Genomic DNA, 140,894 nt, shown 5'->3' with positions numbered 1-140,894 from the left:
GGCGGTGATGGACAGGCCTGGGCCTTTCTTTTCCTCTGAGAAATGTTATGTGGTTCTTATAGACATGGTTTACCCATTGTTTACTCAGGATAACCAGTTAAAACTTTATTTTTCCAGGCAAAACTAGAAAACCACTGTGTTCCCGGACCTTCTGAGGTTGCTGCCTGATGATAACACTCAAATAAATTACTATTAGTAGCTGCTTTTAATCATTGACACAAACATGTTATTTTCCTTTACTATTAAAAAAAAACATATATTTTCTGCATCTTGGTTTTCCTATTTCAGTATATTTGATATTCAGGTTTTCCCACCACATTTCCCAGAATTCTAACCAAAAATGTACAGCCGATCGCTGTTTATTATTTGCGTCTGCAGGCTTTTCCAGAAGGCCAACGCAGTCAGCGTGCAGGCTGTGTGTTTGTAGCATTAAAAGTCAATATTTCTCTGTCACACCCCGGCCCTGTCTCACAGTCCGGTCTGTGTGTGCGTGCAACAAGGCTGCCATTGAAGGCTGACACGTGGTGTTTGCTGCTGGGTTTTTTTTTTTTGGGAGGGGGGGTGTTGGGAGTCTGAGTCGTTGAGTAGCCACTGAAGGTCTCCTCTGCAGCTGGATGCAGACATAAAAGAGCTTTTCTAATGATGGACATGAGCTGGAGTTTTGTGAAGAAAAACCTTAAATCTGATATAAAATGTAAATGTGTGTGTGTGTGTGTGTGGGGGGGGGGTTATCTGGTTAATAATTGACCTGAACAGATGTGAAATATTTCAGATATTTATTTATTTTAGAAGTAGCTTCTGATATCCGTCAGGTTGGTGGAGATGAGGAGGAGACATTTAATGAAAACTTTTAAGTCCAAAACTAACAAGTCCACAAAGCTAAAATAGTCATGTGGGAAACTAAAAAGAAACAAACCTCCTTGAAATTGGAAAAGCAAACACAATGAGTTACATTCAAGACAATCTGGCAACAGCCAAACTGTGCTCAAGCACCTCTTCAATAGTGAGGGTAATCATGGAGATGGGTGTCACCTCTGAGGGGCGGATTCAGGTGCGTCCCTAAATCCCCTGGTGGCGCTGTTTCCTCATCTGCTGTGGGAAATTTACTGTATTTTCTTTCAGTGGCTGTTATTTAAATTATTTTCTTATATTGGAAGGTTAACTGGAGTCTTTTTTTTTTTTTCCATCTCCGCTGTGTTTTGTGTCAACATTCACTGCAGCGGATCTCTGCGTGTGTGTTTGCTTGTCAGTCGTGCTCTTTTCCGGTGCTAAAACTAATCACCGCAAACAGCTCCAGATTAGATGATTTGCATTGCGCCCACTGCATTCATTTATTTGCATTTCCTCCTCCCATTTTTTTGCGCCCCTTATGAGATCCACCCACTTTACATATTCATCAGAGGGAAACGCGCTAAATGGATTGTGGGCACGTTGTGACGCACTGAAGACGCGCTGTCGTGAGTGACGTTTGCACATGTTTTAATACCCCTAAACCTTTAGTGAATTCGCCCCTGAGAGAGAAGAGGAAATAACTACATAAGGAAATAACTTAAATACAGCCTGCATTTGTTTCGGAATATCAGTAAGTAATCTGTAAAGATTTTCTTAAGGAGCTTTTTTTTTGGAAAATCTAAAATTACTATGTAATCCGCAGACAGATACAGAGAGAGACCGTGAAAAATAGCAAACCACAAAACCGACCAGGAACCAGAATAAAACCTGAACTGAAACAGAACAGACAGAAAGAGAGCCTCACATGGATTTGAACCCACAACCTAAACAGAACAGAAAATGGTCTTTAAATATACCCAAATGTTGTAACAATATCTTTTTAAATAATTTTTTAAAATGCAATTTTCAAATATCAGGGAAAAAAAAGCCTGAGGAAAATAAAACACATGTTAAAGTTGAATAGAGCAATAAATGAATGAATAAATAAAAACAGTCGTTGTGGTCATTCTCAATTACATCTGCTTCTAAAATAATACTAATTCGTTCCAGTTGATGATACAAATTTAACGCCGTGGTGGTCAAAGATACTGTAAATCCAATATTCTCTCGCAGTTGTACAACATGTTAATACAGATTTCATTGATTGCGTTCCAGCTGTCTTTTTTTTGCCGCCCTTTTATTGTCATCAGAGATGGAGGACGGATGGATGGCTTTGGCTTTTGCTCAGCTCTGGTCGCTGATCTTTCATCCTGCGAGTTAACAGGGGGGCAGGAAAAGCAAACCTAAGAAGGTCATCCTAAAGTTTACACAGGACTGAGAGCACATTCATCCTCTCTGAGGGGTTGTCGGTTCTCTGCTGTGGCCTGACCCAGGCCGAGGGAGATAGAAAACAGAACCTATGATGATCACACTGGGATACTAAACATGTTTTTAGCTTCTGATTTTATGAATAATTTTATTTCCATAGGTGGAGTTTGAGATTAAATATATAGACCATCTCGAAATTTGCTCCAACCACAATGTGTGTAACGTATACATTAATGCAAAAAATAATTAGTAGTATAATTGAAAATGTAATATTGTAAATTCATGATAAAATCAGGCCGGAGTGTTGCTTCAGCATTTATTGTGTAACAGAAGAACCAACCTAAAGTTTCAGAAGTTTGGAGCCATTTCGCTGAAAAGATATACTACACACCTGAGGTAGAACTAACATCTGTGGCATGAAATTGACAGTAATATGCTATATACTGTATATAGTAATATTTATATGTTGAGATTTTTTTTCCCAATGGGACTCAGTAGTCGGTCAAATGTTGGATAACATTTGATGCAACTTGCGTCATTGCTGATTGGTGTCGTCTTTTAGAAGCCAACAGGTTGTTGGGTTGTGTTGCTTTGTTGCGCTCATGACTCGTGGCTGCAGTGATTCTACAAACAAACAGTTTGTCTGCGTTAATGAGCTTTGCTGTTGACTCTGTCTCCCCATTCATTTGCACCCTCATGATACTCCAGCTACACTTTGTATCCCAATTGTTTAAAATGTACCCGAGAACACCGACTGTTTGCAAACATGTGGATGTTTTAAATCAATTTATTTCTCATGGATAGGGCATTTTCTGTTCCAAAATTTCCCCAATTCCGTTTCAGTGTTTTCCAATTTTTCACCTTAACCGTGTCCGTTTTGTTTCTGTTTCATGGTTTTTCCCTATTTAGAAGCCTTTCCTAGCTATTAAACTTTTCAAAATTGTACCAAAGTTGTTAACTTGGGTTAATGGAGTGAACAAATGTTAATAATGTTACATAATAAATGCTGCAAATGATTTATGAAATAGGGAGGGTTACGTTGAAATCACGTAAGATGACATCGCGAAAGCATAGCATGTCCGTTAGCCACACTGCTAGACCCTAGACTGCTAGTTTTTTGGTAAAAAAAAATACCGTAGCACTTCCACTTTTATTTGGAAGTGGATATGCTATCTCTTCACGACGGAAACGGAATAGGGCCAACTTTAATTAAGAAAATAATTTGGAGCAAATCAAGAATGAAGTTGAAATTTTGAGAATAAAGTTGAAATATAAGATTAAAGTTGAAAAGACGGGATTAAAGTTTAAATTTCGAGAATAAAGTTGAAATACAGTATTGTCATAAAGAGTTGAAGGTTTTAGAGTGAAGTCAAATCTACGGACGCTGACAAATCGAATTCACCAGATAAAATATGTTAAGGTTTTATATATTCTGACAACTGGTTCTCAGGAAATCCATTTTGATCTGATGACATGTTCTGACTGTGAAATGCGTTTTCGTCAGAGGCGTCTGCTGATGGCTTTGATGTTTCCTTTGACGTTTTTTTTTATCGCAGCAAGATTCTTTTAGTTTAATTTTTTTTTTTTAATAATATGTTAAGGTTTCATTTATTCAGACAACGGTTCCCCAGGAATTTTTTTCTTTGATCTCCTGACATGTTTCGACTGTCAACTGCAAGTCTTCGTCAGAGCTGCTGATCGCTTTGATGTTACCTTTGATGTTTTTTTTTAACTTCGGTGTAATACTGTGTAATATGTTAAAGGAATATATTATTTTAAAAAAAAGACAAAAAGAATTAGATTAAAGACTCAGATCCACGTTGAGCGATGCATAAAGTTCCCAATTTGCTCTACACAAACAGAGTTACTGCTCGGCCCTCCTTCCCTCCATACCCCTCCTCTTCTTCCCCTCTTCATCCCCAGTGCACACTCTCTGCTCAGCGTGCTACTGCATGCCGATGTGCCACAAGTTCTCTGCCCCTTGTTTTCCCCAAAGTCCTTTGATTCCCTCGGAACATGTGAAGCCTTTGGGGATCCGTGCTCCAGGATCTGCTCGTCTGTAATGCTTCAAATGTAAGTTATTTGTCCTGTTTTTTATGGGGGGGGAGCGTGTGACTGCGAATGCATGCTTGTGTCCTGCACAGTCGAGTAATCCCACCTGCTCACTTGGTCCGCTGCTTTTCTTCTAGTTTATTCCTCCTCTTGCTCTCCGGAGCATGACCTTTTACCTTTAACCCCTCTAGATGCTCACAGACATGAGTGATGATGTGTAGAGGGTGGAGGGTGTATCTTTTGTTGGAAAGGAAGGCAGAGATGAACACATCTAGATCAACACAGTCAAACTGGGCCTACATTTGTGTCAGAATGTGGGTTATTTCTCCAAAATATCTCCAAATACACTTTTTAACACATACTGAGTGTATTCGTTAGATATTTCCATGGTGGCGAGATCAAGTCATGAAAAGTTGGTTTGATGGTTTGGCTCAGATTTCCCATTTCAAAATTTCCCCAAATTCCATTTCAATGTTTTTTAAAGGTATAAAAAATATTGATTTGGCGATATATCGTGATAATTTATTGCGCAATTATTGTATCGATCCAAAAAACATCCAAATGGGATTTTAACGAAGAAAAAAAATTTAATTGTGCTAACATATGCATCGCACATAAACTTTTATAAATGTATGTGGTTACTTAAAAAAAAAAAAAAAACAATTTCTTGTACTTGTAAAGGTGAAATTTGTAATTATTGATATTGCGATATATCGCGATGTATATCGCATTCTTTAATGTTGGGATATATTGTATTGTGAATCGTATCGTCAGATTGATGGCAATGCTAGTGTTTTCCCATTTTTGCATCTGTTTACCCTTTTCCGTTTCACCGTCTTTCCCTAATCAGATGTCGTTACGGGCTTTTAAACTTCCCCCATATCGTGCCAAACATGCTTAATACCGTTAATTGAGTTAAATATAGTTGGTAATTAAATATCTATTTGCGCAAAATGCACGCTCTGAAATCATAAAAGCACGCAAGATTTTGCGAGAGTTTGTTTGCTAAAGTTGCTGCACATTACCTGTTTTACAGCTGGTGGAAAATAATGTGTAAATGCATGATATCATCCCAAAATATGAGGGTTTAGTCATTGTCATTTACCCATTTCCATTTCAGGAGGGGAACTCTGTCACATTTTACGCGCAAACTGACATTTCCGTCTCATTGCCCACTCGTTTATGGTGTAAAAATTTCATGTAAATGCGTGATATTGTCCTAAAACGTGCATGTAACGGGGATTATTCCCCGTCACGTTGTGATTTCTGCTTGATATTGTTTAAAAAAAAAAATGAAATCCATTTTTACCATCTGTGTTGGAAAATTGGAGCCCTTCCATCTGGCTACATTTACGCTAACCGTGTGTCACCTTTGCAACTTACTGTCTAAATATAATTCAGATTTAAAGAGTCTGTGTTACTTGTGTTTCATAGAAATATGTATCCGTATATATTCTGAGTAATTTTACATGAAAAATCGTGCTCAGATTTTTACGTCAAAAATATGGAACATCACATTTAATCACAGGTATCTCTGATCTGAACAATAATGTTATTAATACAAACATTTACACATCTGTAGGGAAATCATGAGCTGACATGATGCGTGAGTAATAATGAGTTAGCAATCATATTTTATCCGATTATGTTTACATTGTTGACAGATTTTTTTCAGTTGCTGATAGAATACAAAATTTGGTCGCAGGCAATAGAAAAATTGCTTTTATTTTGTAGGGGATATTCTTTCTCTTTACATGTCAGACAGTAATAAAGATTTTAAATTGCACTTTTTAAGAGTGTGTTTAAATTTTTCAGATAAAAACTGGATTGCGGGTCAAAACAACAACAACAACAATTATAGCTTTTATTTTGGAAATGCTTTCTCTTCACACGATTGTAATTACTTTTTGTTTAGTTTCCCATTTAAAATCTCACTTTTTATTGAATTTATTTGAAGTTTTCAGATATAAAAATGCAGGTTTTTTTAAATTTATAGTTGTGAGGCTATTCTTTTTTATTTCTCTTGCCCTGGTGATATTCTGTGTCATCTCAGCTGTAATTTTCATTTATTAGTAAGGTGGGGTGCACCCTATACTGGATGCCAGTCCATCTTATGAAGAATAAAAATGCTCAATTTGTAAGAAGTAAGTAGAGTTCATGACCAGTAAGTTGACCTTCAAAACCAGTCCAATTGCACTGATGCCCAATTCATAACATCTGATCTGCAATTAAGGAAATTACTATGTAATAATTTGAGGAAAATGAAAGGATTTTGTTAGAATTTTGAGTTTTTTCAACTCTTTCACATTAGAAATGACTGCAATCATGCAATATAAGCGTTGGGAAAATGATTTATACAATAATTTATGTTGTTAAGTTGAGGTTTTGTTTATTCATACAAGGCTTTTTAGGAAATGTTTATCTACCAACATGTTTGCAAGTCTTCGTCAGAGGAGTTCTGCTCATCGCCTTTGATGGTTCCTTTGAAGTTTCACTTGACTTCTATGTAAGTCAAGTGAAACTTGACTCTCAGCAGAACTCCTCTGACAAAGACTGGCAGCTGACGGTCAAAACATGTCAGGAGATTTTCAAAAAGAAGACAAAATGAAACTCGCTGGAACTGCTACAAGTCATGTTCTACTGTGGGCCGAGTTGGATGCTCCAAAGGGCCGGATTTGGCCCTCAGGCCTTTAGTTTGACACATGTGCTTTAGAACATCTGGTTGTCCGTGTTTTTGCTGCATTTTTTGTCGTCTCTTGCACGGGCCGCTAGTGCGCTCCCGTGTTGTGGTCAACGGCGCAGCTGGCGAGGAAGCTTGAATCAAGTCCTGATTGGCCGATTTCCTTCATGTGGGTTGGGGAGAAATTGCAGCTGCACATGTTTGGTCGTCCCATTTATTCCTGATAGTGGGAATGGTGCTGCTGACAGAAGCAGCAGCACTGGGCAGAGGAAGAGAGGGATGGGTGCAGCTGTGTGGGCCTCTTTAGGATTCCTCCGCTCTACCTTCCTCTGGCCGGGGCCAAACCGGCATCATTAGGTTTGGCAATCCACCCGGGCGGGCCATTGTGGTGCAGCCACGGCGCGTTAGTGTGTCTTTTAAAACTGTGGCTAAAACCCGATCCATTCAGTTGTAAAAGAGAGCCGCCATTGGCAGATAGTTGGCAGGTTGCACAGAGAGGCCATTCACCCCTGTAGGAAGGAGCTGAGAACACCGTCTCGGAAATGGCTCCCCTGAATATTTGGAGGAAAAGCCTCTTGCGTGTCCGTTTGCTCCAAATAGCAGATCTACACGCTGACTCTATTTGTCATCTTTGCGTTCTGTAATCCAGGTTTGGTTTTTAGCAGGTGTTTGATGTCAGGAATGCTTCAGGTTCAAGAAGGAGGAATTTGGAACTGGGAATCCCAAGTTTTTTTTGTTTTTGTTTTGGAAGACTGGTGCTTTCATGCTGTTTGGATGGAGTCCAGCCACTCGGGTGGAGAGAGTTCAGACAAGAGGTTGATGTACAAGGGTCAGACACTGGCCTCTCTCCTTTTGTTTTGGATGCCAGGGAAGAACAAATTACAGGCTCCTGAGTGAAGAAATAATGACTTGTGATCAATTCTCCTGTCCAAATGGGCCCCAGTGAAGGAGATTTGCATATGTTTGAATTGAGTGGGTTTAACACATACATGCAATGCGTGTTTTGTAGTTGAGAAAAGAAGACAATTTACTTCTTTCTGTGAGGCATCCTCATTTATTTACAATAGAAGGATTAAAAATATCCAATAGAAGCTCCATTGCTTTAGATGCCAAACTGATCCAGTGGGAACATGTCTATTTAAAACATTTCAACATCTTAAGATAATAACGTGGTTAAAACATTTCTTACTTGAAGCCATGGGTGTTCATGTTTAATGAGAAGGTAACGTGTCTATATATGGTCATGCGTCGCTAACGCTGGGAGGAATCTTTACAGCTCAGCTGGTGATGGACACCAGACACCATGAGGGGGTCGCCAGATGCCTTCAAGGAACTAGGAATATTTTTTGAACAATTTGAGCCGACTTTTACTTATTTTTTCCCTTTTTCTGCCACTGCACCAAACTTGCCATATTGTAGCCCATTTTTATTAATTTTTTTCTTGCCATAGTTTTGCTCCTTTTAATGCATTAATGCTACATTACTCCCATTTCTGCCACCTATCCATCAAAGTTCAATGCCTTTTCTGTACGTTTTCCGCATTTTCGGCACTTATAAACCCTTTCCGCCACCGTTTACCACCTAATGTTGCATATTTTAGCCACATTTAACCACATTTCATGCTTATTTTTGCAAATTTAACCACATTCATGATTTGTCAGGCCCATTATTGGCCAGTTTAAATTAGTGGTTCCTACTGGTTCTGGGTATACCAGATCTATTGATAGCGAAATTGAAAGTTAAGCGTCAGTATCGACATATTGCCCAAAAATTCAATATCGGACATACCTATAGCATATGTATATATCTTAAATTTGCAACACTTAATTAAAGAACTTGTTTCAATTTTAAACAACAAATTCTGAAATATTTCATCAGAAATGATCATCTTCTTCATTTTACCTGCCACTAACTAACAACTTTTAACTGATTGTGAAATATGTAACATGTTTGTACAATAAAACAATTATGTAAGATGTCACAATAATCTGTGTTCTGTTTTAAAAAAAGATATATTTGATCACAATCCAAACAACAAGTCGACAGCATATTTAACAAAATCCAAATTATGATACTGTTTCAGTGGAAAAAAACCTTTTTTAAGAGGGTTATTTGAGACAAAAACGTACTAAGTTTATAACTCTACATCTGTCATTTGTTTATCTTTGTGAGTTTGAAACCAACAGAGCTAATTGGTGGCTAATGCTAGTGATAGATCAGGCCCGAGATAAGCTTGGATACAATAAACCTGATTACTCTGAGTCAAGGAGTAATGTCTCCGAACTTCTTACAACAGCTTGTTTTTAGGTGATTCTTAAGTTGCCTTTAATTTGAAGTTTAATATTGAGGTGAATAACGTGCACAGGCATCAAGGTAGAGGTCACATGTTCTACTCCAGTTCCTGTCGTCTGCTTCTCAGCACCTGAACACATGTAGGTCACATGAATCCGACACTGTTTCAAATGTTTGTGCAACGTTGTAGGATTTTGTCCGTGTTTGTTTTTTCCACCTCTGGCAGCTGGAAAACATTGGATTCTTGTCAACGTCACTTTATTGCGTCGATTTGTGGAGCGAGTGAGCGTCGCCGTGCAGAATGCAGATGAGCGTAGCCAGGATCCTGACTAATGCCCTCCTTTGTAGACCAAACATTAGGCCTCTCAATGAGCGCCGAGACGTGCACGGCCCTGCCACAAAGGCGGGACCAGAGGTTTGGGGCTCGACTCGTGTCGCTTCATTAGGCACCAATGTATAGAGATCCGGTCAGGTCAGAATAACAGAAATCTGCTTCCATTTACTGCGACACAGAGCTGCTGCAGACTAAGCAGGTCACGGGTCATTTTAATCCATTTTCACTAATGCTAAAAATCACAAATGTGGCCTTTTGGAGAGTTTAAAATCTACTTTGTGGCGTAAAAGCTCAGCTTCTTTACAAGCTGGTTTCTTAGGGAACCACATGCAATAATAAAAATAAACCTGCACTTTTATTTTGGAAAGAGTTTATGTTTTTCCACACTTCTAACATAGATGGCGGTGATGTTTGATGTTCATTTCATATATTCATCAATTTAAGATGTGATGCACAGAAGCGTCTTGCATTCACTCGGAAGAAGAAAAAAAAGGATAATCAGTTTTTTCTGAATAATTTTGTTTTTTTTTTTTTTTCCAGTTTTTTGTGCAATTTTTTTTTCCTGAATTATCCAGATACTTGTAAATACTGCGAGAACACCCATCCTTTGACGACTCCTTTGCTCTCAATAAATAAATAAATAAATGCATCTGTTGTTTTAAATGCTCTCTAAGCTCAGAAAGAAAATAGCCCGAAAGGAAAAACTGAAAAAATTAGTCTGAAAAACAAAACAAAAAATTTGTCTGAAAAACAGAAAAAACATTACTTTGAAAAACAGAAAAAAAAAAATAGCCCATAACTCCCCCCAAAAAATATATTATTCAGAAAAACTGCATTTTTTTATTTTTATTAATGCTTGATTCTAAGTGACTGTTTTCCCCTGTCACAGGTGACATCTGAGGACCTGTTAGAGGACTTGATGTGGTAGTAGCTACGATGAGGGCGGGGCAGGGCCTGCTGTTGGTCGTCTGTTGGTCTACGTGTCTGTCCCAGCAGCCTCCGAGCAAACCTGCAGAATGCAGCAGGAAGGAGCACCCGGTCGTCACCTATCGAGGTTTGTTTTTCCTCTCATTTCAATGTATTGTTGTTGTTGTTGTTTTGGATGTTTTTGTTGTCTTGTTGTTGGTTGGTATAGTTTTCAGTCATTTATTGTATTTATGTGTGATTTGTAAGTCATTTTGTGTATTTTTGTTGTTGTTCTATGTATTTTTCTTTCAGTTTACATATTTTTCCAGCTTTTTTGTGTATTCTTGTTGTTTTGTGTGTTTTTGGAGCCATTTGTAAATTTTCTGGTTGCAATTTTGTATATTTTTCAGCATTTTTGTGCAACATTGTTATCTATTTGTGTATTGTTGGAGTCATTTTGTGTGTTTTTGTTTTCATTCTATGTATTTTCCTTTCATTTTACATATTTTTTTCCATGTATTTTGTGTATTTTTGTTTGTTTTGTGTGTTTATGGAGTCATTTTGTACATTTATGATTGTAATATTGTGTATTTTCCAGTATTTTTGTGCACTGTTGTTGTCTATTTGTGTGTTTTTGGAGTCATTTAGTGTAGTTTTTATTGTCAATCTATGTGTTTTCTTTCATTTTACATATTTTTGTACTTTTGTGTGTATTTGGAGTCATTTTGCAAATTTTTTGCTAATACTTTGGTCTATTTTCCAGTATTTTTAAGCATTATTGTTCTATAATTGTTTTTTGTTTTCTTTTTGTCGTTTTGTACATTTTTGGTTGTAATATAGAATAGTTTTGTGTATTTTTGTGGTTTAGTGTGTTTTAAGAATCATTTTGTGCATTGATCTTGGGGGCTGTACAAAATTAGACTGAGGGCCACGTGTGGCCCCCGTGCTGCCGCCTGTTGCTCATGATTGCTATGGAATAATAAATAGTGGATGCTGGAGCTTATCCAGTGTTGGACATTTGATTTTCAAAGAAAATAAAATCAACAAATAATAAATGTCACGACTGGATTATTATTATTTCAGCTATTACAATCTGGCTTTGGTAATTTATGATTATATCCTTAAGCATAGAAGGCTCCTCTATATTGTACAGATATTTTGACCTGATTTGTTGTATATTAATATCTACAGATGTTGTGGAAAAAAATAAACCATATTAGAGCTACAGTTAACCCATTTTGTGAAATGCCACAATGTACTCTTGCAAGCTTTTACTGTATTATATACAATGGCTAAATACAGTATTGTCATCCCTGTGTACGTCCTCTCCCGCCTTCCAGCCCTGAGGTCTTGGGTGTCTGAGTTCTCTCATCCTGGAGTGAAGGACTTCTCCCAGCTGGCTATAGACCTTAGCAGAAAGCAGCTCATAGTTGGAGCAAGGTGACCAAAAAACGCACTGTCAGCATGTGTCAGCTGCTCATTTAACCCCCAACACTCTCCCTTTGATAGAAACTTCCTGTTCAGGCTGAGCTTAACCAACGCCTCCCTCATACAGGTGAGTTTGGCACACACACAAATATGGAACAAGAAATGATTCTTCTTCCTTTTTCGTGGTGTTTTCCTCAGGCAGAGGAATGGGCGCCCGAAGAAGACACTAAACGCTCATGTCAGAGCAAAGGCAAATCGGGGGTAAATCAAACGTTTACAGTAATGCACCTGTTGCGTGTAATAGAAATCAATGAAAGTGAGCCACGCCCCTTTTGTCTGCAGGACGAATGTCAAAACTACGTGCGGGTTCTGTTGGTAAACGGCGGGACGCTCCTCACCTGTGGGACCAACGCGTTCACCCCAGTCTGCATCAGCAGGCAGGTTAGTACTGCAGCTCTTTAACACTTCAGTTTCAGATTATAACCTTTATTATAGTGGAAATCATAGACATAGACACAAGAAACAACATGACGTCACCACCATCTTACCAGGAACTAACCAGGGTTAGGGTCAATTATAATCATATTCATAACATTATTATCATTGTAACTGTAATTGGAAAAGTACGTTTCTGTTGTAATTGTAATTGAGTTAATATAATTCACTAATTGCAATTGGCATGGAAATTCTATAAAAGCTGTCATTTACAATTTCATTAAGGCAAAGTTCAACAGCCTAAAAATCAATAAGAACATTACAATCAGCAGTAAAATCATTAAATTAACAATAACATGATTAAAAATCTCAGTCTAAACGCATTAAATTGGGACCCTAACCCTTACACATAAGTAGTTAACAATTATTAAAATGTGTCACATCAACTTAACCTGTTAGTTCTACACAGGTTATACAGTACTGACACAAAACAGGCTGAGAAAAATATTAAAACTAATATTTGCATAGATAAGGAAGCTAAACGAGGGAACCAAGAGATGAGAAACAAATAAGATGATAAATAATATTTTTTTAGTGTATTTTACAGCTGATTTAAGACAAAACCGAACCGTTATCATAAGAGATCAGAATCGGAATTGGAAATACTTTTTTTTTATTTATTCCAGGGGTGAAATTACTTTGTTACAGAGGCTCAAGAAATATTACGAATGAAAACAATAAATAAACACTAAACAAAGAAAGAAAAAAGAAAAACGTACATATCTAAGTAGAAGACTGTTAATTAAAAGTTATTTATCGTGATTAATTGTAATTTAATTTTAGTAATTGAGAACGTCATTGTAATTGACTTTCAGGTGAAAAATTGTTGTAATTTGAATTGTAATATGAAAAAAAATGCCAGTAAACGTAATTATACATAGAAAATTGAAGATGTAATTTGAAATTGTAATTAACCCCAACCCTAACTACTCATGACAACCAGCTTCTGTGCATGTAAACAGACAATCATCATAAAGGAGTGACTGACCATGTGACTTACGGAGGCCTAGAATGGAAACTCACTTCCACCTTTGGTCCCAATGACAGATCTCTAACCTCAGTCAGGTGTTGGACACGGTGAACGGCGTCGCCCGATGTCCCTACGACCCGCGCCACAACTCCACCGCCATGGTGAGCAAAAAGGGCGAGCTGTACGCCGCCACGGTGATCGACTTCTCCGGACGTGACCCCGTCATCTACAGGAGCCTGGGGAACATGCCCCCCCTGCGCTCGGCCCAGTACAACTCCAAATGGCTGAACGGTGAGCGGGGTCGGGGTCAGTTACAACTGTAATTGTAATGGAAAAACTATGTTGCTGTTGTAATCATAATTGAGTTTAGATTATTCACTTTCTAATTGTAATTGGCAGTAAAATTCTATTGGAACTGTCATTTACAGTGTAATAAACACAAAACTGGGGAACCTTGTTATAGTTCTATAGCTCACACATCGGTCTACAGCACTTGTGTCAAACTCAAGGCCCGGGGGCCAAATCCGGCCCTTTGGAGCATCCGATTCGGCCCGCAGGAGAAAGTAAAAAATTACAGTGAAAACATGAATCATTCTGTAAATGAAACGTACCACTCCTGGTGCTTATATGGCATTATTGCAGACATTTTTTATGTTTAACTGTTGAAAAAACTCAAATTAAACTCAAATTATTACATGATATTACAGAAATTGGTCACAAAATCAAGGACATTTAAAGTGAACATCCTGTTGGGACTGATATTTATCACTTAATGTTTGGATATTGTCAGTTTCTTACAAATTTAATATTTTATATATACGTAGAAGTGTAAACGAGGGCACAATAATGTTAAAATTTGAGATCAAACCATATCTGGCCCCTGACCTAAAATTAGTTTGACACCCCTGGGCTACAGAGTTAACAATTGTAGGAAGATGAGATGAGTTATTATTAATGGGTTATAGAACTAAAAATATTAATTATGATTATTAATATTACTTCAAATTTGCGGGGTGCCACTCCTTTTAACAGGAGAAATATGTCTAAGTTTTTAGACTAAACTCATCAATGTGAAACCAGGGAAAAGTGAATTCTACCAGACATCTACACCATAGTCACAGCTTTAATGAATCAGAGGAATCAAATATTATGTTTAACCTTTTATTCAAAAGTCAACAATTAACACAGTCAAAATATCAATTGAAATGGGATAATTAAATCATGATAAAATGCATTTCTAGGCTAATAAAAGTGAGGATTATATGTAATAAAGTGAAATCACTAATCTAGAAGGATGCTAATCTACTAAATATTGAATAAAAATGCAGGATACATATTCAATAATAAAATCATAAAATCAAAGAATAAAATAAAGAGAGCTCATAACAAAGAGAGGAGGACGGACAAGGGGGAGACGAACAAACATGAATGAGATGTACTGTGTGTGTAGCATGTTGTTAATGCGTGTAAGTTTGTAGTTATGGAAATATGTATGTGGTCTATTGTAGATGAAAGTTGCTGATGAGAGTTCATTCTTGTACCTTGAAGATGTCAGGGTTGGACCTGGAGGTGCTGTTTGAGCAATGCAGCAGGACGTGCCACCGTTGGTTCTGTTTCGGTTCAACAGAGTGTAGCCCCTTCAGCCGATCCGGGCGGTTAGGCCTTCGCAGCTGGCTTAGAGAATGGCTCTTGGCTAACCACAATGGGTCGCAGGCCGGGCTTCCTTTCGGCGGTTACGCACGTCACTAGAGGCTGTATTTGTCCGAGTCAAGCAGCTGTTGATTACAAAATCTAACTGTTTCAACTACAAATAAAATGAAATAAATGAAAAGACTGGAAACATGAGGGAACACGTGTGAGCATGAACGCCCGCGTCCAAAAACTATAGTTTCTAGTCGCGCGTCTTTTTTTAAAGGACGTTTGGCGACGCCTTTTGGAGGAGGCGTCTGGGTGGATCCTTCTGTGATCATGTCGGTGATTGGTCAATGTTTCTGCTTTCAGCTTGTGGGTGTGTCTTGGGTGTGTGTAAGTGTAAGACAGCGACAGACAACAAGGGATGATTCTAAACATAGAAGAATGCCTAATAATTAATTCCACATATTTCAAAACATCTTTTCAACATCATATCCTGAAATATCATGTATTACGAAAGAGTTTGATACCAAACACGACTAGGAAATAGCCTCGAATCACTTTAGGAACTAATTAATGCATTTTACCTGTAATTACTCATAACATAAATGTCAAAAATCATGTTATGCCTCCTCTTAACTATACGGTCGCAGTAAATACCTCAAACTAACTTTTGTGATGTTTTTCTGGTAATTTTAAGCACTTTTAAATGATAAACACTTTAAAATAGCATTCTGTTGGTTATTGTCTTGCATGAAACGAGTGTGATTGAACAGCAATATTTGTAATTCCAATTTCTGGAGAAATCATTCCACAACAATGTTTTCATTTGTAATTTTTCAGTCAAACACATGTTCGTTGTTCTCATTTCTAACTTTTCAAACATAATACAATTTCTTTGTTCTCCTTTCTTCACTAGGAGACCTCTCAGTGAAGGTCTGGTAAGCGTCTTCCTGTGATATCTCACCACAGGGGGTCAAAGGGCATTGGGACCGTTCTTTGAACTTATAGCATCCCACAGTATCTGTTTGATAAGGGGGAGAAGAGGGATGTTCTTCTTTTGATCATAAATGTCGCAGGGAGGTAATATAGGGAAAAACTGTCCTTGGATTCTCTGGTCCTTTTGTTTGGCCGGAAGGGGAGTCGTAAAAGAAGGGTTCATACTACGTACTTCAAATAGCTGGTTCAGTCTTAGCGGCTCCGGTATTGAGTTCACAGACCACATAGTGGGGTTAGTCCTGCATCTCAGAGTTACGGGGGCAGTTGTGTTTACACAGTTCGTGATAACACAAAAACAGGCTCCTTGGTTAATTCTTGCTAGCAAAAGGGGGAAGATTTACGCTTGAGGTGCTTTTGTTCCCTACACAATTATTCATATTTGTTTCAAATCAAGTTTACCCGTTAGGGTTACTGAGCCCCCTCGTCTCCACAGAGCCCCACTTTGTGTCCGTGTACGAGATCGGACACTTCACCTACTTCTTCCTCCGGGAGACGGCCGTGGAGAACGACTGCGGGAAGATGGTGTTCTCTCGAGTGGCTCGGGTGTGTAAGAACGACATGGGGGGGCGCTTCCTCCTGGAGGACACGTGGACCACGTTCATGAAGGCGAGGCTCAACTGCTCCCGCTCGGGTGAAATCCCTTTTTACTACAGCGAGCTGCAGAGCACCTTCCACCTGCCCGAGCAGGACCTGATCTACGGCATCTTCACCACTAACGTGTGAGTGCAGCAGCTCAAGCTTTGTCTCGTTAAAGACCACGTTTTCAGCTAAACCTGGAGTTTTCGTCCCCAGGAACAGCATACCAGCTTCTGCAGTCTGTGCCTTCAACCTGAGCGCCATCACTCAGGCCTTTAACGGAGCTTTTCGCTACCAGGAGAACCCACGCACCGCCTGGCTCTCCACACCAAACCCAATCCCAAATTTCCAGGTACGTTGTGTATTAAAACCGACCAAAGAAGGCAGGATCTCTGTGCTGTTGATGTGGTTTGTGGCCCTTGGTCCCTCATAAAACAACATCTCATAATCTACGGTACGTGTCTAACTCAAGGCCCGGGGGCTCAAATCCGGCCCTCCAGAGCATCTGATTCGGCCCACAACAGAAAGTGTAAATGACAGAGAAAACATGAATCATTGTGTAAATGACCAAATAATTCAGTTGTAAATTGTTGTTGGAAGAACTCTAATTTGTTTCTAAAACCCATGCATTTTTTCTCAAATTATTCCACAAAATCTCAGTTAATGTTGAAATTGTTAGTTTTCCCGCCGAAAACATGTGGCCCACTTGTGATTGAAATGGTCCGTATTTGGCCCTTGAACAATAATGTGTTTGTCTTCTTCTTGAACAATATGTTAATATATTATTATGCGGAAGTCCTGAGAAACAGTTTCATTTATTCAGACAACTGTTTTTCAGGAAATTTACTTTGATCTTTTGACATGTTTCAACTGTCAACTCTCAGTTTTCTTCGGAGGCGTCTGCGTCTTCTTTTTGAATAATATGACAACATTTTATTACGCGGAAGTCAAAGACACATCAAAGCAATCAGCAGACGCCTCTGAAGAAGATTGGCAGTTGACAGTCGAAACAACTGTTTTTCAAGAAATTTACTTTGATCTTTTGACATGTTTCAACTGTCAACTGCCAGTTTTCTTCAGAGGCGTCTGCATCTTCTTTTTGAATAATATGATAACATTTTATTACACGGAAGTCAAAGACACATCAAAGCAATCAGCAAATTTTAATATATATTTATTATTTATGTATTGTCTACATTAGTTGTCGTAGGTTGACACTACGTGTAGTGCAAACTTTTTTCAAAACGACGTCTCCTAGTCAGAAGTGCCTATAGTTACGTGTGATGTAACGTGCGGTAGTGGCTGTTGTTGAATTCCCTTCTTCCTCCCACAGTGCGGGACGTTGGAGGAGGACGGCCCGGGGGGGAACCTTACAGAGCGCAGCCTCCAGGACGCCCAGCGGCTCTTCCTCATGAACGACGTGGTCCAGCCCGTCACCATCAACCCACTGCACACCCAGGACAACCTCCGCTTCTCCAAGCTGGTGGTGGACATCGTGCAGGGCCGGGACACCCTCTACCACGTCATGTACATTGGCACAGGTAGGCAACGGTCAACGTTGACGTTTTAGTGACGTGTTGGAGTAAAACTGTGGACAAATGTTTTGTTGTGAACAGAATATGGAACCATCCTGAAGGCTCTTTCCACGACCAATAAAAGCCTTCATGGCTGCTACTTGGAGGAGCTCAGGATCCTGCCTGAAGGACAGCTCGGACCAATCAAGAGTCTCCAAATTCTGAACAGTGACCGGTCCTTGTTTGTGGGGCTGGAGGACCGGCTGGTGAAGATCCCATTAGAACGCTGCTCCAGCTATCCCAACCAATGGTAGGATTTCACAAGTCACATGATCGAATGAAAGATTGTCCATCTATCTTATGTCAGTGATTGCTGAGTGTCTGATTTCTTAAAGCAGGGTTCTCAACCTTGGGGCTAGGAGACACTGGGAGGGGGTTGTCAGATGCTTTCAAGAAACTAAGAATATTTATTTAATTATAACAATTTTTGCCCATTTTTGCTTATTTTTACCTTTTTTCTGCAACTATACCTATTTTGCAGATAAATAAATAAATGTGGGTATCACAGATTCATAGAACAATGGACCATCTTTTTGCTGACTTTATGGATGGGCCCAAAAAGATCTCCCCTTTATTCCTCCTTATAGATGGCCCTGTCTCCACATGATTGTTCTTCAATGTTCATATCTGTGTTCAACCACCTTCAGGTACAGTGGGGTTCCACAGTCTCTGGAACCTTTACTTTGTGGGCTGAAAAAGTTGAGAACCACTGCCTTAGAGCATCTTAACTTCATACTAGTTAATAGTTACTCTGTCACATCAGGGACTGCCTGGAGGCTCGTGACCCCTACTGTGGCTGGGACCTCAAACTGAAGCGCTGCACCACCATCGAGGAGAGCACCAACATGAACCTGTGGATCCAGAACATCACCCAATGCCCAGTAAGACACCTAAAGTTTTTCTGTATGTAGTGTGTGTTTGCCAAAACAAGCACATCCCATGGACTCGGCGCACATGTTCTCTCCTCTCTGAAGGTGAGGAACTTGACCCAGGACGGTGGTTTCAGTCCTTGGTCACCATGGCAACCCTGCAACCACAACGACGGCGCCATCAGCAGCTGCGTGTGCCGCTCTCGTTCGTGCGATGGACCAGTGGCCAGATGTGGAGGGGTCGAGTGCAAGGGTCCGACCATCCAGGTGGCAAACTGCTCCAGGTGTGTTTCTGTACCTTGTCAACCGAAACTTGTCACCTTTTTCCAGGGTTTTTCTCACGTTTTTTTTTTCTTAGAAATGGCGGCTGGACACCCTGGTCCTCATGGGGCCAGTGCAGCAGTAGCTGCAGTATCGGATTTGAAGTGCGACAGCGCTCATGCAACAACCCGGCCCCTAGACACGGGGGTCGTGTGTGCGTTGGCCAGGGTCAGGAGGAGAGGTGAGGCCGTCCCCACCAGGAAGATGAGAAGTGTAGGTGGAAACTAAGTGGAAGTGTTGACCTTCTGTTGGTTCCTTCCAGGCTGTGTAATGAGAAGAAGCCGTGTCCTGTGCCGGTTCTTTGGACAACGTGGAGCCCCTGGGCTCACTGCAGCGCTGAATGTGGAGGGGGCGTTCACTCCAGGACAAGGATCTGTGAGAATGGAAACAGCTGTCCTGGATGTGCCACGGTATGACAGAGCTGAAGTCCCCTAAAGCAGTGGTTCTCAACCTTTGCCAGCCCACGACCCCCCAACTCATGCGTAGACAGGGCCATCTATGAGGAGAAATAAAGGGGAGAGCTTTTTGAAATTACAGTGGCCAAAAACATAGAGAAAAAGTGATAAAAAGGGTTCAAAGAGTTAATATTGGTTTAAAAGTGGCAGAAATTGGGGTGAAGTTGTGGGGCAATGTAATTTAAAAAGTTGCAACAATTAGTTTAAACTGGCAAATAAAGGGCATGACATGAATGTGATGAAATGTAAGTAAGTAAAAAAGTAAGCATAAAATTTTAAAAGTTAAAAGTGACAATAATGAGTCAACATATGCGACATAAGGGTGGAAAAGTGGTGGAAATTTATCAGTGACAAAAATGTCTTGAAAGTGCAAAAAATGTGCAGAAAAAGCATTTAATTTTGATAGTAAAGTCACAGAAATGGGAGTAAGGTAGCGAAAATGCATTAAAAGGAGCAAAAATATGGCAAGAAAAAGTGATGAAAATAGGTTAAAATATGGCAAGTTTGGTGTAGTTGCAGAAAAAGGGCAAAATAAGAAAAAATGGGCTCAAATTGTTCAAAAAATATTCCTAGTTTCTTGAAGGCGTCTAGTGACCCCCTCTCAGTGTCTCGCAGGTCCTGACCCCATGGTTGAGAACCCCTTCCCTAAGAGACCCTGTTGCATTAGGGACTAAAGCTTGTAACGTTTACCAGGAATTTAAGGCGTGTAACCTGGAAGCCTGCCCAGAAGTAAGACGCAACACCCCCTGGACGCCGTGGATGCCTGTAAACATCAGCCATGACGGTTCCAGGCAGGAGCAGAGGTTCAGATACACGTGCCGCGCCCTCCTGCCCGACCCCCAGCAGCTCCAGCTGGGGAAGAAGAAGCTGGAGAGCCGCTTCTGTCCCAACGATGGAAGTGACGCGTGTCAGACCGGCTGTGAGTAACGAGAAGAATCCCACAGTAGACGACGACGGTGATTAAGCAGATAACGTCTCTATGCATCTGTTTTTATTATCTAGTTGAAGACTTGGTGAAGTTGAGCGGCCGAACTCTGTCGCTGCCCCAGGGCGCCCGCTGGGGATCATGGGAAACGTGGTCCGGCTGCTCCCAGCCGTGCTCCAAAGGTTTCCGGACCCGGAGGCGGAGCTGCCAAACCACAGAAGGCCGGACCAACCCCAGCGCCTGTGTGGGATCTCCTGTGGAGTACCAGGACTGCAACACTCAGCCATGCACAGGTAAAGAAGCAGCTCCACCACCCACCACTAGGGTTGGGCATCGAGCATCAATTGGACCCGTTGAAAACTTCCTGATTTTCCCGGAATCGTTACATTTTTAAATTTTGATTTCCACTTTTGATGCCCAGTCCACTGAACAGAAAAAGAAGCCGCCAAACACCAACGAATAAGAATCCACCAGAAGGTTTTTGCGTTACCGCGTAACTCGGCGGTCACCCCCCCTCCTGATCTAGGGGTCATGGGCCACCTGGCTCCCTCCGGGGAGGGGTCCACGTCTCACCCTCTCCCCACCAGAGAGGGCCTCGGCTGCGCTCCACACCCCTTAAGCAATCAGCCTCCCCAGGCGATGCGTAGGCACCTCCCCCTGCCAAGCTCTGGCCCGATTTGATGTCCTTTGCTCGAAACCGAAACTCCACTCTGCGCCGGCGGTTTTCAAAAATAAAGCTTAAAATTCATGAAGAACTATTTCATCCAGAAAGAACTCTGGTTAGCTAGCTCATTTAAAACATGACCAGGCCTCTTAATAGAATCTGAATCGGGAATTGTTAGGAATCGTTCAAATTCCAACGATGCCCAACTCTATCCACCACAGCATGTAAACTCACTGACTGTCACTTTACCGCTGCCTCACAGTGACTGCAACCTGGGCCTGTTGGTCGCCCTGGACCCAGTGCTCATCCAGCTGTGGGGGGGGACACTACCAGAGGACCAGGACCTGCAGCAACCCTTCTCCTACCAATGGAGGAAACATCTGCCTCGGACTGCACACAGAGGAGGCGCTCTGCAACACACACGGCTGTGAAGGTCTGACTTTGTTGGAGGTTTATCGTTAAACTGAAGTAAAACAAACCAAACTAAAGTGTTTCACAACCTGTGTTCATCTTTCAGCGTATGTGGGAGAATGGACGGAGTGGGGGGATTGTGATGAAGGCGTGCAGCATCGCAGACGTCGCTGTGGTGACGAGCAGAATGGCGAGGTCGGCGTCTGCCAGGACAACGTCACCCAGTCCCGAGCATGCCGTCCCCACGAGGTTCCAGGTATGACACTATTTTACCCTTAGTGTTGTCTGCCAGGGTTGGGGTCATTTTTTTCCAAATAATTAAAATTACAATTATTATTTTCACCCCTGAAAGTAAATTACAATTACGTTCTTATAATTCAATTTACAATTGATAACGCAGCAGTTTGATCACATGTGGGCCACAGTTTTTAGGTGGGAAAACCAGCAATTTCAACATTAATGTGCCAAAGTTTGGACATCCAGTTATTATAAGTGCGACATAACGTATTGGAGGCATCAACAATATCTAAGCAATAAGTGACAGATACTTAAATGTGTTTTGATTTATTTGTTTTTTGATCAATTTTTATTCAATTTGGGAATTTTTTTTGGAATCCTTAAAAACCCGTAAAAATTGCAGGATTTTGGAAAAATTTAGAGTTCTTTCAACAACAATTTAAAACTGAATTATTTGGAAATTGAGTTTGATACCTCTGCCTTAAGGCAAAGATTCATTTTAAAACATATTGTGTTTTTTTTTTGTCTCCCTGGAGTCATTTTACCAGGACTGGAGGATCAAACCTGTGGAGGTGGGTCTCTTTGTATTTGTTTGTGTCTTTTTGTAGCCTTCGCCTCAGTCTCAGTAAACAGTTAAGTGTGATAAAGTCATCCTAAACTCCCAGAATGCATCCTGCTTCCTTCTGCAGCCTTCACCCTATTCCAGCTGATCGCTGTGGGCGCCGGAAGCTTCTTTGCTGCTGCGCTGCTCTCTGCGCTGGCCTACACCTACTGTCACCACCTGAACCAACCAACAGCTGAGTCAGCAGTTATCCACCCGACCACGCCCAACCACCTCAACTACAACAAGAGGGGCAACGCGGCGCCAAAGAACGAGAAGTACATCCCCATGGAGTTCAAGGTGAGCTTTGAATCACTTGAGAAGTGTTTGTCCTTTCTTTAAGTCTTTACACTACTGGACCTTTATTGTTAACATTTAAATGTATCGTATAATTTCTTCCATACTTTTTTTTTTTCAATGAATTTGTCCTCTGCATTTATTCTAATTTTGCCAATCAGGGTACATTCATACTGTATATTTAATTGAATTTTGGTTTCAATCATTTTATTTCCTTTCATTATTTTTTTTTCATTTTGTTTTATTTTATTATATTTTAATATTTTTTGATTGATTTTATTTTGTTAAAAGTTACTTTATTCAAATGTTTTTGTTTGATTTATTTCATTTTGCTATATTCTAATATTTTGATTGATTTTTATTTTGTTCAAAGTTAATTTAATTAGATTTTATTGTTTGATTTTGTTACATTTTTTTCTATTTTATTTTAATAATTTGATTTATTTAATTTTGTTTAAATTATTGTGTTGAAATTGTATTGTTTGATTCATTTACTTTTTTTCTATTTTCATTTATTTTATTTTTACATATTTTCATATTTAGATGTATTTCAATTTGTTATAAAAAAAAATTTTTTCAAATTTTATTGTTTGATTTATTATTTTTTATGTTTTATCTTTTGATTGATTCAATTTACTTTTCTTTTAAATTATATTATTTTATTTCAGCCTCCTGTATTCTCTCTTTTTGCTTTTTCTCTGAATATTTCCACAGATGCTGAACAAAAACAATCTTCACGTGAACGACGAGACGTGCAACCACTTTCCGACCCCGTTGGCCTCAACCAACATGTTTACGACCACCTACTACCCCCCAAGTCTGAGCAAGTACGATTTCCACACAGACGCTCCCTGCAGGACCTACATGCACAACTGAGAGGAAGCGGGAAGCAATTATTCAGCATTTCCACCAAGACTCATACATTAAAACTCAAACCTGTCGGTACGACATCAAGGAACTGTTAAATTCTCTTTTATTTGTCAGGTTTTTGGTGTTTTTTTTGATGATTTCAGGCACACGACTGATACTTAAAGCTGCAGTAAGTCTAAAAGATGAAAGAAGCACCTACAGTATTTATTGACGTAACAACTGTGAACACAACTTGAATTTATTACATCTTTTAAATTTGTCTGTGGGAGAGTTTTTGCTTTTATCTCTTTAATAAGGCATTACGTTTGAAAAGACACAAAGTGACTCTTTTGACCTTGTCCAAAAAACAACTCTTACAACTTCCTGTTGGGACGACGTCTAAAGGAAGCAGCGATTCCACATTGAAACTAAATGGAAAAATCAACAAAGGCACATTTTTTGTGTCTTTCATAAATACACAGACGGACAGATGTAGGTGACTTTCTGGTGTTGTCGCGCGTCATGTAACTTTTGTCTACAACGTAGTATTGGACGGCAGGGTTTGAAGTGTTGGGATTTACAGTTTTATCCATTATCGGCAGAAGAAACCGATGAGAAAAGTGGATGTAGGTGGAACAAAGAGAAGATTAAGAACCCTATTCAAGGCTGGTCAGTAAATACTCTCATTTTCACTATGTTTTATAATAAGTGCATTTTCCATTTCAAAATTTATCAAATTTCATCTCAAAATGTACCCATTTCTGCCTCAGTTTTTTCCATTTTGTTTCCGTTTCATCAGCTTTCCCTCATCAGATGTCTTTACTGGCTTTTAAACCTCCAGAAATCAAGTCAAACATGCTAAATACGGTTAATGGAGTTAACTATTGTTATTGATTTAAATTTATTTGACCATATTTTGTGCAAAATTTGACGTCAACATTTGCTAACGTCAGATTTTTTTTCCGCGAGAATTGACATTTCCGCCTCTTCGCCCACGCGTTCATGGTGAAAAATCGTGTGTAAATACTATTGTCCCAAAACATGCATGCGAGAGCGAATTCCCCTGTCATATTGTAATTTAAATCATTCAATCCAATCAATTTTGTCATATTGGTGACATTAAATTCCGCCTGCTTCATGAACTGTACATTTTGTGTTTGACAATTGTAAATACAAACGGACATGTCTACGTCAGGTTTCATCCACAGTGTAGTTTGAGTGTTTAGCGTCAAGTCCTCCTGAAACACATCTGACACAAATATGCATTTTCTCCCTTTTAAACACTGCTGAATATCAATGATGTGAATTTGTCTCTTGACACTGTGAAGTTATGCTACTTTGTATTTTTGTACACACTGTAAAAAAAGAATAATGTCACTGAATAAATGCTGGCGCCAATGTTTGGAATTTGTGGTTCATTTACATGAAATGCATGTTTTTAATCTCATTTTCTGCTAACTTTTTATAGAGAGGGTTTTTAAGAGGGGGTACACGGGACACAAAAGATTGGGAACTACTGGTCTACACTCTTGAAAGAAGTAAATGGAGTTAAAATGAGGATTTCAACAAGGATTTTAAGGGCTTAAAATCAACCTGATGTATTATAAGTAGGTTTAATAATCATTATTGTTACTATTTGGTTAAAGTATAAGAATTAAATGGTTTTGTGTTACAGTTATATACATCAGGTCACAGAGGCTCAAACCAGTGAACTGTCTGGTTAGTCCAAAAAGTGGCAAAACAACTTAATCCCCTCACTTTAAAGTTGGTTAATCTGCTCCATCCACTGTGGAGTGTGGTGTGATCAAAGCATTTGGGAACATGTGAAGACAGAAGCAGCTCCATAAAGTGAAATGGCTCCGATGGGTGATGCAGAGTGCACGGACACACGATCACATGCCTGCTCAGTGGAAGATGAAAATAAGCCTAATATCTGTGCCAGTGGAGCAGGATGAATATATGTATATGTGAACATGTTGAGGTCAAAGCTGAGTAGGTTTGGATATCTGAGGCAGAGTTTATTCCAGGTCTGAACCAGGGGAGACTATGATTTATTTCCACGGGAATGATCAAAATCAGAGGAGCCTAAAAGATAAAGTGAGGAGCTCAGAGGAGAGCAGCTCCTCCTCCATGTTGGAAGGAGTCAGTTGAGTTAAATGAACCTTTCATTGGTTTACTTTAAACTCTTTGAGAAAAACAACGAGATCGTAAACATTAAATTGTAACCTCATGATGATGATAAATGGTAGATAATCTGTATATTATGTTATATATGTGTATATGTGAAATGTTAATAAATCTAGTTAATTTTCATGTTTTTATCTGGGTGTTGCTGCCACCTGCTGGGGAAATGGAGATGCTACAATGCTACATGGAAAAAACAAACATGAGCAACACAAACTAAGCTTTGTCTCAAAAAAAGAAAAAATCCAACTTTTTTTTAGCTTTTATGCCTTAATGCATGTTTATCCCAGTTTAAGTGAGTTCATCATATTTGCACTAGTTTTCTAGGTCTTGTGATAGCATTATCTTAAAAAAAAAACAAAAAAAAAAAGCTACCCCGCTATATTATTTTAGCCCTAAGCCTAACCCAGGAAATATCCTAAAATATATGTATGTGTTTTTTTAAAGGAGGAATTTGCCGTGTTAAATATGTTAAAATGAAAAATATATATATGACAAAGGCCAGATTCTGCAGAAAAGGTCCGGAAAAGCGTAAGTATAGTCCATGGGCTATTAATACGTTTCCGTATCAATAGACATTTTGATTTAAAAAAAATTTTTTTGAAAAACAAAAATACACAACATGCCTCCAAAATTTTTTCTAAATGACTCTTAAAGTAGAACTAAGTAAGTTTTTCACCTTAATAAATTCTTCTTGTCGTCCCTGTGAGGGTAAAACATGTGTTTAAGGCAGCACTTGCCTCTGACCCGGTGGGAGTCTCGCAACTCTGTTCTCGTTCTCGCGACAACACGTGCTGCTTTACGACAGCCCAATACACGCTATGGTGCGTTCACACCGAACGCGACTGTCACGCTGCAGTCGCTTCAATCACCCGTGTCAGTGGTGGGGTGTGATCCTCTATGCTGTTGTTTGCTGGGGCCACAGACTGAGGGCCACAGACTGAGGGTCACAGACGACAACAGACTCATCTGCAAGGCCGGTGACGTTGTGGGGATTAAACTGGACTCTTTATTCTGGATTTGCCCACATTATTTTCTCGATCAAAAATGGCCCTAATCCTCTTCCATATATATTTTTAGAAAACAGGAATTAAAAAAATAATACTTACCTAAAATATAATACACAAGATAATAAATTAGATTACTATTAAACGCAATGTAACATTAAATAGATTATGTATAGAAAATGAATATAATATAATAATATTAGGTAACATTATACTTGAAGTTTTATACATAAAGGCTGACATTATGCTGTCATTATTATGACATGACACCTGTCAATAACATTAGTAAAGTATCATGAAGGCTGTCATTAAGTGTTGTTCATTGTACTAACCCTAACCCTTTGCTACCATAAACCCTAGCCACTCAACCTACCTAGCCCTAACCCTACCTAACCCCACTAGATCTCTCCACCTAACTCAAAAAAATGCCAACATAGCTCCAAAGGTGTCATAATTAAGCAAAAGGTGTCATAATTTCGCGAACGACACTTAATGACAGCCTTCATGACACTTTATTCAGCGTAATGCATAAACTCTAATTCTTTTATTGTTTCTTTTTGTAATATATTTCTAATTTTAGCCTCGCAATGAATTATTTGTGCTTCATTTCATTTTAGCTTCATACAAGTGTGATTCAGCGATGATGCTAAAGATTGTCCTATCTAATCTAAGCTCATTTGAGCTAGTCTTAGCCTAGCTTATTTATCTTAGCTTAGTTTAGCTTGTCGTATTTTAGTTAATTTGATTTTAGCTACCGAATTTTATCTTGTTAGCTTAACTAATCTTATTTGAGCTTTTCTTTGCTTAAAGCCAATCGTATCCTATGTTAGCTAATCTTTGTTTTTAATATCATGTTTTGGCGAGATACATCTTTGTGGTGTTTATCTTATTTAATCGTGTATATAAAGCTTCAAGTAAAGTGTTACTTAATTTTCTTATATTATTGTAATAATATGAGAATACTGTAGCAGCCATACACTGAAGGCTCATAGTGTAAAGAAACAAAGACAAAGTTGTTTTATTTTTTTTATTCTGAAGTCTAAGTTCAGACAGAATGCTCAGCACACGTTTCCCTACTTCAGAGAATTCATGAACATTTGCTTCATCCGCTCCAGGTCCACGGTCTTCATGATGAAGGCTTTGTGCTTCTTCTTCAGCACCTCCATGTAGTCCACAACCATCATGCCTCGGGTGAACTTCCCCTCCAGCTCCACGGTCACCGCCACCTGACGGAGGACGAAGGCCGATATGAGCATATAAGTCAGAGAAACAGCTGTGTGACGGGCTCACCTCGTCACTCTCAGTGATGAAAGCGTCGTCGATAGCAGCCGCCGCAGCGTAGGTGTCGCACGAGTTGAAGCCTTTTCCTTCAGTGATCTCCTTCTGGTAATCGCTGGATTGAGCTTTCTGTGGAAGCAGCATGCAACTGTTTCATAAAATATCACACAAAATAACCCATATTGTGCATATTTTTTTTTTTTTTTTTCCCACCAAATCATTGAATAGCTGCCATTTACGGAGCTTTTCACCTGGTGTAAATCAGCACCCGATCAGGCTTCAGATTCCTACCTTCATGGACAGGCTTGTGATGTTTTTCATGAAGGCGGCTTTGGCTGTGCACTGGGAGAGCCACTGCTCACAGAAAGACTGGAGGAGAGAAAGAAACACTTTTAGTCTGGATTTATCAATTGTCATCAAGTATTCGTGTAGGGGAATGTGGTAAGAAAGGTTACAAATCCACAATATTTATCATAAAAATGACATCATGGTGATCCACATCGTTTAGCATCTCATGCATAGGCGGAGTTTGAGATTCTTGCTAGGCGGGGAAAAAGAAAAAATATAATCAAATATATCTAGACCGTCTCGAGATTCACGCCAACCACAATGTGTGTCCCATATACAATAATTCAAAAATGTAACATAACTGATCATGTTAACTGATTTGTGATAAAATCAGGCCGGCGGCCGCTTTCTGCTTCATTTTTTGCTGCAGTGCCGTACATGAACTGCTGGGGGCGCAGTGTTGCATCACCATTTACATTGTGAAGAAAAATTGTGCAACAGAAGAACCAACCTAAAGTCTCAAAAGTTAGGGACCATTTCACTGAAAACGTATAGCCTACTAGTATTTTTACAAGACCAACAAATTAATTCATATATATTTTGTTCAGTCACTAGTTGTATGGCACTTAGAATATTTGTACATTATGTACATTAAATTAACAATTGTATTTTTTCTAATTAATTCGGTAAAACTGTAATGAAAACTTTTGACTTACTTATCAAAAGCTATATGGACAGAATCAAGGCATTTTTTGAATGTGAAGCACATTTTTGGGATTAACTGGAACCAGTCCTTCTTGTCCAACATCAGTGCCTGACCTTGTAAATGCTCTACAAACTGATTGGGCACAGATTTCCACAGAAACAACATCTAAAACAACATCTGCCTCATCTGTGTTCAGCCTCACCCACGGCAGGCTGTTCCTGCAGCTGAACTCCCAGGGTGCGATGTAGGTGGGGCAGGTGTAGCGATCCAGCACCACGTAGGCGGCTTCTGGGTCGGCTACAAAGTTGAACTCTCCGCACACCGTGGTGTTCCCCCTGGCTGCACACACACGCACACACACACACACACACACACACACACAGGAAAACAAGTAATTTCAACATTAATGTGCCTGCATTTGCCTTTGTACGTATACATAAAATACAAAATATGTAAGAAACCAACAATATCCAAGCAATGATAGGTATCAGTCCCAACAGGATCTCAACTTTATATTTTCTAGATTTTGTGACCAATTTCTTTTTATTTAAGGGAAATATTATGTCATCATTTGAGGAAAAATGAAGGATTTTGTAAGAATTTTGATTTTTTTCAACTGTTTAAAATTAAAAATGACAGCCATCATGCGACATAACCACCGGGAAAACTTTGAGGCCCTGAAAACGTTGTTGAGTTTCATGTACACAATGATTCACGTTTTCTGTCATTTCTTACTTTCTACTGCTGACCGAATTGAATGCTCCAAAGGGCCGAATTTGACCCCCGGGCCATAAGTTTGACACATGTGCGCTATACAAATAAATTAGCATTGTAGTGTACACAGGAGCGGCTGGTACAAACGTGATTTAGCCTTATATCACAGGGCAGACCTGAACTCTACAGTTTTTTTTCAATTGTAAACACTTACAGTCTGTGTTTCCTCCCATGATGTAGAGCGCCTTCAAATTCTTTGAGATGTTGGGCGCGAGCTGCACAGCTACAGCCAGGTTAGTGAGTGGAGCGGTGGCCACCAGACTGACCTGCTCACAGAGCAAAGTGCTGTTTTATTGTCAAACTTTGCTCGTGTTATGAAAGTAACCATTGTCTCACCTCTCCTGCGTTTTGATTGATCATCTTGATCATTGCGGGCACCCCTCTTTTCTTGTGAACCAGCTCCAGTCCCGGTGCATCCGGATCTGGGACGTCACCCATTCCATCCTTCCCATGATAATCTCCAGCGTGGCGCCTGGGTGCCAGCAGAGGCTGCGAGCAGCCTTTGTACACCGGGATCTGGACCACAGGCACCCACTTTAAACACCACACCACCAGCACCAAATGAAAGCACCAATATTAAGACTTACATCCAGCCTGTTGCACTCTTTGAGGACACGAAGGGTGTTCTTCAGCACGTTTTCAATCGGCGTGTTCCCAAAGCAACAGGTGATCCCCAAAATCTCCACATTGGGGTCTGCAAGTGCCACCATGATGGCCTGAGCATCATCCACCCCGGTGTCAACGTCAAGGATCAGCTTCTTCTTCATTCTGCAACGCTACAAACAACATTAGTTTGTTTGTAAAAGAGTTATAACCACTTCTTCCCGTCTTCACACAGGTCTGCCTAATTCCCTGATTGCCTTCACTCACTATTTAAAGGAGGAAAGTTTTGACTTACTCCTCTGATGCTCCCAGTTTCCTCCTGCTTTGCTTTTTTCTAGACCGTGCAAAGCTTCTAAACACATTAAATAGGTCATAAATGTATTCCTTAAAACATGTAGAAAGCCATTCGACCATTTAGAATGTAACAGTGGAGCACGCGTGGGTGTGGTTCCAGCGCCTCTTACTGACATGCCTCAAGCGTGCTTGTTTTTCCATGATTTTGAAACCTAGTTTTATATACTTTGCAGTTTTTTTCATCTTTCAAACTTGGCTCAGTGGTCAATGACACATGTTTCTGTGGTGTCATAACACAAATGTATCTTTTCTTTACACAGACTTTAAAGGATTTGTTTCTTTGGTTTTCCCTGTGACTAATTTTGATTTATTTGCACATTCTAGATTGGTTTTTGCATCTCATTGATTTCTTCAACTTGGAGCAATATTCATTTCCTTCTCTCATCACTTTGCAATTAGCTCCTCCTTAAACTCCTGACAATTATTGCAAGATTAGACCAGCAGACAACAATCCATTTTTACAAATAATTTGACAAATGGTGCCAAATTTGACTTGCACATAATGCAATTTACCATTTACCAAACTAACAACTTAGCTAAGTTACAACAAAACATTTTGTGGCCCTCAAAATGAAATTACAAAATTGCTCCAAAAACACATAATGTTCAATTAAAATACACAAAAAGACAACAAATGTACACTCAAGACAACTACAAAAACACACACAAAAATAATAGCGCAATATAGAAAACGACAACAAAACTACAACACAAATGCACAAAATGACACAAAAAACATGCAAAACAACAACAAAAGCACTGGAAATGTGAGAAAAATATGCAAAATGACAACAAAAATACACAAACACAATCAAAAAGGACTCAAAACATTAATAAAAATATACAAAAATGTCAGGAAAATATACATATATATATCAGATTGAATTTTTTTTCTGAACACTGACATGACTGTATAGAATGAAGTTTTCGGATCAGACAGCCATATTTTTGTGACCTCGCCCCTGCAGTGATAAGACAAGTTGCCCCTCCCTGCTCTATTGTAAGGTTTTTTCACAACTTTTTAAAGACTTCACTGAAATAGTTTTATCACAGGACAATATGTACGTTTCACAGTGAATGATTAGTAGTAGGTAAAAGGCTGTGAATTATTTAAAATCATATTGAGATATTCCACCGCAGGTCTTTACTGCATCTTTGTCTTGGCACATTGTGTGCAGTTTTTAATCTAATTACCCTCCAAACATGATCAGACCTGTTTGTTTTTTCTTTAGTCTGAGGCTATACTGAGTGATACCCGTGGATCACTTTAAACCAGATTCAGTAAATCAGCCCTGAACATGATCCTATAAGGTTACTCACTCACCTTCTCCCACTTTCCTGTTCAGTTCACCAGTTTCCACTCGCTTTGTCAGCCCTGGAGGATAAAATCAGAGTTTTCAGTCAAAAAACACCACTGCATCGTCTGCCTAGAAGCGAATCTGTTTCAGACCGTCTGCTATTTAGATGAAAATCACATGTGGAGTGGACAAAATCTGCAGAAAGTAAAAATCCTAACCAGAAAAACCTCCAAAACTGAGAAGTTTAAGAGAAAGAGCCCACAAAGACTGCTTTTAGGATCATCTGAGCCTGTAAGGACCAAGTAAGTTCGTATTCACACCATATGTTTACAACTCAAATTAAAAATACGGGCAGAGCCTCACCTGATCCAAGAGTGTGCAGCCAGACGCCTGAGAACACACTGATCTGGTATGAGTAAGCAGCCTTTAAAAAGCCGGATGCCTGCAGGGATTTTGATCTGCTGCGCATGTCTCTGCAGAAATAGACTCGTGGGTTTTTTTTGGTTTTTTTTCACCTCGTCCACTAGTACACAATGTTGTTTAACTAGTCGTACTAGTAGAATGTTAGTAGGAAGAACTTCTAGTACTACTACTATACTCAAAATCTCTTGGCACGCTGGTTTTGGCAGGTTGGTCAAATTTGAGTAATTTCTGTTCAAAAGGGAAGGAGAGGAGGCTAAAGTACACCATGTTCTAGTTTTAGTTCTGATGAAGTGTTTATTGACAGTGCAGCTGTTTCACTGAACAAAGCCTCGTCACTAAGATAAAAACAAGTTATTTTATTTGACCTTAAAAAACCTCAAAGTGTTCAAAAATGATCACACGTGCTCCAACTCACGTGACGCATCTATTTAATCTAGATCTATCTGAAATAAACATCTGCTGCAGCAAAGAGAGGACCATTGAACGGGAGGGAGGGAGCTTTCATACAGCTTGTGCACAGTTGTTGCATGTTTTTGAAAGATTTCAACACAAACATCTGGACCTCATCTGGTTTAGCGGAACGGTGCAAAGTTTTATTTTCAACACGTGGAAAATGAAATAAAAAGTATTTTCTGCACATTGTGGATTTAAATCCTGGTCCAAATGCTTTTATTAGTTATTCTTCTTAGAAGCCTGAACTATTAAAGGAGTATAGGGCAGGATTTGAGAAAAAAATAAACATTAATTTTAAGTTTTTTAATGCTAATGAGTGATGATCAAGCGCTCTAGACCAAAGAGAATGACTGCACACATATTTCTACCTATTGCCTTGAAAATATTTTGTGATGCATTTTATACTGCTTGTTATGGTCTGAACACTGCGGACGTGAAGTCAAATGACGCTGGTGGTGTGCTCCTTTAAAGCGCATACCTCTGATATCTTATCTTATTATCTTGACATAATGCAAAGCCTGTGGAAATAATCGTATAAAACAATAAACGTGAATCCAGAAAGAGCCACTAGAGGTCTCTGTTTAAAACGTATTTATGTTTATTTTCGACATATAATTCATTATATGTCAGTTGTTTACAGTATTATATATTTGGTTTTCGACTGTATTCTTATTTGTATATTTAAATAATATTGAATTTTCATTTATTCTGAATTTATCTTTCAATTCATTATTTTACGTGTTATTTATTTATTGGGTCAAGATAATTAGGTTCTAATTTGGCAGTGGAATTTACTGTCAGGCAAAGATGAGGCCACCTAAAATCTTGCCTAGGACGCCAAAGTGCTTAGGGCAGACACTAAAGGTGTTTTAAAGCAGGATAAAGCATCTAAGAATGTTTAAGTACACAATTTTTTTATCTTCTCCTAAATGTTACATAATGAGGAATATCTGGTAAAACATGGCTTTTGAAATTTATCTAAAGTTTTGCTTTATTTTGTCAGACAAAGTTGTGCTGATCTTTCTTCCACCCTTGGCAAAAAGTAGTATACTTGAAGTTATATTTATTAGGTATGCTTGAGTATTAGTATAGCAAGTATACTATGAACCATGTACTTGTAGCATACTAAAAAGTACACTTATTTAATACTTGTTTGGACTAAATTGGAACTTTTTAAGTTTATAAAAGTACACCTTCAAGTATACAACAATTCTACTACTGTACTAAGTATATACTTCAAGTCCACATTTTAGTTTATTAAAGTATACTTTATAAGGTCATTTTAAGTTTACAAAAGTACACTTTCAAGTACACAACTATGACTTGACCTTATTCTGTACTTAATAATAATAATAATAATAATAATAATAATAATAATAATAATAATAATAATAATAATGATAATACATTTTATTTGTGGGCGCTTTTCAAAAAACCCAAGGACACCTTACAAGCAGAGTTAAAATAGCAACAATAAAAACATAGAATTACAAAGCAGTAAATATAAAACGTAAAAATTTGAGATTTAAAAAGGAGGTAGGCAACGTTTTTACTAAAAACCAATTACAAAAAAAACAGAAGTTTTGGGTCAAGGTATAGTAAATATTAACAATTTGTGGCAGAAAGAAGTAAAAAAAAAGTATCCTAACGGACAAGTATAAGCTTTAGTATTAAAGTACAAGTGTAAGTCTAAGTATTATGTACTTAGTCTTAGCTGAAAATTAGAAAAAATAGTCTAAGTATACTTCACTATACTTTTCTAAAGTATATAAAATATAGTATATAAACAGTACACGTCAAGTATACTGCCTCAGTTTTAGTATAAAATAAGTATACTTATAGTACACCTGAATAAAGTACTTTTTGCTAAGGGAACCCAAGACTTTGAGGTTGGCTTCAGCTGACTGGACAAGCTTGACATGAATTTACATATAATACAGGTTTTTTTTTTTTTTAATATAGAAAATGTTAACCCCACACATCATCCCTCATTCGATGCAACATCTTCTACGTCTACGAGGTCAGGTCTGGGTTTGGCCAGATTGGCCCGGACTCGTGCCTGGTCCACAGCATCCAGCAGGTTTTTAGAGTCCAGAGCCAGAGTGTGGGCAGCTTTCAACATCTGTCGCTGACATTCCTCCTTCAACGAGGTCACTGAGTTCTGCTGGGCCAGACGCATCTTACTGATGAGCTCTGCGTAGTTTGTGTTCAGCCGTTTCTTGGTGCCTTCGATCTGAAAGCAAATAAAGAAACCAAAAGTTCATCATATGCCACATAACTCAAAGGTTTACACATCAGGTATGGGGTGCAGATTGTAAAGTTGTTTGTAAAATTTGTGTTTTTTTCTTGTAAAAATGTGTCAATGTTAAATCTAAATGCTAAATGTTAAATATAAATGTTAAATTTGAATATTAATGTTCAATCTAAATGGTAAACCTAAATGTAAATCTTAAAGGTTAAATGTTAAATCTGAATATATTCCGTCTATCGTTGCGTCAATCGGGTTTTATTTTGGTACTTCCGGTTAATTTGCATATTAGCTAAATATTTTGTTTCACCCGTGACATTTAGATTTAACACTTAGCATTTAATATTTAACCTTTACATTTAATATTGACATTATATTTTTACAGGAAAAGTAAATACCACAAATTTCACAAATATTGCTGTAAATCTGGTCAAAAGTAAAAAATTTCACATACGTTTTTTTGAACATGGTTTTTTGCTAAATGTTGCAAATATAATATTAATAATAATAATCATATATAATAATATTGCAGAACTGACAAATTGGTTACACCCAGAAACCGAATCAGCAGATACCTCTGAGGAAGATCGACAGATACTAGTTGAAACATGTCAGGAGATCAAAGTAAATTTCCTGAAAAAAGTTGCTGGAATTATTATTAACTCTCACAGTGAATAATGTCTTAGGACTACCTCCGTGGTGACAGAGCTGTGCAATGATGGCAGGACCTCGTCCACACTTTGCATGAGACCACGTAGAGACACGCCCACTGCCTGTGGGAGGAGCCACATTTAGAGTACAATGACAATTCAACATGGACACACACCATCCGCGAGTGGTGGATCTACCTTGACTGCGTTGGGATACTCCGACGCAAACAGTTTGTCCACACCATCCTTCAGCTGGACAATCTGCCTCACCATCGCCATGACGCTGGCGTACACCTGATCACCTGCCCGGTCCAGCTCAGCCGTTGGCCGTTGCTACAAGCAAGGTTGAACATTCATTTACAGCTGCTAAATGTTGGATAATTCAACTGCACCCTTAATATCAGTATTTACCTGTGGGGGTGATGGAGGCGCTGCTGGTTTCTCTGGAGGATCTGTGACACAAAAACCTCATGAAGTCGACACAAACACGGGCCAAACAATGTATGAACATTCACATTGTAAATGCAATGAAGCCTCACCCTTTTCAAGGCCTGGTTTAGGCAGCTGCTGTTGACAAAAAAGGAGTAACGTAGTATGTAGTTAGTTACACAAAGGGACAACACGTATTTTGTCATTGCAAATGTATCTTTCGACACTAGACGAAGGGCGTTAGCAGATCAAAAGCTAACAAAACATGAAGCGTCTGTAGATTGTGTGCACAAAATGACAACCAAATACTGAAAATTACAAAAGCACTGTTCGAAAATCCAAAAAAGGACTTTAAAAACATATCAAATGACAAAGAGTAATAAAACAACCACAAAATGAGAGCAATATACACAAACTATGACTGGATGAGCAAAGGGAGGATCGACACTTGTTTTTAAAGTATTGGAATCAGATCACATTTAAAAAGTGGAATCATCTAGAACATGTAACTGAAAATTGCATTTAGAATAACGGTGTCATGGCAATTATTAAAGTTGCACTGAGTGTGCGACCTCTTACAAGCTGTCTCTCCTCGTGCTCCAGCCACTGTTTATCCGTCTGCATTTCTCTCCTTTGTCTTTGTAACGTTTCCTCCGTTCTGTCTTTCTCCCAAAGCGGCAGGTAATCTGCCTCCTTCAACTATAAACAAACAACACACAGAATGTGCACGTGAGCATGCACGTTGCCAGCAGAAGTGTATCATTGTGTGTGAGGGAGTGCGTGTGTAGTTAGGTACTTGAGATTGTGTGACTTGGGCGAAGATGTTTTCTTGTGTTCTTGACGGCTGCAGAAGGAAAGAAGATGCTTATAAGAAGGGAATGATCTTGGTTTTACACATTTATTCTTATATAATAATTATAAACATAGATAGCCTGAACTTAAATGAGGAATACGACAATGGGAGTCATTTGGAATGCAGTAAAATGAAAAAAGGTGTTTATGATGTAACTCTGTGTGTTTACATCTACCTTAGGTGGAGGGTCTGCCAAACTGTAGTCGTCACTCCAACGATGTCCGACTCTCTCCTCCTTCTTCATTTCTATCTTTTTGATCTCACTGTGAAAACATCATGTGAGACATGAATGTGTGTTTACTTTGTGATGTTTGTGGTTAGAAGTTCAACAATGAGCACGATTTAGGGCAGAAAAGTAACTGAAAGAGAAAAAAATGCTGTCAAATAGGGCCGCCCACACATATTCAACTTCTGCTTTTTCACATATCCGTTACTCAAGACTCTGATGCCCACACCATATGGGTTAAGATCTGCTGGCAAAAAGGAAATGTCACAACTAGTGCCTTGTAGTGGGAGTGGATTTGGTGTTTATCTGCAAAAGGATGAGTGTCTGCTCAGGGTACCTGAGGGAGCACACCAGTTGGCTGAAGGTGGGCCGGGCCTGGGGCTTGTACGCCCAGCAGCTGGTCAGTAATGAGTAGATGGCGGACGGGCAGAGGCTTGGCTTATGCAGTCGAACGCCAGCCTCCAGTTGGTTGATCACCTCCCCATTCTCGAGCCAGAAGAAAGGCTGATTGGCCATGGAGTAGATCTCCCACACACACACACCTGGTTCATTAAAATACAGCTGAAACACCTGTTCATGGATTTGCAGAGTAAGCAACAATAATATGAAACCAAGTTGGTTGTGTCACCAACACTTTCGTTGTTAGTCATTATCAATAGCATAAATGCCAACTTATAGAACTAGTCACATAGTTAGTTTGGATTTTTATCATTTCTAATGAGTACAGGTTTACTATTAATTTACTATGAATTATGCTAAGCTTTCAAAAAAATATTTCAAACACCACAAAACTAGGTAGGTAGGTAAATTGTTGGCTATAGATAGAGATACTGTATGTAGGTAGATATGTTGATTTGTAGGTAGTGGGTAGTATGTTACCAAGATACTGCATGTAGGTATGTAGGTAGTTAGGTAGGTAAGCAGGACTTCACTTAGGTAGGTGGGTAGGTAGGAAGGATGTATGAAATGCATGTAGGTGGGTAGGTAGGTAAGTTGGCATGTACAGAGATATATAGGTATAGTAGATTGGTAAGTAGGGTGGTAGGATGTCAGATAGGTAGGTAGGTAGGATGTTTACAAGGGATGTAGGTAGGTAGATTTGTAGGGAGGTACGTGATTTGGCAGGTACAGAGATTTGTCAGTACGTAGATGTGTATACTGATAAGTAGGTAGGTAGAATGTTAGGTAGATACAGTAGGTAGGTAGGATGTTTGGAAGGCATGTAATAAGGTTGGATGGTAGGTGGATAAGTGGATAGGTAAGTAGGATGTTAAGTAAGTAGGTATAGGACTGGTAGTAGGGTGGAATGTAGGTTTCACTAAGTAGGTAGGTATGTTTGGAAGGTATATCCTGTAGGTAGGTTGGTCGGTATTTAAATTGGTTTGTGATAAGTAGGTAGGTAGGTATGTATAACGTTACATAGGCAGGAATGTGTGGTGGTAGTTTAGGAAAGTACTTTTTTCCAAAGGAAACTGTCTTAAACAAGGTAAGAAGTTGTTAAACGTGTTTTTGTAGAGAAAATAGAGATTGTTTTTGGTGACCACTATCTGGGGTGACAAGAAAATATGCTCTAAAATGATGATGTAAAAAGATAATTTTTCTCACCAAACATCCAGACATCACTGGCTGTGGTAAAGCGTCGGAAGTTAATGGATTCAGGCGCCATCCACTTGATTGGTAATCTGCTAACTGAGGCTGCACAGACACACAAGAGCCTCGAGTTTAAAAAGATAAACCACAACACAGACATCGGTCAGCGTGAGCTAATTCACCTTTATAATACTCCTGTTCGTCAATGTAGCGAGACAGACCAAAGTCCCCGAGCTTGACACATTCAGGGGTCGCCACTAAGATGTTTCGCACGGCTATGTCTCTGGACGAACAGAGGTAACAAACAGATCAAATCTTCCTTCACACTGACTGATTTATTTTAAATTGCAGTGGAATGCTAACGACTTGTTACCTGTGAACCATATTGAGTCCTTCCAGATATGCCAAAGCTGAGCAGATTTGTAGACAGTAAAGGCTTAAGGTCTCTGTGGTCAAAATGTCTTGTTGCTCCACCAAATATTTCCCGAGCTGCATGAAATAATTAATTTATTAAATACTAAATACACAGAGTATGACCAGAGAGTACGCAACAAGGATCAGAGACCAATGCAGACCTCTCCGTGTTCATAGAGCTCCATGACAATCCACACTGGATCGACCTCAATCACTCCAATTAGACGCACAATATGAGGATGATCAAGGTTTTTCATCAGTTCTGAAACAGACACTTTCAGTTGCAATCTTGAACTTTTTCAGAGTCTAGGACTTAACCAAAAATAAAAAATGACTTGAAATGTTTTTCATAACCACCGCTCAAAGGTTTTGTTTCCCTTCACTAGGTTTGTGAGTTCTCTTGGTTCCTTCCCAGTGAGTACTTTGTTTTATAGAATTTGTTGATTTTTACTTCTTTTCCGAGCATACTTTGTTCTTGTTTTGTTATTTGTTAGTTTGTATTTTGGACGTACTTTAAAAAAATAAAAAAATTAATCTATTTTAGTGAGTAACAAAACAACTAAAAAACTCTTCCCTTTTTCAGTCGTGTGAAAACACTAAATCACTTGCCAATCTGTGTTCGAGCACAAAACCACAAACAGACAACAGGAAACGAACTTTCGATGGTGAACTCGCCCAATCAGCAGCTCTCTTCTGTATTTTGTGTTGACGTATCATTGCCTGTAGCACTTTGAGGTTCAGTAGTTGTTATTATTATATATATATTTTTACGTAAACTGCTTTATTATGTTCAAGTATTGCAATAACATTGAAATCCATAATAATGAGGATATTTTAGGTGCCACTGGATGCACTCACCAGCTTCACTCAGAAACTTCTCCTTCACATCAGATAAACAGACCTTACAGGTTTTAATGGCCACAGGGATCCTCTCACCAGTCCCCTGCAGACACACACGGTGTTTGATCAAATCACAAGACTTTTGGGAAACATGCAGTGTTTTGTGCTGCATAGTGAAATGGAAATACTCACGTGGCTTTTGTAAACTCCACCATGAACCTCTCCAAAGAAGCCCTCGCCCAATATTCTACCCAAAACGACATCAACTCGAGAAATCCTGCACTTCTCTGTACACAAAAACCACATTTCAGATGTATGCAAACACATTTTATCTTCAGGAAAGCCACGAGAAGAGCTCCTGACCGTCAGCTTTTTCTGTGTTGTCTGGAATCTCCATATAAATATCCGAACCTGAGATGAAAGAAAAAAATACATAATGGCCAAAGGTTTTCTTGCCTTCGACTGTATTAAATCATAAAATAGATTTTGTTGATTATTTATTTGGGATCTAAGTAAATGAGCCGCTGAGTGTTTGTTAGATTGTCACCATCCAACATTCCATTGTCCTACCCTAACTCCCTCTTCCCTGTTCTTCCCCCCTCACCAAGGTGTACCACTGCCCTCTTTTTTTATATTCTCCCTTTGACAAAGTTTTTATTCCCCTTCCTTAAGGAGGGATGGTGATGGTCACAATTACGCAATAAAATGTTTTAATTTAATTGCAATAATAAAACATGCATAGCTGTCTTTAAATCATTGTACTACATGTAGTGTTTACTTTCAACAGCATGTGCAGATGTGATACCATCATGTATTCTCATGGTTTTGAGTTTCAGTGGTTGTATCACTGTGTTGTGTTCTCTTTAGGAGACTTTGGTGGTTTGTACTTTGTTGGGTTTGTGTCAAATGGCGCTGACACCTGTCGGCTAAAATACTACTTCTCTTTAACACCCTTGACTGTTGAAAGTCAAGTTAAATTATATATTTACTATTTGATGCATTTCTGTAAACCATTGACAAGATGCACTCAAACCTTTCTGAAGACTGTTGGGCACAGCACTGGAAAAGAAAAAGAGAAGAAGAGTAAAGTGAGTCACAGTCTCAGTGTTAAATTTAATAGCTTTTAAACATAAAATAATTCAACTTACCATTGTGGGATGTCAGGAAGTTTGTGTCTTCCTGAAAACATTAGGTTGGGGTAAATAAGTATTTAGGCTAATAAGGTAAATTTTCCATTTGTTTAACTTGGTAGCTTAGTTGAGTTATTGGCACACGCACAAGGTATGAGCCTACCTTTGTTGGGCCTGATAAGTAGCAAACTCTCACTGTTTCTTTCCAGGCGACAGTATCCATCAATCAGGTCAGCCATGTTCTCTGCCACAGCCAGTGAAGACGTGTTGACTGAGAGCGGCTGGAATGTTACAAAAGGTTCAATTTGGAAGTCAACTCATTAAAAACATCCCAAATTTTGAGTTCAAAGAAGAAAATGGGCTTGAGTTGTCGACAGGTGTCAGCTAACTGCTAATTCTGGTACCATCGGACAGAATTTGCATAACAGAAAATACAGTAATGATAGTACCAAGGCCAGATGACGTACTTGTGGAGGGACAGAAAACAGTATACAGTACCTGTAACTGAAAAGTTCTGTTTCGAGTCACTACTGAACAAATCCAGAAATACAATGAGGTAGTGCAAAGGAAACTAGCTGTAGTCTACATGGAACTTTCACTTTCACCCTGCCACTAAAGTGAGTTTCCAGCTCTATTTCACCAAAGACTTCTCTCATAAGATGATTTACATCTATACTAAAACCTATAGGGGTCAGTTCATAAGTTTTAAATCATTTAAGGCTTCTGTTCAGTTTCCTTTCTGACTGTCCATCCTCTGATTAAAGAGCATTACCTGTTTGGCTCCATTGATATTTACAGAAAGAAGACCTCGACCGTCACATCCCGCAGAGAAGGAAATGCTTTGCACCTGAGAGAACGTAGCCAAACGGATGGGCTGCAAAAGAGCAGAGACGGTTATGGAAGAGGAATAATAAAGGGAGATAAGCTGTTATTTTTGCGGGAATCTTACTTTGGAGTTGTCAGTTTGTTGACTGATCCCGTCAGGTCCAATCACCAGGTCTATTGTTAGATTCCAACCGTGCTGTAAACAAGCAAAGGTCATGTGTGAGAAAAAGCAGAGTGAAGATGTGAAAACTGGTGAAAACTTCCAAACTCCTACCACGAGCTGACAGGCAAAAATTTCCTGAGTGAAACTGTAGCACTGAGCCAGAGTCTGGAAGAACTTGGCCATGCACTGGTCCTGTTTTAGGGTCGAGTAGCCCTGAAATGTCTGCTGGATCAGACGACGAAGCTGCTTGGGCTGCACAGAGAAATGATGATCAGCAACCACTAAAAATGCACTTCTGATTTCGCACAAGCCTTACCTTCATGCTGCTGATAAGTTCCCTGGGGAAAAACAGATCCAGCCCAAGATCTTTTCTAAAAACAGTAAAAATCGAAAATCACTTTTTGCGAATCGCCAAAAGGCTTACTAAACCCTGCAGTGATGTATTTGTGAAGAAAGGAATATTATTAAATTGTTTATCACACTTAAAAGTTTTATTTAAGTAACGTCATGCATTGAGAGATGTCAGCTTACTCTAATAGTTCAAAATTCGACTTCTTTTCCAGTCCCTTTGGATTCATGTCTTTGTAAAATCTCCTGCAAACACAATAAAACTCTTAAAATCTGGCATTTATCCTCATGTTTTTTCAACAGATCCTGCATATTACCGGATTTCCAGGCAGCCGAGCTGCAGAGCCATTCCATCACTGACTTTCGAGGCGTATTGTTGCATATAATCACTTCTGACCTGTAAGTGAACATGGTGAAAACACTGTAAGATAGAAAAACATCTTGGATGAAACCACCATCTGTCACCAACCTGGTGGTAGAAGTAAAGCATTGTGGTTTTGTCGTTGTTGAAAGCCGTCATGAAGTCTGAAGGGATGTATCTGATCCTCAGGTCATATCTGGACAAGTAAGTGTCATATTTCTCAGGTTATAAATCCAGCATTGGTGTGAATGTCTCAGTTAAACCTTTGGTTTCCGGTTTTTAGCAGCTGGAAACATCACTCACCTCCACTCAGCCTCGAGGTGCTGTTGTTCGTAGCACTGAGTGGCTTCAGATATCGTCAGGTCAGGGTGAAGCCAGTGTTTCTCAGATGACTTGAGATGTTTGAGGAGAAGGCCATAGCAGAGGCTGTGCTTTATATCTGGACCCACGCTGCCGCTGGACAGCACAACACTGATCACATTCTGGGTTCAAACAAAAACAAAAATCAGTAATAGAGCGGTTAACGATGGATAAAAAACATGAAGAGTGAACTCAAACAACATCACAAATCATTTTTTTTATACCAGTGGAGAAACCAATGCCAATTTCAACCGATGTCACATTTTTAGGCTAAAAGCAGAGATTATCGGTAATATCGACCATCTCTAATTTTCATAAAATATTCCCTTTTTTAAATTATGTTTTTGTTTACAATATAATAATTTGTTTTCTGATTTAAATGGCAACATTTAAACATTAGGCTTGAGAGCTAGAAAGTTTTCAACATTGCATTAAATGACTAAAAGCTAAAATATTAGTCTTACGTCATACCAAATGGATTAACTTAATGTTACTGCTGTAGACACAGGAGGGCCTTTATTTATACAGATTTGACAGGGTAGCAAAGCTTTGAGAAATGGTTTTAGGGTATAAATGTGAAAAGAACCGTCGTGAGACAGTTACTGTGCAGGAGATTTTACCTTGACCGTCCATCCTTCCTCACAGCGGACAAGTTTGAAGTTCTTGCCCGTGTTGGAGCTGCTACTAAGAAAGCACACTTTGATGATCTTCGCTGGGAAGAAGCTTTCCCTGGCAACAGATGATGCCGGAGACAAGACTGGTGAAAGTGACTGTGTGGTCAGAGACAGGCTCCTCCAGGACAAGGTGCTGGTGTCTCCTGACATTATACACACACACACACACACACTGAAGGACACCGAATGAGTGACACACTACTGCACGAACATGACTTTCCGTTCCTCGCGGGAGCTAGAGAGAGACAAGAGACAGACAAAAATGTCAAATCGTTCAATACCAGAAGCATAGCAGCTTTACGACTGTAGTTCTTACCAGTGCTGCATTCAAGCCACGTCAGGCAATACTAAAGGACGTCTTCAACTGTCGCACTTTAGGCTTCGTGTGAAGGCAGAAGATGTTGCAGTTTACAAAAGAGGAAATGTATTGATGGGTAAATAAGGAAGTTGGGGAGCAGTCATAGAAAAACTGAGAGCTCTGATGCAACTGCGGTGCCACCCCCGTCACATGTAATGACACAATCCAGTACTACATCACTGAAACACCAAAGTGAAGGAGGAGCATCGCCCACTGGGAATTCACTTCCTCTTTCAAACGCACTTTGTTAAAGCATTTCAGGTTCTGGTACGCTCAGTAGTTACATTACAGCACTTCTATACGCTCTATTGATGGAAGAGTTTGATTAGAAAAAGGGAATGTTCTTTTGGCCAAAATCGACTTCACGATCTACGCTCTGCAGAGAGGTTTAGGTTCCTCTTAGAAGAACAAACCTGAAACACATGAATGACTGCACTGCAAAACTATCAGTGTTAAATATCTGATAGAGCGCTGAAAGTCTGGTGTTGTATTCCACAATAAATATCTCTTCATTGGTTCGTTTGTGTGTCTGATTACATCCGTTCAGCATCTTGCCACAACCAGGGCCATATAGGTTCCGGCGTCCTGATGACGTCCTGTAGCTGTCTGTTTGCGTTTTTCACTTCTGTATTCAGCTGCTGACAAGCAGAGTGCTGGAGCAGTGTTTCAAACTGTTGATGGGTCACTTCTAAAAGAGCTATTTCCAAGCTTGTCAATTATGTTGTTTCACTCGTGATGAGCTTTGGCTTGGTCTTCTCTTCTTGTCTTTGATAGGAGAGTAGATGGTCAAAGTTTAAAACAAAGTACTTCTTGGATTCAGAGCATGCTAAGAGGACACCATTCCTTTGGATGTGTAGGTGATTGCTTTCATCCCGTTTTTGCAGAGCGAATGTTGCAATCTGTATCTTTGTGGAGTTTAAACGAAGGCAGTTCTCTTGGCAGGGAAGCCTGAAGAACAGTCTCAAGCTTTCTAAAGTCTAATGTTTGGGTTGCAATGCACAGATTGTCAGCATATACGAATGACTTGGTTTGGGGGAGATCAGCAGGTCATTGGTGTAGATGTGAAATAGTGCGGGGGGCAGGTACGCTTCCTTGGGAAAGGCTGTTTTTCTGGCACAGTAGATGGCTACTATTCTTCATTGGAGTATAATCTAGAATGAGTTAGAGTTAATCTTTGGTTCTGACATGCTATTGTTTCTCACCACATACAGAGCATGAGAGATGACACATACGGTAATGTCTTGTTGTTTGCATCAACAATGTTATTGCAATGCCAGATTTTAATGAGATGTTTTGGAGTCTGAATTGGAGACTACACTTGTTGAACATGTCCGATATTATAAACCACTGCAGTTCAGGTAGTTCGGTTGTGTAATAAATCAAATATCCAATGTAATGCTGTTACTTCTGGCATTAATCTATAAGGCAGATAAATATTTTGTCTCTTAAAGTACTTCATTGTGACTGAGTTAATCCACATGGTTGCATTTTTAACTGCATTTGTTTGAACACAAGTGGATTACCAAGCCGTTGGTGGCATGCACAAGTAAAATGACTGCTGATTGACTGAAATCTAAAGATCTAATCTAAAGGGATGGGGGCGTATGTTTGAAGCTAAAAGTTGACATAAAAAGTTTGTTGTTATATACTAATTTTGCTATTTTAGATTTACCTGCAAGATTGTTCATGTTTTGCACATTTAAAAGTTTTTTTTAGGTTACCCATAAACCACTTAAAGGTGTTAATTTCTGTTTCTGTAGATTAACATCTTCAGTGTGATCATGTTGCGAGAGCTTCTCAGATGAAGCACAATTTGGTTGGAGTTGGAAATGTATCTACATGTTTTTGGTTCTGCCTCTTTCGCCTTCTTGTCAGTCGGTTGAGTCACATCTGAAAAGAGTTAAACCACCAACCAAACTGTGCAAGCCTCTTACGTATGTATGAAGTGACAGGAAACAACATTTCAATCATTTTAACCATTACTGCTTATCTTTCCCCATCTTCAACTTTAATGAGTCTTGGTTATAGAAGTGTGAATTCTGGCAGGAGGTTTTATTTAGTCGTAGTTTTGGTCTTATCTTGTTCAACAGAGGTATTTTTAGTGGTTGTAGAATAATCAAAAAATTATTTTATTTGCAATTTTGCATTGACTGTATATGCATTTTTTTATGCATAATTGAAAATTGTTCAAATTTTAAGTGATTGATCTGCTGGTAAATTCTGTAACATTTACCTTCAGTCAATAATGACCATCAGGGGGCGACAAAAACAACTGGTGAGTTTTTTTTTTTTTTTTTTTATCAATTTGAAGATATATATTGATGGCACTTACTTAATAAATAATAGTTTTGTGTTAATCCTAATATATATCAAAGTTATTATAATTTGAGATTTTTTGTCATCTGTTATCCCTGCATATGCATAAAAAATGTGTTATTAATATTTACCTTCAAATTGAAAAAGAATTTTCTTTTCACGTTTTTAAGTAAATCAACAAATTTGATATTTTAGGTTATGAAAGAACGCGAAGGGGAAAACTAAACACCTGAAATAAAAAAAATTACAGTCGTGATTAAGTAAATGGTAACTATTAATTTGATATTTTGTGGTCTAGTGCCAATGCAATATTAAAACTTCTAACAATGTCATAAAAAGTGTTGGTGAAACCTGGGCTTATATTTACAAAACTAGTAATAATAATAATAATAATAATAATAATAATAATAATAATAATAATTATTATTATTATTATTATTATTATTATTATTATTATTATTATTATTATATTAATAATATTAATAATTATAATTCTATTAAGAAGAAGAATAAGTGATTGTGATAGTAATCATGATAACTAATACAAGTTCAACTCTTTTTTTAATCATATCTGATCTTGTCTTATTGTGTTTTATAATCTCAGCTTTACGTTATCTCAATTAATAATCTTATCATATTAAATCGCATTTAATTGCATGTTATCACACCTTGTTGTACAATATTGTATAATTTTCTATCAGATCTTATATTAGTCTATCTGCTCTTTTTTTTAATTTAACGATGTAAGTTCAAAGTTATTTTAAAAATTGGGAAACCAAAATGTTAAATTTCTGTTGTAAAAGTCCAGCGTAAGCTTTATTGTGAAAATCTCAGGGAGGTTGTTTCTTGCTGCAGCTGTGCAAACACTGATGATGATGATGATGATGATGATGATGATGATGATGATGATGATGATGATGATGATGATGATGATGATGATGATACAGTTGTGTAGACGCGAAGGTGAGAGACAGAGAGAATGAGAGAGATAGGCGTGGATACAATGCAAATCTACTGTTATAGGACAAAACCACATTGTTTTCACCTTTATTTTGTAGGGACCAGCATTCGTGAGTGTGGGGATGACTTCCTGAGACTGATCTGAGCCTGAAGCGGGACACAGGACATTCCCTGAGGAGAAAAAGAAGGGAAAAAGGAGCTCTCCTCTGAAGCATTCCTAGGGCCATGAATCCAGCCGAGCAGACCGTGACGTGGCTCATCACGCTGGGAGTCCTGGACTCCCCCAAGAAGAGCATCTCTGATCCGGAGGCGTTTCTGCAGCTGTCCCTGCAGGATGGAGCGGTGCTGTGTCGGCTGATGGAGCGACTCCGACCCGGGACGGTGGACAAAGTGAGTATCTCACAGCCATCCACCCCCCTACTGTAAATACATGGGCTACTGAAACACCTCAGAATAATTAGGAAGCATTGCCTCAGGACTAGAAACAGGCTGTAATTATCTTATTCATTAAAGCGTCTTAAAAAGGCTCTTATTTTGAAAAAAATAAAAAACTAAATCTAGCATGTAGCCTATTACATATTTAATCTAAAGGCTTGTTTAATCTCAGATATTATGTATTTAATATACCTTATTTTACGGTTTAATGTAGAATTATTATTTATACCCCTGAGGTCAGAGTTTTTCAACACGTGGGGTGCATCCCAAAAGGGGATCGCAGAGCTGTTTTTACTGGGCCGTGATCATTGACAAAAATCTTGTATTTCTAAAGGATTTTCTTTTTTCTAAATCTAGCAGGGTGCTTTCAAGCTTTTTTTTTTTTTTTTTTTTTTTTTTTTTTTTTTGCATTTTTTTTTTTCTATCCAATTTAAGTAGAACATATGTTTTGATCAACTTATTACACATGTAGTTTATAAGGTTTTTGGGGTTTCCTTCTCTGCTTTCTCTCATTTTTATATCTATATTTGGTGTATTTTTGCCCTCATTTTATTTATTTGTCTTTCCTTTTGCATATTTTTGGCATCATTTTTGCATGTTTTGGAGTCACTTTGTGTATTTTTCTCTCATGAAATTTTTTTCATGTAATTTTATGTGTTTTTGGAGCTACTTTGTGCATTTTTTTCTGTTTTTTTATGCCATTTCGTGTGTTTACTTTTGTGTATTTTTAATCATCATTTTGTGTATTTGAGGTAATTTTGTGATTTTTATTTTTTTGCTTGTGCTTTGTTTATTTTTCTGTCATTTTGTGCGTTTACTTTGGGCCCATGTCTGATATAACCACTGTATTTGTACATTTGTTCATTAATCAGTGTTACATTGGTTTTTTTTGTTGTTTTATAATAATGTTTTTATGATGTATTATGACAGTTGCAAATGTTAAAAATGAATGGAGTGTATTTCAGCATCAGATGGTGTTCCTTGTGGAACGTAACAAAATGGGTAATTAACGTAACAATAAGTACAGCTTAAGTTTAAAATGCGAGAATGATTTTGAAAAAAAAAATAAAAAATTAAGCAAATGCAGTAACGAAATAATATTTTATTTCGAAAGGTGATCTTTTATTTTGAAACTTGTAAATGTAGCTAGCTTGACTCCGGTGGGAGGTTAATCGACAGGTGCGCTAATCACGCCGGAAAAAAGGTGATTTTTAAGCATTAAAGTCCTCAAACGTGTTTGTAAATGACTTTTTTTAATTTGTAAAGTGTGACTTTATGTCTTAATCTGTCACTTTTCCGACGCAGTTCTTCCAGGAGCCGAAAAACGACAGCGACAGTCATCGAAACATTAGCGAGTTCATCAAAGGCTGCAGCGCTGCCGGTGTCGAGGTGAGCTCTACCTCCAACACCAGCCATTCAACCACACAAAGTCACACTAATTACATCTTTTATTAAACCTACACATGTAACTTATCGTATTTACACATACTTTACAAGCCCTGAACGTAAGTGCTGTTTGTAATACCGCATTAAGTAAGGCTACATTATGTTTACAACTACCATCACGTAATAACTGTTCACTTATGGTGACCAATGTGAGCATTAATACAGGAAATAACAAAGGTTTGTGGCGTGTTTTGGAATTATTTTGTGTGGGTTTTTTAATTCATATTTTATTTTGTGTATATTTCTCTGCTTTTTTTTGGTACTTTTATGTGTTTTTTGGAGTCATTTTATGTACTTTTACCTCTGTCAAGGAGGCTTTTATGTACTTCTTTGTTTGTCTGTTAGCTGGATTACGTCAGAAGTATTTAACGTAGAATTTAAAAGCTAAGCAAATACATTAGTCTTACCTTAATGACAGAGTAATTACATTACTTCTTTTTGTTTTGTTTTTCTCTCTTTTCTTTTTCTTCTTCTCTTTTTCCTTTTTCCCCTTTCTTTTTCCCTCCCCCCTCCTTTTTTTTTAATATTATTTCTTAATATAAGCAACTATATATATATATATATATATATATATATATATATATATATATATATATAAAAAATATACTTAAGCTTAATTAAAGTTCATTTTTATTGTTATTTTATAAAAGAAAATAGAACGAATCATCTAAAATTAGCAACCGATTAGATTCCTCTTTAAAGAAAAATGTACATTTATTTATTACATACTTATAATGCATAGTCGAAACATGTATATTTGTCGCAAATAGATTCCTCTTCATTTGGTGTCAACATATGATGAAAAATAGAATAATATTAAAAAAACAAACTAGAAAAAGTACATAAAAAAAAAAAAAATAGGCTACATATAGATAAATGATTCATGAGCTGAGCTGGATTTTTAACGTTCAGATGTGTTCCTCGAACTTTTGTTCTCTCCGAGCTGTTCCCCGCATTTCAAAGATGTTCCTCAACCATCGGAAGGTGTTTGTTTTCTTGCTTTTCATTTGTTGTTATGGCAACAGGATGCAGAGATAAGCGTGGATGTGCTGTTTCTGATTCTGACACGGCGATTGAACTTGTGTGGAATTGAGTGCCCAATGAGCACGTCGTGAGAGGACTGATAAAGATGAGAAAATACTTTATTAAAGCTGGAGGAAATGCACAAATGTTCATGTTTACGTTCACGATAATTACAGAAGCAAAAAAGGATAAAGCAGAGTACGAGATACAAGGCTCAAAACATGCTAAATGGGATAATAAAGTCAACAACTGCTATACATTTTATATTTATTTGCTTCAGATGATTTACTTGTGTTTCACATGTGATTACGTTGCAATAATGTTAATTTGCTGAACTGCTAGACAATCAAAATCCTATTGAAATTAATTATATGAGCCTAACAGTCCCCACGTGTGCTAAATTATTTACATCTCCTCCTCCCAATACTTTGAGATGTAATCATCAGTTGTGCCCGTTAAGTAGATAAACTGCAACATGTTTTTCACACATGAACTTTTAGTAACACAACCCCGATGAGTTTTGTGCAGCAATGGTCAGTTTCCCCCCTTCCCCTCTTTTTTCAATTTTTTCTCATTTTTTTTTTTCTCTTCTCTCTTTTTTTCTTTTCTTTCCTTTTAATTTTTTTCTTTCTTGTCCTCCCATTTTTAAATTATTCTTAATTTTATTTTTTACATTTTTGAATTTCTTTTCTATTTATGTCTTTTTTTCCTTTCGTTCCTTTTTTTTTTTTCATTTTGCCTATTTTTTCTTATTTACTTTTTTTTTTTTTTCTCAAAAAAATAAAAAAAAATGATTTTAGCAATTAAACAAGGCGTGGATCACAAAATGTCAGGCAAGGGTGTGTCGTTTCAATTGGGGTGGCGGGGGTCTGATCTAATAGCTCGCTACATCTTCCAATCAGCTTGATTAGAGGCACGTCAGCCATGCAACAGGGAGCCAAGGTCTCCATTACCAGCAATGGGACTGATTTCCACTGAGTAATTCTTCCAGACGGGGGCGGAGGATGGGGCAGACTGCAAAGGATTACACTGACCAATCAACTAATCAGGTGGCATTTAGTGCCGTGCATTAACCTGATTCTGCAGCTTTATGTTCTTTTTGATCGAGCGGTGAGTTCAGAGCGAATTAAGCAACTTTTCTCTCCAGTGATGGTGGCTGCAGGCTGTCAGTAAGTCTTTCTGTTTGTGGCATAGAGACGCGCATTAGTCTATAACGTTTGGGTGCAGATAGCTCCACAGCAGCAGACCAGACGTCCCTCCTTGTGTCTTGAATCAGTGCCAGAGGGGAAAGTGTCTGTTAACCGTCAGCTCCAGACAGCCAATCAGCTGGAGTGTATGTACTGTATCCCTCCGACTGAGTGCATTCTTAAAGGAAGGCTGGTTAAAGATGCTCGGAGACATTTTGGACACAAATTGAGCATTTAAATTTGACTTTTGGGGGTTTCACCTCCACGCCTCAGTCTGTGTGTGTGTGTGTGTGTGTGTGTGTTTATACACAAGAGTTCAGTTAAATTGTGTGTGTCCATGTGTGCGGTTGCAGGATTATAGAAGCATGTGCAAAGGAGGGTAATCCCACACCAGACGCGCCCCCTCCCCTCCTCAGGACAAATACACACACAATGAATGAACTGTACAAATAAGAACAAAAATGCAAAAAATAAGGTAAAATATTGAAAGCAAAGTATAAATAAATAGAGAAATAAAGAAACAATATATATAAAAATATTGAAGATGTACCTCAACAAAAATATGATGAAAAAATAATGATAATAATAAAGAAGAGCAAAATAAATAAAGGAAAAGAAAACTGACGATATGAAATAAAAACAAGTTAAACAACAAAATAATTTGTTCTTAAAATGTAGGAATATATATTTCTAAATAATATGAGTAGTAATCAGCCTACTTTTTAAATATGTATGTAAATAGAATGTATAAAAATCAATATTTACTGAAATTCTGTGCGCGAAACTTCTAGCTTCTGTTCATGGATTCCGTTCTGTCCTCTGTTGGTGTCACGCTCTATACATTTCTAATAGGTGTGTGTATTATTTGTGTGTCTTTTCATTTGCTCTGGTTTGAAGCCTTTTGAGGTGAACGACCTGCTTCAGGGACTGAACTTCACCAAGGTGCTGAACTGCTTGGTGGCTCTCAACAAGACCACAGAAGGTATACATGTCACAAGTTATAAACATGTCGTTTTAATGGATTATTTGAGTTTTCCGATGTGTAAACGGATCATTTTCTTTCAGATTCATGTGGACGAGGAGACGCTGCATGTGTGCCACATGTTTCCTCGTCAAGGATCAAGTCTTTTGACTCTCTGAACACTCAGACTCGCTCTTCTAAACTTCTGCTGCCCCACTACCGCAGCCTGGTGGTTACCATGACAACAACCAACGACCCTGAGCTCAGCTAACATGGCTCAGGCTGACCGTTCTTCTGCTCCTTCCTTCCCAGGACATGTCGGAGGGCAGTGGGTGTGGCCGGTGTCTGGTCAAAGTGCGGTTTAGCTTCGAGCAGACCAATGAGGACGAGCTGTCCTTCTCCAAGGGTGACATCATCACCGTGAGCAGACAGGAGGAGGGGGGCTGGTGGGAGGGCTCCCTTAACGGCAGGACCGGGTGGTTCCCCAGTAACTACGTAAGGGAGCTGAAAGGAAGCGGTGGGTGGAGCCTAACACTAATTTTTGTTTTCTTCAATATGACACAGAAATACTTGAAATGCACAATATCACGTATTTACACACCATTTTTACACGAAAAACACGGAGTTGAATCTATAGTAAGTGTTGAAAATGGACGAACATATCAAATTTGCTCATAATCTTGTTTTGGTGCATTGCCGCCACCTATGAATGCAAATATGAATTCTTATGTGACAAATTTTGGCTGAAAATGAAATGGAAACAGCTATATGACAAAGACTAAACTCACACATTACATTACATGTGAGTTTTCCTGTAAAAATATTTCTCACGACGTAATCTCAGGTGATTTCAGCGTAACCCTGAATCTGTAAGTCATCTAAAGCAGGGGTTGTCAACCTTCTGGTCAGGACCTTGCTTATTTTTTCCCTTTTTCTGCAACTGCACCAAACTTGCCATATTTTAACCTATTTCCATCACTTTTTCTTGCCATATTTTTGTTCCTTTTAATGCATTTTTGCTACAATACTCTCATTTCTGCCACTTCTTCATCAAATTTCAATTCCTTTTCACTTATAAAACCTTTCCACTACTTTTCCCACCAATATTTGATGCCTTTTCTCCACAATTTTTCCACTTTCAAGAAATTTTTTGCACTTACAAACCCTTTCCACCACTTTTTCCACCTGATGTCCCATATGTTCACCCATTATTGTCACTTTTAACCTCTTTTCACCATAATTCACATTCAGTTTGTCATGACCATTATTTGCCAGTTTAAACTATTTGTTCTTATTTTTTAAATTTCATTACCCAATACTCCCCTCCCCACATTTCTGCCACTTTTAAGCCAATATCAACACTTTGAACCCTTTTTATCACTTTTTCTGTCCGTTTTTGGCCAAGGGATTTACATCTGTAAGATGACTATATACTATAGGGAAAATAATAATAAACTTCCTGGATAACAGTGGATATTATGCAGATAAATAAATAGATGAGGTTATCACAGATTCATAGAACATTTGACCATCATTTTTATTAATATTATTTGCTTAAATCCCGATGACACGAGCGTTTTAAAAGTGGATGGCCAGTCTAAAATGTGTGACTGGACACCACTGCTCTGAGCTTTCCAAACAAGCTCTTAAATTGGAAGTGCGCCCACATTGACTTCCTGTCTCTTTGTACAATGGCAAACGATAATGGAGCCACTTTGTTTTCTAACACTTCCTTCTTTTTATTTCCTGTCACCACGATAGTGGTTGTAATAGGATAGGCCCCTCAGAGTCTATCATTTTCATTCTGTTAATGTTAACATGATAAAAAATAAATCATTGAAATTCAAAGGCCTCACGGTTATAGTAGGGTTTTTAAAACACTCAACGAGCATTTGTATGTATATGCAGAAATTGTCGTTACGTTTCACCTTTATTCTTTACTTACAATCCATCATAACCAGGGTAGCTTTAGCAGAACACATGAGTCGTTGCTGCTGCTGCCTGTCGTCCTCAACCTTTGCTTTCTGAGGTGCAGAGGCAGGAAACAAAGGAAGAGCTTTTGACAAAGACCGGAAGTTCCAGAGCTGTTGTGTTGAAAAAGAAAACAACAACGTCCTGGATATAAATGTGCAGCAGAAACTTAATGACTGAGTTTAGGGAAGAATTTGGTCCGTTTCTATGGTTGTTCAAGTCCCTATGACAAGAATTATGAATTTTGCCAGTATTTTTTAGCTAAACAGCGTTCTCTAGTTCCTGAATCCTTTGCAGCATAACATCAGAGGGATTCTGGGATCCTGAGAATGAGTCAACAATAGACATTCTGCTTTATGGAGTCGTTCAACCATATTAATATGAAATGGTGAAATCTGGGATTTTAAAAACCACAGAAATTTGTTAAAAGTTGCAAATTGTGGGTTTTGGAGTTTCAAAATGAAGGGAAAAATTGTTTAAATTGACAAATAGCAGGCTTTGCAAATTATGAATGTGGTTAAAAGGGGTTAAAAATAACAATAATGGGTCAATATATGCAACATCGGGTTGGACAAGTGGTTGAAAGGGTTTATAAGTGCATGAGAGACATTGAAATTTGATGGAGATGTGGCATAAATGGGAGTAATCTATCAAAAATGCATACAAATGGCAAGAAAAAGTGATGAAAATATGTTAGAATATGGCAAGTTTTGTGTAGTTGCAGAAAAAGAGTAAAAAAAAGGCATCTGGCGACCCATTCTCAGTGTCTCGCGACCCCAAATGGGATCCTGACCCCAAGTTTGAGAGCACTTAGTTTAGTTTACAACATCAAATACCAACTCATCAGAACAGTCCCACTCCTGGAAGTGATCATTACCCAGCACGACGGGAGCGTTACAAGAAGTCCTGGATTTGTCACTTTTTTTTTTTTTTTTAAGAAATTGTCACTGGAGGATGTGAAAAGATGCTAAATTTAGCCATAAAAGTCACTAACCGTATCCCTGTAATGTGTCACAATCTGTATATGGTCATTCTCCAAACATAGACTGGCAGTGTGTTGGATTTTGCTTACAGGGGCATATTTTTATGTAAAAATTTACATAATCAGTCATTTAGTGTCCATAGGAAAAGTCGTGCACTTTAGTGAAGTGGGAAACAATGGCGTGTGTTAGCAGGACAACGTGGCGACCTGTCAGTGAGCGTGTCCTACATACTGCAACGACCACAAATTTGGAAATATACCAAGCTTAGTGTGACGAGTTCACTGCATCAGCAACACACACATGCACACACACACACACACTGACAGGTTTTTGTTTTCAATTCCCTCCTTTTTTTTAGACAAAACATCCGACATCAAGCCAAAGCCCGGGACCCTAAAAAGTCCACCCAAGGGCTTCGACACCACCATCATCAGTAAGACCTACTACAACGTGGTAAGGTTACGCTGCTGCTTTAACTGATGCCTGTGGACTGCAGCGATCAATTAGCAGTGTGTGTGTGTGTGTGTGTGTGATTGTGTTAGGCCGTGCAGCGCCCCAGCACGCAGCAAGCATAATGTAGGTTATCTTTTCCATCCCAGTGGTTTCTGGGGCAATCGAGCCCCAGGGTGGGTGTGGGTGTGTGGGTGTGGGTGTGTGGGTGTGGGTGTGTGTGTGTGTGTGTGTGTGTGTGTGTGTGTGTGTGTGTGTGTGTGCGTGTGTGTGTGTGTGCGTGTGTGCGTGTGTGCGTGTGTGTGTGTGTGTGTGTGTGTGTTAAATAATGCAACAAGCTGATACAGTGTCTCCAACAGTTCATATCTGTCATGAGGCTATTACCGGTACATGTGGTTTTTTTTTTATTTTTATGGATGGCTCACTAAATTAATCATCTGAGCCGTTGAACTCACATGAAATCCTGATGCCACGCTTACACCACTAATTTAAAATCTTTTTTTTTTTTTATTATTATTATATTCGTTTTTTCAGGATTATGTGCTGTATTTTATCATTTTGTTCATTATCTTATTATTATATTGTTAGAACTACCTTCACGAGTCTGCTAACTCTGGTGTTTCCATTGGTTGATATTGTTCTGGGCATTTACATTTTATTTGTTTATGTATTTTTTATTGACAAAATATAGGGTAAAATACAGTTACATATCCTATAGCAAAATACAGAAATACAACAAATAATGAGAGACAAAGTTAAAAAGGGCTGGAGGATGAATAAAGCTTAAATAATATATTTTTCGCACACAGTTTATGTTTTGGTCACTTTGGGGCTTAAGCTTTTAACCTTTAACCAAAATCTACTGTGTTGATAATTCCCATTGCACTAGAACATGTACAGTATTTAACTTGGTTGTCTTGACTTTATTGTTTTATCTTTTCTATTTTGTGTCACTTGGTGAACAATTAAAGGTCCTACAGAACATTTTGGAGGCAGAGAGTGAATACTCGAGGGAGCTGCAGAGTCTTTTGGGGACATACCTTCGTTCTTTACACCCCACAGACAGGTGGGGTCATTTTTACTCATTGATGGCATTATTTAATGCTCAAGTTTTACTCTTTAAAGACACAAACTGGACCCCTCACCTGTCTTGTGTTTTGCAGGCTCTGCAGCGTCGACATCGGCCACATCCAGAGTAATCTGGAGGAGATCTCCACCTTCCAGCAGATGTTGGTTCAGTCCCTGGAGGAGCATACCAAGTCAGTGTGTAATAATGTCTGTACCCCCCCTCCTGTGTCTGTACCACATTTTTGCAAAGGAAACACAGAATTGCCCAGTTATTTAAATTTGTAAAGGTTCAAATGTTCAACAATTCCGTAAAAATGTGTTTCCAGATCAAATAAATATTTCAACAGCCAACTTCTTATCAAATTTGTTTCATTTGATAAGAAATACAAAGCAGAAGGACACCTAGTGGCCATGAAGGACACTACAGTTCCCAACAGCAGCATTCACAAACATCCATCGCTGTCAAATGATCCATCAAAACTTTTGAATAAATTCCTCCACCTAAGGATCAATTTTTTTCTTCTTTACATGTTTCCTTAGGAAAACGATGCTGTATTGTACATAAAACTAAAATATTTTGTGAATAACACCAAATATAATTTATATGAAAATATATACGAGTGTGAAGTAAAATGAATCTCTATTACTGTGGTTTCAGGACCAAGCATCACCTACAAATAACAAGCAACGCCCTAAACTGAGTAAAAACTTCCACCTTAATTCTGATAAATGTAAATATGAAGCTTTTTATACAGGAAATATCTCAGAATATCACAGCAGGGCAGCAGAAAGTTGGAAATTATTATTTTAGTCAACGCACATGTACTAGAATTTATGACTAAAAACAATAAAATTATTTGATTGAAAACCACATTTGAAAAAGTATATAAAATGTACTTAAGTGAGATCACACCCATTCAATATAATTTTTGAAAATAATATTCTTATTTTTTGAGTAAAACCTTGAAAAATTTTGGGACTTGACGGAGTTCAGTTTCCTATTCAGAAAGACCAGTTTGTGTTTGTTGCCTTAATTGCATTCTCCAGCCTAATCCCAGTCTGATCACGTCATGTTGTTTGCATATATGTATGTCTGTATGTTTGTATGCAGACTCCCTGAGAGCCAGCAGAGAATCGGAGGCTTCTTCCTCAGCCTGATGCCCCAGATGAAGATCATCTACGTTGCCTACTGTTCCAATCACCCCTTGGCTGTCAGTGTGCTCACACAGCACAGGTAGAGTCAGTACCTGAAAGCAACGTCACTGTACAGACTCCTGTGTGTGAGCTATTGGATGGTTTGTGTGGCACAGTGAGGAGTTGGGCGAGTACATGGAGTCTAAAGGAGCATCCAGTCCTGGGATTTTAACCCTGACCACGAATTTGAGCAAACCCTTCACCAGACTGGAGCGATACCCGACACTGCTCAAAGAACTGGATCGACACATGGAGGTAAAACCTGAGGCTTCGTGTGGTTTTTGTGCCACTGGAGACGATTATGCCATAAAACAAACCTTTTGTTTTGTTTTTTTGTGTATTTAGGAGCAACACACAGACAGGGTTGACCTGCACGCGTCCATGGGTGCCTTTAAGAACCTGGCAGTAAGCGCCGCGCTCGTCACATCATCGTTGTGAAGCATTTACACGACTAACATCTGTGTGCCCAGGCTCAGTGTCAGGAGGTGAGGAAGAAAAAAGACCTGGAGCTGCAGATTCTGACCGAGCCCATCAGGAACTGGGAAGGAGACGACATCCGAACCCTGGGCCCAGTTCTCCACATGTCCCAGGTCGCGGTCCACACGCAGACCTGTCAGGTATGTGCAATCGTGTCAAAGAACAAGTAGACACGAAGGTGGGAGTCCCAGCTGAAGGTGGATAAATGTGTTTCAGGAGGCAAACGAGCGCTACCTGGTGCTCTTCCCTCACACTCTGCTGCTGCTTTCTGCCAGCCTCAGGATGAGTGGATTCATCTACCAGGTAAACTTTACACTTTAGCATCTGTCAGCAGAAGGAGGCCGTAGAAAGCTAAACAGTGTGTGTGTGTTTGTGCTTCTGGAGGGGCGGATGCCGCTAACGGGAATGCTCATCTCCAGGATTGAAGATGGTGAAAACCTAAAGAATGCTTTTGAGATTTCAGGTCAGCCTGGTTCCTTTTTCTGAAATCACAGACATGGATGATTAATTCACCAATTATTTGTGTCACAAAGCTTTATTATCAACATTCATGATGGTGTTTAGAATAACGACCAATCTCAGTATTAATACAGGAAAGAAAAAAGGGTTTTCTCTTTATTTATGTCTTTTTCTAAAGCTTTAGAGTAATAATGTTTATTTTTCTGTCATTTGTTGTCTTTTGTGTCATTATGTGTGTCTTTGTTATTGTTTTGTTTGCTGTTGTTGTCAATTTGTGTATTTTCTTGTCATTTGTCTGAATTTTTGTTGTCTATTGTGCATTTTCGAAATAATTTTGTGTATTTTTATTGTTGTTTTGTGTATTTTTGTTGCATATTGTGTGTCTTGAGTCATTTTTGGTATTTTTTAAATGTATTTTTGTTGTTACTTTGTATACTTTTCTTGATATTTTGGACATTTTGCTGTAATTTTGTGTTTTTGTGTGTATTACGTTCACGCAAATTTAGACTGAGGGCCGCATGAGACCCCGTGCTGCCACTTGCCCATGTCTGATATGGATTGATAGATTCAAACACACTCACACAGGACATATGAGTGCAGTGGTAACTACACAGGGTGATGTGTGTGTGTGTGTGTGCAGTAACCTGTTATGTTTGCATGCAGGAAGCCAGTGTGAGCGGATCCAGGTCGCCTGCAACAGTCAGCGCGACCTCCAGGACTGGTTGGACCTCCTCACCAAACACACACACAACCAGTCTGTCCACACACGCAAACCTCAGTCCGTCTGTCACACAGTGAGTCCCGCCCACTTTGGGAAATCATATTAAGGCTGCTTCTCCATCTGACTGCCATCTGTTCTAATCCCCAGCTGCCCTCCCACCCCGCCCCCCCCTCGAGGCTGTCGGAGCCTCAGGGAGGAAACGGTGTGTACCACACCCTTCCACACCTGTCCTCTTACGGGTTAGCTCCCAGTGGCAGTCCTATGTGGGGACCCTTGGAGCCTCCGAGCACCCCCAAACCCTGGAGTCTGAGCTGCCTCCGCCCTGCACCTCCTCTTCGGCCGTCTGCTGCTCTCTGCCACAAGGAGGTACCGGTACTTTACACTGTGAACCTTCACTATATCCTCCACTAAAAACCATAGAAATTAATTAAAAGTTGCAAAGTTGCACCTGGTTCACTAGTGTTTAGCACAACCTGCCAACACTCAGACTCACACAGTGCTCGTGATGTTTAAGAATGTGAACCAAGCGTTTGCTCTCCCCCTCAAAGGATCAGAGTAAGAGTCCCAAGAACATGAAAAAGCTTCTCCCGAAGAGGAAACCAGAGAGGAAAGCATCGGAGGAGGACTTCACTGTCAGAAAGAGTGAGTGTGTGTGAGCGTGAGTGTCAGGGTCCTGATTTCAGTCTATGCTCCGCCCTCATCCTCCCTCTGCTCCTCCACCAGGTACAGCGGCTCTTGAGGAGGACGCTCAGATCCTCAAGGTGATCGAAGCTTACTGCACCAGTGCCAAGACGCGGCAAACCCTCAACTCCAGTGAGTGCACGCCACTCCCACCATAGCTACGTCACCTGGGAGTTATTGCAGGGTTGGGGTCAACTACATTTTTAAATTACAATTACGTCTTATTATTATTATCCATATTCAATTACAACTTTATTGCGCATTTTTTCCAATTATGATTAAAATGACTATTATTTACCCCCTGAAAAGTTGATGGGAAACATATATATATATATATATGGCCCTTTTTTCTTTCTTTTTTCCTTATTTTTTTTCTCTATTAAACATATTTTAATAATTATTAACTACATATGTGTAAGCATAGAACTGTAACATGAATCCATTAAACTGTAAGTGACAATTTTTATTGAATTTTAATGTCAAAGTGAATTATCTGAACTCAATTACAATTCAATTACGATTACAACAGCAACAGATTTTCTTTTTTATTATAGTTATGTCATATTTGTAATTGATTACCAATCACGCAAATACAATTATAATTGACACCAACCCTGGTTCATTGTAGCGACATGCCTCGTGCTCTTTCTGCTCTAACTCTGTTTTCTCATCCTTTTTTCTCCACTCTGTGCTCTATTCATCCCCCTCTTTGTTCACATTTCCTTTGCTCTTCCCTGTTTTTCGGTTGCAAACATACCTCTCCGACATTTTTACTGGCTTTGATTTGATTTTTCCCTCACCCTCAATCCTCTTCCCCATTCGGTTCACCCGGCACCGTTTTGTTCTCCCTTATTCGTTAAAACCTCCCCTGTTCAAAAGCCTGGCAAGGAACCGACCTCATGCACAACCACGTGCTCGCCGACACCAGCCTCACTGTTGCCAGCGTCCTCGGCAACCTGCAGGGTTCTTCTGACCAATCAGAGGACTCGGATTATGACAGTATCTGGACCGCCCATAGTTACAGGACTTCCTTGTTTTCTCGTAAGACTTTGGTTTTGAATGAGTCCTGAAAGAGCAGCTAGTGGGAGGACGTGTTTTGTGTTTCCGTTGTTAAGTTTTCATTTGTGAGTATGTGTAGTTTTGTGTGTTTGATTGGTAGCGTAACTGTTACAGGTTCCAGCAGGAAGGACGTCCAAGTGTTGTTCCCGGAGGAGGAGAAGATCATCGTGGAGGAAACCAGGAGCAACGGACAGACTGTGGTGGAGGAAAGGTGGGAAAGGAAAGGAGAGAGTGTGTATATCCACTGTTATCCAGGAAGTTTATCATTTTTTGCGCCATAGTAAATAGTAAATCCTTTGTTTAATCAGAAATAAAAAGGGTTAAAAGTGACCAAAAATGGTGGAAAAGGTGGTGAAGTGGGATTTTAAAAACCACAGAAATTGGCTAAAGTTTGCAAGAGTGATAGAAAGGGTTAAAAGTGTCAATATTGGCTTAAAAGTGACAGAAAAGGGGGTAGCTGAGGTTGGAATAATGTAATTTAAAAAATAGGAACAATTAGTTTAAACTGGCAAATAATGGGCATGACAAATCATGAATGGGGTTAAATTGGCAAGAATAAAATGTTGGGTCAACATATGCAACATTTGGTGGGAAAAGTGGTGGAAAGGGTTTATAAGTGAAAAGACATTGAAATTTGATGGAGAAGTGGCTGAAATGGGAGTGATGTTGCAAAAATGCATTAAAAGGAGCAAAAATGTGGCAAGAAAAAGTGATGAAAATAAGTTAAAATATGGCAAGTTTGGTGTAGTTGGAGAAAAAGGGTAAAAATAATGAAAAATCAGCTCAAATTGTTCAAAAAATATTCTTTATTTCTTGAAGGCATCTGGCGACCCCCTCATAGTGTCTTGCGTCCCCAAGGTTGAGAACTCCTGCTTTAGAGCATTGGTTTAGGCTAATTACGCACTAAACGGCACAATGTGTTCTGCAGGAGTCTGGTGGACACCGTGTACAGTCTCAAAGACGAGGTCCTGGAGCTTAAACAGGTGCGTCCTCTCATTGGTCACATTTCTGCGTTAAAGTCGCGCTAACGCCGTTCACTCCACCTCCGCTCGCAGGACAATAAGAGGATGAAACGGACGCTGGAGGAGGAGCTACGAGCCCGAAAAGAGCTGGAGCGGATCATCCGGAGGGTGCTGAAGAACATGAACGACCCCACGTGGGACGAGACCAACCTTTGAAAAAACCAGGAGAGCCGCCGACTGTTCAACGCCGTGTCAAACGTGTGCCAAACCGTGGAGCCGTGCTAACTGACCAAAAAGCTGTGAAGCTACATCTTCCAATGCTGGGTCACATGACCTCAGGTTTTAAAATCATTTGTTAGAACGCTAAATCTTCCTGAAAGCAACAGGTAAATGCTAGTAATTTGACACCAGGTTCCTCTTATTTTATCAGCCAAAAGTAGACACTTAAAAAAAGAACAATATTTAAATCAAAATAAATTAAAAAAAAAGGAATAGTGGTTTTTTTTTTTTTTGTATTTTACATGAATCGGTTGATCTGTGAACCATGACTCAGCATTCCAACCCTCACCTACACTTGAGTGACATGAAAAAGTCTGTATATGCATCCAAACGAAGCCGCATGTCACTTAAATCACGGTGAGACAAAACTCTGTGATTTTTTCTGTTGAAGAACCAAAGCAATACAACACTGGAGGATTGTAGCACTTTTTAAAAACACTGCTGGATTAGTTATTCATATTTGTGTTTTTATTCATACTTTTATATAAAACCTATGTTTGTTTTTTGTTTTTTTACCTAATCAGGTTGATCACATATATATTATTAACTACTTTCATGTATATAACTGAAACTGACTGATCTAAATGTGTTGTGTAACAATGAGTTAAGATGATATTTAACCCACCACCACCCATCTTATTTATTTCACCCTTGTGTCTGTGAATAAAAAGTTGAATCCAACTTGAGTCTCAGTATCTGTTTGATTAAATCATTTTTTTTTTGTAAAGAACACATTTGCACTGTAAATACTTCTTCTTTTGTCATTAAATGTTTTACTTTGTTAATAGAGCGGCAATAAATATAGAAAAATAAGACAAAGAAAAAGCAATTAAGATGGTAGAAATGCTACATAAGTAGCTGAAATAAGTTTTACACATTTATTATTGCCTACAAATCAAGGAGAATAGTATTTTTTTACAGTTTTACAACATTGGGATCAATATAGAATTTTGTTGCAAACTAGTTTGTCATTTATAGATGTAATTTAAGTAAACACACAAAATTACTCAACCAACATACAATATTACAATAAAATATACAAATGAATAACAAAAATACACCTAAATAACAGAAAATATACAATTCAACAGTTAACATACTAAATAATTACTCCAAAAACACATCTAAATACATACATTAACAGCATAAATACACAAGACAATACAAAATAACAGGAAAAAAATGTATAATAATAACAAAAAGCCACAAAATGACAAGAAAAATGCACAAAATGAATAAAAAAAAAAAAACAGAAAACAGCAGAAACAACAAAAAACCAAATCCTTTGTTCTTTTCTGTATTAACGCTCTATTTGGACTCTAAATGCTGACATGAACATACAGAATTACAATAAAATATTCAAAAGAACAACAAAAATACACAAAATAACTATAAAATATACAAGATAACTACAAAAATACACCTAATAATAGAAAATAAAAGATAAAACATACCAAATAATTACTTTAAAAACACAAATATATAAAGTACCAACAAATATTCACCAAATTACTTAGAAACAACAAAAAAAAAACAAGACAATTAAAAAAACAAAAAAGAAAATGTATAATGACAACAAAATGACAACGAAAACTCACAAAATGAATCAGAAATACACAAAATAGCAGAATAATACACAAAACAACAACAAAAAACACAAAAACTTTGTTATTTTCTGTATTAAAGCTCTGATGTGTGAATAAAACAGTGCATCTCTCCTCCTGAGGGTGGCAGCAGAGGTCCACTCAGCTCTACTTTATACTGCTCCTTTAGACACCGTAGAAGAAGAGCGGCACGTATAACACACAGTCCGCCGCCATGAAGGCAGCAGAGTCCGTCTGCTCTGTGTTCCAAAGAGTTAGCCTTGTTATTTAAACAAGCGCTAAACTCGATAAACAGACCACTGCAGGCGCGACACCGACCTTTAATTCTGGGTGAGGCCGCTTTTTATTCACCTGCGGGCGGGCTGGGATACACTGCAGGCCGCGCTGACTGAGAGCATTAGCGGCTACTAGCATTAGCATCTTGTTATTTAAAACAGCTTTAAATTACTACTGTGACTGTTTAACGGGATATGTGTTGTAATAATTAAACAGTATAAGGGATTTTTTATGTAAATCTGTCAGATGTGAGCCTCAGTGTTGTTTAATGGTTCTGTAATCCTTTTTGTGACTGTATAATAATGCGTCTGAAGTGAGCAAATAAATGCATCAGTACTGTCTACGTTATTTACAGCCACCCGAATATATAATTTTCTATTATGTCAAAATAGAAAACTCAATATATCTTGATTATCGCTATATCTCCCAGCTCTACCCCCGATACACATGTTACCATTACATTTTTTAATTTATTAAAGTAAACATCATTACACTTCAAATATAATAACATTTTATTGTTATATACGCACATATAGTGGCTCCTAACCAATTGGCTAAGGACCGGTACAGGTTTATACTCACTCACACGTGCTGTCCCTGAGAGAGAGAGACTAAAGTGGTGCACTATGTTATTATTGTGTAGCAGTCTTAAATAAGTGGATCTGTAGCATTTTGAAATTGGATAAAAGTGATTGAGATATGATTTTTTTGTTATTGTCATTCAGCCCTAGCGTATTGTTAAGCGACGACGGTAGATCCTAAAGCCAGACTAGTTATGCAGTGTATGCATTTATTGAGAATTGTCTTTCCATGCTCTGCTCAGTCCTACAGAATGTCCAAGATCAGGCGGAAGGTAACAGTGGAGAATTCAAAGACGATATCGGACAGCAGCAGCAGCAGCAGCACCACAACCAGCAGCACCAGCAACCCCGCCGCGCCGTCCCGCAGGCCCAGTGTGTTTGAAAGACTCGGCCCCAGCACTGGGAGTAATGCTGCTGATGTATGTATGACTCAGCGATCGGCGTGTGCTCTTGCAAAATGTTGCCTGGATCTCATTGGATCGTTTGTCTTTCAGAGTCAGTGCAGAAATTGGCTGAAAACTGGGAATTGTAGTTACGGCAACACGTGTCGCTACACACATGGAAGTCAAGCGCGAGGCAAAGGATTTAGCTTCAGCCGGTAAAAAAAAACAACCCATCAAAGTGTAATGGATGTTTAGCTGTTTTACCTCAGACTGTGACTTTGTGTGTGTGCGTGCGTGTTAATAATGTAGGTCAACCGAGAGGCCGACAGGTGATCTGCGGGAGAGGATGAAAAATAAGAGACAGGATGTTGACTCAGAAAACCCAAAACGAGACTTGGATGAGCCCACGTCCCCCACAGTGAGAGTGAGTCCACTGCTTCCTCAAACTCGAACTGAGCCGAGTTTACTTTACTACATTTATTTTTCTTTTTTTTATTTATTTACGTTTTATTTGCTGTGGTACTTTTTTTAGTTAATATGTATTTCATTCAAAAAACGTGTATAATTAATGCTGGAGACATAATTTTTTTTAAAAAAATTCTATTTAAATGTTACATAAAGATTAAAGCTAATGTGTTTTCTTGATCATGAAGAATTAGCTTGATTCCTAATGCGTAATGCATCACATTGTTGCTTGGGTCGAGTGGCTACAAGTCAAATAATAATGTTAGAATAGGTTTTAGTTCACTGGTTCTCATCCTTTTTCTATCACAGGGGTGTGAAACTGATTTTAGTACAAGGGCCAAATACGGACCAGTTTGAGCTTAAGTGAGCCACAGATTTATTTGTGGGAAAAAGATTAAATTCTACAATAATGTGCCCTGGTTTGCACTTCCATGTATAAATAATGTATACATTTATATGATAAAGTATGTGAGTATATCAGTCCCTGCAGGATCTTCACTTAAAATTTCTGATTTTGCAAATTTAGTGAAATTTTGTTGAATAATTTGAGGAAAATTTGCCAGATTTTGAAAAAATTTTAACAATTTGAGATAATAAAAAAAAAAATTACCGCAGTAATGCAATATAAGAACAGGAAAAGTTTTTGGAGGAGCTGAGATGTGTACAACTGAATTAGTTGGTAATTTACAAAATGTTTCATGTTTTTATTAATAATTTTTAGTTTCTCAATTGGGCCGAATGTGATGCTCTAAAGGGCTGGATTTGAGTTTGACACGTGTTCTTGATCAATGGATGCTCATAAGGTGATGAGGCTGGTAACAAATTACGAGCTTAAAATGAAGCCTTATTTGCTTTCTATTTAGATGCAAACAAGCTTCCAAATAGAAAACAGCTTATTCACGTTTTACTAAAAGTTTTGTATAAGTTTCACCAAAAGTCACAACTTAAAGCCATGAAATCCTAATAAATGAACTGATTGAGGCGTCTGTTCTGTGTGTGTGGCAGAGAGACTCCTCTAGAGGCCGCCACAGGGAAAAAGAGGATATAAAGATAACGAAGGAGCGAACCCCTGGCAGTGAAGAAGAACCCACAGAGTGGGAAGCCAACCGTGAAGGTTCAGCAGCTCTTTTTCCTCCCTGTCGTCATCATTTCTAGGTCCCAGATTGAGATTTCTCTCTTGGTTGTTTTTTTTTTTTTTTTTTTTTCCCCCCTTGTCGACCTCCAGACTCTGACATCGGAGAATTCGACTACGAGCTGTCCCTCGAGATGAAGCGGCAGAAGATTCAACGCGAGCTGATGAAGCTGGAGCAGGAGAATTTCGATAAAAGAGACGAAAGCGTCGTCAATAAAGACGAGAAGCCATCCAAAAGTAGAGCCACGGCCGTTCCGAAGGTAAGCTGGGCCTTGGCAACACAAGAACATGGTAGTTTGTCACAAAAACTGATGACGTCTTCGTTCCTCAGGCCTCACCCGAGCAGTCCAGCTCCAAAGATTCACCTTTATCCAGAAAGTCCAACACGCCTCCAAAACACAAAGGCGGGACCAAAGGGCCCGGCTCTGGGAAGAAGGAGAAGAAGACGTTGGTGCCAACATTAGCTCTGGAAACCAGCAAGTAGGTCTTTGGTTGTCAAAGTGTGTAGTGCGCCCCCTGGTGGGTAATAGACGTACGACAGGTGGGGCTCGACAAATGCCTTTCTGAGATCAATTATCACTAAACCAAACGCTTACGCATAAAGAAAGTAATTATGCAAAGCCTAAAAATGTATCAGAAATTAAAAGAACATTAAATTAGATTTGCAACCAGAAACAATGTAGCTTGGAACTAAAGTGCAAAAATAATGATTTAAAATGACAGAAAAAAATAATTTCCTTACTTGGTTTTCGTTATTTCCTGTGTTTTTACTAATTAACTATTATTAACTCACACTTTTAAATTTGGTTTTCATGCAGGTGATTAGTTTAATTTAGTTTTTGACGTGTTTTTTTTTTCATTATGAACCATAAAGTTGGTTCAATAAGTGTGAAAATGTGTAATTTGTTGGGATTATTTGGCGGACAAGTGACGTATCCACAAATATCAAAGAGCTTTTTGATGGTGAAATTTTCAGTGACAATGTTTTTTTTTTCTCTCAGGTCCTCAAAGGGAAGCAAGAAGAAAGGGCCTCGCACCCCGAGTCCACCTCCTCCGGTCCCTCTGGACCTCCCTGTGGGTGGTAAGAAACACAAGGGAAAGCACAAGAACAAGGAGAAGTCCGAGGAGAAGCAGAAAGAGAGGAAGGACAGAGGGCGGGATGTGGAGAAGCATAAAGTAAAGAAAGAGAAACGCAGGTAAAATGTCTTCAGCTCGCGCATGTTTCAGTCTCCAACAAAGCCTGACGACAGTCATGTGACACCCCCCCCCCCGCCCAATGGTTTCGCAGAGACCGATCGGACAGCTCCCACAAAGCCAAGCGGACGGTGACGTCAGAGGAGCGTTCAGGCAGCGTGTCGTTGATCTCACGGGGGGCTTCGCCCACGACCAAGAAGAAATCCAACTCGCCAAAAGTGTCGCATAAGAGCGCGGTGATGGTGTCGCCTCCTGAGAGGTCAGCATGTGATTAACATTATGTGACCATCAGCTGCTTCTTTAGGTATTAAACAGCATCTACAGTAGCCTCCGGTTATTTAACATGTATTTTCAAGGTTGTTTTAATTGTTTTTCATCACTTTTAAGGCATCACTGTTTTTTGTGTATTATACGATTGTTATATACAACTTTTGTATTTTTTTAATCAGTATTTTATATACATGTGTACTACTTTATTCGATTGTATTGTACCAGATTGTTCCACATTTTAAGGTCTAGTTTTTTTCATAGGTCTCCTTCTCCACGCCGCCAAAGCACCCCGACTCCTCCCCGCCATGGTTCCTCCTCCTCCCTCTCGGGCTCCTCGGACCACCAACGCTCCCCGTCTCCCCGGCACCGCCGCTCCTCCTCTCCCTCCTACCACCGCAATTCCGTGGCACACGCCTCCCCCCACAGCTCCACTCGGCGATCCCGCTCACCCGGCTCGCCACCTCACCGGCATGCCGACCGCTCGAGCCCCGTCCAGCGCCGCTCCAAGGGCCGAGATCGCAGTCGGTGCGACAGAGAGAGGACGCCGCCCGTTCAAGATCGCAAACGTGAGCACACGCTGTTGGCATGTTTTCTAGGTTGTAGAAAATGTCTAAAATGTTCCATGTTTTACAGACGGCCGCAGCAAACGGGACAAAGATGGCTTCCGTGACGACCGGGACTACGACTCGGAACAGGTGTCGTCACGTGACGATCGCGATGGCAGAGATTCTCGCGACACGCGGGACAGAGGGAGGGAAACCACACGAGAATCACGCGACACCAAGGACTCCAGGGAGAGTCGTCAGGATTCGCGCTCCGGCCAGGAATCGCTGGAACGCAGAGACAGAGACCGCGAGAGGGAGCGGGAGAAGGAACGAGAGCGAGAAAAAGACAGGGAGAGAATGGAGACTCACAGGAAGGAGGAGCTATCCCAGGATGAGAGAAGCTATGGGAGGGGCCAAGGGCGGGACGACGGGGGTCGGAGCGAAGGAAGGATGGACAAGAACGGACGAGGAAGAGGGCGAGCGGTTGAAAGCTCAGACAAAGGTGACAGTGGCACTTAGAGCGAGACTCGTGTCAGTTTGACCCATATCTTAAATCAGCTGTAAAATACACAAAAAAATATGATCATTTAATTTGATTCTCATCTTTTGGTTACTTTGACAGGCTTCCTAATCAATGAAAATATTGGTATTAATATTTTTGGTGTGGGCTTTTTTTCTGTCAGTATACTCCTCGATTTAAAAATTTTTGGCCCTAACCCTGGCGTCTGCACTTGTCGTTTCTTGTTGACCAACTCGGTCCATCCCTTAGGCTCCAACAGGAAGGTGGAGAGCAGCCACGAGGGCTGGGAGACGCGTAGGAGCCCAGAGCGGAGCTCCGACAGAGGCTCGGAGCGCGACCGCTATGAGAGCGAGCGGCGCGAGCAGGGCCGAGACTCCTCCTACGACCGGAGGGGCGGCCACGGAGAGCGTGATCGCAGGGACAGAGGTGGGTGGCGTCGACTGAAATCACTCACATTTCAGGTGTTCACACGTGGACTCACAGTCACCGTTGTTTTTTCCTACAGACCAAAGAGGCCCCTCCCCCAACAGACACCAGGGCAGGTCAGAGGAGCCCGAGCGGGAGGAGAGACGGGATGACCGGAGGACAGACAGAGGAGAGGACAGACGGGAGGACAGGGCCCGGGAGCGAGAGAGAGAACGGGAGCGAGAGAAGGAGAGGGAACGCGAGGCAGAGCGGGAACGGGCCAGAGAGAGGGAAAGAGAGAAGGAGAGGGAGGAGCGGGAGAGAGAGAGGGAGGAGCGAGAGAGGGAGCGGGAGAGGAAGGAGAGAGAGAGGGAAAGAGAGCAGCGGGAGCGAGAGAGGCAGCGGGAGTGGGAGGAGAGAGAGCGAGGGAGGGAGGAGAGGCGGGACAGGAGGGACGAGTCCAGGGACGAGCGATCCATGCGAGACGGCCGGGACGATCGAAAGCTGAGGTAAGTCACTACAATAGTGTTTCATTGGCTTTTTACCAGAGATCTTTAATTCGCCTTTAATTCAGGATGAAAGTTAAATCCGCTTTAATCTGACCTTTTAAAAACCTAATTCCAAATGAAAATAGCCGTTCCGAATTAAAATTAAATCAGTTTAAATAAAAGAAAAGGTTAGTGTGTTGTTTTCCGATTAGCCACCTATCTAATCAGAACTGCTCTCAACCCTCAGACCTAAAGCGGAATTGAATAAAGGCGAATAAATGTGTTTCTGTGTAAACTTCATTTTGTAATTACAGTTTCTATGTAAACACAAAGCAGAACACTTTAATTACAAATTACTTAATTGGGAACAATAAATTCTTGATTAAAAAATATGTATCCGTGGCCATTGGTAACTCTTCCTCACAACCCACCTTTCCCCCAACTGTCTGTGCAGTCGTAAAAGGCCCAGAGTGGAGAGCCCTCCCAGTCCGCGCCCCTCCCCTAAGCGTCCGGCGCGGGACCTTAGCCCAGCGGACAGCGACGGCTACAACAGCGGCGACGACAAAAGCGAGCGACCGCCTGGCCGTGGGCGGACCAAGCTCCACCCTCAGCCCCTCCTCCCCACCCCAGTGTGCCCGCCTCCACCCGACAGTAGGTGTCATGGAGCTTCGTCGTTTGCACACACAGATTTCTATGCATGAACTTCGGCCTTTTTATTGTGTGTTTGTTCCTTGTTTTATGCAAAGATGGAGACAAACATCGCCTCCTGAGTCAGGTGGTGCGTCCCCAGGAGCCCCTGCTACGCTCCCCCCCTAGGAGCAGCGCCTCAGAGGACAAGGCCCCCCACTGGAAGGAAGAGGAACGTCGAGGAGGCGCCGACAAAAGGGAAGCGCGCAGTCGTCACGAAGAGCCCGAGCCCCCTCGCAGCAGAGGCGGCGACCGACGCAGCGACCACATCTCAGAGGGGCACTCCGAATCACGCAGCCGCGGCAGAGAGCAGCGTGAAGCCACGCCGCCTCCTCCGCCGCCATCAGCCCTCGCTGTTGAGGACAGAGAAGCATCAGGCGCTCCGTCGCTTGATGATTGCAAAAAAAAGATCAAGTCTCAGAAGAAAGGTTTGAAAAAGGGACGCAAAGAAGAGGAGGCAAGTGGCGGCGGTGGGAACAGTTCAGGTGCCCTAGGAGAACGCTGTAACCCCGAGCCTCCGCCTCTAGATGCCCCGCCACCACTACACTCACCCAGGAAGGGAGCCAAGAAGAAGGCGCTGGTGCGGAAGAGGAAGCGCTCACGAGGAGAGTCTGACGCGTCTGAGGAGGAATCTTCCACTGCTCTGCCACAAAGTAAGAGGAAGAAGGGCCCTCGAACGCCGCCACCTTCCGCGAAACCTGACCAACCTGGCAATGCGGAGCGCTCTCCTCTCGCCAAAATGGATCATTTCAGTGACTGGTCGGACGAGGAGGTGACAGAGCGAACAGGACCTCTGGATGTGCCTGTGGCTCCCGCTGAGAAAGTCCAATCTGAGCCTCCGAGGAAGGGGGGTGCGCCCCGGGCAGGCAGGGACCGGGGCAACACCCCTATCGCCCCCTTACTCCCCCAGGAGCCGCCCACACTGATGCAGACCATCACCCCACAGCCGCTCATGTCGCAACCGCTGCTCCGCAAACCTCCAGTGGAACAGGTGCGCAGCACCCAGAGCCGGCCATCCCGACGCCTGCGCTCCCCGTCCAATGACTCCGCCCACCGGGAGGACCCCCAAGGGCCGCGGTCCCGCCGGGGCAGGATGCAGGGCGCCAACCCTAGAGAACGGGAACGGGAAAGAGAGCGAGAGAGGGAAAGGGAGAGGACGGGGCCCAACGATCCACCGAGCACCGACAGCAAGAGTCGGATTGAGCAACTGAGAAGAGGCGAACCAAGCCGCAGCACGTCCTCCGGTACGTACGACCACGACACAAGACGTGATTAAAAACTACAAAAATATTAGGAACCGTTGGGAAAATGTGACCAATTGCAACATTTTCTGGGAAAAATTTTGTTATTTCTGGAAAAATTCCAGGGGTGCCAATACTTTCGTTCATGACGTTAGAAACGGTAACTGATTCTGCTCTTTACTCCGTCTCACGGTGTATTTCACATGTTTTCTTTGCACTAACAGACCGTCAGGATTCACGCAGCCACAGCTCTAGACGCAGCTCCCCTGACTCCGAGCGCCAGACAAGGTCCGGGTCTCGGGCCGGCTCCTACGACAGTAGAGAACGGGAGAGGGACCGGGAACCTTATGAGCGTGACCGGGAGCGAGATCGAGAGCGGAAAGAGCAGAGACCCCCACAACAGTCACCCCTGCTCCTCCAGCAACCCGGCCCACAGCAGAGAGACTGGGAGCCTGAGGGCAGGGACTGGCCCGGCCGCGGCAGGGAGCCTCTCCTCATGCGTCCCGGCCGGGAGTCTCTCCTCAGGGAGCGGGAACGCCTGCTCCCCGAGGGACTCATCCAGCAGCATGAGAGGGAGCGAGACCGGGAAAGGGATAGAGGCGGCGACCGGGACAGGATGATGATGATGGACATGCCGCCACACGGAGACCCCAGGGCTCCGGGACGTGAGCTGAGAGGAGACCCAAGAGGGGGGGAAACCACGAGGCCAGACAGGAACGATTACGAGCCGCTGCTGCCCAGAGAAGCTTTTAGCGCTCCGGAGCCCGAGAAGTCCAGCAACAGCCTCCAACCAATGGTAGAGCAGCGTGAGCTGGAGAAGACGGACAGTGTTGACGGTAAGAAAATGAGAGCTCGTCTGAAGCGGCTCTGATTGATGAATGATGTCATTGAGCGCTAATTGTCATTGGTGTGGGGTTCTCAGCAGGAATTTTTAACGGCATATACAACAGTTATTATGACTACAAATTAAAAAAAGGAAAAAACAACAGAATCAAAATCACAACAGCGCTGGCGAGAACCTTGGGTCTGACCCTGGATAAAGTTGATGAACTCGAAAGTCTCGTCACGTTGTTTCGTTCCTGTTGGGTTTTCAGGAGATGACGGGAAAGAAGACGACAGCCAATCAGTCGCCTCCGTTGGAGAGGAATACGAACCAATCAGCGACGACGAGCTGGATGAGATTCTGGCAGACAGCCAGAAGAAAGAGGACCATCAGGAGGAGGAGAAGAACACAGGTACAGAGTCCACACGTTGGTAAATGTGCGACTAAAGGAAGGTGTTTGACGACACTCATCCGCAGGTCCTTTGGACGTGATCGACGTGGACTGGTCCAGCCTGATGCCCAAACAGAAGCAGGAGCCGCGAGCAGCCGGCGCCGCCCTGCTCCGCTTCACCCCCGGGGCGGTGCTGCTGCGGGCGGGAATCTCCAAGCGCCTCGCTGGCCCTGAGCTGCTGGAGAAAGTCCGAGACGTGTGCAGGTCAGAGCTGGACAACCCCAAAGGTGAGCCCCGCCGCCTCTTATTCGACCCAAAAGGCTCGCTTTAAACTCAGTGAGTGACCGTCCGCGTGCGACCGGCTGTTCTTCTTTCCAGATGCCGACAAACTCTTTGAGCACGATTTGGGCGCTTTGAACATGGCGGCGTTGAACCGTCGCGTGGAGAGGGCCGGTCTGCTCAGGAACCTGGGGCCTTGCTGCAAGGCTCTATGCGCTCGCAGAGACTTTGCCATCCGCCGACAGCTGCTCAAGAACGAGAAGGTAAACATGTCAGTCATCATAGAACCAGTACCATCAAACCATCACAAAGAGAATTTAAATGTTCATCAAAATGTAGATCTTCACTTTATTCTGTTTCGTTTTTCCAATCTGTCAGAACCTTTTAATCCATTCTTTTGATCAGGAATTATTCCAGCAATGTTTGGAATTTGAAAACCATGTGAGACGATCCATAACAAAAGTATTTCTCTCTTCTTTTTTTGTACTTTTTTCATGAATTCTCCAGCTTTCTTTTTTTTTTTAACCCTGTGAAATACTTTTTTTATTCGAATGTTTTTTTCTACATTAAATTTTTTTCAAAAAAGCTACATTTACATTGTTTTGGGAAAATCTTTTACTTTTCTTAATTTCAAAATTCAAAAAAAATCAGAAAGGTTTTTTTTTTTTTTTTTCATTATTTAAAATCTTTTTAAAACTAGTATTTTTTTTTTTTTTTTAATGTTTTAAAACATTTTTCCAAAAAGCTCTTTTATTGTCTCAGTATTTTATTTTATTTTTAAATCTTTTACCCCTTTTTGGTCTTTTTCACTTTTCTCAATTATCTTTTTCTTTTTTTTTTTAATATAGATATTTTTTCTGTTTACCTTAGTTTTAATTTTTTTAATTTATTTATTTTTAATCTGTTTTAAATTTTTTTCTCCTATAATGTTATCAAAGTGAGAGTGTGTGTTATTATTTTCAAACAATCCAAGACATTTGGAGAAACTTGTCATTTTAAAATAATTTTGGATGATTTCATTGATGTTCATACCGCGTCTCAATCCTGCCCCCTGGTGGTTGGACCTTGTTTCTGCTTGTCTTGGGTATCAATAGAGAAAGTGATTGATGCTGCTGATATTTCAGTCCTGTGCTCGTGTCTCTGTGCTCAGGGCCTGATGAAGCTGTACCCCGTCTCCCCAGTGGTCGACAGCGAGCTGCTGCAGATGAGCATGCGACTTTTCAGGAGGACGATGGCGGGCCCGGTGGAGGCTGTCGACAGGTCGGATGGCGGCGGGATGGCGGCTGCACCTGATGCTACAGATGCTGCTGGTGGTGTTAGTAAGGTTACAGCGCAGACAGAGGTGTGTGTGTGAGAGGAACCGCCTCTAATAGTAAACCAATGTCAATCATTCTGAGTAATACACGACTGTTTACGAGCATCTGTTCAGAATGACATCATGTTAGTGTTTTTTAAGTTGATTTTAAATGTTTCAAAGCTCCTTTTCTGTCCGTGCTGCCTTTACGAGATGGCTGAACATTCATACAACACTGACACATGCTGCACAGACTGGACTGAGCATGTCTCCCTCTCCCTAGAGGTCATTCTAGCATTTGTTTCTGAACTAAAGGACCATAAACGGATTTCTCTCCTTCACTGAAAATATTGCAGACAAATTGTAAAGATGTTAACTTGTGCCTGAATCTAGCTGCGACTGCTGGATGAGGCTGGACACTTTGAAGTGACGGTGTGACGCTGAAGCTGATTGGACAGAGAGAAGGAAAAGTATCAGTCGGACTTGGACCTTTACCTTTCAAACCATTTCCTCATCCTCAGAGTTTCACTTCAATGTTTAAGCAGTGACGTCTGTTTTGTTTGCAGAATGAATAATGGACATCTTTCTTTTTTGTTCCGAATTAAATGGTTTGATTAAGTGTCACTGTGTTGGTTTTTTTAATAAAGTAAATAAAGAAAACATCCTCCAATCAGGTAAGTTGTGACGTGTATTATTAAGAGACCACAAATGACTGCAGATATTAAAGTATTATATATTAAAATGAGCAGAGGTAAAGTGGCTTTTGTAAGTCAGTGAGTCGCTGTGGCTCAAACAGATGGTTTAAAGAGTATAAATGTTTTTCATTGCCAATGTGGCCAAACAATTTAATTATTTATTGGTAATTTATGACCCACGGTGATCCTGGAGGGCTCCTGTCATTGGTTGTCTACTGCACGGGTTGCGAGATGCCTTTAAGAAACAGAATTTTCCACCACCTAATGTCAAATATGTTTACCCATTATTGTCACTTTTAACCTCTTTTCAACATTTTTCGTGCTTATTTTTTTGCCGATTTAACCACATTCACGATATTGTCATACCCATTATAAAGTGATTGTTCCACTGTTAACACTTTGGGGGTCATGGGCTGAAAAGGTTGAGAACCACTGATCGACTGCAGGATGATACAAATTTAGATCAAATGAAGGGTGGTTTGGTTTAGTAATGTAACATCTAACACATGCTGGACTGCAGTGCTCTAGGACCCGTATGGGATGCCTGGTAAACTGAAAAAATCACACACCTAATTGTAATTTATGAGGTATGGTATACGGGCTACTCTGTAACAGAATATACTGTTTTGTTTTTTTCCCCCCAAGCAACAAAAGAGGTTTGTATGTAAGTAAGTAATAATTTTCAAAGATAGATTAAAGGTCTCAACACAGTGTGACAGGGAAATATTTATTCAAATTAATAATAATAAAAAAGCAGATATCGTTTTAAGAGGCTCAGAAATAAGTCCAAAGAAAAAGCAAGATATGACATTAAAAGGAGGAAACTAATGCGGATTAGAACATGTTTAAAATGGACGATGGTGGAGAGATGTTGATATTCTTTAATAAAATGTAATTTATTTATCTGTTTTCTTTTAGTGGCGGATCGTTAGATTATCGGTTTCTTGTTTCCAGTGGGTCTACCTTTAGAACGGACCTGCTTCCTTTACCCGTCATCCCCCGCGGTAGTTCCGTCCTTCCGACTTCCGCCTCCGCTACGAGCCGAGGTGAGTTTCTCTTTCTGAGAGCTTTTCTTCTACAATCCAACTCCATCATGTGTGATTTCGCCACTTATTTAGCGCATCGTCCTCTTATATCTGTCTATAAACAGTGTTTCGCTCGTCAGATTGTGTTTTTGAAGCACAAAAGCAAACATTTGCTTAATTTTAGCGATATACGGGAGCGGCGGCTAAGTCTGATAGCATGGCTGCTGTAGCTGGAGTCTGGTCACATTACATTTCACTGTTTTTCTCAGTTAAAGGCAACGTTACGTTTATTGAAGACTGTAAGAAAAAAAATGTTGCAACAAAACACAATTTTAATGCTAGCTAGATGCTAACGAGCGGCTTTGCCCTCACGTTTGTTGTTTTGCACCAAATTGCACGGGTACGACTGTGGTCATGACTGTTATTTTTTCTTCTAGATGGCCCCAACTAAGAAAGGAGAGAAGAAAAAGGGTCGTTCAGCCATCAATGAGGTGGTGACCAGAGAGTACACTATCAATGTCCACAAGCGCATCCATGGAGTGTGAGTACTTTTGCATTAAAGCTCATGTTTTAGTTCAGGGGCCACATACAGAGCAGGTCATCTTGAGTGGGTCGCATATGTTGGGCAGTAAACTGAGTATTTGAATCACTATTGTGCTCTAGTTTGCACTTCTACGTATTATTAAATGATAATTTGTGTGGCACTGATAATATCAAAGCAATAAGTGATAGATTTTAGTCCCTGCAGCATCTTCACTTTCAATGTATTTGATTTTGTGACCCATTTTTTATGTCATTTAAGGAAATTTTGTTGTGTAATTTAAAGAAAATTGCAGGATTTGGGCAATATTTTGTTTAATCACGACAAATTGATTGTCGTGATATAAGCATGGGGAGAATACAAGTCCTAATATAGTGGGTTTCCATTGAATTAGTGCATTAATTTATAGATATCTACAACTGAATTAGTTGGTAATTTACACAAGAATTCATGGTTTCTCTGTGTGCCGAATTGAATGCTCTAAAGGGCCGGATTTGGCCCCCGGGCCCTGAGTTTGACACGTGTTTTAGGGCAATGCATTGAATTGTAAGGTTATTGTTTCCAATGCAGTTTTTACGTTAGGTCCTACCTTTTATTTACATCTTTGTTGTACTTCTTTTGCATATTTTTTAATATTGTTTTATGTATTACTATGACAACACAGGTGTGTGTAGGAGCTACTTCTGAAGTGTATGAAGCTCTTGTTGCAGCCACTGTCTGTGTTAGCTGCACTATTTACACACAAGTGATTTTAAAGAGGATGTTTAGTATTCTCAGATAGTGCACTTCATTTGTATGGATCTAAACATGTCCCAGACTTTGACACACATGTTCATTGTTTAGTCAAATGTGCCTCACAGTGGTGTGGAGCACAGATGTTTAAGGTTGAAAATGGAAAGAATGGCTGTAGAATGTGAAAAAAATATTACTTTAGAAAACATTTTGTTGTTAAATGTGAAGATGAGGAGCAGGAAATTCTAAACCAATGGTTGTGTTGAATAAAATGCCAATTATTGTCGCGTCACTTTTTATCCAAAATGTGCTTTTGCAAATGAACTGACGTCTTCTCGCTGCGTAAAGATATCACAAACTTTCTAAAGTTAAATCAGAAACCAAACCACGGGATTGTTAATGTAGTTTCTGTGAACATCCTGGTCTGAAAGCATCCTCAGAGATTCAGCAGCACAAACTCTTATCTGTCCTTAAAAAATATATATAACCTCATTTTCCGTGTTCACTTTTGCAGACACATCTCTGTTCGTGTAAATCATGTTCCTTCAGGAGCCTGAATAAATCGAATCTTTTTTTATTTTATTTCATCAGACATACAATTTTTCCACAGCAACGTACAAATGTTTTCTCACTTCTGTGTTTCAGGCTGATCCTTTAAAACACACTTGTCAAACTCAGGGGACCGGGGGCCAAATCCAGCCCTTTGGAGCATCCAATTTGGCCCGCATAAGAAAGTAAAAATGACAGCGAAAACATGAATCATTGTGTAGATTAAAGTCAACAATATTTGCACTATTGCAGTCATTTTCAATGTTAAATAGTTGAAGAAAACTCAGAATTCTTACGAGATCCTTTAATTTTTCTCAAATATTTCCATATTTCCCTTAAATAAATAGAAATTTGTCACAAAATCAAGGAAATTTAAAGTGACGATCCTGTTGGGACATAAATCTCTTATTGCTTGGATATGGTCGGTTTCTTTCTAACACATGTTGTATTTTATGTATACGCAGAAGTGCAAACTAGGGCACAACAATGTTGAAATTGCTCATTTTCTTGCATTAAATCTGTGACTCACCTGAGATCAAACTGCTCGTATTTGGCCCCTGAACTAAAATGAGTTTGACACCCCTGGTTTAAAATGTCTGTTTTTGTTTGCAGAGGGTTCAAGAAAAGGGCTCCCCGCGCCATCAAGGAGATCCGCAAGTTCGCCGTGAAGGAGATGGGAACCCCTGACGTCCGCATCGACACTCGCCTCAACAAGGCTGTGTGGAGCAAAGGCATCAGGTGAGAAAGAGGAGGGGCTTTGAACACATACCCTTTCCTTTAGCGTAGACTGGTTATGATCATATATATTAATCCACATCTGCACGTGTGTGTAGGAACGTGCCGTACAGGATACGCGTGCGTCTGTCCAGGAAGCGCAATGAGGACGAGGACTCACCCAACAAACTGTACACCCTGGTCACATACGTTCCTGTCACCACATGCAAAGGTAAGATGAGGCGCTTTATCCTGAGCCCTGATGACACGTCTAACCTGCTCCTCTGTTTGTGTCTTCAGGTCTGCAGACTGTCAATGTGGATGAAAACTAAGTTTGTCCCCTCTGAGAGTGGAATAAAAAGAAATTAAAGATGCTTCTTTGTCTTTTTTTTTTTATTTTTTAAATCGACCTGGTGTTACGTAGCCGAGAGTTTAATGGATGTATCAAACATTTATGTTTGTTTTACAGAAGATGTGCATTTTTATTTGTGTCCATTACCTGTTAACATACTGTATGTAAGTAGCTGTGATAAGATTAGCAGCAACACGGTATAAGAGCAGAGCAAAAATAAATACTAACTCTAGTTTTAAAGGTTTTAAATTAAAGTTTTTGTCAATTTTTTTCCTTGATTGAAATGTGGACGGAAAAATACAAAAAAATTGTACCATTTTTGAAGATGATAAAAACCATTTGAAGCATGTTGGGAATGAAGATTTAACTCTTATTTTACAAAGAAAGTTGACATTGGTTTTGAGTTAACGTATTAGGAAGTTATTTTGGTTACACCTGCCAGAAACAATGTATTTTTTGAACATTTAATTTATTCAGAACATTTTTTATTCGTAACAGAACAGTGAAATGTGCTGCGTATAAAGATGAGGACAGGTAGCAGATTCTTTAAATCAGTTTTTTAAAAAAAACAAGCGTCAAGAATAACACAAAAAAGGCATATCTATATAAATGAGTGTAGGGCCCATTCAGTTTTAGTGAAAGAAAATATTTTTAAGAATAAAATTAGTGTACAAACAGTAAACACATAGTTAAACTTGAAATTTACACATATCTCTAAAACTGCAACCTGAGGTGATTTTACTTATATTATTAAGGTCAAAGTTCAACTGCAGATTTCAACAATGCTGATAAAATTTAAAAAAAAAATATTTTACAAGAAGCTACATTGACCTTTTCATGCGTTTATTCTTTGTTTTCCCACATTTATTTTTATTGTATATATATATATATATGTACCAACCAATGAGGAACTGTCTGGACAGATCACGTGGTACGGCAGCCTTGCGAGGCTTGCCTCATCGCCGACGTCACTGACAAGTATGCGTACTATTTTGCTTATGCGCTCCACCTTAAGTCACTGACAATGGAACGTGTTATTACTCCTAATCCGTGGTTGTGCCGCTGCCGAGGTGTCCGTTAGAACTAACGGAAGTTCACTATTGGAGGTAAAGTGTCATGTTTTCACTATTTAGTGTGTGGCTAGCTCAGTAGCATGATAGCTAGCTGGCCATTAGCTTTGAATACGTTACAACCTCACTGAGCTAACGTGGCTAATTCCCTTCAGGGGTCAATAACAGTCAAAGTAATAAAGAAACCAAAGCTTTTTCAAACAATATAAAGCATTTAGATTCGCATGTTTTGATGATTTTAATTTTAAAAGCTTTCGATACAGTGGAATCTGGCAACACCTACTGGTCAGTGTTGCTGTCAATAATACAACATCAAATGCATGTATTATAATTTGATTGCAGCGTAATTAATGAAAGTAGATGATAAAGTTCATGCTTTTCAGTGTCATAATGACATAGAATTTTATGCATTTTTTTATGGAAGCCCAATCCCGCCAGTAAAAAAATAAAAGGAAAAGGAAAATTATATAAAAAAAAAAAAATGTCTTAAGTCATAATTATGAGATTGTCCCAGTCCCTTTCAACAGTAGCTTTGGTGCATCACATGGAAGACCATTTAGACCTCTTAGATCACTAATGTCAAACTCAAGGTTTGCGGGCAAAGTTCGCCCCCTCCAGTGTATCGAGTCCGGCCCTCAGGAAGTAAAAAAAAATACAGCAAAAACAGGACTTTTTGTAAAATTGTACAATTCTGACAAATTACATTGCAAATTTCCTGAAAATTAGTTGCAAAGTCAAGGAATTTTGACTAAATTGTTTTACATACTTAACTATGAGATCGTATCTCATAGTTATGACACTTTTCATTTTCCTTGTTGTTTCTTTTACGAGCAGGAATGGGATTGCTTAATTTCTTCTCATACAATGGTTGAAAAAACTACTGTCCTCTTCTTTTTAGATTCATATCTGAAGTTATCTCTTCTCTGGAATGTAACGATGCTTCACTCAGGGAATCATGTGATTTTATGTGTAGCGAGATAAGCGATGGAGACATGTTGTTGTTATAACATCTGTTGTCACTTTCACAGCTGAATACAAATATTTTATCCTGATTATTAAACATTTTGTGTTTTCAAATGTGAGGAGTAATCATTGAGATGTGTGTGTGTCTTCAGGGGCATCTCTACTGTTTCCATGGGCGACTGCTGACCACAGCAATGCGCCCCCACTGTCTGCTGGTCGGGGCCTGCGGCTGGATGCTGCTCATCTTCCTGTTTGTCAGCAAGTTCCTTAGCTCCAGAAGCGGGGACGGTGAGCTGCTGCTGGATCAGTGACTGGGTGTGTGTGTTTGTTTCTTAAATAACTCGTCCAACCTGTGTGTGTTTTCAGACTATGGGCAGGGCTACACTTTGCCTGCATCCAAGCTGGTCAAACCCGTCCCTGTGGTGATTTATCCGGAAAAATCTGATCTTGAAACAGTTAAGGAGGTCAGTACAAGAAGAACACATTTAACAATCCGCCCTGGTGTGCTGGATATCATTAGACCCATTGTGTGGCTTTGTCTCAGAGCGTGGCGACGCCCACAGAAGGCGAGTGGCAGTCGGTGTCTGAGAAGCGTATGGAGCTGCTCGGCGCCATGTGCAGGAACAGCAGCAGCGGCCTAAGGAATCTGACCCACGTCCCCATCAGCAAGTTTGTCCTGGACCGCATCTTTGTGTGCGACAAACACAAGATCCTGTTCTGCCAGACACCCAAAGTGGGCAACACTCAGTGGAAGAAGGTCCTCATTGTGCTCAACGGTGCGTCGAGACAAAGCTTTTTTCTGCTTTTATTTTGAAAGCAGCAGAGTGCAGACAGTGCACATCTTTTTCATTATTTACTGATCGATAATAATCATCATAAATGTTCGTGTTGCGGCCGACAGGAGCGTTCTCCTCCGTGGAGGAAATCCCAGAGAATCTCGTCCACGACCACGAGAAGAACGGCCTTCCTCGCCTGTCGTCGCTCTCGCCACAGGAAATAACGCAGAGGTTAGCTCACGCTGCGCGGCCGCATCTGTAATGGTCAATGGAAAGCAGCGTTTCTACATGTTTAATAAAAATAGAAAAAATAATAGCAAAAATACATTACAATCATTTTAGTGCACTTTACATTGTAAAATTTAGATTTAAAATGACAACCATATTCCTAAATATGAGTCCAAAACACAAAAAACAACATCAGACACACATTGAATCCATACAAAAAATAAATCCCGAAATATACAAAATGAATAAAAAATGTATTAAAATTGTATGTATTAAAAAAACACACACAATCTAAAAATACACAAAAGGAATCTAAAAACACAAAATGACAACAAAGATACACAATATGAATCCAAAAATGTACAAAAACACACAAAATGAATCAAAAAACGTGCAAAATGAATCCAAAAATACACAAAATGAATCCAAAAATACACAAAATGAATCCAAAAATACACAAAATAAATCAAAACACACAAATTGAATCCAAAAATACACAAAATGAATCCAAAAACACACAAAATGAATCCAAAAATACACAGAAGGAATAAAAAAACACACATAACAACAGACACACAAAATGAATCCAAAAACACACAAAATAAATCAAAACACACAAAATGATTCCAAAAACACACAAAATGAATCCAAAAATACACAAAATGAATCCAAAAATACACAGAAGGAATAAAAAAAAAACACACATAACAGACACACAAAATGAATCAAAAAATACATATAATTTATCAAAAAATACACAAAATGAATCCAAAGATACACTAAATGAATCAAAAACCCCACAAAACGACATCAAAAGTACATAAATTGAAATCAAAAGCACACAAAACAATATCGGAAATACACAAAAATGCACAAAATTAATGCATAAACAAAGAATGACAACAAATAAATTATGGAAACGCGACATAAAATACATGCATTAATTGAAATACGTAAAATTGAAACCAAAACCACAAAAATTGAACCTTAGATTGTTTCCTGTATCCGTGCTCTGATTGGTTGACATGAATTGTGATCTTGATGTGCTACTTCCACAGATTAAACACCTACTTTAAGTTCCTCATCGTGCGGGACCCGTTCGAGCGCCTCATTTCCGCTTTTAAGGACAAGTTTGTGAAGAACCCACGCTTCGAGCCGTGGTACAAACACGACATCGCCCCGGCCATCATCCGCAAGTACCGTAAGAGCCACCGGAACAGCGAGCTGGCCGAGTCCGGGCTGCACTTCGAGGACTTTGTGCGTTACCTTGGCGACGCCGAGGGCCGCCGGCGCCTGGACCGGCAGTTTGGGGAGCACATCATCCACTGGGTGACCTACGCAGAGCTGTGCGCCCCCTGTGAGATACACTACAGCGTGGTGGGCCACCACGAAACCCTGGAGAAGGACGTGCCCTATATCCTGAGGGCGGCGGGCATCGATCGCCTGGTGTCGTACCCGTCCATCCCGCCGGGCATCACTCGCTACAACAGAACCAAGGTGGAGCGCTACTTCTCAGGCATCAGCAGGCGGGACATCAGGCGTCTGTACGCACACTACAGCGGAGACTTCCAGCTCTTTGGTTACCAGACTCCTGACTTCCTACTCAACTGAACACATTAGCACTGACGCACATGTATTGTTGAGTCGAGGTTTCAATTTGGTAAACGAAACCTCAGCTTAACCTACTGTTCAAAATGAAGACAAAATGAATCTTGCTGGAACTACTGACCGGAGTTGATTACTACTGCCTGCGCACTGTTTCCATGGAGATACCAATTTTCTAACAACATGGTGTCGTTTTAGTACTTGATTTAATGTACGTGGCCAACTGACCTGCTTTGATTGGAGGCTTCAGTAATAATCAGCCTTAAGTTTATTTCTGAAAAAAAAAATATATAAAATTCTGTTTTTTCTGAATGTTTGTTTTTTGGGCTATTACTTTTTTTCTTCTGTTTTTTGTGCTTGTTTTTTTCCCTGTTTTTCGGACAGAAAGAAGACCTCTGAAAAACTTAAGAAAAGGAAAAAAATGAGTCCGAAAAACAGGAAAAACTATTATTATAAATTATTCAGAACATTATTATTCATTTTTTCAATTGAATGCAATACGCTTTGGTGGAAATGTCCTTTAATATCAGTAACTTTGATTGAAATTCCATGGGTTTATTTCTGACTAGTGTGAATAATCTGCAGCGTTTCAAAGTCAATCTGAAACATTTTTAAACCATAATAATTTCCAAGTATCTATTTAACGTTACAGTAAGTATAGATTATTTTTTTTTCTAATGATTTCTTTTTAGAGTTATGGTAACTATTGATTTCATGGGAGTGTGCAACATGATGATGTCATCATAGCATCTTTCCTCCACCAGGTGGTGTTGCAGAGTAAGAAAAAGCAGCCAGGGAGCAATTCAGTAAGAGGTTCTCAACATGTGGGTCGCTGACGACTAGTAGAAATGGGATGTACTGTAAATCGCACAATAGGAAGGGTTGTCTAATTTAGCCAAAGCATGTTTTAATACAAGCATTTTCACAAGAATATAAGAAATAAAGTAAATTATCTGTTTTGATTCAAACTTGTCAGTTTTATTGTTGACTTTAAACTTGTGGATGAAAATGTGTACCCCGTTATTTTGTTTTTATTGAGTAGAAAAGTGGATGTTTAGCGTTTACACGTGACTGTGCAGCATCAGTGCTCTGTTTCTGCCACACCCATGATCACTTTCTATTGACAGTGAGGCCGGGTGCGCATGCGCGACAGCAGGCTGCATGGTGGCTTCATAAAAAAAAAAAAAAAAATCCTTTGTCCGACCCCGTCCTGGTTTTTATTAAAACTCGTATAAACGGAAAAAGAATTGAACGCCGCTGGTGATTCACGGAGAGCCAGTGCGTTCATTCCTTTTGTTTTTCTTTATCTGTGCAGCCGAGCCGGCTTCCTGTCCGAGCAGCTAAAGCGCACAAATACAGGCACGAGGACGGCGGAAAAGTGGCGGACGCGCTTTCAAAATAAAATGATGGGGCAGATGTTTTGTATACAATAGGGGTGTCAAACTTGTTTTATTTCAGGAGTCAGTTTGAGCTCAAGTGACCAGGCAAGATTTGTTTAATATTATTATTTAAAAAAAGAGCTAAAAGACCCTGTTGTAATAACAAGATCAGCTTAAAATGAACTGGATTCAAAAGAATAAATACACAAAACAAATGCACAAAATTGATGCATAAACACTAAGAATGGCAACAAAAAATTGAATCCCGAAAAACATGTATAATTTATTTTTACACAGTTGTAATAACACAAGATTAGCTGAAAATGAACTGAATTTAAAAGTGTAGGACGGTAGTGAAAAGATAAAATACATTTAGTAGATGAATTTATTTAGTTGACAAAAAATAATTGTGTAAGCATTGTAGATATAGAATATAAAACGTTGTTACAAACTAGTAACAAGCGTAAACCGGGCTTTTATGTTGAAAGCGCGTAGAGGAAGTAGAGTCTCGCTCTGGGCTCTGAGGAACAACAGAGAGCAGAGAACGGTCAGCCTGCTGCCACCTCAACATGGAGTAACAGAGCCCAGGCGTCGGTGCTTTCAGGCAGACTCGGAGAGAGAAGGAGCCGGGCCTCTCTGTGCTAGCTTTGCCCTCCCAATGAGCCAGGGGCCATTGTTGTGTTTGCTCACGGCATAGCTAGCTCCGCTTCCCCGGGAAAGATGGCGAACGACTCCCCAGCTAAAAGTCTGGTGGACATAGACCTGGCTTCACTGCGGGTGAGAGCTCCCGATATTTGTCTTTTTTTTTTTTTTTTAACCCCCAATTTTCCTCTATTTTCGGATCTCGATCAAACCATTGGCTTTAGGTGGATATAAGCGGAGCAAGTCCGATTCCGTTGTGTGTTGCGCTGAAATGACCGCTGATCCACAGCGAGGTGTTCCCACTGTCTGCCTTTCCTTTGTTCGAGATGGCATGTAGGGGCGCAACAGCTGGCTCACACTGGACCATGCGATCACTGATATCACACACACACATACACACACACTGATACCACACACACTCATCATGCCTGTGCTTTTCTTACAGGACCCAGCTGGGATATTTGAACTGGTGGAGGTGGTTGGAAACGGCACCTATGGACAAGTATACAAGGTTGGTTGGATGCTAGGTTGGATGGATGGATGGATGGAGGCGCTGTGCCTGCCCTGTTTGCTCAATGACTTCTCACACTTATTGATTCTATGTGGGAATACACACATAAGTTTAACAACTTTACGACTAGGGCTGGGCGACATATCGAGATTCTATTTTGGCGATATCAAAAAATTACATCCAAATGCTAACATTAACACCTGATAGATTTATCTTTGGAAATGTTGTGTTTTTTTAAATCGTAACTCTATATTTTGTGATGAGATGACATATTTTTGTGTTTTGTGCTGTGTGAATAAAGTTAAATTGAATTTTTTTTTTTTTTTTTTAAAGAAGAAGAAATGTGACACTCATGTTTTGGAAAAGGGAGAATTTCATCCACTAAAAAAGAAAAAATGCTCAGATTTTAGTGAGATAATAAAGCATTGCAATGTAGCTACAGAGTAGAGCTGGCAGATATATCGAGATTGATGATATATCGGCTTTTCTATTTTGGCGATATAGAAAATTAAAATATAGCCTATATCTATATGTATTTTTTTGTTTTAGGAGTCAGTGCTTTCACTACTTCTCAGAACAGCATTAAAAAGCAGTTTAACTCACACGTGCTGTCCTTTATTGGAGAAAAAGCCCAAAGTGGCACATATCGTGCAACTGTTTGCTCATAAATGTGCCTGTATGGCAATTTTACATCAGCAAATTTAACCCTGAAATGTCTTTGTGGTCAGACTTAATTTGAATTAAAATGATTGAGATTTATACCGTTTATCGCCATTTTGAGAAAAAACATTGAGATATGAGTTTTGGTCCATATCGCCCAGCTCTATCCCGACACATCTGCTGTTTAATGTTGACGTCACTAGACTCCTGATGCATCACCTGAATGAAGATCATTGAGACACAGCATGTGTCATACACCTGATGTCACTCTGTAGTAGGGCTGGGCGATATGGACCAAACACACTATTCTATATCTATTCACAGTAGCTACAGTCGCTAGAAGCTAATAAGAACATGTCTGAGTCTTCTAATTGATGACTTCTTCAGCCAAGGGTGTGCCTCACAAATCTATGGATTACATCTTTACAACTTAGTTATTACTGTACAATTTCAGTAATCATGGAAAACAGATGGAATTCTTGGAATTCACATCCAAAATGGAAATTGCAATCATTTTACTTGTTTGTTTTCAATTATTATGATTTATTTTTTGGCAAATATGCTGAAATATCATCACTAAACCTCCCAAAAAGGAATTTAGCGCAGATTTGGGACAATATCACACATTTTTACAATATTCTCTCATGATTTTATTTTTGCTCACCAAAGCATAGAAATCTAAAATTAATAACAATAGCTAACTCAACTATTTAAGAAAAAAAAATAATCAGTGATAATGTTACTTAATGAATAATTGCATCTATCGCATCTCACATCAACAAGCTTATAGCTTGAAAAGCTCATTTTAAGATAATGCTAATTTAATCCTCGATTGTTCTATCAACCTCGATTCCATTCATATGCTCCGTCAAATGAACGTTGAATTGTCCAGTTTGGATGTTTTAAGTGAGAAATATGTAACTTTTATCACAGCGGGGGCCACAGAACTGTGATTGTCTGATTATCTGCATTTAGAATAATGAACAATAAGAGCGTTAATACAAGACAGAACAAAGGGTTTTGTGTGTACTTGAGGTTATTTTGTGGTTTTTGTTGTATAGTTTTGTCATTTTGTACATATTTTTCTAATTTTGTGGGTTTTTCTTGTCATTTAATGTGTTTTTATTGTCCTTTTGTGTTTTTTCCAGTCATTTTTGTTGTCCTGTTGTGTTTTAGAGTAATTTTTGTGTTACTCTGTTGTCCTTTTCTGTTTTTTTTGTGTGTTTTTGTAGCCCTTTTTACTTTTTTGGAATCATTTTTGTTGTCCTTTTGTGTGCGTGTGTGCTCGTTCATTTGTTTGGGTTTTTGTTGTCCTTTTTGTTCATTTTCAGTGTTATTTTTGGAGACTTTTTGTTTATTTTTAATGTCTTACTGTCTGTTTTTCTGATACTTTGTCCCTGGGACCCCATGTGGCTCCTGGACCTCCAGTTCCCTATGTCTGTCAATCAATAGAGCTGCATGTGGTCCTGCTCTACAGCATTGCACCCTTTAATCAATCAATGAGTCAATTGGGCTTTATTTATAGCGCACCTTAATACAATTCAGTAAAAGCAAACAAAGAATTGCCTTTAAACGAATAAATGACGAGATTGGCTCGAGACATTGGGTGGGTGGGTGGGGTGGAGCCTCCCATGAGGAAGCAGCACATCTCTCCAAGGAGCCTGCACGCTACCACTTAATGCTAACCACTTATTTAGTAAAATTACTGTCACACAGCATCGGTAGGGAGGCCTGAAGGCACATCAATGCACTCCCACTCTATCCCCCCGCCCCCTCCCCGGGCCTCAGCTCACTTGGTCAACCCATCTGCGTGCACGTGTGACAGCCACACCTGGAATCGGCATGCATGTGATAGCTGTGCAGCTGATACGTGATACAGAATTACATCTACTGCCTGTTTTTGTCCCTTTAACCTCTCGCTCCATCCACGATTGCAATGCTAATGCGCTAGCTGCGCACGATTGGAGTGTACACGCTGTCAGATTAGCTCCAAACAGGCTGCATGAGTTAAGCCGAGCTGTCAAAAGCAACCCCGAGGTGTAGCCTCCTGTCGATCAGCTGTCCATCACTTGCTCGGCCTGTCATGCGAGCATGCTAACCAAGCAGCATGTGGCGCGCTAACATGTGCAGCACTCTGCAGCTGTCCGGCCTCGGAGAGAAGCCGCCTCGCCCGCTGACAAAGCTCAGCTTGTGTTTGGGGTCTGTGAGTGCGTCAGGCTGTTAGATCCACATAGAGGAGGTGTTTGTCTGCAGCGTTTTAAACTACCACCAACTGAATAATCACAGCAGAACCCCCCACCCACCCACCCACCCACTCAGACTCAAAGCAGGGAGGAGTTCCTGCTTCCCCTCAGGCCTTCTCTGCTTTGTCCAGCACTTGGTCACAGTGTACAAAGCCCTTTTAGATCAACACAATGTCCCCAAGAGTGTCTGCTCTCACAATTTGGCGACTTTTAATTCCTATTTTGTCTTCTCTCTGTCTGCCAGTTGGACAAAAGATGATCTGAAGAGTCAGGCTTTCACAGTCATGAAAAATTATCTAATGATAGTGTTGTCATGCAGTTCCACAGAAAGCCCGATAACAAGCAGAGGAGCATCTAAAAACATGCAGGACAGGGGCTCTCCAGGCAGCCCAGATGTAGAGAAAGCCCCTGATTGGTTGCCTGAGAGAGGAAGTGTTCTTAAAGGATTTCTCCACTATTTTTTAACAACTGTGGCCAAAAACTTTTGACATGTCCTTATTAGAAGATCTATGCCTAATAAAACACATTATTTGACACCATATTTGTTTTATTAACTTTTAAAAATGAGATTACTGTTTTAGAGCCTGTGTTCCTCCATCTTGAAATCAGGTGGTTGATGATGTCACACGGCCTCATTTGCCTGTAAACATCCCATTGTTTTCTATTGGAGTGAAGCATTCAGCCTGAGTTTTAGATCATTTAGCAGCTTTTTTGGTCAAAATGCCAATTTGTGCTGCTTTTGGTTGCTCTAAATAATCAGGACTAGTTAAAGATGCCAATGTAAACCTCCTTTGTTTACGGAAAGAGAATAAAAAGGAGAGCTCTTCTTCTCTGCTTCATTGTCTACTGCCAAACCGCAGAGTTGGAACTCTCGCCGCCTGCGGTCACAGATAATTTTTCTGGTCTCAACTGTTTTTATCCTCCAGTCTGTTTGAACTCGTTATCTGCATAAAAGACACCTGTCCACACCTTCAAAGCAAAATCTGACATTTGTTGTTTTTTTAACTTGCGAGACATTCAGTCACCTGTTTTCTGGTTAAGAATATTATGTAAATGTATGATATTATTAGACCGACATGGATTTTATTTGGGCCGATGCCGATATAGATTTTTTTCCCATCAGCCTTAGCCAATGACCGATACGGACTTTCGATTTCACCGCAGAGGGTGGTGGCACTGCCTTTTATTTAATCATTTGTACAATGTTTTTACTGTAAAACAAGCTGAACATAATGTTTTTACATTCACAAGAGGGTCACTTATACAAAATCCTCATAAACAATATATATATATATATATATTATTAACTATTTCATTTGAATATTTATTTATGTTCATTATATTTCTTATATTACATGCATATGGATATTCCTAATTTATTGTTAAACTGAAATGAATTAAATGCCCGTTCAAAGTAATGACCTAATTTTGCATCTTTTTTAATGAATCATTTATATAATAAAAAATGAATGAACTACATAATAATAAAATAAACAAAAGTGGGTTGTAAAAAGATCATCCATAACTTATGTATTGATTATATTTTGTGGTGGAAAAAGCATTCCCAATCCCAGAGATTGACAATCATTATCTATTTAGCGAGCACAAAAAAATGTGAAGGGGGGCCACAATAATAATATTAATTTTATCAACGAACAACACTGGTTTCTGTGTATTTTAGGAGTAATTTTGTATGTTTTTCTTGTCATTTTGCATATGTTTTCTTTGTCTTGTTGCTTTTGGAGTCATTTTGTGTATTTTTCTGCCAAAAATAGCCCAAAATCTTTCCAAATTCTTCAATATAGGAGTCTGTATATACTTTGGTTGACTTTTACTGGCTGCTGATTGCCTGTGAGGCTTTGCAGATTCTTGCGTTAAGCCTCGTGTTAAACAGTGTAACATTAAAGCTGCAGCCCACTCTAGTGTGTATTCCTTTTGTCCCAGTCTCACCCGCGCTGACCCTCCCTCTCAATGGGTGTCACAAGACCCATAGCATCCCCTTGACCGATCACTTCTTGGCCCAACAGAACTGTCTGTGTGTTTCAGTCCGTGTGTGTGTGTGTATTTCTAACTCGTTACTCGAATGCCGTCAGGCTGAGACACAAAAGGCGCACACAGTGTCTAGTCTTGACTCTTTGGGACAGTTTGCGGGGGCGTCATAAATCTTTATTATTACCCACAGAGCTGCCAAACAAGTGGTGAAGCAGACGCGTTTTGTCGTTGATGTAGTAGCAGCGGTTGGTAAAAGCGGCGTTGTGCCTCCCCACAGCAGTTACTGCACTCTGATCGATGGTTGTACAGTGTACAGTTACCTCCCTCAGTCCACTTCCTCATCGTTGTGCCACTTTCATGCTCGGTCCTCTGGGAAGGCGGAGGGAGGGAGGGAGGGTGGGGGGTTGTTACTGTGTGAGAATTGGGTCAGTGTGCTGGTATGCAGCAGCAGTATTAAGAAGTGGAGGAGCCATCATGTGCTGCAGCTTTTAGCTCAAACACATCTGTCACACAGATATATTTATATATAAATACTTTATCACTATAGCTTCAACTGACTCTATTACTGAGACCAGACTAATATTAGTGCGTCAGAATGAGGGGATGATGCATGTGCGATGCTCCACATTTGTTGAAATCATCGCCTGGAATGAACATTAGTTTAATCTCTACTGTCCTCACATGTGGACGAATGAGCAACGCCCCGCCCTCATGACCCCACGCCCCCCATCCTCGCATGATGGTGCCACACTGATTACATCCGCTGTTTTCTGCTGGGGCAACCTCTGGCATGATGATAAGTAAGCAGGAGGCAAGTGGCCACCAAGTCCAAGGCTGAGTTTGTTTAGACAACACTTAAGTCGGCCGTTTCATTTCCAACAAAATGACTTCCTGTTTGATCTTCAGATTGCTTCTAACTGCAGAGATTACAGTTATGATGTTAAAGTAATTTGGCTTTTAAGGATTTCCCCAATTTGTTTCAAACACGGCCATTTTACCAATAAAATAACATGGATATGTGTGATATTCTCCAAAACATTCAAGTAAGATTTAAGTCTGTTATATAGCTTATTATATTTATTTTTAATTTAATTATATTTAAATTTGCACAGAGTTTCCATCTCATATTGTGGCCTATATTTGTATTTTGAAACGTTCAGATTGCTTTGGCCTGGACTGCACTGATATCTAACTGATGACATCATCACTGTATTTTTAAAAATGGGTGGGGGCTCTCCAGTGATTGGATTAGAACATGGGGATGACATCGTCACTGCGGAGGTAGGACTGATGACATCATCTCTGTATGTTCCAAAATGGGTGGGGCGTGGAGGTGGGCTCTCCAGTGATTGGCTCTGGCGCCCACGTGGCTACGGAGTGCAGCGATCAGCCAGGACCAATGTTCCAATGTTCAAATTTTCATGAGTTTTTGAATGTGTTCAGGGCCTCAAAAATGCAATCACTTTTTTGTAAGAATAATAATAATAATAAAAACGAGGTGTATTACAATAGGGTCCTACGCACCGTTGTTGCTCGGGACCTAATTACAGTTAATAGCGTGTAAATAGAGGAAAATTATCTGAATTATTACACTCTTTTATAATTCAATTTTAAATCTGCAAACTATTCAATGATCTGTTTTAGATTTTTCAACAAAAATAAGCAAAATTAAGAATATCTTGTGTCTGTTTACAGGAGTGGCCATTCTTAGAATTTGACCATCACGCTGGTGTTTGATTGGAATTCCAGGAATTGTGCGTTTTATGGTTTGTTTGTTTTTTCCTTTTCGCCTCCGGTGCTCCCACTTCTTCCCTCCACTGGTTCAAATGTCATCTTAGATCTCCACATGACCCGGTGAGCACAGGAGACTGAGGGAGGTCAAGCGTCCCACGTTACCACGGCTCCAACCATCCCTCTCCGACTTTGTCACCAGTGACCTTTGGAAGAACCAGGCAGCAGCTCCCACGCTGCGTTAACTCATAGCAGGAGTTGGTTTTGCACCTGCATGACCGGTTAGAAGGCACGTCAGTCAGTTTTAAAGCTGTAGGTGGACTCAGTTTAAACAGATGCTAAGCTAATCAATCTCGCATTAGGGGAAAACTGGGAGGGAGGGAGAGAGCTTCTGGTCAGCCATGGGTGAAGTGGATAAAAGCCTGTATGGGAAATGCTCCTCGTCTTCTACCCACTGCAGACCACTGATGATAATGCTGAGCAATGCTAAAGACTAAGGAGAGAATCCACTCTAAAGCGTGAGTCACCCAGCTGCTGTAAAGTCGCATACTCCCATACTACTCATACTAAGTCTGATCCTCAAAATGATGTAGTATGTGGTGCGTTCACATTAGATAGTATGGAAAGATTGAGTACATGAGAAATACCCGGATAGTTACTATATAAGTGTGCACGGTGGGTACACCAGTCATACTCAACCGCCCCATGATGCATTGCAAGTGGAAGGTAAAAACGTCCTGGGACCAGCTTCAAGCTAAAAGTCAAGCATCCCCTTTTCAAAACAAAAGCATATCTTTTTGTCTTCCATTAGTTTTTTAATGCTTTTGTAAATAGGGCTCTTGTTGTGAAGTTAACTGGAAGTTTGGTCAATAGCACAATGGAAGTTTTCCGAAAATCTCCGAAATGTCATAGTAGAATAATTTTTCCGTAAGTTTTATAGAACAAATGAGCACTTGTTGATATTCTACTTTGTCACTTTCAGAGCTTTCAAAGGTGGAGAATCAATGGAGATATTTAGCCTCAGTGTGCTTCAGGTTTTTGTCGTTGTTGGTTCCAAATGCATCTTGGGAAACTTTGCAGTATACTTAACTGGGAACGCTCATCATCGGTCATCATCCTAATCATACTTGTCCAATATAGTAGAGTTGACAGTATATACTAATTGACTTTGTAGTGTATATTAGGGATTGTGCCATTTTTTTGTCTTTCCAACAGCAATAATCGAACATTATCGAAGAGTGTATTTTCTGTTTTAGGGTTTTTTGCTGCCTTTGAGGAAAGAAAGTGATTCGTTGGTTTAGTGCTGAGCTGGCAAACGGCCAGCAGCACATCTGGCCTTAGTTAAGAGGAGCAGGGATGGAGGAGTGGAGATGAAGGCCTAAGGGGGGGCTGAGTGATAGCTTAGTGCCTCAGATAACCCCTCTGCAGCCACGCCTAGCTCGCCTACGAACAAACAACCTGAGGCTCCAAAACGTGTCTCACTGCGAGTCACGAGTAAAACATTCATATTACACCAAGCTTTGTGGTCTTCATTAACTAAACACACAATAGCTGGTAGGGTTAGTAACCGTTTGATTAATGTAGAAACAGTTTGTTGCCTACGGTTGTTTCACCATGACTGAGGTGAGCTCATGCTGTACTGTCCTAGCATGTTGCTATGCTAATGTAGATCTCGCCATATGAAACCATTCCAGTGGTTTCCTTTGTAAATGCTAACTAAAACATTAAGTTAACTTCTTTTTCAGTGGTTTGCATGAATTTCCATGACGTCAGCCGTCCCACTGTTGGCCATTTGCCACACCACAGTCCCATATTGAACATTTAGGATCACACAAAAACGGAGAATATGGGATATAAATAAAGGATTTGATTTGATTGATTGATTGATTGATTGATTGGAGGTTTTGGAGGAAAAGAGAATAAACATATTGCAGGAATTACAGTAAACAAATGTGAACGTAAGCAGGAGAAAGACAATATGAAAGGATGTGAGGAAATAAAAAGAACAGCAGATTAAGTCAAGAAAAGATGGTGGACAGCAACAGGAGGGGGTGGAGAAATGTTTTTTGTTATTTTTGAGTCATTCAGTCCAGAAATGCCAATTTGGCAGAAAAATTTGCTTATCTCCATCTATTTTGGTTCTGCCTACGTCGCCTCCTCCAACAATAACTGCACTGTGAGTAAAGCTGTGCCGATGAAGACCTGTCCTTCAAACTGGTGAAATTAGGACCTCTGATTTACCCTGATTGCGGAAAATGGACGCAAAATATGGAATTCACTTCCATTATTTTTATTACTATTATTATTATTATTATTATTATTTCAAACAAAACCAAGCGGGAATTGCTTTATGATGTTGAATAGGAATAGGAAACTATTCCTATTCAACAGATGCAATTTGTTTTTCGTAAACAGGTATTTGCGCAAAATCTGATCTAATATGACCTAATATTCACCTCCTGAAATGGAAATAGCTATATAACACAGACTAAATGCTTATTGACATGTTTTGGGAGAATATCACACATTTCCACCATATTTTCTGTCAAAAAACGGGTGGTCTAATGAGTAAACCACTCGTATATTGACACAAAAATGGGTACAATCTGAAAAGAAATGATGGAAAATCGGAAGTGATACTAAACAAATGAACCGTCATTAGCTCCAGATTTGGTTTGTCGACAGACACTGAATACCGTGACCTTTTCTCAAAAAGAGTTGTAAAGACGTAGGCGCAACTTTGGCCTCTCCCTTGTGATCAAAGTGGAGAGGATTAAAGTCATTGTAAAGTGTCCCCTTCATCCCTTTTCTGTCCAGTGAAAAGAAGGGGCCCCTAATCCCGCCTGCCTTTTTATTCTCATAAACCATACAGTCTCAAGCGACTGGAATGCAGAGGCCGAGGATGCACATGGCCACTTGATGCGCCACAAATAGCCATTTCGGCACTTTTTCAGACACGAGGTTTGTGTCAGCTCCTGTGGTGACACACCATCATGAGAAGGGGAATATCATGTGAATCGTCCAGTGCTTTATCTCCTTTCTAGTGGTGGGAGGGGGAGGGGGTGGGGGTGGATCCAGGCCTCTATTTTCGTCCTTTGTTTATGTACGGAGTGGCAGAAGGGTGTGAGAGGAGAGGAGACGGGGAATGCAGGAACCTTATAGCTCAGCTGTGGTATGCAGCTCCCTATAGGAACATGTCCAAGTTTTTTGATGGGAAGCAGAAGTCGATGCGACTTTTTTTTTTTTTTTTTTTACATAAACAATAACATTTTTTAAATGTTAAATTTACGGATGCCAGGAGGGTTATAGATTACGTAACGAGAGCTTTAACTCGTTGGTTCGCTACACTTTTGACCCTCAGTGGGTTTTATGGGTAAAATAAAATCTCGTGGAAATGTGTGATATGATCCCAAACAACTTGTCACCAGGTAAAATGACCACCAGTTCAGCTAATACACCAACAGCCAAACCTGTCTTTGCACCAGAGCCTTTTTTAGGTTTGAATGCAGTCATAATAATCACAAAAAAACACATTAGGATCACACGTCAGACGAAGCTCTGCATTCATTTTCAGTCACAGGAGAACATGATCACTACTCCAACCAAGATTCTGAACGAGATCATCACCTCGTCCGTTTGTTGGACATTCAGGCACGCATTTTTTTCTGTGAAAAATAGCGTGCGAATGCGTCATATTGTCCCAAAACATGCCACGGAGGTATTTCCGTGTCCTATTGATTACATGTAAATTGCGGTCGTGTCAAAAGGAATAAAAAAATCTGTGGTAACTGTCACTAGCTGCTTTTCCATTACCCTTGGAAATGCGCAAAATCTAAATAGCGCAATAAAAACTGGTAATGGAAACAACTGAATTTTGGAAAAAAAAAATTGTGAAAACAGTTTTTACGTTTTCATGAGGTGTTTTTAGACGTTTTGATGTTGAAATGTATCACAAAAGTGCCACGGAAACACTTTTTCCGTAATTACACGTCACAGGACGTCATGTACTTGGTCAAATGACCACTTCTCAGATTTTACGGGAATTACGAGGCTCCAAAACAACCTTCACTATTGTACTTTGTCGAAACTTTAGAAATATCGGGTTTTGTTCTAAAAACTGTAATGGAAACACAGCTACTGTAACGATAAAAGTGCAGTTTGGAGTTAAACTCACACTTTTTTTCTGCTTTTCTTCCAGGGACGACATGTCAAGACCGGACAGCTGGCTGCCATCAAGGTCATGGATGTCACAGAGGTCAGGAGCACATTCCTTTAGTGCTTTTTTAGTGTGACATTTTATTATAAAGGCCAATGTGATTTGTGTGACAATAGAATGTATCCCAATACTAAACAATACAATATATATTGCAAACAGCTAAATGCTGAGCAACAGCTGTCAGAAAGTCCATCAAACACAATCTTGGCTCTGATTGGTTCTTTTTGCTCGGTCGCGGTGCATTCTGGCAATCTGCCAAAGGCTGCAGGAGCAGCAGGGGGCGGGGCTCAATGAGTGTTTTTTTCACACAAACTCGTAGTTTGACGTAAAGCTGTTCTTACATAGTGACAGCTTTAGCAAATATGACAAAAAGTCACTTTTATATGAGTTGCGGACTGCACCTTTAATATCAAAAACAAGCGGTATGTTTTTCAAAGTGTCAAACTGCTTTTTTTTTAAAAAAAAAGTTTAACTTTTGCCTCTACAAAAGACCTGGAGTCTGTGAAGTTCTTTAAAAAAGTAACCACATACATCTATAAAAATGCCCAATATGTTTTATTATCAACTTCCAAGCTAAGATGCATTGAGGAGTGAGGTAGTTTAACAAGGTCTGATGTGGGTCACTGACACCTAGTGACCCATATGCATAAGTTAGTGTAATGAAATAGGTTTTTTTTTTCAATAAAAAAGGTAAAAAAAACCTATTTTGACATTTTTGGAACTATACAAAGATTGCATGGTAAGATCTCATAATATATCTATTTTTCTTACATCGTTAGTGAGTTGAGCAACTAAAGTCTGGTGTCACAAGCATCTTTTTCCAGGTCGTACATTGGCGCTGTGACTCGTCTGTTTTCATCGTTGCAATGAGTCAGAGCTCCGTGCTTCTGGCCTGGTTTTGGTATTGCTTAATATATGTGTGAGGTGTGCCGTCTGACATGTTGTAACTCAATAACAACAGCGCCGCTAATAAATGGAGATCACTTGTTCAGGGAAGCAGGTGCTCTCGCTGGAAGTTCAACCTGTTCCTCCGTGTCCTGAGGCTGCTCGTCTGCTGGAGCAGCTGCAGCTTGGCTCACACACAGCCTGAGCGTCATCATCATCATCATGTACCGACACCTCCATTCAAGCCCTCAAAATGCAGTTACACCTGTACTAGAGGCTGTTCACGCTGTAAATCCTGGGTGTGATACAGTTACTCACTGTCACAGATGGATTAGGATTAGAGTTTTTCTCACGCACAAATGACCAACACTCGAAATCATTGCAGCTGTTTCTAAATCCAAGATTGGCAACTTTAATTACAGTGGTGTCGAAACAAATGTGGTGTTTATGAAATAGTTTTTGTGTATTTTCCTGGGATTTTCTTTGTTTTGTGTCTTTTTTGTGTGTTTTTGTTGTCATGTTTTTGTGGCCATTTGTGCATATTTGTGTTGTTTTTGACATAATTTTGTGTATTTTTTTTGTCATTTTGAATTGTTTGTGTATATTTGTGTTGTTTTGTGTGTTTTTGACATAATTTGGTGTATTTTTGTTGTCATTTTTCATTTTTTGTGTATATTTGTTGTTGTTTTGTGTGTTTTTGAGTCATTGTGTTGTTTTATGTTTGTTTTATGTTTGACCATTTTGTCTATCTTTCTGTCATTTTAGTTGTTTTTGGTGTCATTTTGCATTTTTGTAGTCATTTCTGTGTATATTTTTTTTAACTTTGACTTTTTTGAGTCATTTTTGTGCAAATTTGTTTTATTTTGTTGATATTTGCAGTCATTTTTGAGTATATATGTTGTTGTTTTGTGTATTGTTGGAGCAATTGTGTTTGTTGTTAGTGTTGTGTTTATGTTGTGTTTTGAATTTTTTTTGTCATTTTGTGGATTTTCCTTTGTCATTTTTTTAGTAAATTTGTGATTTTGATGTATATTGTTGTTTTGAAAATGGAAACCGTCCTTCAACTTCATTTATTGGAACAGAAAAATGAATTCCAATGGTTGTTAAACATGTGATTATATGAAAGTTTGATACAAGAGTGTTAACCTCATACTGCATTTTTTGGTTTGTGTTTCTCTGAGCATAATGCTGGAGTTTACTAAACAAGCCCAGATTTAAAACACCCTGATGCTCATTGCCAAGTTTTATCTCTTATCCTCCGTGTTGTCATTTGGCTAAAATCCTCCCCTTAGCTGACAATCATCCACCATATGATTGCCCGCCTTCCTTTCTTGTCGCGCGAGGCTCCCACAGTCGGGAGTGTGATAATCCAACAGCTGTGCAGTGCAGAGGAGGGGGTGAAAGAAAGAGACCGGCTAATGTCAACTCTACGACCTCCCGCGTAAACAACCAGCTGCAGTTTTCTGATTCGGGATGTTGTAAACACACAAAATATCTGCTTTCTACAAAGATCGGACAACTGTGTTCCTGTTTTCAAGCTGGAACAAACAAGAGAAATGTCATGAGAATACATACTCGTACTTGGTACTTGTCATTTATGGTGATGTGTGTTGAAGGCCTGATCCCTCATGGATGTGGAATTCATGTGAAGACGATGTATCTGTGCAGGATGAAGAGGAGGAAATCAAACTGGAGATCAACATGCTGAAGAAGTACTCCCACCACAGGAACATAGCCACCTACTACGGGGCTTTCATCAAGAAGAGCCCCCCAGGCCACGACGACCAGCTCTGGGTAACGCCCCCTAGTAGTGACCCCTTTGCCATTGTCTTTTTAAGATGCAGCAGTCGGATAACGGAGACGTTTGTGTTTCCTCCTACAGCTGGTGATGGAGTTCTGTGGCGCGGGTTCCATCACAGACCTAGTGAAGAACACGAAGGGGAACCAGTTGAAGGAGGACTGGATCGCATACATCTCCAGAGAGATCCTCAGAGTGAGTGTTTACATGTTCTCCTTTTTTTTTTCTCTTTGCCTTTGCTTCGTTCTTACAGTTTGAATCTGCTTCACATCTTCAGGGTCTGGCCCACCTCCACGCGCACCACGTCATCCACCGTGACATCAAAGGACAGAACGTCCTGCTGACCGAGAACGCTGAAGTCAAACTGGGTGAGGAAAACTGGTACACGTAGATATATCAGCCTTATTCCAGGAGCTGCTACTGTAGCCATAGCTTAAGATTTGGTTTTTTGATTTTCTCTCATCATGTGTGTATTTGTAATTGTATTGTGTATTCTGTGTTTGTTTAGTGTACCTTTGTTGTCATTTTGCATATTTTTGTTGTCATTGTGCATATTTTGTGCATATTTGTTGTAATCCTGTCATTTTTGTGTATTTTTTGTTGTTGTTTTGTCTGTTTTTGAGTCATTTCGTGTATTTTAGTTTTTTGATTCTATTTTTTCATTTTACTTCAGTTATGTGTGCTTTTGTTACACGTGTTTTTTGAAATAATTTTGTGTATTTTCTTGTTATTTTGTTTGTTTTTCTTCTTGTTTGTGCTATGACTCATTTTGTTTTTGTTCTCACTTCGCTTCTTTGGAGTCATTTTTGTGTATATTTGTTGTTTTGTCAATCTGTCATTTTATGTCTTTTTCTCATTTTGTGTTTTTTGTTGTTGTCTGGTTTGTTTTTGAGTCATTGTGTTGTGTTTATTGTGTTTTTGGAGCCAGTTTGTGTATTTTTGTTATCGTCTATTATAATTTTGAATGTACATCCCTAGGACTTGAGCACCTCTGTGCTATAGTTATAAATATTAGTAAGTAGTACCCACAGGAATAATGGGAATGTACTGCCAGGATTATGTAGCTGAAGTTGTCCAGTGGGTGATGAACAAAGTCTAAATTTGAGTCCAGTCTCTTTCTGGAAACCTTGAATCCACGTCTTCCTGTCAAGGATGTGAAAAGTGAACATTAATTAGAGTTCTGCAAGTCTGTCTTGTGTTAGAGCGTGAGTCACTGTAGGAACCATTAACCACATACCGCTGCATTAGTAAGCAGAGATGAATGGCATGTCTAGACCTTTATCTCTTGATATATACACAATGACCACATGTCCATAGCTTTGCTCGCTGCTCTCTCCATCAGTGGCCCCGAGCCTTTTGTTTGCCACAGACCAGTATCATACTGGAAAATTTCGACTTGAGTCAGGCTGTTAACACACACACACACACACACACACACACACACACACACACACACACACACACACACACACACACACACACACAGCCCTTTCAGTTTGCTCTACAGCCACTAGATGGGAGTGTGGTACTTTAATACTGAGCAGCGTTTTTAATGTAAATATGTTTTCAAACAGAAGCCATTACACCAGGAGTTCTCAACCTTGGGGTCATCTGATGCCTTCAAAAAACTAAGATCATTTTTTTGAACAATTTGAGCCCATTTTTGCCTATTTTAACAATTGTTCTGCACCTACATCCAATTTGCCATATTTTAACCTATTTTCATCAATTTTTCTTGCCATTTCTGCCCCTTCTGCATATTATTTCCATCTTTCAAGATATTTTCTGCACTTATAAACCCTTTCCACCACTTTTGCCACCTACTCTCTAATTTGCAACTTTTAACCAATTTCTGTGGTTTCTAAAAGCCAATTTCACCACCTTTCCCCTCGTTTTTGGTCACTTTTAACCCATTTTATTTTTGATTTAAACAAGGATTTACATCTTTAAGATGACTATATCCTAGGGATATCAATGGATATTATTCAGATTTATTTTGGGGGTCGCAAGCTGAAAAGGTTGAGAACTACTGCATGACACCCTTTCAAAATAAAACAACTCCCCATGTGCTTCTTCCTCAGTTGATTTTGGTGTGAGTGCTCAGCTGGACCGGACAGTAGGGAGAAGGAACACCTTCATCGGGACGCCCTATTGGATGGCGCCTGAGGTCATCGCCTGTGACGAGAACCCGGACGCCACATACGACTACAGGGTAACGAGTTTTCGCTGCTTGTTCAGAGCTGGACTTTGATTTCTTCACATGATTCTTTGCTGTACTCACGGAGTGACTTTCCTCTCTCGCAGAGTGATCTGTGGTCATGTGGCATCACAGCGATCGAAATGGCTGAAGGAGCGCCGCGTAAGTTACATCGTTTTTTTTTTAAATTGTCTTTCGGTGCTGAATGTTCCTGTGAACGTGTTACTTGTATTTTCAGCTCTCTGTGACATGCACCCAATGCGAGCACTCTTCCTTATTCCAAGAAATCCTCCTCCCAGGTTAAAGTCTAAGAAGTGGTGAGTTGCCGTGTTTCTTTCTATATTAAAGCTCTATATTAATTTTTTTTCCTACATTGTCTGCACAGAGAAAAAAAAACAACAACTCTATATTCATCTTGCAACGATAAGGCTGTTGGGAAATTTCAGGGTTGGGGACAATTATATTTTTCAATTCCTTTTACTTCTTCAATTATCCATGTTTAATTACAACTTAATTACGATTATAGTGACTGGCATTTTTTACAATTAAAATTATATTTTTTTCCCCTAAAAATCAATTACAATTATGTTCTCAATTACAAAAGTTAAAATTCAGTTACTCAGAATTACTGAGCCTTAATAAAATAACCTCGTAGAACTTAACGTTTCTTTTGTGCTAGCTTTTTGTTAGCATCTCTAATGATAACGGGTTGGTTTTGACCCATTTCTTAAATCAGCTGTAAAATACACTAATAAATATTATCGATCATTTAATGATTTTTTAGGATTCCTAATCAATTAAAATATTGGTATATTTTTCTGTTGTGATGGAAAAAAAAAACCCATTATTATTATTATAATTGACCCCAATCCTGAATTATACCCCTCGATTGAAATGTTTTTTTAAATGGTAAAAAGAGAACTGACAGGTTGTGATCTGAAACATATTTTAATAATTATTAATTACATATGTGTAAGCCATAGAACTGTAACATAGTTCCACATTTTGCGTTTAATTAAACTATAATTGACTAATTTTTTATTATTTCCATGCTCAATTAAAATTAAATTACAATTTCAACAGATTTTTCTCGATTACAATTACAGTTATAATTATGTCATAATTGCAATTAATTATCAATCATGCAATTACAATTAAAATTCATCCCAGCCCTGCTCATAGCGGCGTCTGCTTTTCTTTTGACCCCACAGGTCCAAGAAGTTTTTCAGTTTCATCGAGGGCTGCCTGGTGAAGAACTACACCCAGCGGCCTCCGACCGAGCAGCTCCTGAAGCATCCCTTCATCCGGGACCAGCCCAACGAGCGGCAAGTCCGGATCCAGCTCAAGGACCACATCGACAGGACCAAGAAGAAGAGAGGCGAGAAGGGTGCGTCTGATGGAAGCCGCCTGACGTTCCCCTGTTGCCTGTTCAGACACTTTTCATTGACTTGTTGGTTCCCCCGTGGACAGATGAGACGGAGTACGAGTACAGCGGCAGTGAGGAGGAGGAGGAGGATCCACCTGAGCAGGAAGGAGAACCAAGGTATGAGCAGGAGTCTGTGCAAGATCCCGAAGAGTAAAACTTAGCCCCGGTTCCAGGGTTTGGGGTCAGTTATAATTGTAACTGCGCAATTGATGATTAATTTCAATTATGACACAATTATAATTGAATTGGAATTGAGTTCAGATAATTGACTTTGTAATTGTAATTGGCATAACATTTCTATTAAAACTGTCAATTATAGTTTAATTAAATGCAAACATGGGGAACCATGTTCCAGTTCTATGGCTTACAGCAAGTTTGTCAAACTCAAGGCCCGGGGGCCGAATCCGGCCCTTTAGACGGTGCAATTCGGCCCTTGCAAGAAAGCAAAAAAAAGACAGAACAAAAACATGAATTATCGTGTAATTCACTTGTAGATATCTCAGCTCTTCTAAATACACCAATTCAATGAAACTCCACAATATTTGAACAATGGCAATTTTCCCATGCATGACTTCAGTTATTGTAAATCTCAAATTGTTCAAAGAACTTAATTTTCCTCAAATTATTTTACATGGTTAAATTAAAATCAAATTAAATAAAAATTCATCAAGGGAAATTCCTGCAGAGACTGATATTTGTTACTCATTGCCTGGATTGTTTTTTTTTTTTTTTTTAAATTATTATTCTTTTTCAAATTAAAACTCCACGCATAATCTCAAACAACTGTATTCTATACTTTTACTTTCTTTAACGTAAATATAATTAAAATAAAAAACAGCATAAAAATGTCTGCATCTTGTATTTCAGTTTCAGGGGAAAATTAATAGTTGCAATTTTAAATAAGTAGAAAAAATGCTGGTCACCGTAACCATACTTGAAGATGGATAATTGAAGACGTAGTTGTAATTGTAAAATGTATTTCCAGCTCCATCGTCAACGTGCCCGGAGAGTCGACTTTACGCCGCGACTTCATCCGCCTGCAGCAGGAGAACAAGGAGCGATCGGAGGCTCTGCGCCACCAGCAGCTCCTGCAGGAGCAGCAGCTGCGAGAGCAGGAGGAGTACAAGCGGCAACTGCTGGCCGAGAGGCAGAAGCGCATCGAGCAGCAGAAGGAGCAGAGGCGACGGCTGGAGGAGGTCAGTGCAGGACTCCTCCTTCACAGCTGAACGCACAATCGACAATCGGGCTTTCTTTGTTGACGTCTCGTCGTTGCGTCCACAGCAACAGCGTCGCGAGCGTGAGATGCGGAGGCAGCAGGAGCGCGAGCAGCGCCGCCGAGAGCAAGAGGAGAAGAGGAGGGTCGAAGAGATGGATCGGCGACGCAAAGAGGAAGAGGAGCGCAGACGGGCCGAGGATGAGAAGAGGAGGAATGATCGCGAGCAGGTGCGTGTGTATTTCTTTTCCTGAAAGTGACGATTGTTTGTCCAGCTGTGGGCGTGTCACTAATCCAGGGCTTCTCAGAGTGTGTGGCGTGCCCACTAGTTAACACTAAACATACAAAGAAAGAAAAAAAAATTTAAAAGCGCACTAAATTATTAGATATGCAACCAGAAACAAAATGTAATGTGGAGCTAAAGTGCAAAAATAATGATTTACGTCAACATGCTGACTTAAAACATTTTGTTGTTTTTTTCTTAAGCTTTTTGTCACTGATTGCTAACAATGTTTTATTACTTCCTGTATTTTTGACTACTGCACTTTTACATTTGTTTTTTATGCAGGTTTGATTTAGTTTTTGATTTCTTATGAAATATGATGTTAATTGTCCCGTTAGTTCATTTCATTCTTGATTCATTCAGGATTATTTGGGGGGCAATGGGCGCAGGTGGGGCCTGAAAATTCAGAGGAATACCTAAAAAAGTTTGAGAACCACTCATTAATTTCACAATCTGACGCAGGAATACATCCGACGTCAGCTGGAGGAGGAGCAGAGGCACCTGGAGATGCTGCAGGAGCAGCTGCTGCGAGAGCAGGCTATGTTGCTGGTCAGTCACACACACACACACACACACATGCTTGCATGCATGCAGCAAATCACCCAGATAGCAAGACATGCTCACACACACCTTACATCACAACAGTGTGGGATTTTCCTCCACCGTGAATCACTTTTCAGGGACAACATTTAAAGACAGACGATGCCCATTCTGTGACTGCCTGTTTCCACTGTAACAGACTAAAGCACCAAACAGGTTTCTTGTCAGAATAGGTTGAACAGGCCCCTTCAGGCGGCCCGCTCTCCCGTCTCTTCTCACCCCCCGACACTCTGCTGCGACAGGAGTTCAAGTGGCGGGAGCTGGAGGAGCAGCGCAAAGCCGAGCGTCTCCACAAGCGCCTACAGCAGGAGCAGAGCTACCTGCTGTCGCTGCAGCACGGCGACAAGACCAAAGCCCCCCCAGACAGTAACAAACCTGCCCACACTTCCACCCTGCCCCCCGACTGCAGAGCACCCGCTGCAACCCCGCGAGCTCAGGTCCTCGAGTTCCCCCCTCAGGCGGACCCTCAGGAGAAGCTGCAGGCAGTAGACTCTGAGGAGGCCGCTCCCAGCCTGGTGTTAGACCCCCCCGGCCCTGATCTGGAGCCAGAGAGTTCTCCTGCTGCTACTCCTCAGCCTGTCAGAGAGGTGATCCTCCTCCTCCTCGGCTCCTCTCCGCGCTCTTTCAGTGAAGGCAGTGAAGAAGTGCATCGATCTCTCGCTGCTTTGATTCTTCTGTGACTAATTGTCTTTGGAATGAAACGATCGGGCTGCGCTGCAGGCGAAGACCAGGAGAAAACACCTGCTCCTTCACATCCTGATCTAAACTCTTCTTATGGCATTGCTCTCACCTGCACAGGACACATTCCTCTAGAGCAGTGGTTCTCAACCCTTTCAGCCCGCGACCCCTAATATAAAGGTGGCAGAGACCGGGGACCCCAGCTCTAGCTGAAGGTGGTTGAACACAGACATGAACATTGAAGAACAGTCAAGTGGAGACAGGGTCATCTGTAAAAAGGAATAAAGGGGAGAGATGTTTGGGGTCCATCCATAAAGTCATCAAAATGATGGTCAATTGTTCTATGAATCTGTGATAATCACATTTATTTATTTATCTGAATAATATCCGTTATCCAGGAAGTTTATTATTATTTGTGCCATAGTATATAGTCATCTTAAAGATGTAAATCCTTGTTTTAATCAGAAAAAAGTGGGTTAAAAGTGACCAAAAAGGTGGTGACATGGGATTTAAAAAACCACCATTTGTTAAAAGGTAAAGAGGGTTCAAAGTGTCCATATTGGACAATTAGTGTAAGCTGACAAATAATGGGTATGATGAATTGTGAATGTGGTTAAATTGGCAAAAAAAATAAGCATGAAACATGGTGAAAAGTGGTTAAAAGTGACAATAAAGGGTCAAAATGTGCGACATTAGGTGGGAAAAGTGGTGGAAAGGGTTTAGAAGTGCCGAAAATGTTTGGAAGTGGTAAAAATGTGCAGAAAAGGCATTGAAATTTGATGAAGTTGCAGAAATTAAAGTAATGCAGCAAAAATGCATTAAAAGGAGCAAAAACATGGCAAGAAAAAGTGATGATAATAGGTTAAAATATGGCGAATTTGGTAATAAAATGGTAATATTCTTAGTTTCTTCTCCCAGTGTCTCGTGACCCCAAGGTTGAGAACCCCTGCTCTAGAAAGCCGTTTTTTCCTGAGAGCATCTGACGTGGGCCTGTGCATGTGGATGCCTGAGGCCTGCACTAACACGAAGGGCAAACATCATCTTTCCCTCTGTTCAGACCTGTGTGTGTGTGCAGCTGTCTCAGCTTAAAGCCTTAAAGCATGTGACTGTCAACTTTTGCCTTCATAGGAACAAAACGGGGGCCGCCTGAAAATACAAGATGATGGAAACTGCATTTCAGTTTTATAAACTTTCAACGTGTTTGTTTTCATCATCTTGGTTTTCGTCCCAATTTCAGAAACGATTTCCTAAACCTCAACCTGTCATTTTTACATCCCCTCATCCCAGGCGGACGAGCGTTACCGTAAGAACATTCAGGGTTCCCCTCAGAGCGCCCCTCCTCCCAAGCAGCCCCCCCTGCCTCCCCGCTCCTCTGAACCTTTCTCCAATGGCGGCTCCTCCTCTGAGGGCTCTGCCATGCAGCGGCCCATGGAGCCTCAGGTAACTCCTCCTCCTTCCTCTTTCCACCTTTTCCTTGTGTCAAACCCACTTCAGCAGCAAGTCAAATAATAACAAACCCCACTAAATAATGGGTCATGCCTCTGATACAAATGATATTTTAACAAAAATATCGAAACACTGTGTTTATAAGAAAAAAAATCTTATAAAGAACTAAAAACAAATGTTCTTGAAATTAAAAATCTTTCTTTCATATTAAAAGTTGTAATTTTTGACTCCTACTAGTTTTCTGTTGGCTTGTTAGCAAAGTTATAGCTCCTTCACAGCTATATCTTGAAATAAAAATAATCATAGAATTAATACATGAAACAAATAAATGTAAAAAAATCAATAAATTATTCAAGTTACAAAACACTTTTTAATTAGCTAACAAAATAAATAAAGAATAGCTCACCTTCACAGCTGTTTCTAGAAATAAAATGAGAAAAAAAATGAACGAAAGAAAAAAATGTTTAAAAAATAAAAATGAATACATAAATATACGTTAAAAACATTTAAATTATTATTATTTTAATTAGATAAAAAAAAAAAATCTCATTCTCACTGCTGTATCTGCAAATACATTTAGAATATAAAATAAATAATGTTAGAATAAAATGAAAATAAACACATGTAAAGAAGATAATAAAAGTAAATATGAATAGCTCGCTTTCACAGCTGTATCCAAGCAAGGCAAGCATTTTCATACAGAAGGCAACTCATAGTGAAGTTATGTAATTAAAAGCAGACAAAACAATTCTAAACTGTGATTGTGAAAATTCTAGATTTTTCTGGTCTATTTAAGATTAAACTGGGTCAAACTGGACCCTAAAGTGGCCCCCCAGGCCTTAACTAATTGGGGGCATTTTCCTGGTTTTGCATGTTGTATATCTGGCTTTTGCGAGGCTTTTATTGTGAAGCAGCCAGAGGAAGTGCGTTGTGAACACATGAGGTCACTGTTTACGTTCTTCATTTTGCATGAGTGTGTTTATTCAAGTCCTCGTGTGTCCCTCGTGTCTTACCCCCACTCCTCTTGTCTCCTCCTCCTCCTCCCCAAAGGTCCAGTGGTCCCACCTGGCCGCTCTAAAGAGCAGCAACAGCGCCGCCCCCTCTCCTCCTCCTCCTCCTCCTCCCGTGGTCGCTCGCTCACAGTCCTTCAGCGACTCCGCCGGCGTGGCCCCGAGCTTCGCCCAGCTCCACCTGCGCTCCCAGCACCACCACCCATCGCCCGCACGCACTGACCCCCAACCCCAAGCTCCCCTCCACCACGCTCCCTCCCAGCCCAGGCTTGAACACCAAACTAGTAGTGAGGAAGTTCCCCCGAAGGTAAGGACCCTCCCCCGTCCCTGCTCCGCCCCCTGAACCTCCCTTCTGCACGCTGACCCTCATTTTCATTCTGTTTGTTTCACATTTCAACGTCTGCTTATTTTGTTTAAAATCATCAACACACAGGACTTCCTCCACGCTACTGATTTTCAAGATAAAAGCATGGATTTAAAGCTGATTTTAGCATTCCTTTCCTTTTGTGTCCTTTTTTTTTCACCTTCCATGCTCCTCCATCAGGTACCCGTGAGGACAACGTCCAGGTCTCCTGTGTTGTCCCGCCGCGAGTCGCCTCTCCCGTCCCAAGCGCTCAACCAAAGGAACGCTGGCAGGTGACAATAAAAAAAAATACCCCACGCAGGAAACGCCAACAACATCACACCCACACACACACAGACACATAGAATTAAAACAAAGACAATGACACATGATACCTGGCTGGCACAGAGGACGAAGATCAATAAACTCCATGACTTTATACCTAATTATTATTAAACTGAGATGATATTCAGTCTATATTCAAACATGTGATGATGTGGACCTTCCTGTGACAGTAACGTGGAGCAGCGCCCTCTGTGGGACAGAGTGGAGAAGCTTCAGTCCCGTCCGGGCAGCGGCAACTCCTCCGCCTCCTCCAACTCCAGCTCCCAGGCCAGCCCCGGGGACCGCTTCCGGCCTCGCTGTGAGTCCCCTGGTACAGTACTCCACCCTTTTCCCTTCCCTCCGACCATCACGCCACGACCAACACCTGTGACGTTTATTAACTCTGTGCGTCTCTTCAAAGCTTCATCCAAATCCGAAGGATCTCCTCTTCAGAGGCCGGAGAACGCCGCCAAGAAACAAGAGGAGAAGAACCTGGCTCGACCCACCCGACCTGCCGTAAGTTCACTGCCGCTGAGTATTGGGCCTTAACGTGTGTCGCTCCAGGGTGAAAACTGTCTCCTTTCATTTATTCACTCCACCACCTCCTGATGGTGAAATTCCATCCTGTGGCTCCTGGTTTTTCAGGGTGACATGGTAAGCTTTTAAATGAAACTCTGCTTAAAATAAGTTGCTGCCTCCCGCACTTTCCTGCCTGCACCGCCCACAAAATGGCTTTAATTTGGAAATAAATGTAATATAGGTGATATCAACCATAGTTAAGTTCTACAAATTCTCAAGTTAGGAGAACATGTGCTCAGGTTTGGTTTACTAGTGAAGTAAAAAGTGTCACTAGTACTACTAATAAGCCTTAAATGCTATTAAGCAAATTCAGGCTTGCCATTGGCTTTTTAAAATATTACAACCAATCAGGGAGTTGGATTTATTTGTAGTCCCTCCTTCTTAATTTTCTTATAGGTTTACTAGTATTACTAGTATTATTGGTGAGATTTTGAGTGTACTAGTAGTACTAGTAAAAAAAAAAATGTTGTTCTACTCGTAAAAGTTTGTGCGTGGATAAACATTATTAGTAAAGCAAAATCCTCTAATAGTAGTCAATTTTGTGTTACTATGTAGTAGTACTAGTAAAGCTTTAGGTTTTTAGCAGTAACATATTTTAAGTCTATGAGTACTGCTCGTAGTAGTAACCCAAAATTGTTCACTCGCGCACTAGTGAGCCAAAAATCTTTATTAGTAGAACACAATTTTTTTTTTACTAGTACTACTATTATGCTCGCAATTTCACTAGTAATAATTCCAGGAAGTCAATTTTGTCATGAATGAATATATTAAGGTTTCATTTATTCAGACAACTTTTTTCAGAGAGTTTAGAGAGAGTCTTCTCATGCGATAGGGGGTGTGGCCAGCCTGACAGAATTGTCAACTTGGCCACACCCAGAAAAAACTCATAAAGACATGTCAAAGCGATCAGCTGGCACCTCTGTGGAAGACAGACAGTTTGACAGTCAAAACATGCCAGGAGATGAAAGTATCAATGAAACCTTAACACATTAATTTCAACAGGAGTACTAATAGACTGTTTTTATTCTACCAATAGGACAAGTAAAGCCAAACTATTCACTATTAGTACTAGTAAATGTTTTTGCGTCAGTAGTAAACCAATATTGAGTACTAGTAGAGCTTAACTATTGTTGATATCACTGATATTATCCATGCATTAACCCTTTGCTGCAGCTCCTTGAAGCCTTTGTTTGTTGGAAAATCTGTGGCACAGGAAGTATCCCTCCTTTTTTTATTGATGCTGATCCATAAAAATGTCTGTACGGTGTCAAATTCACTGTTTGATACCAACTCTGATGGATCTGTATCGTAAACGGTGTAAAAATGTCTTGGTTTGGCTCATTTGATGACTTAGTTTCTTTAAAGACAGGAGGGACTGCTTCACTGTGGAGCTTTGAGCTGCCCATGCTCAGTATGGACCACGATGCATGCACTGCTGTTGCGACCTCACGCAGTTCAGTTTTCAGTTTTAAAAAAATGCTGTGCTCCTTCCAGGATCTGACCGCTTTGGCCAAAGAGCTGCGCGCCGTGGACGACGTCCGGCCACCTCACAAAGTGACCGACTACTCCTCGTCCAGCGACGAGTCGGGTACCACCGACGAGGATGACGATGAGGAGGTGGAGCAGGAGGCTGGCGACGAGTCCACCTCCGGAGCGGAGGAATCCAGAGCTGGGTGAGTCGGGAGTAGATCCACCTCGCTTCATTTCCAGTCCTCTAAACGGACTGGACGCTAACGCTGCTCCGATGTGGGACGTTAGATATCCACACGGCTTTCGCAGGAGGGTGAGCAACGGAGAGACAGAGTCGGCCAAAACCATGTTGGTTGAAGACTCCGAGAGCGACCAGGCATTAACGCCCTCCAAGGACGGAACGCTGGTCATCAGACAGGTGAGGGGGAGGGGGAGTCTTTATGCCTGTAGTGTATAGTGTAACAATTCATCCATTAGATCGAATAATCATCTTATATTCCTACGATCCAACTACATCGATCTGTGCACGGCAAGTTGGCCTCCCGGGTGACATTACTTGATTATATCGATACAAGGAAATAACTAATTAGATTTAAGCACAGCAGACGATTGATGTGTTTCAAAAGCTCTTTTAATACGAAAGACGTTCTGTGACGTCACGCACCAGCAGACAACAAATGAAACGGAGAACAGGGCGAGCAAAAGAAATGGATTAATCCACCTTTAAGGTCCAGTGTGTGGAAATGCTTTGGCTTCTGCATAGACAGAAATATCCTGACTCGCTGACACTCACTGTGTCCACCGCGAGGTCGACCTTAGCTCGTTAGCGTTAGCTCTGCAGAAGCCTTCGGCTCACCATGAAGTTAAAGCGAAATGTATCGGGTATAATCACTGCTCATTTAACCTGAATGAATTCTTGGTTGCACTTCATTTTTGATATTAATATTGTATTATTTTTATGTACAAGAACAAGCAGAAGAGTCGGGTAAACCTAATAAATATTTTTATTGAAAACGTATAGAGTATTGAAAATTACAGAGGAAAAGGTTAACATCCTGTTAATTTAAACTGAAGTGTTGGTTGGACTTTATTCAAATATAATGTGAATACGTTTGCCATTAAATAGTGCATACTTGTTTGTTTATGTCCATAATAATAAATGTATCGATGATTATCCTAAAAGAAACTTCAGGAATCTATGAAATCTCACCTGCACTGTCCAGTATCCAGGTATTTATTATTTACTGAATTGTTTCGGTTCGACTCGATCTAAATGAACTAATATCGGCACCAAAACAACGGGATTTGACTCAAATTGTTGCTAAAAAGAATCTTTACACCCCTAGTTCTTCCTTCACACCAAGTCCACAGTTACTTGAATAAGTTCTGTAGCATCTTAAGCTCTTATAGGATGAAGTAAAGCAGTGACCTTTTGTTTACTGATCAAACTGGTTCCCGTGCTCCATCGTGCACCTGTGCACCCGAGCCCACTTGTGCCTGTTCTTGCTTCCAGAGCACGGCTGACATAAAGCGGTTGGTCAGTCTCTCATCATCATCATCCTCCACTTCCTCACCCGGCTCTGGTCACAATCAGGCCGTCCCAGAGAAAAACGGCTTTGTGGGCCGCATACACCTCCTGCCGGACCTCATCCAGCAGAGCCATCACCCCCCATCCTCCTCCACCACCACCATCCCATCCACCGCCGCCATCATCCCCTCGCCCTCTTCCTCCTCCTCCTCCTTTCCTTCGTCATCTAGCCTTGCCAGCCTCGCCATGTCCCCACAGATCCCCCTGGACGAGCTCATTGCCATTGAGGTACGTCCCCCCCATGTCCAACAATCAGACGAGTGGCGTCCAGTCTTTGATTGTTGGTGCGAGCTGCTCCTCCGTGTCCTTCTGGCTTCCTCTGGCTCATCTCTGACCTTCTCTGGCTTGATTTGAATCTTCTGAAGCTGCTTCTTCCTCTTCTACTTCTTCAATGCAACACTGCTAACACTGGCGCCTCCTGGTGGGCATACACTCTAACTGGGTCGCTAACCGGAATGACTGAGGGGGAAAAGGAAATGATGTGTTTGATATGTTTGAAGTTTATTCCTCATTTCAAGGCTTATTTCCTCACTTTGACACTACTAATAACTTCTGCACCTCTGCAATAACCCGGGTTCTCCTGTGAAATACTAAAGATCTAGACATGTTAGTTATTGCTTCTGGCGTTGTTAAGTGTTTGATGTCCTCTGCAGTCCCAATCAGAGAGCAACTCCATGTCCAAACACAAGTCGTCGTCTTCGTTCACTCCTTTCATCGACCCACGTCTTCTCCAGATATCTCCATCCAGTGGGAGCTCCCTGAACAACATGGGTGAGTCAACGGCTCCTTAAACACGTGGAAAACAAATAGTAAAGGTTGTCTGAGAGATCGTTTGTTGGCTTTCTTTGCCACCAGCAGCGTTCGGGCAAGACGGACGCCTGGCTGACCCGCTGAGGTCGGACCCATCTCGTAAAGGCTCTGTCGTCAACGTCAACCCGGTCAACACGCGTCCCCCTAGTGACACTCCGGAAATCCGCAAATACAAGAAGAGATTCAACTCTGAGATCCTGTGCGCGGCTCTTTGGGGTACGTTTATAGCGTCTGAGTGTGTGTTTGAGTGTGTGGTTTGATTTGGGGATGGTCTGCTGTGTTTTCAGGGGTGAATCTGCTGGTGGGGACAGAGAGTGGCCTCATGCTGCTGGACCGAAGCGGTCAGGGCAAAGTTTACCCACTGATCAACCGAAGGCGCATCCAACAGATGGACGTCCTGGAAGGACTCAACGTCCTGGTCACCATTTCAGGTACGGATTTTAGGGGTTTAGCCCTTTCCTCGTCATGTTACACTTTTCCGTTTCGTTAGCGTTTCATCAGCTTTCCCTGGTTAGATAACTTTACTGGCTATTAATTAATACTCTATTGCTGAACCTGCCTTTGTACCAGTGCGTTTTCAGATTAAAATACAGTGATAATAATATGAACTGGGCAAAAGGTGAAAATTATTAATTAAAGCAATATATGCTTATTTTTTCCCGTATGAGATATTTCCTCTTACCATTTAGTTTATTTCAAGATCTTTTTTGACTTGTTTAAAAAAAAAAAAAAAAATCTGGGTCAAATTTCCTGTTCTGTTGGCAGATAATTTAGTTTTTTTTAAAGTAAAATCAGGGATATATTACTTAAATTTAACAAATTGATCTGCACACATTTTGAAGTAATTAAAATCCTTTTACACAAAAACTAAGGCAAAAATAAGCATATATTGCTTTAATTTCGAATATTTCATCTTATTATTGACAATGATAATGAAGGCTTTATTTCTAACATGTGCGAGTGAGTAAAAAACAAACAAAGCATAATTCATGAGAATAGTAAAAACAACAATAACAACTGTCAAATCAGCAGTAATATGATTAAGATGTCACTTTTCGCAATCAACCGCTTGTTCATCAAAACAAACTAAATACACACTTTAAATATCACAGAATAATATTATCACTACTCCAATCTTAACACATGGGGCCAAATTTTAAATAGGATTATGGTCAGAAATGCACTTATTTGTCCGTTTCCCACATTTTCTAAAATAATGTAGTGGTAATAAATAGTGTAAATGTAAAATAAGGTCCCAAAACATGCATGTGCAGTATTTCTGTTGGGGCCCGATTTTAGATGAAGAGGGATAGCTCCGCGCTAACGCTAACCAACTTTGTTCAGGTAAAAAGAACAAGCTGCGGGTCTATTACCTTTCATGGCTCCGAAACAAGATTTTGCACAACGACCCAGAGGTGGAGAAGAAACAGGGCTGGGTCAACGTGGGCGACTTGGAGGGCTGCGTCCACTACAAAGTCGGTACGTTTGCTTTTCTCGCTCTCACACGCACGCACGCACACCAAACGTACAGACTTGATTAAATCTGATTTCTCCTCCTATTTTAGTGAAATACGAGAGGATTAAGTTCTTGGTGCTGGCGTTGAAGAACGCAGTGGAGGTGTACGCCTGGGCGCCTAAACCCTACCACAAGTTCATGGCCTTTAAGGTGAGCGCCGCTCCTGCTGCTTCTTCTTCTACTTAAGTGCATTCTGTAACCAAGCTATTGTCCGTTTCTGTCGTCCAGTCCTTCGGCGACCTCGTGCACAGGCCTCTGCTCGTCGACCTGACCGTCGAGGAAGGCCAGAGGTTAAAGGTCATCTACGGCTCCTGCTCAGGCTTCCACGCCGTGGACGTGGACTCTGGCGCCGTCTACGACATCTACCTTCCAACACATGTATGAACCGTGGTCGAATCGCACTTCAGTAAAAACCTTTGTTGTTCTGATGGGGTCGTGTGGGTTTATCGTGCAGATCCAGACCCACATCCAGTGCCACGCCATCATCATCCTGCCCAACACCGACGGCATCGAGCTGCTGGTGTGCTACGAGGACGAAGGCGTCTATGTCAACACCTACGGACGGATCACCAAGGACGTGGTGCTGCAGTGGGGAGAAATGCCAACTTCAGTGGGTACGTGCAGAGAAATCAGACTTTGAAGCACGTTTTAAGAGTTGTGAGCTAACGTCGTCTCCCTGCGATCATCACAGCCTACATTAGGTCAAACCAGATCATGGGCTGGGGAGAGAAGGCTATAGAGATCCGCTCGGTGGAGACGGGTCACCTGGACGGCGTCTTTATGCACAAAAGGGCTCAAAGGCTGAAGTTCCTGTGTGAGAGGAATGACAAGGTGAGAGTGCACCACACACCAGGAGAATCTCCACTAACAGTGAACGTACATCGAAAATCTGAAAATGTGCTGCGCCAAAGAAAATTCAGATTTATAAAACTGTGCGTAGCTCATCTGCACACACTTGTCTCTTTATTAATCCCAGCCCAGCTTCATTTGCCGCCCTTGACACACCCACATTCCACCATACTGTACATGGTCAATTCAAAGGAGCTCATGAATGGTTTTTGCATGAAATCGAGCTGCTGACCAATGATATTAAATGATCGTTCATGGCAGAAGTGACAAGGAAAAGGAATTTCAGAATGAGGAAGAGATGCCTTTGAATGATTAGGGCCAGAAAATAAAGAGTATTTATTTGGTGGTCACAGTAATAGTGTAAATAAATGAAAATGTTCACTCAGAGCCTTAATATGAACATTTAAATATCTATAACACAACAGGCATGGGTATGATTATGTGGATCTATAACTCTGATATGTGAGCACATATCAGCGCCATCGGTCAATGCGCACATTCTTCTGCAGAACAGCTTCTTAGTGACTGAGTCTGGTTTTTCTTCCTCCCAGGTCTTCTTCGCCTCCGTGCGCCAAGGCGGGGCCAGCCAAGTCTACTTCATGACCCTGGGCCGCTCCTCCCTCATGAGCTGGTAGACCACATTGTTCCACTTTCCACCGCGACCGACAACAAACGACGAGAAGTTTAACCCCCCCACCCCCCACCAAGCCTGAGCCAAAACCAACACGTGATCTTATCATCCAAGCCCATTGGACAGTCATTGTTAAACGACGCCAGGAGGCGGAGCTTAGCGTTGCACCTCCTGGCTCGTCCTTAATTTTCCTTTTTCTTCCCTTTCCATTGAGGAAACTGGGGGCGTGTCACTTTGTCAGAGGTCAAACTATGATGTGTCAGTTAATATTTTGCATCTTGATGATAAAACTTGTTCTCCAACAGGTCAATCAGATCACCCCCCCCCCTCCCCCTCCCCCTCCTCCCTCACACTGTCACTGTTTTCCACTCTTAAATGATAAATCCCGCCTCAATCTTCACATTTGGGCCTTTACCACTCGTAGAGTGAAGATTCCTTGAAGGACCTTCTTTCTTTCCTGATAGATTTTATAAATACAGGGTACTGCTATCAGCGTGTATATACTGACATAGACGGTGTACTGGAGCTTATGTTGGCCTGAGGCAGCCCTGTTTAACATAGCATGATCAAATTAGCGCCACAAAGGAAAAATACACTGTATATTTTCTATGTGACTTGCTTCACATGAATAAAGCGTGAGGACGAGGAACACTCCTTCAGAGGAGACGCAAAAGGATGAACCCACTGTTACTCTTTCATTGCTTTTCTTCCAAAGTGGGTTTTCCTTTAAACTGTGAATTATTAGCAAATGGCCATTAAGGTAGCATGGAGGGCCAGTAAGTAAGTAAGGGAACACGGCTGGTTTGTTCCCCCTGAAGCATGACTTGGATGTTTGATATTGTCCAGCTCGATAAATCAAAGGAGACGTTTAGCTTCACGTGGAGCTGCCTTAGCAGGTCTCCAGCCGGATGGACGTCCTCAAAAGCCCAAGACTTCCCTCTGGGAGACGTTCGGCTTCTTCAACCCTTAGCAGGAGCTGGTGAGTTTGGACCAGATGTTTGATTCAATGTTGTACCTCCTATTTTTGACTTTCATTGCTTGTTTGTTTTTGTTTAATTTGACTGAACCGTCGCTACAGTCACTCGTGTTTTCCCATCTTTCTTTGTCCCTCCGCGTCTCACACACACACACACACACACACACACATGTTTACACTCCGCTGTTAAAACTTCAAGGAGAAAACTTGACTCAGCGCCTCCACTTGACTCCGTGCTCTCAGTCCAAAGTGGTGCCTTCGCTGTCTGATGAAGCGTCACCAAAACCACTCCGGACAGCGGCCTAAACCAAGCGACGTATTTTTAACTCCGTTTTTAATTAAGTCTTGTTTTTTTTTTGTTGCAATTTTTACCATGTAATCTTTGGATAAGTATACGACTGCAGTGGTTTTTAAATTGTAATGCACACCTTATGTTGAAAATGTTTACAGAAGCAATTGTTTTGTTAAACCAATGTGCATCAATATGAATATTTATGGTTTATTCTGAGGGCAGTTACCCCCCCCCCACAATCTCCCCCCCCCCGTTTTGTATTTTGTATTATTCCCTCTCTTTGTACTATCATTTAGACGTTTGTGTACAGGAATTATACCTTTTTGCTCCTTTTTTTAATTAAATCCTACCAAAAGTGTCATTTCACTGATTCCTAGACAGCCTGTGTAGTGCAGGGCCCCTCCACCTGGCTTTGTGGGTCAAAGGTTATCAATCTCCCACTCAGACACCAGGTGACATCTTTTCTCCTCAAAAGCCGCTCTGCCATGCCTCTAATTTATGTCCTGTCTGTGTGAACTATGGAAACTTCTGTATTTCCCTCAAGGTCTTTTTTTTTTTTTTTGAATAAAATGAAAAGTGATTTACAGTGTGGTCAGTGTCGTTTGCACACAGGAAGTGGCCTCTAAGCAGCAACAAGACGTGCAGCTGAAGGAAATGGGGCCACATGTTGCCCTTGGTGTAAGTTTGCGTGGCGTACAAAAAATAACTCCAAATACCAGAAAAATGACAACAAAAATAAAGGAAATTACTCCAAAACACACACACACACACACACACAGAATGACAGAAAAATATGTAAAAAGATAACAGAAATAAATAAAAACGACTCCAAAAATACAGATAATGGCTCCAAAACCTCACAAAATGACAGAAAAATGTGCAAAACGATAACAAAAATTACTCCCAAAACACACAACAACAACAAAAACACAGATATTGACTCCAAAACCACAAAAAAATGCGGAAAAAGACAACATAAATGACTCCAAATACCCCAAAACCACAACAAAAATTACTCCAAAAGCACAAAACGACAACAAAAATACAGGAAATGACTCCAAAGACACATAAAATGACGAAAAAATAAATAAAAAATATTTCTAAACAACAAAATATATAATAACACACTAAACTCTGTGTTCTTTCCTATATTAATGCTTAGACTGGTCATTATTCTAAATGCTGACATGAGTGATAATACTAATGTTCATCTGGCTTTAAAGGTTCCAATTTTATTTTCATTTACTTTACTATTTTAGTGATTATCTATGTTTTTTTTAATTTAATGACTGGAACAAAGTAAGTCACACTGGAGGGAAAAAATACACAATTTACCAACTGTTAAATTATTCACATGAAATATTTTTGCTAATCCCTTTATAGGCCTGTTATAAAATGTACCACTAGAGGGCGATAAACAGTTTCAGGACAGCAAATTGTAGCTTTGTAGTAATTATAATAAATAAATGTAATTTGAATTAATGACTTAATATTGATAACTGACACTAAAGGGCTGATGTAATTATTGGAAACACCTTTAAATTTAAAAAATAACCACATTTATAGTCATTCAGTGATGTTTTAAAGCCATTTGAAATCCAAAACTAATGCAAGTATTAAAAACTATTACTGACTAATAATTGCTTAATTTAATGTTTAACTTTATCCTATAGTATGTGCATAACACTGATAATATCTTTCATATTTAAATTTCATTCAGCAATGCAAGATGTATTATTATTATTTGCTATAAAGTAAAAAGTGTTTTTTTATACTAATCATAATTGTTTCACACTCATTTCCTGATGTATTTATTTTATTCTTGTTATTGTTATGAATTAAAATTTTAATAAAGTTTTGATTGGTTGGCTGATTGATGACGTGTAGTGTCAAAACTCAAACAGCAGGTGGCGGTAATTCGCCGATAAAGCTAAATGTTAGCTAGCTGCTAATGAGTGCTAGTTTGTTTCTCATACAGCGAGCTAGCAACACATTCTCCTGATCTTCATCGCTTAAACCTGAAGTTGATTGAGTAAGTGTGTGTTTTTTTAGGACTTATCGGAGATATTTGCAGGTAAACAGCTTAGTTTCACCGGACAGACCGCCTGTAAACTCTGTTGCCATGGTAGCTTTACCTTGGTTACCGTTGTCATGCGTAGAAATTAGTATTTAAGGAGATAATATTCAATTCAATCCAACTTTATTTGGAGAGTGCAAAAAAAGAAAAAAATTTGGGGGGGGCCGAAAAAAAAACTTCAAATTTTGCTAATTTTTTTTTTCATTTGTGACAAATTCATTTTAAAACTGCATGTTCTATATCAAGGGGTTTTCAACTGGTCTCACCGTCGGACCCACATTTTGCCACAGTTATTGAATCGTGATCCACTTTGGGTTTTTTTTTTAATTCAACCAACCAAATTTAGTTTTTTAAAAAAAGCTGTTGAAAACCACACACATAATCTTTTTAAAAACATAAATCTATATAATTTCATGTACAACATGCATTACACAGCAAGTCTGTCAAAAAAAAGTTTCTTTCAAAATTAAAGACAAGTCCAACTTGAAAGACATTAAGTACTTATTTATTTTTGACCAGCTGTCCGCGATCCACCCAGTACAGGTCCGTGACCCAACCCACCAGTTGAGAATCGCTGTTCTATATCATTGTTAAAAATGTGTGAACATTAAAAAAATCCAAATGTAAATGTTAAATATAAATGTAAAATTAAAATGCAAATGTTAAATGTAAATGTGAATCTAATTATTACATTTTAATCTAAATGTTAAGTGTAAATCTGAATGTTTAATGATAATCTAAATGTTAAATGTAAATCTAAATCTAAATGTTGAATGTAAATTTAAATGTTAGATGTAATGTTAAATATAAATGTAAATCTAAATGTTGAATCTAAAAGTTAAATGTAAATGTAAATCTAAATGTTGAATGTAAATTTGAATGTTAAATGTTGATCTAAATGTTAAATGTTAATGTTAATCTGAATGTTAAATGTCAATCTAAATGTTAAATGTAAATGTTAATCTGAATGTTAAATGTTAATCTAAAAAATGTAAATGTAAATCTAAATGTTGAATGTAAATCTAAAGATTAAATCTAAATCTAAATGTTAAATCGGTCACGAAGTTTAAAGCTAAATGTTTAGAAATTACATAAAGTGGGCAGGTCGGTGCCTGTAAATCACGAGGCCTTTGATCATTTTAAAAACCAAAAATAATAATTGACTCGGTAACGAATGGGGGAATAAAAGGAAAAAAGTAAAGATAGGTAAATTTTTAATGCCAAATGTTTTGGGAAAAACCTTCAAAAACTGAAATTCTAAAGAGTCCGTTAGAACTTAGGACTTAGATAATTAGTTATAGATTTATTAGGGCTGTCCCGATCCGATATTGATATCAGATATCGGTCCGATATCAGCCAGAAAACGAATATCAGATTTTATCGGACTGCATCTAAAATCACCTATATGATATATATTGTTATTTTTGGATTTATTTTTCAATATCTTCTATTTAATTTTTTATTTATTTTATTCAATCATAGAATATTCTTGTTTTAAAAGGTTAATTATATGTAATCTATTGGTTTATAATAAATGAGTCTGTTTTTTTTTTTTTTTTAAATAATCAAGCCTTTTCTAACATTCCACACCACAAAATAAATAATAAAAGTATCGGTATTAGTCAATACTCAAGACTGCAATATCGGTATCGTATTGAAAGTGAAAAAGTTGTATCAGGACATCCCTAATATTTATATTACCTTTATTGAACAAGGCAAGTCATTAAAAGACAAGCTGTCATTGCAATAAATACAAAGGAATGCATTTCTAATAATATACATATTTATTAATATTTTAATTATTATTTAGTTCATATTAATAATTTGTTGCTTACTTTTATTAATAATTAATTAAATTAATTATTAAAATTAAAAATAAAATGACTAAAATGTGTGAATAAACTCTGAAATTAAAGAAAAGCTAATGTTATGTAAATATGATGAAAACCAGATATTTTGTTGTAGATAAAAAATGTTAAAACACTGATAACGTGAATGATGATTATCAAATATTAGCTTCATAAATTCATCCCTGCCTCATAAGGTTAAAATCAAACAATGAAAATAAAGTATAATCATTAAAAATCCCTAAAAAAACACATTGTGATTTGTGTTTATTCGCAATGATTAAATATTACCAACGTGTCCCTCGTGCTATGAATCAATCTTTGCCCGTTAATAATTTCTGCTGTGTCAATATTTTTTTATTACTATGGTTACAGGTTTAAAAACATTCCATACTATAAAATATTGTATTGATTTCACACAGCAGAGAAATAGGATTCTGGTTTTTCGTTTTATCTGCACTTCATAGTTTTGTCCACCAGATGACGCCATTATAACAATACAAAAAAAGATGGAAAGAACAAAAGGTTTTAGTCTTTTATTGTCATTTTTGTGTGTTTTTGGTGAAATTTTGTGCATTTTTGTCCTAATTTTAAACATTTTGTTGTCCTTTAGTATATTTTTGGAGTCATATTATAGATTATTGTTTTTGTTTTTGTTTTTTAAGCCTTTTTGTCTTTTTTGTGTAGTTTTTATAACAATGAATGGATAATAGATAGATATTTGTGTATATCGGTATTTGTTGTAATTTTTTAGTTTTTAGAGTAATTTTGTGTTTTTCTGGAATTTGGTGTATTTTTTAGTAATATTATATATTCTTGTTTTTATTTTGGGTGTTTTTGTTTTCATTTTGGGTGACTTATAAGTCTGTTTGAGTATATTTATCATCATTTTGTGTTTTTAGACTTATTTTTTGTGACTTTATTGTCATTTTGTGTATTTTTGTTATTTTTATAATTTTTTTTGTTTATTGTTTTTGGAGTTATTGTATATTTTTGTTTCATTGTTATTGTTTTTGGTGTGATTTTGGTTGTTTTTGTACAAAATAAAATACAAAAATAATTCAAAAAATGCACCAAATAACAAAAAACTCTAAAACACACAATATGACGACAAAAAAAAAAATCACATTTCAGAAAAAAAAGCACATAATAATTCCAAAAATACACAAAAATGGAAAAATACTCAAAATCACTCCAAAATCACACGCACAAAACAACACCAACACACAAAATTACTCCAAAAACACACAAAATGACACAAATACATTAGATAATTCTGAAAATACACAAAATGACTCCAGAAACACACAAAGCAACACAAAAAGACACAAAAAACCTTTGTTCTTTCCTGTATTAATGCTAATATTCAAAATTCGGACCCGAATAGTAATAATGTGGCTCGTAGATTTATGATTAAAGTTGCCCATCTCTGTGTTTTCTTTAACAATATGTGAGCATATTTTGAGTTGAAATATGCAGAATTGTGTGGCTGAATTTGAATTGTGTATTTGTTTTATAATATTTGGAATAAAATCTGTTTACAAACAGCTTTAAAACACAATAAATCAAACATTTACTTTGGGTCAAACAGCTTATTTCCACAAATCTGTAAATGCATGCTTGCATTGCACCTTAGGAAACGTATATGAATTGTTTAGAAACAACATAATAATTTAATATTAATCTAAAAGAATATATAATGAGATCAAATCCCCTTTGTGTCCAACATTTCTTTTAAAAACCAATGATAACTCTTAAACCTTAAAGCCTAAAGTTAAAATTTAAATTAACCACACGCAGTTCTTTGTAAGGAGTTTTCCATGGGTCAGTGGGAGAGTCTGTAGTATGCACCTTTAGAGGCTACAGTCTGACATCGGTTCAAATCCCACAGTATCTTAATATTTGATGTTTTAAAGTGAAAACCCCAAACCTAAAACTCAAATACGCCACGAACACCATCCTTGTGATGTGTGCCCCATGGGTCAGTGGGAAAGTCTGCTGGACTCACTGCAGTGGCTGTAGACTAGCAAGGGTTTGAATCCTAGTTTGCACCTTTATTACTATCTAAATGCGCAATTGTTTTAAAGTGACAAGCCCAAAACTAAAACTCAAATACGCCACAAGTCTTTCCATCTGCTGTGGGTCAGTGGGAAAGTCTGTACTACATGCTGCAGGTGGTTGATGGTTCAAATCCCTGTCAGTACATAAGTTAATGTTCAATGTTTTAAAACTTAAAGCCAAAAACTAAAACTCAAATACGCTACGAGCCTTTCGCTCTGTCGTGAACTCCATGGGTCAGTGGAAAAGTCTGTAGTACATGCTGCAGGTGGTTGATGGTTCAAATCCCTGTCAGTACATAACTTAATTTTCAATGTTTTAAAGCCAAAAACTAAAACTCAAATACGCCACAAGTCTTTCCATCTGTTGTGGATCAGTGGGAAAGTCTGTAGTACATGCTGCAGGTGGTTGGTGGTTCAAATCCCTGTCAGTACATAAGTTAATGTTCAATATTTTAAAACTTAAAGTCAAAAACTAAAACTCAAATACGCTACGAGCCTTTCAGTCTGTCGTGAACTCCATGGGTCAGTGGGAAAATCTGTAGTACACAGTTCTGTGGCTGCAGATGAGCAGGAGTTCAAGTCCCTCTCTGTGGCATCCAATCCTCAAAAAAAAAAATTTTAAGCTTAAAGCCCAAAACTAAAACTCAAATACGCCACGAACACATTCCTTGTATCGGGTACTCCTCGGGTGAGTGGAAGAGTCTACAGTACATGGTTCAGTGGCTGTAGGGCATTGGGGGTTCAAGTCCCGCTCTGTGGCTTCCAATCCTCAAAAATAAAAATCCAATATTTTGAAGCTTAAAGCCCAAAACTAAAACTCAAATACGCCACGAAAACATTCCTTGTATCTGGTACTCCACGGGTGAGTGGAAGTGTCTGCCGTACACGTTTCCGTGGCTGTAGGGCGCTAGGGGTTCAAGTCCCGCTCTGTGGCATCCAATCCTCAAAAAAAAAAAAATCCAATATTTTGAAGCTTAAAGCCCAAAACTAAAACTCAAATACGCCACGAAAACATTCCTTGTATCTGGTACTCCACGGGGGAGTGGAAGCGTCTGCAGTACACAGTTCCGTGGCTGTAGGGAGTTGGGGGTTCAAGTCCAGCTCTGTGGCATCCAATCCTCAAAAAAAAAAAATCCAATATTTTGAAGCTTAAAGCCCAAAACTAAAACTCAAATACGCCGCGAAAACATTTCTTGTATCGGGTGCTCCACGGGCGAGTGGAAGGGTCTGCAGTACACGGTTCAGTGGCTGTAGGGTGTTGGGGGTTCAAGTCCCGCTCTGTGGCATCCAACCCTCAAAAAAAAAAATCCAACATTTTGAAGCTTGAAGCCCAAAACTAAAACTCAAATACGCCACGAAAACATTCCTTGTATCTGGAACTCCACGGATGAGTGGAAGCGTCTGCAGTACACGGTTCCATGGCTGTAGGGCGTTGGGGGTTCAAATCCCGCTCTGTGGCATCCAGTCCTCAAAAAAAAAAATTCAACATTTTGAAGCTTAAAGCCCAAAACTAAAACTCAAATACGCCACGAAACCATTCCTTGTATCTGGGACTCCACGGGTGAGTGGAAGCATCTGCAGTACACGGTTCAGTGGCTGTAGGGCGTTGGGGGTTCAAGTCCCGCTCTGTGGCATCCAGTCCTCAAAAAAAAATTCAACATTTTGAAGCTTAAAGCCCAAAACTAAAACTCAAATACGCCACGAAAACATTCCTTGTATCTGGAACGCCACGGGTGAGTGGAAGCGTCTGCAGTACACGGTTCCGTGGCTGTAGGGCGTTGGGGGTTCAAGTCCAGCTCTGTGGCATCCAATCCTTCAAAAAAAAAATTCCAATATTTTGAAGCTTAAAGCCCAAAACTAAAACTCAAATACGCCACGAAAACATTCCTTGTATCGGGTACTCCACGGGTGAGTGGAAGAGTCCGCAGTACACGGTTCAGTGGCTGTGGGCTTGCGGGGGTTCGAATCCCAGTCAGTACCTGGAAAAAATCAAAAGTGACGAAGGCTAAATGAGGATGTGATCAGGAAGAAAATACCTGAAAAGGTGTGATCACAAAGGACTGGGGCACCAGTAAAAGAAGTGTGTTGACAGAACAGGTGGAGATGAGTACAAGAAAAGTACCACAGATAAAAAAAAAAAAAATCAATAAATTTGCGCCGAGAAGTAGTTCTGGTATGAAAGGTGTTTGGTGGCATGAGGGTGTGTCTGTCGCACATAAGCTGTGTGTTGAGAAGGTTGCAGGTTGGAACCCTCCCCCTGGAAAGATCACGAAAATGATGAGAGAGTCAGAAGCTGAGAATACAAGGCAGGGTGAAAGGGGAAGAAGGTAAAAGCGCCCCACCCCACTTTTTTTTCAGTGGGGTGCAACCTCTGCCACTCTGCCTTGTATTCTTAGCTTCTGACTCTCTCATCATTTTCGTGATCTTGCCAGGGGGGAGGGTTCCAACCTGCAACCTTCTCAACACACAGCTTATGTGCGACAGACACACCCTCATGCCACCAAGAACTTTTCATACCAGAACCACTTCTCGGCGCAAATTTTTTTTTTTTTTTTTTTTTTTTTATATCTCCGGTACTTTTCTTGTACTCATCTCCACCTGTTCCGTCAACACACTTCTTTTACTGGTGCCCCAGTCCTTTGTGATCACACCTTTTCAGGTATTTTCTTCCTGATCACATCCTCATTTAGCCTTCGTCACTTTTGATTTTTTCCAGGTACTGACTGGGATTCGAACCCCCGCAAGCCCACAGCCACTGAACCGTGTACTGCAGACTCTTCCACTCACCCGTGGAGTACCCGATACAAGAAATGTTTTCGTGGCGTATTTGAGTTTTAGTTTAGGGCTTTAAGCTTCAAAATTTTGGAATTTTTTTTTTTTGAGGATTGGATGCCACAGAGCGGGACTTGAACACCCAACGCCCTACAGCCACTGAACCGTGTACTGCAGACGCTTCCACTGACCCGCGGAGTTCCAGATACAATGAATGTTTTCGTGGCGTATTTGAGTTTTAGTTTTGGGCTTTAAGCTTCAAAATGTTGGATTTTTTTTGTTGAGGACTAGATGCCACAGAGCGGGACTTGAACCCCCAACGCCCTACAGCCACGGAACCGTGTACTGCAGACGCTTCCACTCACCCGTGGAGCACCCGATACAAGGAATGTTTTCGTGGCGTATTTGAGTTTTAGTTTTGGGCTTTAAGCTTCAAAATATTGGATTTTGCTTTTTGAGGATTGGAAGCCACAGAGCGGGACTTGAACCCCCAACGCCCTACAGCCACTGAACTGTGTACTGCAGACGCATCCACTCACCCGTGGAGTACCAGATACAAGGAATGTTTTCGTGGCGTATTTGCGTTTTAGTTTTGGGCTTTAAGCTTCAAAATATTGGATTTTGCTTTTTGAGGATTGGAAGCCACAGAGCGGGACTTGAACCCCCAACGCCCTACAGCCACTGAACCGTGTACTGCAGACGCTTCCACTGACCCGCGGAGTTCCAGATACAAGGAATGTTTTCGTGGCGTATTTGAGTTTTAGTTTTGGGCTTTAAGCTTCAAAATGTTGGATTTTTTTGTTGAGGACTGGATGCCACAGAGTGGGACTTGAACCCCCAACGCCCTACAGCCACGGAACCGTGTACTGCAGACGCTTCCACTCACCCGTGGAGCACCCGATACAAGGAATGTTTTCGTGGCGTATTTGAGTTTTAGTTTTGGGCTTTAAGCTTCAAAATATTGGATTTTTTTTTTTGAAGGTTGAATGCCACAGAGCAGGACTTGAACCCCCAACGCCCTACAGCCACGGAACCTTGTACTGCAGACGCTTCCACTCACCCGTGGAGTACCAGATACAAGGAATGTTTTCGTGGCGTATTTGAGTTTTAGTTTTGGGCTTTAAGCTTCAAAATATTGGATTTTTTTTTTTGAAGGTTGAATGCCACAGAGCAGGACTTGAACCCCCAACGCCCTACAGCCACGGAACCGTGTACTGCAGACGCTTCCCCTCACCCGTGGAGTACCAGATACAAGGAATGTTTTTGTGGCGTATTTGCGTTTTAGTTTTGGGCTTTAAGCTTCAAAATATTGGATTTTGATTTTTGAGGATTGCAAGCCACAGAGCGGGACTTGAACCCCCAACTCCCTACAGCCACTGAACCGTATACTGCAGACTCTTCCACTCACCCGTGGAATACCCGATACAAGGAATGTTTTCGTGGCGTATTTGAGTTTTAGTTTTGGGCTTTAAGCTTCAAAATAATGGAATTTTTTTTTTTTGGAGGATTGGATGCCACAGAGAGGGACTTGAACTCCCAACGCCCTACAGCCACTGAACCATGTACTGCAGACCCTTCCACTCACCCGTGGAGCACCCGATACAACGAATGTTTTCGCGGCGTATTTGAGTTTTAGATTTGGGCTTTAAGCTTCAAAATATTGGAATTTTTTTTTTTGGGATTTGATTTTACAGAGCGGGACTTGAATCCCCAACGCCCTACAGCCACGTAACCGTGTACTGCAGACGCGTCCACTCCCCCGTGGAGTAAAAGATACAATGAATGTGTTCGTGGCGTATTTGAGTTTTAGTTTTGGGCTTTAAGCTTAAAATTTTTTTTTTTGAGGATTGAATGTCACAGAGAGGGACTTGAACCCCTGCTCATCTGCAGCCACAGAACTGTGTACTACAGACTTTCCCACTGACCCATGGAGTTCACGACAGATCAAAAGGCTCATAGCGTATTTGAGTTTTAGTTTTTGACTTTAAGTTTTAAAATATCAAACATTAACTTATCTACTGACAGGGATTTGAACCACCAACCACCTGCAGCATGTACTACAGACTTTCCCACTGACCCACAACAGATGGAAAGACTTGTGGCGTATTTGAGTTTTAGTTTTTGGCTTTAAAAAATTGAAAATTAACTTATGTACTGACAGGGATTTGAACCATCAACCACCTGCAGCATGTACTACAGACTTTCCCACTGACCCACGGAGTCCACAACAGATAGAAAGACTTGTGGCGTATTTGAGTTTTAGTTTTGGGCTTGTCACTTTAAAACAATTGCGCATTAAGGGTTCAAACCCTTGCTAGTCTACAGCCACTGCAGTGAGTCCAGCAGACTTTCCCACTGACCCATGGGGCACACATCACAAGGATGGTGTTCGTGGCGTATTTGAGTTTTAGGTTTGGGGTTTTCACTTTAAAACATCAAATATTAAGATACTGTGGGATTTGAACCGATGTCAGACTGCAGCCTCTAAAGGTGCATACTACAGACTCTCCCACTGACCCATGGAAAACTCCTTACAAAGAACTGCGTGTGGTTAATTTAAATTTTAACTTTAGGCTTTAAGGTTTAAGAGTTATCATTGGTTTTTAAAAAAAATGTTGGTCACAAAGGGGATTTGATCTCATTATATATTCTTTTAGATTAATATTAAATTATTATGTTGTTTCTAAACAATTCATATACGTTTCCTAAGGTGCAATGCAAGCATGCATTTACAGATTTGTGGAAATAAGCTGTTTGACCCAAAGTAAATGTTTGATTTATTGTGTATTAAAGCTGTTTGTAAACAGATTTTATTCCAAATATTATAAAACAAATACACAATTCAAATTCAGCCACACAATTCTGCATATTTCAACTCAAAATATGCTCACATATTGTTAAAGAAAACACAGAGATGGGCAACTTTAATCATAAATCTACGAGCCACATTATTACTATTCGGGTCCGAATTTTGAATAATAGCATTAATACAGGAAAGAACAAAGGTTTTTTTGTGTCTTTTTGTGTTGCTTTGTGTGTTTCTGGAGTCATTTTGTGTATTTTCAGAATTATCTAATGTATTTGTGTCATTTTGTGTGTTTTTGGAGTAATTTTGTGTGTTGGTGTTGTTTTGTGCGTGTGATTTGGAGTATTTTTCCATTTTTGTGTATTTTTGGAATTATTATGTGCTTTTTTTCTGAAATGTGATTTTTTTTTTGTCGTCATATTGTGTGTTTTTAGAGTTTTTTGTTATTTGGTGCATTTCTTGAATTATTTTTGTATTTTATTTTGTACAAAAACAACCGAAATCACACCAAAAACAATAACAATGAAACAAAAATATACAATAACTCCAAAAACAATAAACAAAAAAAAGTATAAAAATAACAAAAATACACAAAATGACAATAAAGTCATGCAAAATATCAGAACACACAAAAAATAGTCTAAAAACACAAAATGATGATAAATATACTCAAACAAACTTATAAGTCACCCAAAATGATATGGGTTCAAATCCCACAGTAACTTAATGTTTGATGTTTTAAAGTGAAAACCTCAAACCTAAAACTCAAATACGCCACGAACACCATCCTTGTGATGTGTGCCCCATGGGTCAGTGGGAAAGGCTGCTGGACTCACTGTAGTGGCTGTAGACTAGCAAGGGTTTGAATCCCAGTTTGCACCCTTATTACTATCTTAATGTGCAATTGTTTTAAAGTGACAAGCCCAAAACTAAAACTCAAATACGCCACAAGTCTTTCAATCTGCTGTGGGGTCAGTGGGAAAGTCTGTAGTACATGCTGCAGGTGGTTGATGGTTCAAATCCCTGTCAGTACATAAGTTAATTTTCAATGTTTTAAAGCCAAAAACTAAAACTCAAATACGCCACAATTTTTTCCATCTGTTGTGGGTCAGTGGGAAAGTCTGTAGTACATGCTCCAGGTGGTTGGTGGTTCAAATCCCTGTCAGTACATAAGTTAATGTTCAATATTTTAAAACTTAAAGTCAAAAACTAAAACTCAAATACGCTACGAGCCTTTCGATCTGTTGTGATCTCCATGGGTCAGTGGGAAAGTCTGTAGTACACAGTTCTGTGGCTGCAGATGAGCAGGGGTTCAAGTCCCTCTCTGTGGCATCCAATCCTCAAAAAAAAAATTTTTAAGCTTAAAGCCCAAAACTAAAACTCAAATACGCCACGAAAACATTCCTTGTATCTGGTACTCCACGGGTGAGTGGAACTGTCTGCTGTACACGGTTCCGTGGCTCTAGGGCGTTGGGGTTTCAAGTCCCGCTCTGTGGCATCCAATCCTCAAAAAAAAAAAAATTCAATATTTTGAAGCTTAAAGCCCAAAACTAAAACTCAAATACGCCACGAAAACATTCCTTGTATCTGGTACTCCACGGGCGAGTGGAAGCGTCTGCAGTACACAGTTCCGTGGCTGTAGGGAGTTGGGGGTTCAAGTCCAGCTCTGTGGCATCCAATCCTCAAAAAAAAAAATCCAATATTTTGAAGCTTAAAGCCCAAAACTAAAACTCAAATACGCCGCGAAAACATTCCTTGTATCGGGTGCTCCACGGGCGAGTGGAAGAGTCTGCAGTACACGGTTCAGTGGCTGTAGGGTGTTGGGGGTTCAATTCCCGCTCTGTGGCATCCAATCCTCAAAAAAAAAAATCCAACATTTTGAAGCTTGAAGCCCAAAACTAAAACTCAAATACGCCACGAAAACATTCCTTGTATCTGGAACTCCACGGGTGAGTGGAAGCGTCTGCAGTACACGGTTCCGTGGCTGTAAGGCGTTGGGGGTTCAAGTCCCGCTCTGTGGCATCCAGTCCTCAAAAAAAAAAAATTCAACATTTTGAAGCTTAAAGCCCAAAACTAAAACTCAAATACGCCACGAAACCATTCCTTGTATCTGGGACTCCACGGGTGAGTGGAAGCGTCTGCAGTACACGGTTCAGTGGCTGTAGGGCGTTGGGGGTTCAAGTCCCGCTCTGTGGCATCCAGTCCTCAAAAAAAAAAAAAAAAATTCAACATTTTGAAGCTTAAAGCCCAAAACTAAAACTCAAATACGCCACGAAAACATTCCTTGTATCTGGAACGCCACGGGTGAGTGGAAGCGTCTGCAGTACACGGTTCCGTGGCTGTAGGGCGTTGGGGGTTCAAGTCCAGCTCTGTGGCATCCAATCCTTCAAAAAAAAAATTCCAATATTTTGAAGCTTAAAGCCCAAAACTAAAACTCAAATACGCCACGAAAACATTCCTTGTATCGGGTACTCCACGGGTGAGTGGAAGAGTCCGCAGTACACGGTTCAGTGGCTGTGGGCTTGCGGGGGTTCGAATCCCAGTCAGTACCTGGAAAAAATCAAAAGTGACGAAGGCTAAATGAGGATGTAATCAGGAAGAAAATACCTGAAAAGGTGTGATCACAAAGGACTGGGGCACCAGTAAAAGAAGTGTGTTGACAGAACAGGTGGAGATGAGTACAAGAAAAGTACCACAGATAAAAAAAAAAAATAAAAATAAATTTGCGCCGAGAAGTGGTTCTGGTATCAAAGGTGTTTGGTGGCATGAGGGTGTGTCTGTCGCACATAAGCTGTGTGTTGAGAAGGTTGCAGGTTGGAACCCTCCCCCTGGAAGGATCACGAAAATGATGAGAGAGTCAGAAGCTAAGAATACAAGGCAGGGTGAAAGGGGCAGCACGAAGAAGGTAAAAGCACCCCACCCCACTTTTTTCAGTGGGGTGCGACCTCTGCCACTCTGCCTTGTATTCTTAGCTTCTGACTCTCTCATCATTTTCGAGGTCTTGGCATGGGGAGGGTTTCCAACCTGCAACCTTCTCAACACACAGCTCATGTGCGACAGACACACCCTCATGCCACCAAGAACCTTTCATACCAGAACCACTTCTCGGCGCAAATTTGTTCTTTTTTTTTTTTTTTTTATCTGTGGTACTTTTCTTGTACTCATCTCCACCTGTACTGTCAACACACTTCTTTTACTGGTGCCCCAGTCCTTCGTGATCAGACCTTTTCAGGTATTTTCTTCCTGATCTCATCCTCATTTAGCCTTCGTCACTTTTGATTTTTTCCAGGTACTGACTGGGATTCGAACCCCCGCAAGCCCACAGCCACTGAACCGTGTACTGCAGACTCTTCCACTCACCCGTGGAGTACCCGATACAAGGAATGTTTTCGTGGCGTATTTGAGTTTTAGTTTTGGGCTTTAAGCTTCAAAACATTGTTTTTTTTTTTTTTGGAGGATTGGATGCCACAGAGCGGGACTTGAACCCCCAACGCCCTACAGCCACTGAACCGTGTACTGCAGACGCTTCCACTGACCCGCGGAGTTCCAGATACAATGAATGTTTTCGTGGCGTATTTGAGTTTTAGTTTTGGGCTTTAAGCTTCAAAATGTTGGATTTTTTTGTTGAGGACTAGATGCCACAGAGCGGGACTTGAACCCCCAACGCCCTACAGCCACGGAACCGTGTACTGCAGACGCTTCCACTCACCCGTGGAGCACCCGATACAAGGAATGTTTTCGTGGCGTATTTGAGTTTTAGTTTTGGGCTTTAAGCTTCAAAATATTGGATTTTGCTTTTTGAGGATTGGAAGCCACAGAGCAGGACTTGAACCCCCAACGCCCTACAGCCACTGAACCTTGTACTGCAGACGCTTCCACTCACCCGTGGAGTACCAGATACAAGGAATGTTTTCGTGGCGTATTTGAGTTTTAGTTTTGGGCTTTAAGCTTCAAAATATTGGATTTTTTTTTTTGAAGGTTGAATGCCACAGAGCAAGACTTGAACCCCCAACGCCCTACAGCCACGGAACCGTGTACTGCAGACGCTTCCACTCACCCGTGGAGTACCAGATACAAGGAATGTTTTTGTGGCGTATTTGCGTTTTAGTTTTGGGCTTTAAGCTTCAAAATATTGGATTTTGATTTTTGAGGATTGCAAGCCACAGAGCGGGACTTGAACCCCCAACTCCCTACAGCCACTGAACCGTGTACTGCAGACTCTTCCACTCACCCGTGGAGTACCCGATACAAGGAATGTTTTCGTGGCGTATTTGAGTTTTAGTTTTGGGCTTTAAGCTTCAAAATAATGGAATTTTTTTTTTTTGGAGGATTGGATGCCACAGAGCGGGACTTGAACTCCCAACGCCCTACAGCCACTGAACCATGTACTGCAGACCCTTCCACTCACCCGTGGAGCACCCGATACAACGAATGTTTTCGCGGCGTATTTGAGTTTTAGATTTGGGCTTTAAGCTTCAAAATATTGGAATTTTTTTTTTTGGGATTTGATTTTACAGAGCAGGACTTGAATCCCCAACGCCCTACAGCCACGTAACCGTGTACTGCAGACGCGTCCACTCCCCCGTGGAGTACCAGATACAATGAATGTTTTCGTGGCGTATTTGAGTTTTAGTTTTGGGCTTTAAGCTTAAAATTTTTTTTTTTGAGGATTGAATGTCACAGAGAGGGACTTGAACCCCTGCTCATCTGCAGCCACAGAACTGTGTACTACAGACTTTCCCACTGACCCATGGAGTTCACGACAGATCAAAAGGCTCGTAGCGTATTTGAGTTTTAGTTTTTGACTTTAAGTTTTTAAATATCAAACATTAACTTATGTACTGACAGGGATTTGAACCACCAACCACCTGCAGCATGTACTACAGACTTTCCCACTGACCCACAACAGATGGAAAGACTTGCGGCGTATTTGAGTTTTAGTTTTTGGCTTTAAAACATTGAAAATTAACTTATGTACTGACAGGGATTTGAACCATCAACCACCTGCAGCATGTACTACAGACTTTTCCACTGACCCACGGAGTCCACAACAGATAGAAAGACTTGTGGCGTATTTGAGTTTTAGTTTTGGGCTTGTCACTTTAAAACAATTGCGCATTAAGATAGTAATAAGGGTTCAAACCCTTGCTAGTCTACAGCCACTGCAGTGAGTCCAGCAGACTTTCCCACTGACCCATGGGGCACACATCACAAGGATGGTGTTCGTGGCGTATTTGAGTTTTAGGTTTGGGGTTTTCACTTTAAAACATCAAATATTAAGATACTGTGGGATTTGAACCGATGTCAGACTGTAGCCTCTAAAGGTGCATACTACAGACTCTCCCACTGACCCATGGAAAACTCCTTACAAAGAACTGCGTGTGGTTAATTTAAATTTTAACTTTAGGCTTTAAGGTTTAAGAGTTATCATTGGTTTTTAAAAAAAATGTTGGTCACAAAGGGGATTTGATCTCATTATATATTCTTTAAGATTAATATTAAATTATTATGTTGTTTCTAAACAATTCATATACGTTTCCTAAGGTGCAATGCAAGCATGCATTTACAGATTTGTGGAAATAAGCTGTTTGACCCAAAGTAAATGTTTGATTTATTGTGTTTTAAAGCTGTTTGTAAACAGATTTTATTCCAAATATTATAAAACAAATACACAATTCAAATTCAGCCACACAATTCTGCATATTTCAACTCAAAATATGCTCACATATTGTTAAAGAAAACACAGAGATGGGCAACTTTAATCATAAATCTACGAGCCACATTATTACTATTCGGGTCCGAATTTTGAATATTAGCATTAATACAGGAAAGAACAAAGGTTTTTTTGTGTCTTTTTGTGTTGCTTTGTGTGTTTCTGGAGTCATTTTGTGTATTTTCAGAATTATCTAATGTATTTGTGTCATTTTGTGTGTTTTTGGAGTAATTTTGTGTGTTGGTGTTGTTTTGTGCGTGTGATTTGGAGTATTTTTCCATTTTTGTGTATTTTTGGAATTATTATGTGCTTTTTTTCTGAAATGTGATTTTTTTTTTGTCGTCATATTGTGTGTTTTAGAGTTTTTTGTTATTTGGTGCATTTCTTGAATTATTTTTGTATTTTATTTTGTACAAAACAACCGAAATAACACCAAAAACAATAACAATGAAACAAAAATATACAATAACTCCAAAAACAATAAACAAAAAAAAGTATAAAAATAACAAAAATACACAAAATGACAATAAAGTCATGCAAAATATCAGAACACACAAAAAATAGTCTAAAAACACAAAATGATGATAAATATACTCAAACAAACTTATAAGTCACCCAAAATGATATGGGTTCAAATCCCACAGTAACTTAATGTTTGATGTTTTAAAGTGAAAACCTCAAACCTAAAACTCAAATACGCCACGAACACCATCCTTGTGATGTGTGCCCCATGGGTCAGTGGGAAAGGCTGCTGGACTCACTGTAGTGGCTGTAGACTAGCAAGGGTTTGAATCCCAGTTTGCACCCTTATTACTATCTTAATGTGCAATTGTTTTAAAGTGACAAGCCCAAAACTAAAACTCAAATACGCCACAAGTCTTTCAATCTGCTGTGGGGTCAGTGGGAAAGTCTGTAGTACATGCTGCAGGTGGTTGATGGTTCAAATCCCTGTCAGTACATAAGTTAATTTTCAATGTTTTAAAGCCAAAAACTAAAACTCAAATACGCCACAATTTTTTCCATCTGTTGTGGGTCAGTGGGAAAGTCTGTAGTACATGCTCCAGGTGGTTGGTGGTTCAAATCCCTGTCAGTACATAAGTTAATGTTCAATATTTTAAAACTTAAAGTCAAAAACTAAAACTCAAATACGCTACGAGCCTTTCGATCTGTTGTGATCTCCATGGGTCAGTGGGAAAGTCTGTAGTACACAGTTCTGTGGCTGCAGATGAGCAGGGGTTCAAGTCCCTTTCTGTGGCATCCAATCCTCAAAAAAAAAATTTTTAAGCTTAAAGCTTAAAGAGTATTTTTCCATTTTTGTGTATTTTTGGAATTATTATGTGCTTTTTTTCTGAAATGTGATTTTTTTTTTGTCGTCATATTGTGTGTTTTTAGAGTTTTTTGTTATTTGGTGCATTTCTTGAATTATTTTTGTATTTTATTTTGTACAAAAACAACCGAAATCACACCAAAAACAATAACAATGAAACAAAAATATACAATAACTCCAAAAACAATAAACAAAAAAAAGTATAAAAATAACAAAAATACACAAAATGACAATAAAGTCATGCAAAATATCAGAACACACAAAAAATAGTCTAAAAACACAAATGATGATAAATATACTCAAACAAACTTATAAGTCACCCAAAATGATATGGGTTCAAATCCCACAGTAACTTAATGTTTGATGTTTTAAAGTGAAAACCTCAAACCTAAAACTCAAATACGCCACGAACACCATCCTTGTGATGTGTGCCCCATGGGTCAGTGGGAAAGGCTGCTGGACTCACTGTAGTGGCTGTAGACTAGCAAGGGTTTGAATCCCAGTTTGCAACCCTTATTACTATCTTAATGTGCAATTGTTTTAAAGTGACAAGCCTAAAACTAAAACTCAAATACGCCACAAGTCTTTCAATCTGCTGTGGGGTCAGTGGGAAAGTCTGTAGTACATGCTGCAGGTGGTTGATGGTTCAAATCCCTGTCAGTACATAAGTTAATTTTCAATGTTTTAAAGCCAAAAACTAAAACTCAAATACGCCACAATTTTTTCCATCTGTTGTGGGTCAGTGGGAAAGTCTGTAGTACATGCTCCAGGTGGTTGGTGGTTCAAATCCCTGTCAGTACATAAGTTAATGTTCAATAATTTAAAACTTAAAGTCAAAAACTAAAACTCAAATACGCTACGAGCCTTTCGAGCTGTTGTGATCTCCATGGGTCAGTGGGAAAGTCTGTAGTACACAGTTCTGTGGCTGCAGATGAGCAGGGGTTCAAGTCCCTTTCTGTGGCATCCAATCCTCAAAAAAAAAATTTTTAAGCTTAAAGCCCAAAACTAAAACTCAAATACGCCACGAAAACATTCCTTGTATCAGGTACTCCACGGGTGAGTGGAACTGTCTGCTGTACACGGTTCCGTGGCTGTAGGGCATTGTGGGTTCAAGTCCCGCTCTGTGGCTTCTAATCTTCAAAAATAAAAATCTAATATTTTGAAGCTTAAAGCCCAAAACTAAAACTCAAATACGCCACGAAAACATTCCTTGTATCTGGTACTCCACGGGTGAGTGGAACTGTCTGCTGTACACGGTTCCGTGGCTGTAGGGCGTTGGGGGTTCAAGTCCAGCTCTGTGGCATCCAATCCTCAAAAAAAAAAAAATTCAATATTTTGAAGCTTAAAGCCCAAAACTAAAACTCAAATACGCCACGAAAACATTCCTTGTATCTGGTACTCCACGGGGGAGTGGAAGCGTCTGCAGTACACGGTTCAGTGGCTGTAGGGTGTTGGGGGTTCAAGTCCCGCTCTGTGGCATCCAATCCTCAAAAAAAAAAAATCCAACATTTTGAAGCTTGAAGCCCAAAACTAAAACTCAAATACGCCACGAAAACATTCCTTGTATCTGGAACTCCACGGGTGAGTGGAAGCGTCTGCAGTACACGGTTCCGTGGCTGTAGGGCGTTGGGGGTTCAAGTCCCGCTCTGTGGCATCCAGTCCTCAAAAAAAAAAAAAAAATTCAACATTTTGAAGCTTAAAGCCCAAAACTAAAACTCAAATACGCCACGAAAACATTCCTTGTATCTGGAACGCCACGGGTGAGTGGAAGCGTCTGCAGTACACGGTTCCGTGGCTGTAGGGCGTTGGGGGTTCAAGTCCAGCTCTGTGGCATCCAATCCTTCAAAAAAAAAATTCCAATATTTTGAAGCTTAAAGCCCAAAACTAAAACTCAAATACGCCACGAAAACATTCCTTGTATCGGGTACTCCACGGGTGAGTGGAAGAGTCCGCAGTACACGGTTCAGTGGCTGTGGGCTTGCGGGGGTTCGAATCCCAGTCAGTACCTGGAAAAAATCAAAAGTGACGAAGGCTAAATGAGGATGTGATCAGGAAGAAAATACCTGAAAAGGTGTGATCACAAAGGACTGGGGCACCAGTAAAAGAAGTGTGTTGATGGAACAGGTGGAGATGAGTACAAGAAAAGTACCACAGATAAAAAAAAAAAAAAAAAAAAAAAAAATTTGCGCCGAGAAGTGGTTCTGGTATGAAAGGTGTTTGGTGGCATGAGGGTGTGTCTGTCGCACATAAGCTGTGTGTTGAGAAGGTTGCAGGTTGGAACCCTCCCCCTGGAAAGATCACGAAAATGATGAGAGAGTCAGAAGCTAAGTATACAAGGCAGGTTGAAAGGGGCAGCACGAAGAAGGTAAAAGCGTCCCACCCCACTTTTTTCAGTGGGGTGCTACCTCTGTCACCCTGCCTTGTATTCTTAGCTTCTGACTCTCTCATCATTTTCGTGATCTCTCCAGGTTTTGGCATGGGGAGGATTCGAACCTGCAACCTTCTCAACACACAGCTTATGTGCGATTGACACACCATCATACCACCAAGAACCTTTCATACCAGAACCACTTCTCGGCACAAATTTATTCTTTTTCTTTTTTTTTTTTTTTTTTTTATCTGTGGTACTTTTCTTGTACTCATCTCCACCTGTACCGTCAACACACCTCTTTTACTGGTGCCCCAGTCCTTCGTGATCAGACCTTTTCAGGTATTTTCTTCCTGATCACATCCTCATTTAGCCTTCGTCACTTTTGATTTTTTCCAGGTACTGACTGGGATTCGAACCCCCGCAAGCCCACAGCCACTGAACCGTGTACTGCAGACTCTTCCACTCACCCGTGGAGTACCCGATACAAGGAATGTTTTCGTGGCGTATTTG

At 40.0% G+C, this 140,894-nt stretch overlaps 8 protein-coding genes across 37 annotated transcripts; 6 read left to right on the top strand and 2 right to left on the bottom strand.

Annotated features, from left to right (window-relative positions):
* Nucleotides 1-4,197: 4,197 nt before the first annotated feature.
* On the top strand, nt 4,198-25,212 carry LOC114478076 (semaphorin-5B-like). Of its 3 annotated transcripts, none has more exons than XM_028470895.1 (22): nt 4,198-4,332; nt 10,507-10,671; nt 11,864-11,963; nt 12,033-12,078; nt 12,150-12,212; nt 12,294-12,392; nt 13,494-13,707; nt 16,481-16,766; nt 16,840-16,975; nt 17,957-18,164; nt 18,240-18,447; nt 18,961-19,078; nt 19,172-19,350; nt 19,425-19,568; nt 19,650-19,797; nt 20,536-20,761; nt 20,845-21,060; nt 21,694-21,864; nt 21,949-22,098; nt 22,616-22,651; nt 22,769-22,980; nt 23,692-25,212. In XM_028470895.1, the coding sequence occupies exons 2-22, from the start codon at nt 10,554-10,556 to the stop codon at nt 23,851-23,853; spliced, it is 3,240 nt and encodes a 1,079-aa protein (XP_028326696.1). In that variant the 5' UTR covers nt 4,198-4,332; nt 10,507-10,553; the 3' UTR covers nt 23,854-25,212. The 3 variants fall into 3 exon arrangements, with proteins under 3 accessions (XP_028326696.1, XP_028326704.1, XP_028326711.1); XM_028470903.1 differs by lacking the exon at nt 4,198-4,332 and adding an exon at nt 7,882-7,963; XM_028470910.1 differs by lacking the exons at nt 4,198-4,332; nt 10,507-10,671; nt 11,864-11,963 and having other exon boundaries at nt 12,032-12,082.
* A 2,835-nt stretch (nt 25,213-28,047) lies between these two features.
* Nucleotides 28,048-32,786, bottom strand: LOC114475985 (inosine-uridine preferring nucleoside hydrolase-like). Of its 2 annotated transcripts, none has more exons than XM_028467221.1 (9): nt 32,682-32,786; nt 32,345-32,395; nt 30,651-30,839; nt 30,400-30,579; nt 30,218-30,329; nt 29,492-29,628; nt 28,587-28,664; nt 28,308-28,424; nt 28,048-28,243 (listed from the first exon to the last, which is right to left on the bottom strand). In XM_028467221.1, exons 3-9 carry the CDS (start codon nt 30,828-30,830, stop codon nt 28,091-28,093), a joined length of 957 nt encoding a protein of 318 aa, XP_028323022.1. In that variant the 5' UTR covers nt 30,831-30,839; nt 32,345-32,395; nt 32,682-32,786; the 3' UTR covers nt 28,048-28,090. The 2 variants fall into 2 exon arrangements, with proteins under 2 accessions (XP_028323022.1, XP_028323030.1); XM_028467229.1 differs by having other exon boundaries at nt 30,651-30,831; nt 32,682-32,781.
* Nucleotides 32,787-34,735: 1,949 nt separating this feature from the next.
* Nucleotides 34,736-44,814, bottom strand: LOC114475881 (protein-tyrosine kinase 2-beta-like). 2 transcript variants are annotated; one of them, XM_028467046.1, is made up of 29 exons: nt 44,622-44,814; nt 44,252-44,540; nt 43,575-43,753; nt 43,380-43,467; nt 43,228-43,307; nt 43,094-43,156; nt 42,879-42,933; nt 42,674-42,814; nt 42,524-42,595; nt 42,347-42,448; nt 41,738-41,855; nt 41,593-41,623; nt 41,478-41,503; nt 40,808-40,855; nt 40,637-40,731; nt 40,463-40,547; nt 39,766-39,866; nt 39,564-39,679; nt 39,373-39,473; nt 39,206-39,295; nt 37,938-38,142; nt 37,550-37,637; nt 37,318-37,365; nt 37,101-37,220; nt 36,632-36,659; nt 36,504-36,544; nt 36,291-36,425; nt 36,135-36,215; nt 34,736-35,427 (listed from the first exon to the last, which is right to left on the bottom strand). In XM_028467046.1, the coding sequence occupies exons 2-29, from the start codon at nt 44,453-44,455 to the stop codon at nt 35,176-35,178; spliced, it is 2,793 nt and encodes a 930-aa protein (XP_028322847.1). In that variant the 5' UTR covers nt 44,456-44,540; nt 44,622-44,814; the 3' UTR covers nt 34,736-35,175. The 2 variants fall into 2 exon arrangements, with proteins under 2 accessions (XP_028322847.1, XP_028322857.1); XM_028467056.1 differs by having other exon boundaries at nt 36,632-36,656.
* Nucleotides 44,815-45,351: 537 nt separating this feature from the next.
* LOC114476231 (rho guanine nucleotide exchange factor 7-like) lies at nt 45,352-63,920 on the top strand. Of its 6 annotated transcripts, none has more exons than XM_028467617.1 (23): nt 45,352-45,516; nt 48,038-48,329; nt 49,680-49,763; nt 52,928-53,012; nt 53,096-53,220; nt 53,304-53,508; nt 56,304-56,398; nt 57,367-57,461; nt 57,559-57,654; nt 58,575-58,697; nt 58,774-58,912; nt 59,003-59,062; nt 59,128-59,274; nt 59,351-59,437; nt 59,519-59,597; nt 60,257-60,387; nt 60,462-60,680; nt 60,863-60,956; nt 61,038-61,127; nt 61,875-62,036; nt 62,169-62,265; nt 62,983-63,037; nt 63,110-63,920. In XM_028467617.1, exons 2-23 carry the CDS (start codon nt 48,165-48,167, stop codon nt 63,230-63,232), a joined length of 2,556 nt encoding a protein of 851 aa, XP_028323418.1. In that variant the 5' UTR covers nt 45,352-45,516; nt 48,038-48,164; the 3' UTR covers nt 63,233-63,920. The 6 variants fall into 6 exon arrangements, with proteins under 6 accessions (XP_028323418.1, XP_028323410.1, XP_028323425.1 ...); XM_028467609.1 differs by lacking the exon at nt 45,352-45,516 and adding an exon at nt 47,877-47,942; XM_028467624.1 differs by lacking the exons at nt 45,352-45,516; nt 61,875-62,036 and adding an exon at nt 47,877-47,942.
* A 1,158-nt stretch (nt 63,921-65,078) lies between these two features.
* zc3h13 (zinc finger CCCH-type containing 13) lies at nt 65,079-76,547 on the top strand. Of its 2 annotated transcripts, none has more exons than XM_028467533.1 (20): nt 65,079-65,229; nt 65,999-66,175; nt 66,251-66,354; nt 66,449-66,563; nt 67,610-67,718; nt 67,830-67,996; nt 68,068-68,216; nt 68,738-68,932; nt 69,025-69,189; nt 69,462-69,766; nt 69,834-70,247; nt 70,515-70,691; nt 70,771-71,179; nt 71,613-71,809; nt 71,905-73,089; nt 73,311-73,922; nt 74,181-74,321; nt 74,387-74,587; nt 74,679-74,842; nt 75,730-76,547. In XM_028467533.1, exons 2-20 carry the CDS (start codon nt 66,008-66,010, stop codon nt 75,931-75,933), a joined length of 5,181 nt encoding a protein of 1,726 aa, XP_028323334.1. In that variant the 5' UTR covers nt 65,079-65,229; nt 65,999-66,007; the 3' UTR covers nt 75,934-76,547. The 2 variants fall into 2 exon arrangements, with proteins under 2 accessions (XP_028323334.1, XP_028323327.1); XM_028467526.1 differs by having other exon boundaries at nt 67,607-67,718.
* Nucleotides 76,548-77,486: 939 nt separating this feature from the next.
* Nucleotides 77,487-80,503, top strand: rpl31 (ribosomal protein L31). The gene is made up of 5 exons (XM_028467546.1): nt 77,487-77,614; nt 78,031-78,134; nt 80,028-80,153; nt 80,249-80,361; nt 80,430-80,503. Exons 2-5 carry the CDS (start codon nt 78,031-78,033, stop codon nt 80,459-80,461), a joined length of 375 nt encoding a protein of 124 aa, XP_028323347.1. The 5' UTR covers nt 77,487-77,614; the 3' UTR covers nt 80,462-80,503.
* Nucleotides 80,504-81,411: 908 nt separating this feature from the next.
* Nucleotides 81,412-85,435, top strand: chst10 (carbohydrate sulfotransferase 10). The gene is made up of 6 exons (XM_028467920.1): nt 81,412-81,587; nt 82,667-82,802; nt 82,881-82,978; nt 83,059-83,290; nt 83,416-83,521; nt 84,577-85,435. The coding sequence occupies exons 2-6, from the start codon at nt 82,709-82,711 to the stop codon at nt 85,127-85,129; spliced, it is 1,083 nt and encodes a 360-aa protein (XP_028323721.1). The 5' UTR covers nt 81,412-81,587; nt 82,667-82,708; the 3' UTR covers nt 85,130-85,435.
* Nucleotides 85,436-87,019: 1,584 nt separating this feature from the next.
* On the top strand, nt 87,020-118,519 carry LOC114473721 (mitogen-activated protein kinase kinase kinase kinase 4-like). 20 transcript variants are annotated; one of them, XM_028463524.1, is made up of 33 exons: nt 87,020-87,279; nt 87,590-87,655; nt 98,480-98,536; nt 101,051-101,176; nt 101,265-101,375; nt 101,458-101,548; nt 103,262-103,392; nt 103,485-103,539; nt 103,616-103,694; nt 104,589-104,764; nt 104,848-104,920; nt 105,789-105,999; nt 106,085-106,246; nt 106,762-106,848; nt 107,142-107,486; nt 108,865-109,017; nt 110,074-110,340; nt 110,578-110,669; nt 110,892-111,031; nt 111,122-111,216; nt 111,346-111,354; nt 112,774-112,952; nt 113,038-113,167; nt 114,263-114,565; nt 114,991-115,108; nt 115,193-115,363; nt 115,435-115,578; nt 116,492-116,626; nt 116,713-116,813; nt 116,892-117,041; nt 117,118-117,277; nt 117,355-117,494; nt 118,064-118,519. In XM_028463524.1, the coding sequence occupies exons 1-33, from the start codon at nt 87,223-87,225 to the stop codon at nt 118,145-118,147; spliced, it is 4,398 nt and encodes a 1,465-aa protein (XP_028319325.1). In that variant the 5' UTR covers nt 87,020-87,222; the 3' UTR covers nt 118,148-118,519. The 20 variants fall into 20 exon arrangements, with proteins under 20 accessions (XP_028319325.1, XP_028319313.1, XP_028319301.1 ...); XM_028463512.1 differs by having other exon boundaries at nt 107,073-107,486; nt 110,892-111,019; XM_028463500.1 differs by having other exon boundaries at nt 107,073-107,486; nt 115,196-115,363.
* Nucleotides 118,520-140,894: the final 22,375 nt, after the last annotated feature.

The sequence above is a fragment of the Gouania willdenowi genome, chromosome 2, assembly GCF_900634775.1.
Source record: "Gouania willdenowi chromosome 2, fGouWil2.1, whole genome shotgun sequence".
Lineage (NCBI taxonomy): Eukaryota > Metazoa > Chordata > Actinopteri > Blenniiformes > Gobiesocidae > Gouania > Gouania willdenowi.
Note: the sequence above shows the minus strand (reverse complement) of the source record. Positions and strands in the feature narration are given on the sequence as shown.

What these genes read in the sequence shown, in the direction of transcription:
- LOC114478076 (XM_028470895.1), top strand. Translation starts at nt 10,554, where the DNA reads ATGAGGGCGGGGCAGGGCCTGCTGTTGGTCGTCTGTTGGTCTACGTGT. An exon ending in CCAACGCCTCCCTCATACAG is followed by an intron (nt 12,079 to 12,149) that starts GTGAGTTTGGCA and finishes TGTTTTCCTCAG; the next exon opens with GCAGAGGAATGGGCGCCCGA. An exon ending in ACCCAATCCCAAATTTCCAG is followed by an intron (nt 16,976 to 17,956) that starts GTACGTTGTGTA and finishes TTCCTCCCACAG; the next exon opens with TGCGGGACGTTGGAGGAGGA.
- LOC114475985 (XM_028467221.1), bottom strand. Translation starts at nt 30,830, where the DNA reads ATGAAGAAGAAGCTGATCCTTGACGTTGACACCGGGGTGGATGATGCT. An exon ending in TCAATCAAAACGCAGGAGAG is followed by an intron (nt 30,330 to 30,399) that starts GTGAGACAATGG and finishes CTCTGTGAGCAG; the next exon opens with GTCAGTCTGGTGGCCACCGC. An exon ending in CATGGGAGGAAACACAGACT is followed by an intron (nt 29,629 to 30,217) that starts GTAAGTGTTTAC and finishes GTGTGTGTGCAG; the next exon opens with CCAGGGGGAACACCACGGTG.
- LOC114475881 (XM_028467046.1), bottom strand. Translation starts at nt 44,455, where the DNA reads ATGTCAGGAGACACCAGCACCTTGTCCTGGAGGAGCCTGTCTCTGACC. An exon ending in CAGTGATGTCTGGATGTTTG is followed by an intron (nt 38,143 to 39,205) that starts GTGAGAAAAATT and finishes TTAATGAACCAG; the next exon opens with GTGTGTGTGTGTGGGAGATC. An exon ending in TGGCAGACCCTCCACCTAAG is followed by an intron (nt 37,366 to 37,549) that starts GTAGATGTAAAC and finishes TTCCTTCTGCAG; the next exon opens with CCGTCAAGAACACAAGAAAA.
- LOC114476231 (XM_028467617.1), top strand. Translation starts at nt 48,165, where the DNA reads ATGAATCCAGCCGAGCAGACCGTGACGTGGCTCATCACGCTGGGAGTC. An exon ending in AAGGGAGCTGAAAGGAAGCG is followed by an intron (nt 53,509 to 56,303) that starts GTGGGTGGAGCC and finishes CCTTTTTTTTAG; the next exon opens with ACAAAACATCCGACATCAAG. An exon ending in GTGCCTTTAAGAACCTGGCA is followed by an intron (nt 59,063 to 59,127) that starts GTAAGCGCCGCG and finishes CTGTGTGCCCAG; the next exon opens with GCTCAGTGTCAGGAGGTGAG.
- zc3h13 (XM_028467526.1), top strand. Translation starts at nt 66,008, where the DNA reads ATGTCCAAGATCAGGCGGAAGGTAACAGTGGAGAATTCAAAGACGATA. An exon ending in GTAAAGAAAGAGAAACGCAG is followed by an intron (nt 68,933 to 69,024) that starts GTAAAATGTCTT and finishes ATGGTTTCGCAG; the next exon opens with AGACCGATCGGACAGCTCCC. An exon ending in CGGGACGATCGAAAGCTGAG is followed by an intron (nt 71,180 to 71,612) that starts GTAAGTCACTAC and finishes CTGTCTGTGCAG; the next exon opens with TCGTAAAAGGCCCAGAGTGG.
- rpl31 (XM_028467546.1), top strand. Translation starts at nt 78,031, where the DNA reads ATGGCCCCAACTAAGAAAGGAGAGAAGAAAAAGGGTCGTTCAGCCATC. An exon ending in CACAAGCGCATCCATGGAGT is followed by an intron (nt 78,135 to 80,027) that starts GTGAGTACTTTT and finishes TTTTGTTTGCAG; the next exon opens with AGGGTTCAAGAAAAGGGCTC. An exon ending in TCCTGTCACCACATGCAAAG is followed by an intron (nt 80,362 to 80,429) that starts GTAAGATGAGGC and finishes TTGTGTCTTCAG; the next exon opens with GTCTGCAGACTGTCAATGTG.
- chst10 (XM_028467920.1), top strand. Translation starts at nt 82,709, where the DNA reads ATGCGCCCCCACTGTCTGCTGGTCGGGGCCTGCGGCTGGATGCTGCTC. An exon ending in TAGCTCCAGAAGCGGGGACG is followed by an intron (nt 82,803 to 82,880) that starts GTGAGCTGCTGC and finishes GTGTGTTTTCAG; the next exon opens with ACTATGGGCAGGGCTACACT. An exon ending in GGTCCTCATTGTGCTCAACG is followed by an intron (nt 83,291 to 83,415) that starts GTGCGTCGAGAC and finishes TGCGGCCGACAG; the next exon opens with GAGCGTTCTCCTCCGTGGAG.
- LOC114473721 (XM_028463493.1), top strand. Translation starts at nt 87,223, where the DNA reads ATGGCGAACGACTCCCCAGCTAAAAGTCTGGTGGACATAGACCTGGCT. An exon ending in GGAGGAATGATCGCGAGCAG is followed by an intron (nt 106,247 to 106,761) that starts GTGCGTGTGTAT and finishes AATCTGACGCAG; the next exon opens with GAATACATCCGACGTCAGCT. An exon ending in GAGCTCCCTGAACAACATGG is followed by an intron (nt 115,109 to 115,192) that starts GTGAGTCAACGG and finishes CTTTGCCACCAG; the next exon opens with CAGCGTTCGGGCAAGACGGA.